Here is a 138,520-nt window from a genome sequence, read left to right on the forward strand (position 1 = left end):
TTCCATACTAGACTCTGGCTGACGCTTAGCTACTGCCTGAGGTCAGTCTCAGGATGGTGTGATCTCTTCCCTTCCATCCATCCATCCATCTACCCACCCCTTCCCCCATCCCTGCATCCCTCCATCTATTTAAGAACAGACTTTGTCTGAAACCTTGCAGATAATTATCTTTTCCTTTTTGTAAATCAAATCCTGTCTAAATCCCACTTCAATTCTTCCAGCCAGAGCCCCCACCACCCGCCAGCCTGCTCCTTGTCTCCGGCCTGCCGAGCAGGTTTGTTTAAGGCCGGCTGACACTTCTCCTGCGCCTCCCTGTGTTTACACTGGGCTGTCAGCGGAAACTCCAGGTGCAGGAGGGAGGCCTTGAGCTTATTCTGACTGGAGACAAGGGTTGTGGGGGGGGCGCACAGGGGGCTTCAGGGCACCCTTCACACAGTGTCCCAGCTCTGTCACCATCCCTACTGTGTAGCTGAGTTCTCAGAGGCTCAGAGATTACTCAGCTGGCCAGAGACAGACCTGAGTCGTGGCCCCAGGCTCCTAGGTCCCTACTGCCTCAGAACTGGAGCCCAGGAAGACTTCTTGGAGGAGGTGACATGTGAACTGGCTGTCTGTGAAGACCGAGGAGGTGGAGGGAAAGGCGTCACTAGCAGAGAGAGGATATTGGGCTGTGACCATCCAAGGAAGGAGTGGCCAGAAAGCAGGCAGTGTGGGAAGCTCCGGGCCAGCCCCTTGGATCCCTCATTTACCTGCTGTGTGGCCTGGAGCATGTTACCTAACCTCTCTGTGCCTCAATTTCCTCACCCCCTAGAGGGAAGAGAATAGTTGTATTGACTTTTCAGGATCATTGTAGGGATAAAATAATCTAGGAATATAGGTGGGAGCTATGCTCACGAGTTTGGGCTCTGCCCTGCAGGAATGGGGGGCCATGGTGGGTGGCGGAGCAGAGCCAGAGCTGGGTAGACTCCTGAGGCTCTGAGATCCCAGGTTCTTTTTGTGTGTCTGGGTTGGGGGTTTTCACAGTGCAACCCTGTGACCAGTCAATCACCTACCCTCCCTCCTAGCCAGTGACTGGTTCAGGGTTGGGCAAGTGTAGACTGAAAGGTGACCAGGGGCAGCCTTGCGGGTTCCGGGCTTTCTCCTATTGCTGGAGAGGCAGACAGCCTTTTTGTGACCATGAGGGGCATGCCCCACCCGAGGATGAGGGCAGGGAAGGATCTCAGAGAAGCACACCCTGATCGACGTGTGCCGGGAGCTCACCCTCCCTTTGTTTCCTGTTACGTGAGTTAACTTTCCTTCTGGGGGAAGCCCGTGTCATGCTGGGTTCTATCACTCGCTGTCGAAGTGCCTGTTTCCCACAAAGCCCAGCGCATCTTCCCAGAGCTTAAGCCCCATCTGCCATTCCCTGTTTAGAACCACGCAGGGCCCCCACCCCTTTACAGTGACAGCCCCAGGGCTGTGGCCTCCCACTGCAGTGGCCTCTGGGCTCCCCCCGACCACACCGGGCACACATCTGCCTCAGGGCCGTGGCTCCGGTGTTCCCTCAGGTTCCCTGCATTGGCTCACCCTGGCCTCATCGAGGGCCTGCCCAGAGTGCCCTGCCCAGAGCGGGTGAGCGGTCAGTGGAGGCCGGGCCCAACTGCAGCCACACACAGCCTCGACTCCCAGAGGCCCGGCTGCTGAAGGTACATTTCCCACTCACACCGCGCGTGCGCGACCGGTTGGGGGAGGCGGGGCGGGGCTCCTGCTCCCTGGGGGCCTGGAGACCCACCAGGAGGGCGACAGAGGCTCGGCCGTCACATGAAGACACCGCGGTCCCCAGTGGGAGGCGTCGGGATCCACCCCCACAGGACTGCTCTCTGGTTCTTAAGCACTCCAGCCTGGAAGTGCCCCCGTCACCCCACTTAGGGTCCCAGGGCTGAAGTCGGTGGCTCGGCCACGGCTAGTGTCGGGGGGGGGACGGTGACCGCCCCCCCGAGCCTGGGAGGGGCTCCCTGGCCACTTCACCTCCTCTGCCTGCTCCACAGTGTCCACCTGCTTTTATTCAGGAAAAATTCACAGAACAGAAAATGAACCATGTTCAAGTGTGTAATTCCATGGTGTTTGATACACAATGTCAAGCAACCATCACCTCCGTTTAGAACAAATCCAGACAGAAAAGAAACGTTGTACCCATGAAGCAGGCACTCCCCGCTCCCCGCTCCAGGCCGTTCAGTCCTGTCTGTGTCTGTGGATTGGCCCGTTCTGGACCCTGCGTGTTCAAGGAAGGACACATGGTCCTTGGCATCCGGCCTCTCACTGAGCGTGAGGCTTTCAGGGTCCACGCCCGTGGTCGCCTGTGTCAGGCCTCACTCCCTCCGGTGGTGAAGAATGTCCCACGGCAGGGCGGACCACGCTGTTTTTCCTCTGATCATGTGACAGACCACCTGCGCTGCGTCCCCCTGGGGCTTCCTGAGTGGGGCAGCCGCTGGAGGCCGGGTTTGGTCTGAGTCTCTGGGCTCGGTCTTTGGGGCGCATACCAGGGCGTCACCCCAGAGTTCCTTCATCACACTGATTCTTCTCTGCAGTCACTGTTCATGCCGGCCTGCATTTCCCGCCTGAGACCCAGGCATGTTCACAATCCCTGCCTCCCCCAGGACGTGTGGGAGAGTGAGGGCCGTTTTCTTTTTCTTTTTTTTGCATGAAGGGCCTGCCCTCGGCTGGTGCCTGCCCAGATGCCCGGCATCATCCCCTGTCACTGTCTCCTCCTGGCACTGACATGGCACGCAGCAGGTGTTCTACTGAAGTTCGCTGAACCATGAATAGATTCGGAGAGATAACCTGGGCTTCCTGGGGAGTTTTGTTTGCAGAAAGAAACCCGCTGCTAAAGAAGTGATGAGCACCACACTGTAGTGGCCAGTCTCCTCTGCCAGTGCCCGGGGGGAGGGGTCCCGTCTACTGGTGGGCAGCCCCTCCCCCTGGGCCCAGAGCCAGCTGAGGGCGCCCACTGCCAAACGCCGTGTCTGGGCACAGGCGGGCTGGAGCTGGGTGGCGCCTGGTCCTTCCTGTCCCTCATAAATCGCGCCGAAGAAAATTCCCCAAAAGGAGTTTCAGATCCTGCTGTGCCCGGGACAGCAGGCTGGTCTCCCCCCACAGGGGGCATCTCCCAAAAGGAGTTTCAGATGCTGCTGTGCCCAGGACAGCAGGCTGGTCTCCCCCACAGGGGCATCTCCTCCCCCCTCTGCTTTCAGAGGAGCCTCCAGAGGGTCACCTCCAAGAACGAGGCGTTCACTGCCTCACCAAGAGTGGGGTCTACTTTTGACGGTTCTTTGCTAAGTCCCAAAGGGACGTGTGAGTCTCCCCAGCCCCACATCCCATAATGAGCCCACTCGGCTCCTCCCTGCCCTGGGACCTCACCCTGGCTCTGTCCCCAGCTTTCACAGCTGGGGACATCTGTGCATCTGGGAGTGTCTTCAACACCCAGGCAGGTGGGTGGCTAGGCGAGCATCGGCGTTGGGGGCCTGGGTTGCCTCGGCTCCTCTGTTGCCAGGCGCGTTCCTGCAGCTCTCTGAGGCTCGGTTTTCTCCTCTGTTAAGTGGGAGACAAGGAGATGCAGCAGGAAGCGTGCTTGGCCAGGGCCCTGCACGTGATGAGTACTCAGAAGATGCCAGCCCCTGTCCTGACCGCGCCTCATGGGCCCCTGCTGAGCCCAGGAGGGACGTCCTGCGCTGCAGAGTGAAGCCCGGGCACGTCACCTGGCGTCTGAGGCCGTCCGGGCACATCTGACAGTGCGCCCCAGTCCCGATGTGCCAGCTGCCTCATGTCCCCAACCTGCCCTGTGCTTTTGCACCTTTGTGCCTTTGCATCTGCCCTGCTTACCCGGGGGGCGGGGCGGGGGGGCGCGGCAGCCTCCTCCAGTCACCTAGACCCCGAGTGGCTCCGCCCTTGGAGGGTGGGGCCGGGCCGGCTGCCCCTCCTGCCGCCCAGGGAGCCCAGCCACGTGGGCTCTCCTGGTAAGTGACGGTGCGGTGCAGCCTCCTGAGCGGTGGGCAGCTCCAGGGTCAGTGAGGGCTTTGCGGTCTGCACCCTCTAGCTGGGAGCCTCAGAGAGGTTCAGCACGGGGTATCCATTTGGGGTGCTCCTGTGATGGGGAGCTCACCACATTGCTAGGCCACACTTTCAGCACTGGCAGCTTCCTGGGGTGCCAGCCACCCCAGAGAGCCTCCTGCGCAGCCGTCAGCAGCCCAAGATGATGGTGTCTGTGATGAGTAGTGGGGTCTCCCCCCACCCCCTCCCCCGGGGCTCTCAGAGAGCCGCCCCAGGGAGCTCTGGCTGCGGACAGTCGGAGAGTCGTGCTGCCCCCTGGTGGCCACGGCCCACAAGGCACCGAAGCTCTCCCAGCCCTCGGCTGGGCTCACACTCCTGAATCCCTCACACCGAGGATGGGGGCGGGGGCCAGGGAGAAGACAGACACCCACCCGAATGTGGACAGTGGGCGTCTTCAGGCTCGGGGAGCCCTGAGGGTGGCCCCCTACAGCCCCTGGATTCATGCAGTCTTTGTCCTGTGTGTGGAAGGGTTCGGGACCCTCACACTCATCAGGTATGCTTGGCTCAGACCTGCTATCTCATGGGAAGTGTTACTGTCGGGGACCCCGTGACTCTGACACGAGGCCACATGTTCCTAGGCTGCCCTCTTTTCCTCACAGGCTCCCCCGGGGGGCTCTGCAGGTCAGGACAGGCCAGGCTTGTGGAGACCTTGCTGGACAGTTCCCACGGCCCCGGGGCCCCCACCCCGCTCTTACCCACCTCTGACTTTCTGGATGCCGGCCAGCTGCCCCGCCATCCTCTGGGTCTCCTGGTCCCTTGGACTCTCTCTGCACCATCCCACTCTGTGAGCCGCTTGCTCCAGACTGTCAGGAGCTCCTGCCTTTGAGCCCTGTGCTGAGGGCGGGGAACTGGGGGACCTACCCTGGGGGTGCCCCACATTGGGGGTGAGCTCACTGACTTGCTGCAGGCCGCCCAGCTGCCACTGCTGGCTTGCTGGTGGTCTGGGCTGCCCTCCTTCCCCCAGGCCTCTGAAGCCCCCACCCTGACCTGGACCAACCTGCCCTCCCCCTTCAGGCCTCTGGAAGGGGGCGTTTCCTCCTCCAGGAAGCCTCCTGACCTTGTCTCAGCAGAGACTGCCATCCTGCCTTCCACAGGCACCGTGTCCCGTCTCTTGTGTGCTGACTCCCGTGCGGTGAAGTGAACCTTTCGGGGCCCCCCGAGGCCCCCTGACTGTGGACTGCACCCAAGAGGGCTCCCAGCTCTAGCCACTGTGGGCCTCAGTTGCTGAGGGGGGCAATACATTGAGCCAGGCCCTTCCCACCGTGTCACGGCGGAAGGACAGGCCCTCTCGGGTGGACTGCTAGTGCTGTGTGTGGCAGGGGTTCTGACGCTCAGACACTGAGCGACTAACTCTTTCACTTTCCCTTCCAGCCCCTGGGGTAGAGAGGAGACAGAGAGAGACCTGTCCTCCATGGGCCCACAGCGGTGGAGGGGACAGACTCAGACACATCGGGGGCCCCGAAGAACTGAGACCAGAGACCGCCCCCAGGGCTGTGCAGAAGCTTTGCAGGGCTGCCAGTGGGCCTCGGCCAAGGCGGCGTCCTGCTCTTCCCATCCCAGTCCCTCCCCGGGGGTGCAGAGGCTCAGCGCCAGCCCCTGGGTGTGTGGTCTGGCCCCTCTGTGCCTCATTTTGAACTGAGTGGGGGGGTTCCTGCCGGCACATTTCATTGCTACCATCTCTCTGGAGTCCCAGGTCTCCAGGGTGGAGAGGAGGGGCTGGGCAAGACCAGAGACATAATTTCCAGAGCCCAGCATGAAATGAAACTGTAGGCCTCCCAGTTCATAAGCACTACCCTCAGGGACAGTCAGTCAGTCAGTTCAGTCGCTCAGTCATGTCCGACTCTTTGTGAGCCCACGGACTGCAGCACGCCAGGCCTCCCTGTCCATCACCAACTCCCAGAGCTTGCTCAAACTCATGTCCATCGAGTCGGTGATGCCATCCAACCAGCTCATCCTCTGTCGTCCCCTTCTCCTCCCGCCTTCAATCTTTCCCAGAATCAGGATCTTTTCCAAGGATTTCTCAGTTCTTTGCATTAGTATTGGAGTTTCAGCTTCAGCATCAGTTCTTCCAATGAATATTCAGGACTGATCTCCTTTAGGATGGACTGGTTGGATCTCCTTGTTGTCCAAGGGACTCTCAAGTCTTCTCCAACACCGCAGTTCAAAAGCATCAATTCTTCGGCGCTCGGCTTTCTTTATGGTCCAGCTGTCACATTCACACATGACTACTGGAAAAACCACAACTTTGAATAGACGGACCTTTGTTGGCAAAGTAATGTCTCTGTTTTTTAAAATGCTCTGTGGTGCCGGGGACACTAGAGCACTAAATACCCTGGGCTGAGCTCAAGCGCCAGGGCTCACTGCGCTGGCCGTGCCCATAGGCACCACGAGGGGGCGCCCCCGAGGTGCGCCTGATGCCTATTCTGGGCCGGCGCTGGAGGAGTCCACACCAAGCTGTCACCGCCCCCAAAGGTACTGGGAACACAGGCAAGATGAGTGTCCGGGCCTCCTCACTGCCGACACCCCTAGTGGACTGGGTCCTCTGGCCACTGGCTCTCTGTTGCAGCTTCTCCGATGGAGGGCTCAGCTTGTGCAAAGGCCAGGAGGTGGGCTTGACCAGGTGCCCTGGGGACACTAGGGACTGACCTGGAGGTCGCCAAGTACCCCAGGGGGGCCTGCAGATGAAGGTGGCCACAGTACACCTCCCCAGAGAGCCTCGCCCAGAATGGCCCAGCTAAGTGTCGGAACTCCTGGCCCACGGACGCCCAGAGAGGGCAAGTGGTCTTTGCTGTTTCAAGCGGCTAAGCTTGAAGTGACTGTTTCTCAGCATCAGTGAGTTCAGTTCAGTCACTCAGTCGTGTTTGACTCTTTGTGACCCCATAAACCGCAGCACACCAGGCCTCCCTGTCGATTACCAACTCCCGGAGCTTGCTCAAACTCATGTCCATCGAGTCGGTGATGCCATCCAGCCATCTCATCCTCTGTCATTCCCTTCTCCTCCTGCCTTCAGTCTTTCCAGTGAGTTAGCTCTTCGCATCAGGGGGCCAAAGTATTGGAGTTTCAGCTTTAGCATCAGTCCTTCCAATGAACACGCAGGACTGATCTCCTTTAGGATGGACTGGTTGGATCTCCTTGCAGTCCAAGGGACTCTCAAGAGTCTTCTCCAACACCACAGTTCAAAAGCATCAATTCTTTGGCGCTCAGCTTTCCTCACAGTCCAACTCTCACATCCATACATGACCACTGGAAAAACCATAACCTTGACTAGACGGCAAAGTAATGTTTCTGCTTTTTAATATGCTATCTAGGTTGGTCATAACTTTCCTTCCAAGGAGTAAGCGTCTTTTAATTTCATGGCTACAATCACCATCTGCAGTGATTTTGTGTATCTGAGCAAAATTCTTTCTCAGCATAGTGAAAGTGAAAGTGAAGGTCGCTCAGTCATGTCCAACTCTTTGTGACCCCATGGACTATACAGTCCATGGAATTCTCCAGGCCAGAATACCAGAGTGGGTAGCCTTTCCCTTCTCCAGGGAATCTTCCCAACCCAGGGATTGAACGCAGGTCTTCCACACTGCAGATGGATTCTTTACCAGCTGAGCCACAAGGGAAGCCCATTTAAATGTCTCATTGTTTGGAGCCTGGTGGGCTACAGGTCATGGGATCACAAAGAGTGAGTGACTAAAACAACAGTTCTTTAATGTTTTATTTTCTGGATATAAGGGATGTTTTCTCTTTTCTCATAAGTTATTTATAATTTATACCAAGTAGTAAATTATACCATTGTAAACAGAAATAAAACATTAATTTTTTCTCCCCCCAAAAATGTCTTATCATTTAAGAAACTTGATTGTGTTATTGGAAATTTGGGGACAAGAGACATGAACCCTCAAGGCCCTGTTCTCCAAGTCTGGCTTCCTCTTCATATTTGCAATAGCAGAGCCCACGGTGGGGACCTGGGCGCAGGAGGGTCACTCGGGTGATCCCAGGTAAGAGTGGGAGAGCTGTCACACAGGGGCCTCATGGAGATCTCTCGGCGCCTCCGGGGCCTCACGGGTGTTCTGGACACCCCCGGGATGGTCTGTCTGCAGGAAGGAGGCTGGGGAGGACCGCAGGTGAGGGCTGTCCTGGGTGTGCACACCTTTGGGGCCTGGTGCACACTGGGGGTGGGGCACTGTCAGGGGGAAGGGAGTCCCACTGGACTCGGGATGTGCCGTTGCTCTGGGGGCTGAAGTGGGTGTGATGTGGCCACCAGGGGCCAGTCCCTGAAGTTACTCTTCTTGTCCCGTACCTTGCACCCAGCGTTTGCATCTGCCTGGCCTAATGTTCAACCAGAAGCTCTTTGGGACTTCCCTGGCTGTCCAGTGGTTGGGACTCTGTACTTCCACTGCTGGGGACATGCAGATCAAGGACCACGCAGGACCATGCAGATAGGATCGGGGTTCAATCCCTGGTCAGGGAACTAAGACCCCACACGCTGTGTGACACAGCCAAATAAACAAAAACCCCAAAGAAGCTCTTTTTTTTCTTTGCTCATGTTTGATGCTGGGGCCTGAGGACGATTCTGGAAGGAGCGTCCTAAGAACATGTACTGAGTGCTCAGTGCCAGGAGCAGCCAAGTCAGCATCCAGCCTCATCTGCAGAGATGGAGCTGTCCCTCTGACCCCATCACAGATGAGGGGATGGAGGCAGGAAGAGGTTAAGACGTGTGGTTTGTCCACTGGTGGTGGTGGGGGGCTGCCCACTGCCCATGGCTGGCTCCCAGCCCCTCCTCAGGGCCCTGCCTCCTCTGGGGCCAGGCCTGCTGGGCTGGAGGCTGCTTTCTGGAAATCCACTTAGCACTGACCTCGTCTTTGTCCTCCTTGGAGCTAATCTGCTAATCCTGCAACCCCAGTGGCCCCTCTCCTGTCCTAACCCAGTTCCCCTGCAGGTCCTCCGCCCCAGCTGGCAGCCATGCTGGTGGGGGGGCAAGTCCAGTGACTGGGGGTAGGTAGGGTGGGACCCTCAATCCCAGGGAGGATTTGGGCATTAGGAGTTCAGGCTGAGATTTCAACTCTGCCTCTCCCTCACTTACCTGTCACCTCTGTGGCCCCGTTCCCATGTAAAGGAGATCAGTTCCGAGCGAACCATCCTTACTACGAAATCACCATTCAGCTGTCTCCCTTCAAGCCTCACCCATTCCACTCACAGTAGTGTCTGCTTTCCCCAGACCTGAGCTTGAATCTCAGTTCTGCCTTTTTTTTTTTTTTTTTTGCCACATCACGAAGCCAGGATTGAACCCTGGCCCTGACAGTGAAAGGGCCAAGTCCTGACCACTGGGTGGTGGTGGTTTAGTTGCTTTGTCGTGTCCGACTCTTGCGACCCCATGGACTGTAGCCCACCAGGCTCTTCTGTCTGTGAGATTTTCCAGGCAAGGATACTGGAGTGGGTTGCCATTTCTTCCTCCAGGGGATCTTCCCCACCCAGGGATCGAACCTGGGTCTCCTGCACGGCAGGCAGATTCTTTACTGACTGAGCTACCAGGGAAGCCCCCTGACCGCTGGGCATCCAGGGAATTCCCATGGCTTTGCCTTACTGAGCTTCAACTTCCTCACCTGCAGAATGAGGGTGGTGGTCCCTCTGCTGCAGGCAAGGTTCGGGCTTGGCTGGACAGGCGGTGTAAGTGCCTTGCAAGAGGCCGGTGTTCAGCAAGCATCGGGAGTCGAGCTCCGGGATCCTCCTTCCCAGGATCCCACAGTGATGCCGGGGACATGGAGGCGAGAGAGACCCCAGCCCGTGAGCCCACGAGGAACGCCACACCCACAGCTCTGCACAAAGGGCGCTGGGGACAGACCTCCCCGAGACTTGGGACAGGTGGGGAGGAAGCCTGTGAAACCTGCAGGGTGCAGGTCAAGATAAACATTAAAAGGAAAATCAAGAGTTGAAATGGACCCTGAAGTCCCACAGCGCTATGGGAAATGGGCTGCCTTAGTGGGTGCCCAGCTCTCACTGCAATGGAGGGCTCCCAGGACTTCACAGCTGGAATACAGCCAGATGTTGCCTCTCCCAACAACACAGTCTTCCCGCTGTTCCCTGCCCGAAGGCACCAAGGACCGGGAGCCCCAACTCTGCGGTTCTTATGGCAGGCCTGGACCAGCTCTATTCCCGACTTGCTGTGGGGTCTTTGGAAGTTTCTTAACCTCTCTGTGTCTCACCTACAAAATGGAGAGGATAATGGTCCTTTCCTCACAAGGCTGTGCAGGGATTAAACGAGCTGGTGAAGTGAGATTTTAACCAGATCTGCAAGGCTCTGTGCTCTGAGCCCTGATACCTCTTAGGGAGGAATCAGGGGCTTCTGGGGACCATCTGACTACCCGCATCAGTAACTGAGTGTACTTTTGGCATGCCTGACTCGGGTCTGCACCCAGACCACAGTGGACGCTGTGTATAACTGCCTGGGGGACTTTCTGGTAGAGCTTGGGGCACTGTGGGGCTGAGAGAGGGGTGGTCAGCGGAGACTGAGTTCTCAGAGGAGGCAAGGGCTGAGAGGGATCACATGTGAAAGACAGCACCCCAGGGATGGTCTGGGCCAAGACTCCCCCGGCAGAAAGGACAGCAAGTGCAAGGGCCCTGCGGTGGGTGGACCCTGCCCTGTGGGAAGAACTGCAGGCAGGCGTCAGGCTGTGGCAGTGAGGCGGGCGGGGAGGGAGGCTGGAGGAGGGAGGCTGTGCCGGGTCAGGTGGCAGGGGAGCGCCCTGCAGGACTCCTCAGAGAAAGACGGGCGCTCACTCTTGCCTTTCGGGGGTCCCGGGCCCAGGGGTCCAGGTGTTGTGGGCGGGTGGATGGTAGGAGGGCAACCTCTTAGGGAGTGGAGGCAGGATCAGGGTCTGAGAGGAGAGGCTGGGCATTTGGCTGGGCTGCGGTTCCATGGACTGGTGTGGGGGACACGGTGGGGAGAGTGAGGTCCCCAGGAGATCCCCAGCCCGGTTCCATGCCCACCTTTCCTTCCCCACTCTGTGCCGGGTCTCCGTAAGTCACCACTGGTGGAGCCTGAGCTCTCTAGGAAGGGCTGATCCAGAAGGGGACCTCCTCACCAGTCCCCCAGGGGGCACCTTAAGATCTCCTGGGGGTCCCAGCCCACTGCATGCATTAGGGGCAGCCTGGAGGCCTCGAGCCCCGGTCTGGCCCCAAGCCTCTGTCTGACCCCAAGCCTGGGGCGGGGTGACTGCTTTTCCGTGCCCCGTCTTCACGGCAACCGTCCTGTGAGCGTGGGGCTCAGCCCCAACTGACACAGGGGAAAGTCCATGACTCCAGAAGTTTTCTGAAAGCCTGGGACGCCGGACTCCATCTCTCCGCCTCGGCTTCACCTCGGGGTCGGGTCGCTCTCCGCCCCGCAACCGCCCCGTCGTCCAGCCTCAGCCGGCTTGCGAGGGAGACGCGACAAGGCTCAGAGCCCACGGCCACGCCCCTTCTCGCCCGGGCGGGGCTCCGGGGCTCGCGCGCGCGCGCCCGCGGGTGCCCCCGGGTGGGGAGCGTTCCCATTGGGCCGCTCCGCCCATGTGACCCGGAGGGCCGGGCCTCGCGCTCCCGGAGCGGGGCCGCGCCTGCGCGCGCCGGGCCCTCGTGCACGCGCACGCGCGCCCCGAGCCCTCCGCCCGTGGAGCCGGCGCCCGGACCGCCAGGTCAGTCTCCTCGTGCCCGCCCGGGCGGGGGCGCGCGCGGTGAGGGAGCGCGGTGCGGGCGCGCGGGCCGGGGGGCGGGCCGCCTCTTGGGGGGCCGGGACCCCGCGCCCGGCGGCCTCGGCGGCGCGCGTGCGGGCCCGGCGCCTGCCACGTGCAGCTCTCAGCCCGGGGTGGGGTCGGGGGCAGGCTCGGGACGCCGCCCGCCGCTCCCCCCGCGTGGCCGGCGGTGGACGCCCGGGTTGGGAAGCTTGATCTCTGCTCCCGATCCTGGGGGCGGGAGGCCCTCATCCGGAGTCCCTGAGTCCCAAGCAGCGCCGGGGATCGCGTGCCGCCCCCCACCCCCTTGCTCAGTTCGCTCCTCCGCACAGTTTGGGGGCACTTGGTCTCTAACGCCCCTGCCCGCCACAAACCCCACGGGGCTTGTCGGCCCAGCTGATGGCACCCAGGTTGAGCTCCAGGTCCCGGGGAACCATGCGAGCCCCGACTCTCACACTGGGCGGGCGCTGGTAGCCCAGTGGCAGTTCATCTGTCCAAGCAGTACCCCAGCTTAGAGCAGGTCCCAGCCTTGGCCAGACTGCTGGGGGACACGCTCCTGTGTTCTCCAGGGCAGCTAGCTGGTGGCCGGTGGAGTTGGGGTGGGTGGCATGTCAGCTCTGTGACCGCAGGGCAGCTGTCGCCCTGGGCCTGGCCTTACCTGGGTGGAGCGTGGTGACCCCACAGGCTGGACCCTGATCATGGGTCTGAGGGTCCAGGCCAGAGGTCAGTGTGCTGGGCACTCTGGCCCTGGCTGGCGGGGGGTACTGTTCCTTCCCTCCTGGCTGGCGGGCTCTGTGGTCAGCCCAGCAGGTGGTGGTGAGTGCCTGGGAGCTTAGCATCAGTGGTGTGTAGACTCCAGTGGGTCCTTGGTCCCAGGCCGGAACCGTGTGGGGCTGTGGGCCAGAGGGGGTGTCAGTGGACACAGGGGTGCCTGTGGCCTTGCCTGGACGGGGACCCCCCTCTGCAGCTCTATGTGGGCACCTTGCCTCAGTGACCTCCTCAGATCCATCCATGAGGTTATTAACCCCACTTCTCAGATGAAACTAAGGACCAGAGAGGTAGAGTCATGTCCAGCCCCTCACCAGAGCCTTGGTTTTCCCCCTGGTGAAGTGGGTGCTGGTGGCCCTAACCGACAGGCTGCTGTGTGGAGTAAAGGGGGCCGGAGGTGGCCTTGGGGGTCTCTCCACAGCCACCCAGGCCTCCCTCACTGCAAGTATTCAAGAAGAGAGAATGCCCCCCACTGTCCCCTTGGGTAGCTGGCCTCTGCCAACAGCCCCGTAGAGCTTGCCACGCAGTCTGTGCCAGGCGCGGTGCTGGACTGAGGGGTGGGTAATGGTGCGTCCCGCTTCAGGCCCTGGGAAGCGGGCCGGTCTGGGTGGTGGTCCTCGGTGAAGCCACAAGGTGGCGTTCCCGTCTCACAGAGGCACCAACTTTGAGCGCCTACTGTGTGCCGGGCCCTGATAAAAGTGCCTACTGTGTGCTGGGCCCTGATAAGCTGTTATCAGGGCAGCCCTGGCCCCGGCCCCGTGGAGCTGGCGGTCAGGTGGCAGTGCCCACACCTGTAGGTGGCCACTGTGCCAGGAAGAAGTGGTGCCGGGCTGGGGGCTGGTGAGGGGCAGAGGGCAGCCTTAGGAGGGGCTGGCGGGGCATGGTGGACCTCCAAGCCCGCCCCAGGTCCCCCGCCTCACCATACGCTTCTCTCAGTTGGGACAGTGATACCAAGTGGCCGATGGGGCTGTGTATGCCCATGATGCACACGTCCAGGGGCCGCGCTCTGGGCACTGAGGACCAGGGGACACGTGTGACCCTGCTGTCACGCACCTGACCTTCAGGGCTGGGTGTTTGGGTGGGCTGCTGGGTTGGCTGGAGGGTGCAGGGCTTGGCCTCTCCACCCTGCTGTTTTCCTGGCCAGGACGCCAGGCCCGGGGGCCCTCCGAAGGCTGGAGGGAATGAGGGCAGGTCCATTTCTGTGGAACAAGACTCTGTCCACGTCCCCAGGGCCAGAGCATCTCCTGTCGCCGGGACTCCGGGGGGCAGGGGAGGTGGCTCCCTTTCAGGTAAGGAAGCCGAGCCTCGGAGAAGGTGGTTACTGGGTGTGTCGGTGCCTGCTGAGTGCCAGGCCCCTTCTGTCCATTCTGGTCTGTCCCCCAGCAATGGGAGTCGTTGTCCACCAGCCCTGCAGCGAGAGGCCAACGTTCACTGAGGCTCCTCACTTCCCGAGGTCACAGGGGCTCCAGGCAGTCGTAGCTCAAGCAGGTGACTGCCTCTGTACAACGCCACGCTGGCCTGGTGCTGCGAGTCCCCCCAGGTGGCTAGAAATGGTTCCTGTTGGGAATCTGGAAGGGCTGTCCAGGCCAGGGGTGGGTGGAAGTCACAGCCAGGCCCAGGACTCGTCACAGTGACCCCTCCGCTGCATGGCTGCCCTGGTCCGGCCTGGCGTGGGGTCTGTCCCCTCCCTGGCCTCTGTTAGGAGTGCGAGTCCCCTGCCGGCCCTCATAAGGCAGGTGGTGTGTACACTGGACGTGAGCACCGAGCCGCAAGTGCCCGAGGCCTCAGCGTGCAGGGAGGTGGCTCGAGCCTTGCAGAGACCAGAGCGCTCTAGAAGGTGGTGATCCTCCAGGATGACTGGATGGGGGTTCTGCTGTCCTCGGCCATTGCAGCGTCTGGGAGGCACGTCAGGAGAAACTCGTCCAGCAGTTAGACCTGAGCCCCATGTGGCTCCTCCAGCTGTCCCCACTTCTTGGGCCTCTGAGCCACGAACCCACTCTTTTTCCTGGGTCTTCCCGGACACTGCCTTTATTGTGCACTTACTGTGTGCCTGGCTGGAGCTTGGCTGAGTCCTGGATGAATCCAGGGGTGGGTGTCATCGCCCTGGGTTTCCATCCTGTACCCACAAATGAGGGCCCAGGATCAGATCTGAGGTTGTCGACAGGGGTGGCGCCCCCAGATGCTTGGTGTTCTGTGCGTGCACCCCCATGTCCCCCAGACAGGAAGCAGCATGGCTGATGCGGGTAGGTGGAAGGTTGGGGCTGCATTGTGCTCTGGTTCCATTTCCTGACTCAGACTCAGGGAAGGGGCGGCGGGAGCCATGGAGTTTTCTAGAGCAGGGTGGTGGGATGGTCTCTGGTGCAAGGCAGGGAGCTGATGTGCTGGAACAGGGCTTGGCCAGGACGTTGATGCACACGGCTGTGGGTCTCCCCGGCACCCAGGCCTGCCTGACCGGAGCCCCCTTGGTTGATAATAGGTCATTAACTGTCTGGCTCTGAGCCAACTTTTCTCCTCTGGGGTCTCAGTTCCCCTCCTGCGGAAGGGGGGCTCTGACCTGCTGTCCTCCATCCCTCCAGCTCCTCCTGGGGGTGGCCTGAGCCTGTTCCCATGGCCTCACTTGCCGCAAAGACCCCGAAGCCGGGGCTGGCCCAGCTGGAGGAGGCGGGCGGCCCTGCCCTGTCCCCTTCCCGTGGGACTGGTGCTCCCGGCCGCTCTCCTGGCCCCGGGGCCCCTCCTGTGACTCAGGCTTCCTGGAAGAGGCGCGGGAGGGCCAGAAGGATTCCCCGCCACACCACCCGGGGCTCCCCCAGTGACCGCTGCCCGTCCGTCACCACCCACGGCCACCTGTGGTGGCTTTACCTGCTGCCTGCCCTGCGCCCGCCCCCAGCGGTGCGCCTTTCTGCTGCGCCTGCTGGCATCCCCGGGTATCATCTGCTGAAGCCAGGGCGGCCCTCCTCCCTTGCCTAGACCGTGCCCTGCCAAGCCAAACATTTCCTCCGCTTTCATCTCCCCACGGGGTCAGCTGCTGGGCCTTCTCCTGGCCTTCACTTCTCTCTGGCCGGCTGCCCACTGGCGCATCTGCTGGGAATTGCCACGAGGAGCTCAGGGGGTGCCCGAGGGTGCCAGGGACTTCCCACCAAGACCTCGCTGTCCCCTCCACATGGCCCTAGGGAGCCCAGAGCCATGGCCCCAGCTCTGCCAGGCTTCTGGGTGACGCTGGGCCAGCCCCTGCCCTTCCTGGGCCTCAGTTTTCTTGTCTAGAGAATGGGAAGCTCGGAGTAGACCCTGGACCCCACCGCAGACTGCATGGGGGTCAGGACAAAGCTGGTGGCCTTGGCAGTTTAGCCGGAGCCACCTGAGCCAAACGACCTGCTTGCAAGCGTGCGTCTGCCCCATGTGACCGCCCGGCAGGCTAGCCCTTTAAGACTCCAAGGCTGCAACCTGGGGAGGGGCCATCCGGGGGGCCTCCGTTGGCCTGTCAAGTTGTGCTTTAGGCCTGACCCTGTGCAGGGTGTGGGCAGAGAGGGCTTGGGGTCCTACCTTGAGGGTACTGCCCGCCCCAGGAGCTCACGTTGGGGGTGAAGCATCACCCTAACCGTGCTCCAAGTTAGTGTTCAGCACAGACTCAGTGGTGCTCCTTTATGATGGGGCCCCTCATGAAAAGTCAGACAGCCCAGGAGGTTCATAACCGCTCTGGGCTGGGCTGCTGGGCCTGTGCTGGATTACACAGGAACAGGCTGCTGAATAACGTGCAGTTATTCACTTGAAATCTCCCTCGCCACCGACTGCAGGCCTTTCTCCTGGTGGCACCCGGGGGCCTGCGTCCCGGGCTTGGACGAGCCCTTTCATGAATCAGCACCCCCGTGTTAGCCTCCTCTCCCCAGGTGCGTCCCTCTTGCCGTCACCACCAGCTTGGCTGCCGTGTAGTGGGGTAGGGGGTGCAGGCTACAGGACCCCTACTCACTCCTGCCTTCATGTGCCCCTCGAGGGGCTCCCAGGCCTGCACTGGCCCCGTGGGGGATGGGACAGGGCACAGAGAGGTGGTCTTGACCCTGGGAGGGGCCACGGGTGGACAGAAGGACCTTCAGGGGATAGCTGTCGCCTTCCTGGAGCGTGTGTCTCGGACTTCGAGGTTGTGGGGGGATGGGAAATCAGGGAGGCCTTCGGAGAAGAGGTGGTGTCCCACCTGGGCTTGAAAGATGTGGCCATCACCGCGGCTGGAGGGGAGCCGGGTGAGGATGGCTCCCCGGGGCTCAGGGCCTGAGTTTAGGGCATCTCCTCAGTGGCTGTCGTGAGGCTGCCCTGGGCCAGAGGTACTGGTCCAGGCACAGCCTCCATCCATCCTCTCGGTCAGCTGGGTGGCAGTGGCTGTCGCTGCACTGTCTCCCAGGACCAAGGACCCTGGTCTGGGGGGCCAGATGTGCTGTCACCGGTGCCCCCTGGGCCGGGGCTGTGCCGTCCTTGTCGAGGGGCCTGGAGCTGTACTGTCGTCCCCCTGTTTACAGATGCGTGCTGAGGTGGGGGCTGACCCCTCTCCGCCCAGCCACTGACTCATCGCGCCCTGGGAGACCCTCCTCTCTCTGGCCTCGGTGTCCCCTGCCTCTCAGATGGGGCGGTGGGGCCCTGCCTCTGTGGGCGGGCAGGCCTGATAAGGAAGGGCTGTAGTGGGCAGGAGGCCCTGCTTCTGGCCCGCCGGTGGGACCTCAGTCTCCTGCTCTGTAGGTGGAGGTGCACGTGTCGGGAGGTGTCAAAGGGGACATTGGGAGGCGGGGGGCAGAAGGTGTTCTGATGAGGGCACAGCCCTCCCCTCCTCCATGGCCCCGGGGCTGGCCCGTTCCCACGCTCGCGGGCAGCCCGCAGGAAGCCATCTGGAGGCCTTGTTTACCCCTCCCCCCAGCTTCCCTGGCAGGAAGTCACTGGAAGGGCCGTCCCGAGGGGCCCCCAGGCCTGTGAGGACAGCCAGCGGCTGGGGGTCCCCGGGTGGAGTGTGGGGGGCAGGGAGCGCAGAGGATGGAGCTGGGCAGAGCCTGCGGGGTGTGTGGGCTGGTTGCAGACTGAGCCACTCATCAGAGTGTCCAGCTGTCTGTCCACCTTGTCAGCCACCCCTGTCCCCCACCTGAGGTCCAGTGTGGCCACAGCCCACGAAGTCACGGTCTCCAGACATGCACGGGGCCACTGCGGCTTCTGCCCTGGGTGGGTGTGTGGTCAGGGGAGGTGGGGGTCCAGGGAGCTGGAGGAGGAGCCCCTAACCCAGAGGGAGACACTCGGTGCCAGGTGAGGGTCAGGGAGGAGGTGGCTAAGGGGGGCGGGGAGAGGGCTGCAGGCAGGAGGGGGCTGGGGCCAAGGGGAGGTAGGAGACGGAGAGAGCGCCTCCCGGGGTCTGGGGGCGTGGATGGTGAGGGTAGGGGTGATTGTGCCTCGCCGACCCTTTCTCTCTCCCCTCACCACCCCTCCAGCCTTCCCCAGGGCCCCCACGAGACAGCCCCCTGCCCCAGATCAGCCTGCAGGTCTGGACATGGGTGGGGCAGGATCGGGGCCTGGGCTCCCGCTGCTTGGGACATGCCCAGCCGCCCCTGCCTTTGCCGTGGCCCCGATGCCCACTGACTGGCCTGAGTGTGGCCGGCTGGGCCCTGGTCCTGTTCCCACGGACACTGCCAGCCGGGCCTGCCCGGCTCTAGGACAGACGCTGACCCCTCGCGTCCTGTGTTCTTGGCTGCATCGCTCCTGCCCGGCCTCCTGTTTTCAGAAGGACCCTGGTGGGCTCAGGGTCAGACAGCCCTGTCTGGCCAGCCCTGGGGAGGCCAGGGAGCACCCCCGCTGGGTCTCCTGCTCTCCTCCCGCCCCTCTTCCTCATCTCCCGCCTGGTGCTCCCCTGTTCCTCCCCCTCAGCCCCCCTCCCAGTGAAAGGCTCTGTCCCCGGGTCCTTGTGGGCACAGGCTCCCAGAGAGGGGGCTGGGGTTTCAGGGCCTGGGTGAGCGTGTCGTGCCCTGCCCCCACTCCCCACCCCGAGGAAGTGAGCGTGAGAACTGGGACTTCGGGCAGATCTGGGATGCAGGACCCACTGCCGGGAGGCGTGTCCACCAGCCAGTCCTGGGCCAGGGCGGATGGTCCAGGGGCATCCATGGGCTGAGGACAGGCAGCCGGGGGCCTGGCCCAGGAGGGTCCCTGACCCTTCTTTCCGAGCACCTACTTCATGCCAGGCCTGCTAGTCTGTGACCCAGCCTTGCAGCTGCCCTGGGGATGTGGGTACCTCCCAGAGGTGGAGTGCGGCTGACCCAGGTCTGAGCAGCGCTGGCCTCGCCCTGCTGCCTTGTCATGAGAACACAGGAGGGGGAGGAGGGATGCTCTTTTTAAGAAACGTAGGCGGCACTCACGTCCAGGAGTGGGGGAGGTGGCAGAGGCCGAGGCTGGGTTCTCCGGTGCTTGTCAAGATGATTTTGAAATAGGAGAAGCCTTGAGGGGTGCTGGGGAACACTGAGCCGAGAGCCCGGAGCCTGGGAGGCTGGCCCCGGGCCCCAGACCATGTCTTCCTGGGTGCCGTGTGCTGTGATGGCCTGTGAAGCGGGGCTCCACGCGCTTGCCCTTGGTGAGGGGCCTGGGTGGAAGCTGGGTCAGAGATGGGGGTCCCAGTGTGTTGGGGGTCCAGCTGGGGCAGGGGCTCCTCAGCAGCTGAGGCCTCTCCTCTTGTCTTGCCGTTGCTAGGGCTGTGGTCTGGGGGTGCCTGGCCCCCATGTCACCCTCTGGCTGCTGTGTGAGGAGCTGAGCTTTGCTCCCCGAGAGTGCCCTTGGGTCCACAGCACAGCCAGGGCACCCGTGGGAGCTCAGTGAGAGCTTGTGAGCAGGTGAGCGGGCTTCCAAGGAAGCGGGACTTGCAGAGGTGCAGGAGGGCCAGGAGGGAGTCCTGGGGAGGTGGCACCTGAAGGCAGAGGCCTGGTGGGGGAGCAGGATGCCACGAGGCCAGACTGCTCCTGGCAGAGGGCACCGTGGGTGCAGAGAGCCAGCGGCAGGGCCCGGGGGCGCGGTTCAGTAATAGCAGGAGGGCAGCTGAGATGGGCTACCCCGAGGGCTCAGCCGGTAAAGAATTCACCTGCAGTGCAGGAGACACAGGAGACGTGGGTCAACCCCTGGTTCGGGAAGATCCCCTGGAGAACGGAATGCAGCCACTCCAGTATTCTTGCCTGGAGAATCCCATGGACAGAGGAGGCTGGTGGGCTGTAGTCCGTGGACTGCAGAGAGTCCATACAGCACACAGGTGAGGCTGGAGAAGAGGAGGAAGGAAACGGCGGGGGCCTTCCTTCCAGCCGTAAGCAGGCCGTGTTTCCTTCCGCATGATTCGGCCGAGGAGGACGCACTGATTCAGCGTTCACCACGTAGGGAGTGCGGGTGGCGTGGGGGCCCTGGGATGCCAGCGGGGGACTGGCTCTGGGTAGATGCTCCCCAGATTCCTGTCACCCCAGGTGGCCTCAGTTACCTGGGCCCAGGTGCTGCCTGCTTACTGCCCGCGGCGGTCCTCCCGCCCCCCGACCAGGGATTCTGGGGAGTTTCCATTGCCTCACCCTCACCTCGCGCTTGACTCTGTGACATGCCTGGATCTGGGATTGCAGAGATACCCCCCATCCCTCTGGCGACTCAGAGGACCAGTGCCCCCCTCAAGCCCGCCCGCCCTGGGGACCCTGCCCTTGCCTTGAGGCCTTTGCTCAGGCCGTGCCCTCCGCCCAGAGGCCCACTCCCGTTCACCCGGTTGGACCTCCTAAGGCAGAGGGGGGACGGCGTGTCCTTCTGTGACTGTTGGGTGCCGTCCAGCTTTCTCGGGACGTCTGTACCTGCCCTGGATGTGGGGGAGTCGCCTGGGTGTGCCACTCTGTCTGGTGGCCTCGCTGGGCGATGGTGGCGTTGCCCTGTCGAACACCGCCCGTCTCCCCCCTCCTCTCTGATTTTAGCGCTTGGGATCGAGGGATTCTCCTCTGAACCAGCACTGCCTCCACCAGTTCCATCGCGGATGGAATAGACCTTAGACCCGTGGTCACTACTCGTGTGACAGTTATGTTTTTAACTTCTAAAAAGGCTCTGACCGACCTTCCCCTTCCTTGAAGGCCAGCCCTGTCCTGCCTGGAACCCTGGAGGCCCCTTCCCTCCCACCCAGCTGCTGGGGCCTCTGTCCCCCTGGGACCTGCCCGGTGCCTGGGCAGCCTGGTGGGCCTGGGAAGGAGCTGGCCCCATGTCACCTGGACCCTCCCGTGCAGCCCTGCTCCCTGGTAACGCGCTCAGTCCCCGTGGGTGAAGGGAGACCAGACCTGGAAATGACCCAGACGTCCTCTGTCCACACTGCCGACGTCACTCAGCGTCCTGACAGTGTGTGTGAGCCTGGGAGGCGTTATCCGGAGTGAAGGGACCCTGATGTGAAGGACCACACGTGATTTACTCCGTTGGTGTAAAACGTCCAGAACAGGCAAATCCATCGAGACAGAGAGCAGATTCACCGTTGCCAAGGCCTGGGGCAGGGGGATGGGCAGTGACTGCTGATAGGCGTGGGGTACCTTTAGAGCGTGATGGAAATGTTCTGGAATTGGTTGTGGTGATGACTACACAACAATGTGAACGTACTAAAAAAAACACCAAAGCGTGCATTTTCAGATAGCTAAAAGGGGGAACATCACGTTAGGTGGATTTTATCTCCATTAAAAAAAAAAATTTAAACAGCTCCCCTGCCCTACACAGGCTGGCTTGAGCAGGCTCACAGTTAGTCTGCCAAATAGGATTAACCCGGCTCTGGCCCAGGGCTCCAGCAGGCAGGGGCTCGGTCCGCTCTTGCAGGAGAAAGTGAAGCAGCACCTGCTTGCTGTCGGGATGCGGGGCCCGGCGGGTGCGGGACCACAGGTAGGTGTCCTCCTCCCCCGGTCTGCGTGGAGAGAGGCCTGATGACCTCAGGGCAGGTCGAGCACACAAAGGCCCGCTCCCCTGCTCCGGGACCCCTGTCCCCCCGTGGCGTGGGGCCTGTGTTCTCTGGGATCTGTCGTTGGTGCCTCTGCCACTTTGATCCCAGAGCCCAGGCGGCAGGGTGCCCCAGGGGCCTGGGCACAGAGCCGGGCACTTGGGCAGCCCCCGTTGTGCCCTGCACCCCAGGTCCCCGCAGGGGCTCAGCGTCTCCGAGGGGTCAGATGGAGCAAAGAGGGCACCCGCTTGGTGGTCTCTGGTGTGTGCTCCCTGCCTGCTCTGCCCCTGCACATATTTTTCTTTTCACATCGGCCTTGCTGGGTCTGGCGAGGAGGGGCTGCCCGGCACTCACACCCATCTGGCCCTGGGCATTTTTACTGAATTGAAGTCTAATTGATTTACTGTGTTGTGTTAATTTCTCCTGTGCAGCCAAGTGGCTCTTACACGTATGGATATATTCTTTTTCATGAAAAGCAAAAGTGTTATTGCTCGGTCATGTCCGACTCTTTGTGACCCTGTGGACTGTAGTCCGCGAGGCTCCTCTGTCCGTGCAAGTCTCCAGGCCAGAATACTGGAGTGGGTAGCCATTCCCTTCTCCAGGGGATCGTCCCAACCCAGGGGTCGAAGCTGGGTCTCTTACATTGCAGGTAGATCCTTCGCCCACTGAGACACAAGGGAAGCCTGCCACGTCGTATTCTCTTTCATGTTCTTTGCTTCGTGGTTTATCACAGGATATTGGTGGAGTTCCCTGCTCTGGAGCAGGACCTGCTTGTCTGACTCTGGGCGTCTGTGCCCGGCGTGGAGAAGGTGTCGCCTGGGGCCTCCTGGGCTCCAAGGTGCTGACTGGCAGCTGTCCCCTCCGAGTGCTGGCCTGGCTCTCTGGAGGAGGCCAGCGGGCCGCTGCTTCCTTCTGACCGTGGGAATGGCTGGCATGATGCTGCCAGGTGGAGACAAGTCCCTGGGCCCTGGGGGCCACCCTCAGACCAGCTCCCCCGGCCTCTGCCCCCAGGACCCCCCAGACGCTGTGGGGCTGTGCCGTGCAGTCCAGGGAGAGGGGCTGAAGTCAGCCGCTGGGCAGGGAGGGGTGGGGCGGCTGGGGCTGCCCGCTGGCCTGAAGCCATGCCCAGAGCCCCTCAAGGGAGCTGGGGCCCAGTGCAGACCCCAGGCTGGAAGACACCTCAGCCCCGCAGGAGGCTCAGGCCGCGGAGAGGAGGGTTTCCCATGGGTCCTCTGTCCCCATGGGTCCCTGCTGCCTCCCCAGGAGCTGGGGAGGTGCTTGAGCTGGGGGCGTAGGTGCCCAGGTCTTGACGCCCAGCTGCCCCAGATGCACGGTGCTGGCCTCTGCTACTTTCTGTCTGGGGAAGCTGCGCTGTTGGGGTTGGTGGGGCTGGGGTGCGACGAGCTCCCCGCAGCTGGGGCCTTCCTGCTGCCCGCTTGGGCTGGGCATCCGGCCTCGGCCGTTCTCGTGGCAGGGAACGCCTGCATCCAGGAGCTAATCCTGCCACCCTCAGGTCACTGTCGCCCTGGCATGGTCCAGGTGGGGACACGGGGGGAGGGGAGGAGTACGTGCTCAGCCCTTGCCCTTGCTGCAGTGACCGCCAGCGTGGCCCGCCCGCCGCACTCCTCCAAGCCTTGCCTGGAGTCTTCATTGTCCGTTCTCACAGACAGGGCTCAGAGAGATGCTCCCAGACACACAGGTGAGCAGGATGTGGGGCACCAGGCCCGGAGGCTCTCGGACCCTTGCGGCTGGGGCCCTCCTCCGGCCTCGCCTGCTATTGCCGAGGTGGGTTCTGGGAGGCGCCTTGTTGCTAGTGCCTGGCTTCAGAGACATTCTGGAAATGCGCTGCTGACTGCCTCCCTTCAGATTGCCTTGTGTGTAGAGAAATGAGGGCTCTGAGACACCCTGCGGGAAGAAATCCCCTCAAGTGTCCAAGGAACCCATTGGGGGACTCAGGACCCTGAACGTGGACCCTCCCGGGGATCCCAGAGTCCCGTCAGAGCCCCTGTGGGCGCCCAGCACAGTGCGAGCATCTGGGGACTCAGGCAAGGCTGCTCGGGAGGGGAGCGTCCTTCCAGGCCCAGGAGAACAGCCAGCAGCAGCTCCATGCGGGATGAGCTTCCAGGGAACCCGTTTCACCCATGAACAAACTGAGGCACAGCGAAGCTGAGGGGTGTGCCCAGCGGCACACAGCTCGCAATGGGGGAGCCAGGATGGGAACTGGGGCAGGCTCCCAAGCTTGTGCTCTGCTGGAGGGGCAGGCTCTGTGGACAGAAGCCTGGATCTGGGGTGATGAGAGGGAACCGTCCCCTTCCCCTCGGCCCACGGAGAACCTGCCTGGCCTGGGTGTTCGAGTGAGGCTGCACCTCAAAGTCTCACGTCCTCTCTGGGCCCCAGGTTCCCACTGGTCAGACGATCATTGGTTATGGGGGTGGTGGTGACCCTCATGAGGCAGGCAGAGCCCCAGGCTGGAGGCTGTGTGTGATAAGGGGCAGTGCTGGCATTTCCGTGGGTGTGCCCGGGTGGGCAGGGGGTGCCTGTGTGGGCACGGGGGGTTCCTGCCACAGTCAAGGCCTCCCCTGGCACTAGGGTTGGAGCTGCTGGAGAGCAGAGAGCAGAGCCCCCGTGTGCTGCGGGCAGTTGTGGTTCTTTGTGTGGCCAAGGGCCCAGCACAGGGATTCGTGGCCGAGAAGGCCCGGAACCGCCTGATGGGACCAACGTGACCCTGACATGCTGATGATGCCAATGGGCTTTTTGAAAGGGGGCAGTGTGGGGTCCCCCGGCAGGACCCCCACCCCAGGTAGAGGCCGCGCGTCACGGGGCTGGGACCCGCCTCGGCCGCCCCTCTTGCGCTGGCTCTTTGGGGGCACTGGGGGGCTGTGTCTCGCTGCCAGGCCGGCCCAGAAATAGCTATGACCTTCTGCACCCAGCTTGGCAGCGCCCGGACTGAGAGGCCTACGTGCGCCCGGCTGAGTCCTTGCAGGGCGGCTGGGCTGGTTATTTTGGACATGGCCTCCCGAGGCCAGGTCAGCGCTCTTTCCCGCGGTTCCTGCAGGCCCCTCTGACGTGCGTCCACCAGGGCTTTGGCCAGTGGCCCCGGCCACCTCTGCGATCTCGCGCCCCCTTCCTGCCCGCCTGACCCCCAGCGGCCTTGCGCTCCGGGCACAGGGCGGGGGTGGGGTGGGGGGACTGGGTAGGCTCCGGGAGGCCTTGTCATTTGGACACGATGTCACCCGGACATCTGCGGAGGCTGGGCCTCAGTTTCCCCTCTGGGGCCTGTTTGGAGGAGAAAATACACAGAAATGCCCACCCTGGGCTGGCCGGGAGTGCTGGCTCAGCCCCTCAGAGCTGCCCTGTGAGGCCTGAGCCTTGGTTTCCTCATCCAGGCGATGGGGGGCTGGGTGTCTTCCAGTGCCAGCTTGGGGATGGATGTGGGGAGGGCCTGGCGACAAGGGCCCTGTGAGGGGCCAGTACCTGGAGAGGGCCTCTGGCCTTCTCCCCTTTTATGGGGTTGGACCCTGGGCCCACGGTTGGGATGTGCTTGGGAGGTAAGAGGAGGGGTGAGCTGGGCGGTGGCTGAGGGTGGCCTGGGGGTTCTGGGGGTCCCGTGGACCTGGGCTCAGCTGGGCCACAGTCTCCTGTCTTGTGACCCAGGCAGGGGGTCCTGCTCTGGCCAGGCTCCTGGGTGTGGGGCTGGAAGAAGTGGCCATCACACCCTGATGCTCCAACGTCCACTTGCCCCTGGGCCCCCAAGCTCCCTGGCACCCTGCCGCCAGGGTCCTGCAGGAGGAGGGGCCAGCTCAGCTCCCCACCTCCCTGGTGGGTGTAGAGGGCTCGGGTGGGCACAGGGGACTGGCGACCCTGCCTGAGGGTGCTGGGGGGAGCCAACCCTGCTCCCCCTTGGGATTGGGGTGCTCTGGAGTGGCAGGAGGGGGTGCCTGCCAGGTGCCCCTCTCCTCTGCTCAGGCTCTCCTGCCCACCCTCAGGGACCCTGTCCCCTCATTGTCCCCAGGAGTTAGCCATAGCCACTTCCCCACGGAGAGGGGCTGGGGGCCATCAGCCAGCTTGACCAGGATCCATCCGGCAAGGTGGGCTTTGCTGGAACCCATCTATCGTGTGTGCACCCCACCCCTGCCCAGCAGGCCACATGACCGCTCTGTGGGCACTTACGGAGTGCAGTTCTGTTTTCTCATCCTGTGCCTTGCTGCTGGCTCAGAAGGCCCAGAGAGGGGAGGAGATGGGCCCAGGGCACCCAGCGGCCAGGGGAGGAGGACTTCCACGCCCTGGGTGCAGGCCTTTCCCCTTGCCAGCTGAAGACCCCTGTGGGGTCTCCAGTTGATCCTGGTGGCGAGGGTTTGGTGGGCAGCCTCCTCTTGGGCAGTGAGGACTGTTAGGCCACATGGACCGTCTGTGAGGCCCTGGCTCCCACCCCTCTTCTCTGAGGCCCCAGCGTGGGAGCCCAGGTCCCTCTGCCTGTTGAGGGTCCTGGCGATGTGCTCGTGAAACAGGAGGGGCTGGGGCTCTGCCTGGGGAGTGCTCAGCTCTCGGGAGGCCAGGATCAGGGGCCTCCTCGGGGCCTCTGTGTTCCTGGCAGGGGCTTGAGCTGGCGGGGGGTGGGGGCGGGGGCGGGTTCAAGGGCCTCTCAGGGGCCGTTAGCGTCAAGTGGATCCGTGAAACTCCGTGCCCTTCCCGGAGGCCAGGCCCATTCTGGGCATTGGCCTTTAGGGGCCTTGGAGATGGGGTGGCATGGTGCCAGGAGTCGGTGCCAGCCCCACGGGGCCCAGGAGGAGCGTGCCAGGGGCTGTGGGTGCAGGTCTAACTCTGAGCGCAGGGCAGGCTTGAAGCTCTGTTCCTCCTGTCTAGAATCCCAGCGTGATGGGCCCTGCATCCCAGATAACCAGATCCACGCCCCGCCCCTGGGGCTGGGGGCTCTCCAAGCAGAGAGCCTGGGGGCCTGGCAGGACCTACAGAACACCGCTCCCAGCCGCCCAGGTCAGCCCAGCTGCCTGTGTGAATACAGATGCCAGGGTCCCCAGGGGGTGGGAGGCCTGGGCTCAGAAAGGTGGACACCCCATGTCTGTGTGGGGGACCCTGGCAGCGTCAGGCCAGAGGGCTGGGGGGTTGCTGAAGAGGGCTTCGGGGGTTGGCTGAGGCCCTGGGTAGTCACGATGGGCTGAATCTGGGTGACAGGCCGCTGGGGAAGGGCCTCCGTCTGGGATGGCGGCCGGGGGCGACCAATGGGGACCTAGTGATGGGGCAGGGAGGGGGAGGTTATGGGCAGCTGGATGCGTGGCAGAGGGTAGGAGCTGCCCCCATTGCGCACCGGGTGGCTTGTAAGCAGGGCATGGCCTCCCTCTGCCCCCAAGAAGTACAGGCCTGGGGGCTGGGTGAGCCTGAAATACATACCCCACCCCAGCCCTGTAGGTTCCACCCCTCCTGATGTCACCATGACTGGGGCAACATCCTGGTGGGGGAGGGGCGAGTGACCCTGACCCTGGGAAGCAGGAACAGCCCTTCCCCCATGGGCGGGGGTTCCCACTTCCTTAGTGCTTTTGTGGGCCCTGGCTCCCAGGCCTGGGTGGGTGGGCTAACCTGCCTGTTAGCTTTCTTCCCCACTTCCTTGTGGAGGAAACAGGACAAGAGGAGGAACTGAGCAGTGAGCTCAGAGTGGGGCTCTGGGCAAACCTGGCTGCCCCCTTGAGTAGGCTGGGGGCTCCCTGGGGGACTTCTTAGGTGGGGGGCAGACTGCAGAGGGCTGGGCTGTTTCTCTGGAGGTGCAGTGAGCTCCCCTCTGCAAGGAAAGGGCCCCAGGAGCCCCTTTCCAGCCCACAGCAAGCAGTGGGGAGACAGGCCAGAGACCTGGGGAGCCCCCAGGCTGTGTGTCGGAGCGCCCACCCTGCCAGCCGCAGGCCCGGGCTGGGCCTCTGACCCCTCCCCGCCGGCTCTGCTGCCGCCCACCTGCCCCGCCTGTCCCCTTCAGCTCTGACTGCCAGCGGTTACAGGGCCCTGGGGACTGTCTTGCCCCCAGTGGGCCCCAGAGCCCGGCCCACAGGGGAGGGGCTCTCCTGCCCTCTTCCCGAGACCGGGGTGCCCGCTGTGACCTCCAACTTGTGTCCTGGCCAGCCCCCCCACCGCCGCCCCGCTTGGCCGCCGGGACTGCCCTGGGAGCCCGGGTCCTTCCGGGGCTGCCCCTGCCTGAGCCCCCGCCTCCTGGGCTGGCGGGCGGTCCCAGGGCCTTTGACGTGGGGAGGGCGGGGAGGGCGGGAGGCCAGGCTGGGGATAAAGCTGGGCTGGGGGCGCGGCCTCTGCAGGCCTGCAGGACTCAGGACGCAGGACAGTGAGTGAGTGTCTGTGGGCTCCCGGCAGGCTCACGTGGGTGGGGACTGGGATGGGGACACCGTGGGGGCAGAGCCCAAGAGAGCATGGGGCCCTGGGGTCCCCAGGCCTTCTTGCTCATGCTTGTGGCTCAGCTGGGAGCCTCAGTGGTTTCCTCTGTCAAATGGGGCGAGGGGGCCTTCTCCTTCCTGAGCCCAAACTGGACACTCTCCTTCCAGGCTCTGTGATACTGCTGTGCTCCCTGGGCCTCTGGGGTGTGGGATCCCTGCCTCAGTGGCACAGGCCGAGGGTGACCGGGACCGCTGGCCACACAGTCGGCGGTGGGACAGGGTCGCAGTGCAGAGCAGGGCCCTAGGGCCAGCAGGGGGCTGTCCAGCCTGGTTCTTCTGCCCCTTGGGTAGTGACCGAGACCCCCTGCAGCCATGTCCTCTCTTGGTAGACGAGGGTCACGACACAGTGACCACATGGATGGTCACGTGTCACCATGCTGGGGTGGCAGTCCTTGCCAGCTGGGGGTCACTTAGTCAGCAGGTGCCCTAGGGGGTGCTCTGGGGCTGGCGACAGCCTGACCCATGCACATCTGTGGTTGGTTTGGCTATTAATGTAGATTGGGACTCTGAGCCTTACAGTGACCAGCTGGGCCTCGTCCAGCCCCCTTGCACCAAACGGATCAGGGAGGCGGAACCCCCAGCCAGGAAGGGAGGACCTCCTGGCCTTTGACTCCAGCTATCTTAGGGCTTCGTCGGAAAGCAGGTTCTCGAAAAGCGAGAACTACCATCATTCATGTTTATTGTTAACGAGTAGCAGCTTAGACTGTCAGCCATTATTATCTTGGGTTTTAGTAACCCCCTGAGGGGTTGGTGCTAATTGTGTTGAGCCCGAGAGCTGCTGGGCTCTGAGTTGAGGACCTGGAGCTGGGAGGCTGACGCCGATGCTTGCTGCTGGGCCACTGTTGTGGCTGCACTGAAGGCCTTGTCTGCATTAGCACGCCCCTGGGCCCGGGCTCCGAACCGTGAGGTTTCCATGACTCACTGGGGCGAAGAGAAGGAACCTGGGTCTCAGACAGCTCTGCTCTGCGTCTCCATCTGGCTCCATGTGGAACGGGGCACTCGGTCTTCTGCCTCAGGCGGGGGGTGTGCAGGCTGAGGGTGATGGTGATGGCGGTGGTGGAAAGGTCCTGGAGTGGCAAGCAGAGAGACAGGGCATGCACTTCTCCCGGGGTTCAGCGGGGTCTGATGCGTCCCCTCTCGGGGACCCGTGCAGTGCGTGTGCGTCCTGAGTCTCTGCCCAAAGGCCACGTCCTCTGAGAGGCCTCGTGTTTACCCCCTTACCACCCACCAGTGTCCTTTCTAACTCAGTCCATTGCCTGGTTGTGTGTCCTGCCACCGACCCCCACCCCACCTGGGGTCGTGGAGGTTTGCTCACCCCTGACCCCCAGCGCCCACCCCTGGAGGCAAGGGGGGAGTTGCAGGGGGGTGATGCTCCCCCGGCAGGAGCCAGGGGAGGGGCGGCTGGCCGGTGTGGTCCATGTGGGACCTGGTAGCTGGTGACAGGTGGCACTGTGAAAATGCCACATTCTAACCCTGCAGGTGACAGCCTGGGAAACTGAGGCACCGGGGGAGTGAGGTCTCTTTGCGGTGACCCCAGATTCAGCAATGCTGCCTGCACAGGGTTGGGGGGGGGCACTCCCAGCCCCCTGGGCAGCCACAGTATTATCCAGCCCACCTGTGCTGGGCAGTCAGGGAGGTGGCTTCTCAGGGTGGGGGCTGGGGTGCAGAGGGGTGGCCAGATGCCCCATCAGGGCGGGGCTGGGGCAGGAGAGGGCAGGGCAGGCTTTTTGCATCTACTGGTGACTTCTCCCCATGTGTCCCCCAGCTCAGCCCAGCACCCGGCAGTGGAGGAAGATGCTCAGTGAACATTTGTGAATCAGGTGAATGAATGAATGAATGAACAGATGCTGGCTCCCCTGTCCCCCTTGGAGGAGTCCTAAGGTCAGGGGTGGGAGCAGGGGAGGCTGCAGGTAGGACCCGGGGGGCAGACTGGGCTCAGAGCCAGGGCTGAGGCCTCAGGTGTGGGGAGGGGATCCTGGTCAGTGACAGGTGAGTGGTGGGGCTTTGAGCAGAGGCAGGCAGCCCCAGGGGTGCAGTCCCCCCTCATTCTGGACACCGGGGTGAGCTGCGGCCAGCGTGTCACTGTGTGACAGCACAGCCAGCCTGCCTGGGCAGCTGGAGCCACCCCTTCCATGTGCCACTGACCCTGCATGTGCCGCCGGCTGTGATCCGCCAGCAGGAAGAGCTGACAGGATGTAGGAGAGGGGCTGGCTCCGGTGGGGGCCCCCGCCGTGGGGGGCAGAGGTGACACCTGCAGAGCTCCTGGCAGTCCTGCTCCCCCCACTGCCCTGTTTCCTCGGAGCTGCTGCCTGGTGGCCACAGAGGCCCCATTTTCCAGCCACTAGTGCCCACAGGCCCTCGTCCCAGCCGGGCAGGGCTTGTCATACCTTTTTCTGATGAGGAGCCGGGACCCCAGGGGCAGGTGGTCGCAGACAGCATCAGGCTCAACCCCAGACCCCGTGGGCAGGTCGGCCCTCTGTCCGTCCTCTGCCCTCTCCTCTCACGCTGGGTCCTTCAAGGGAGGGTCCAGGCCCCACACGGTGAGGCCAGGCCAGCTGAGGCCAAGGTGGGGAGGGCCAGGGCCCCGGGAGCCCGGCTGTGCCTCACCCAGGTGAGGGGTGCCTGTCCGGTGGTGCCATTGAGACCAGGGAGGCTTCGGGTGGGCCTGGTGGACTCGGGGTGGCCACGGGGTTCAGAAGACCCGAGGTGCCTGGTCTGGCTCACTTGGCTGCCTGCTCTGTGCCCACCACTGGTGACGGCCAGGCCGGGGCCCAGCAGCCTAGCCCACACCCACCCGCCTGCCCATGGAGGTGGCAGTTATGGCTCCTGAGTCCACAGTGGCGCTGTGACCCACCCGGGCTGTGCTGGTGGCTGATGGCAGGTAGGTGCCGGCCACTTGGGTTGGCAAGCGTGCACCACGCCCATGAGGCACCATTGAACCCGGTGTGGTGAGGGCGGCCCCGTGCAGCGTCTAGGGACAGTGTGTTTGCAGCCCTCTTCTCATCCCCAGATCCTGGCAGAGAACAGGTGCCTTCCCTGGGTGGAAATTCAAGCCTACTCCTAACAGCTCCACTTCCAGGTCAAAGCCTGGGTGCCTCTTGACCGGCTTGGAGCTGGCACCACTGGAAAGTGGCTTCCCTTCCTGGCAGTGTCACCACTTACAGAGGAGGTCTCAAGCTCCAGAGAGAGCAAGTGAGAGCCCCAGGTTGCATAGGGGGTCGGGGCAGCTGCTCGAGCCCTGATGATGTTTCCATACATGAGCTGCATGCCTGTTGCCCTCCCTGGCCAGCTCTTCCAGGGAGCCTTCCCTGAACACCCGATCCTCCAATCCTGCCCTCCACAGCGCCTGCTGTGCTGGCTTATTCTGCTTTGCAGGGTGCCTCCTGCTGGGCCCATCCAGGAGGCCTAGAGGGGGATGGATGCATAACTCGGGGAGCTGCCCAGCATGGAAGGTGCCATCAAATAGCAGCGAGCCCCCCATCACCAGAGATGTGCAAGCTGGTGATGAGACGGCGCGGGTGACCTCTGAGGTTCCTCTGGACTTCAGGGGCTGCGATCCCGTGATGGTTTCTGGATGTTGCCCAGATCTGGAGCTCTGCCCAGGACGTTGGGTCATTTGTTCCTTCCACAGCAAGTGGGGGGCCTCCTGGTGCCAGGCCCTGCGCGGAGGGAGCGGGTGGAGTTGAGCCCCTCCTTTAGGACACATGTTCCCCGGGGGGTGGGGAAACTGCTCTGAAGGGCCTGTGGCTGTAGGGAGGGCAGGCAGCCCAACTTGGTCGGTGAGGGGGCTGGACCCTCGGTGCTGTGGGCACAGGGGCAGGGGGCTCTGGGGAGACTCTTCGGGGGTGGGTGTGGGCTTGGCCTGTTGGGTCCCCTCCCCGCCCCCAAGCAGCATGTGGATTCGGGCTTGTCTGGGAGGATTCCAGGAATGGCTCCTGCCCTGATAAAAATAGACTTCTCCGAAGGGCTTGGGATGGTGCCAGGCCAGCAGGTGCCCCCCAGGCCTGGCCAGAGTGGGTGCCCCCAGTGAGGTGGGGCAGGGGTGCTGGTTTGCGGGCTGAGCAGCCTGGTGGGCTCTGGGTCCTGGGTGCAGGTCCACAAAGCTGATGGGACCTCTCAGCTTGTATGGATGGGGATGCAGCATGACGTGGTGGGAGAGCAGCTTGCCCAGGGGTCCTGTCTCCAGAGGGTCAGGGTCTCCGGGGGTCAGCAAAACTCAGCCCAACTTTGGTTCCTCTGCTTGTCGGCTGTGTGACTTGGGTTAAGTCCCTCGACCCCTCTGAGCTGCTATTTTATTAATACAGTGTGGCCGATGGGCTTTGATCAAGGCATGCAGTGTCCAGCACAGTGTCTGAGGGGACAAACTCTCAGGAAGCCGTCAAGATGGGAGACTGGCGGGGCCCTGAGTGCCCAGAGCTGGCCTTTAGGGAGAGGCTGCTGGAAGCTGGGACCCAAGAGCACTGGAGTGGGTGTCCTGGGCCGAGCCCACCTTGGCTGTGGGTGGAGGAGCCGTTGCCCCAGGGCTCCTGAGCTGGTGGGCAGGGCCCCGGCGAGGCTTGGGTGGGGCTCCTCCTGGCGGGTGGGGGAGCGCGGGTCCCCAGGCCTGGCTGACACTCTGGGTATGTGTGTGGGGAGAGCCTGGGACCCGGCCCTGCTCTGGGCTGGGCCCCTGGCCAGTTCCTCCCACCCCGCCCCCGAGGCGCTGACCGATGATTGCAGGGGCCAGGCTGGCTGGCTGGGAGCTGGGCTTGGAGCCGGGTTCCCAGCGAGGCAAGGCCTCTGGGGATCCTGTGTGCTGGGGGCTCTACCCACCCTGCTCCACCCCCTTCCGTGGGCCCCCGGGCTGGCTGGGGCAGGTACATGGTTGCCTGTGGTGCCCGGCTGCCTGCTCTCGGGGCTCAGAGTCTGGGGAGCGCGTGTGTTCCTGAGCTGGTGCTTCCAGGAGGTGAAGCCAGCACCCTGCCGGGGTTCAGGCCTGCGCCCAGGGGAGGGTTCCCCATCACAGAGGGCCTCCTGGGGAGGGGGCATCTGCACTGAGCACTGGAGGATGAGCGGGAGATGGAGACCTTCTTGGGTGAAGGCTGCTTCCTCGAGGGTCCCTCTGCCTCAGCTTCCCCACCGGCATACTGGGGGGTTGGGGGGGGAGGGGGTGATGGCAGCACCCCCAGGGGTGTGTCCAGGGTTCAGTGAGGGACAGCAGCGTCTGGCACACAGTAGGCGCTCAGGGAGCAGAGAGGTCCTGGGGTTTGAGGCTGGAGAGCTGGGCAGGGCTCAGGGCAGGGCCAGACCAGGTGTCGGTCCCCATCTCCATCCTGTGGGCGTCAGCTTCTGGAGCCCACCTGGGCCACGGGGCACCCTCCTTTCCATTCCCCAAAGGAAGTTCGCCCTCCGGACCTGCACCGAGGTCCCCGCCAGGGCTCCGGCTCCAGCTGAGCTTCTCCGGACCTGGGGCAGCGCCCGCTCCCTGCTGCGGGAGCCGCTGGAGGGTTCAGGGCACGGTGGGAGGAAGGCGGGGTGCGCGGGCAGCGCCCCCGCCCCTGCGTTTCCCCTTCCTCCGCCGGTGCTTCCTCTCCCGGACCGGCCCTCTTTGTTTGCCCCGGCGTGCGGGATGGCCTGTGGTTATATTTAGGCGGCAGGTGTGGGAGTCACTACCAGCCGGGTCGCCCGCTGGTCACGGCCACGCCGCCCACGTGATGCCCGGGCGCTATAAATAGCCCCCCCGCAGCCCGGCCGCCGAGCGTCCGCGGGGAGGCCGGCGTGCCCCGCGCACTGAGTCTCGGCCGCCGCGCCCCGGCCCTGCCCAGCCCCGCGCGAATGGAGGCGGCGGCAGGACGCTTGCCCGCGGGTGAGCCGGCCGAGAGGGCGGGGGGCGTGCCGGGAGGACCCCAGCCCCGCCCCGGGAAGGAGCCGCCCCTCCTGCACCCGCCCTACGGTGGGGTGGGCGCGCTGCGGGACAGGGGGTCGCCGCCCACGGCCCCACCCGCGCCCTCCCAGCCCGGTCCTGCGCACGGTGCTCCCACGCACCCCCTCCTTAGCTCTCCTGGGACCCCCATGAGCCCTGGCCCTGCAGCCTTCCCCCATGTCGGACGGGGCCCCAGGTCCACGGAAGCTGGCGCTCTCGAAGCCCTCTGGAGTCAAACTCTAGCTGCAGCTGTGCAGCCGGGAATGAGCGTCGGGGACTTGCGGCTGGGAACTCCCACGGGGAGCTCTTCCTGGGCCTGGCCTGGTCAGGGCCCTGGAAAGTCCCCCAGCCCTCCCTGGCCTGTTTACTCATCTGCGAGCAGGGGACAGGCCGGGGCCTCCACTAATGGCTCTGGAAAGGCGGACTGTCAGGGATGTAGCAGAGCTCAGAGCCTGTGTGCAGGGTGGCTGGGGCCCCAGGACAGCGTGGGGCCCCTGGTGGGAAGACCAGAGGGAGGGGCCTCCAGCTTCGAGGAGGGCTCCTGTGTCATGGCGTGGGGGTGGGCCGGAGGGGTACTACTGGCTGGTGGACTGGGGTCAGCCCTGGCTGGGGGCCTGCTCGGTGACCTCAAGCTGGGGGTGGTGTGGTTCGGACCGGGGGCTCTGCCCCAGGGGGAGGCCGCAGGCCTGGTTGAGCACTGTGGGACAGCCTGGGGGCGGCAAGAGGGGTTGCACTCTTTTCCTTTCACCTGGGGATGGGGGCCCTAGACGTTGAGGAGACAAGTAGGGTGTCTGGCCAGACCCCAGCACAGCTGGGCAGTGATCTTGGTCCAGCCTCAGCCCAGACCCTGCCCCCTGCCCCCAGCCAGCCTGACCCGGGGCCCCTGCCTGCAGGTGACAGGTTTCACATGGGCAGGACTGTGGGGTGGCCCTCCAGGGAAGCTGGCAGGAGAGCCAGGCCGTCTGCCCTTGCCCACGGGGTCTCCCCAGATGTCCAGCAGCTGTGGGTGGGGAGGCGGCTGGTCGGGCCCTTGGGAGAGGCCTGTTGTCCTGTGGCTTCGCTGGGCCCCTTCCCTCCCTTCCCTCTGTAAACATGCACACACAGGGACCTCCCGCAGCCCCAGGAGGGCAGGTTTCCACGTGCTGCTCAGGGCACCTGGCGCTTTTCTCGCCTGCACTCCGAGCGGAAGACCGCTCGGGGATGGTGCACGGTCCCTTCTCCCTGCCTTTGACCCCCTTCCTGGGGACCCACCTATAACCTTCCTGGACTGGGCAAGGGGCAGTGAGCCTGGAGCAGCCGTGGAGCCGCCCGCCGCTCCCACCCCGCCGTGTCCGGGTCCCAGCTGCAGGCCCGGTCCGCACCCGGGCTGAGGCTCCAGGGGCCCAGCCGGTCTGGTGGGCAGCTGGGGAAGGGGGTGCTGGGCGGGGCAGAGGTAAGAGGTATGGGGTGGGTGGATGGAGGACCTGCCTGGTAAGCAGGTGTGGGTTCTGACAGCGGGGCCAGGCTGAGCCCAGTGGCTGGAGGGATCTGCTGACCACTGGGTTGTGCTGGAGGGGCCTTGGGGACATCTTCTCTGGCCCCTCATTTTGCAGATAGGGAAACTGAGGCTAGTGATGTGCTCAAGGTCTCCCAGCCTGTCCGTGGGGATGGGAGTGGGGCACGTTGCTCCTGCTGGGGCCCCTGGCCTTTTGGGGCCTAGAGAGGGAGAGACAGGCCTGCAGGTGCTTGATGGCCCTCTCTGGGGCCTGGCAATGTCCCCCCTTGAGGCCCTGTCATGGTGGGACCCCACTCCCGGCCACCTGTGCTGTCGCCACCTTGGCAAGCGCCTGGCGGCCGGCCCTGGCCCATAGGCTCCTGCGGGTTGTCCCTGCTTCTTTGAGCTCCTGCGGGGCCATGGCTTGTTTGCTTCCATCATGTGGCCAGCCCTGTGGGCGAGTGGTGGACAGCGGCCCAGGGCAGAGGCTGACCAGAGCCTCCAGTTACCGGGGGAGCCCTTGAGAGACGTGTAAGGTGGCTCGTGTCTGTGGGGGGGTGCTGCCACGCTGCCCCCAACCCCCACTGTCCTCTGTCACCTTGGCCTCCGTTCCGGAGCCCCTTCCCCCGAAGACCGGGGCTGCTCCAGAGTGACCTGGGCTCAGAGACACCGCAGAGGCCAGAATTCCGCGGAGGAGGGGCCTGACTGTCTGGTGGTGGGGGCGGGGCGTCGTGGAGGGGCTTCGGGGCGGGGGTGGCTCTGTCACCACAAATGCCTTGAAATCGTGTGTTGGGGTTCAGCACACTCATGGTTTCCCTGACAGGGAAACTGAGGTCCGGTGAGGGAGGGGCACGGGCCGGGACCCCCTTTCATTGCCTTCTCCCCTCTCCCCAGACGCTGCCTGCCGCTGACTAGCCTGGGATTTATGGAGAGGCCCTTGGGGGGCAGTCCTGAGTACTGCCGCGCCCAGCATCCGCGCTGCACCCGCTGCTGAGGCCCCCGCGCCTCCGGCCTCACCATTGCCCTCGCCCGCCCATGGCCCCCGCCGCCTGGCCCGGGGCTGGCTCTGCGGCCTGAGCCCACCGCCCCCCTCCAGGACTCGCTGTACCCCAATGGGGTAACGTGACGGAGGCCCCGCGTCACCGCCGCCCGCTGTCCCCCTGCGGCCGCTGCCTGCCACCCCCACCCCACGGCGGCCCCATTGGTTCAGTTTCAAGTTTGTTCTTCCTCTAATCCTTGGGGGTCTGTGGTCTTGGAGCAGAGGTGGCCCTCTAGCCGTCCACCAATGCCGAGGGGGTGTCCCCGGCGACAGGCACAGTGCCGGCCACGGCTTCGGCAGCCCGATTCACTTTGGGCTTTTTAAAGTTTTCTTTGCTGAGTTTTTTTGGTGGTGGTTGTTTTTACTTTTGCCCCCTAGTAATTCTCCAGCTCTGAGAGGCCGGAGCTTGGACTTGGCCCGCTTTACTTCTGGGGGCACTCTTTTGTTCTTTTTGTCTTGTAAAGGGTTGGGTTTTCTTTTTTTTAATCATCCACCCGTGATCCGGGCAGCATCCTCCCCCCACCCAAGTATTTGCACAATATTTGTGCGGGGTCTCGGGGGGCAGGATTTTTTTTTTTTTTAAAGCATTTCTCTCTCTCGGACAAGCGCAGGGATCTCGTGCTCCTTGGGTTCTGGGGGGTGGTGGGCCTTTCTTGCGTTCACGTCCCCAGCCCCGTCTGCGGGCAGCAGCCATGGCGCGGATGAACCGGCCGGCCCCTGTGGAGGTCAGCTACAAGAACATGCGCTTCCTCATTACGCACAACCCCACCAACGCCACCCTCAGCAGCTTCATCGAGGTGAGCATCCAGCACGTCTGGTGGCAAGGCTGGGGGCCTCCGAGTGAAAGGAGAGTGTGGGATGACAGGCCCCCCCGGGAGAGGCACATGAGAGTGCATGTGGGGCTGGGGGTGCTGTGAGGGCTGCGGGGGGTCAGCAGGGTGGGCAGCGGGCCCCCGTGCCGTGTGAGCAGAGACGTGCGGAGGTAGGAGACGAGACGGGCCTGTGGCCGGTGCAGTCCCTAGCCCTTTGCTGGCTATCTGGCCTCTGTACAGAGGCTGAGCAGGAGAAGGGGGTGGTGGTTGCCCCAGGGGAGGACCAGCTGCTTAAACAGCCTGGAGAAAGCAGGGCGGGGACCGGGCATGAAGACCAGCTCCACAACCAGCCCAGGCCGAGGGAAGCCCATGGGCTCCAGGGGCTCCTTGCGTTGGAACTGGGCTGGGAGCTCCCGGCACAGGTATCTGTGTGAGGAAGGGCTGGACAGGAGTCCAAGCCGGCCACGGGAGAGAGTGACCACCATACCCCGAGAGCCAGTAGGCGAGCTGTCTGCTGCTCGTGGCCCCAGCAGACGGGACCAAATGTGTTTGCAGAGCCTGCCCTTCTCTGCGGGGCTCCCGAAGGAGCCTGGCCTCTGCAGCGCTCCTTGCTGTTTGCAGAGCCTGTGTCTGTGTGCTGGGCCTTTCGTGACCTCAGACCTCCAGCCGCTCCTTCTGCAACAAGAGATAGTCCCCTCTGAGTGCTCATTGTGGTTGAACAGGGGCCCGGGCACAGGAGGGCTTCACAACTGTGTACACGCTGGACTGCGGAGGGAGGCAGCGGGCACCCTGCCGTCGGGAGACCTGGACTCTAGACACTGAGCTGGGAACCCTGTGGAGGAGGCCTGTCCCCCTGCATGGCCCATGATTGGGGTCAGGGCTCAGAGCGGGACCGGGGTCAGGGCTCAGTGTGTGACCGGGGTCAAGGGCCAGAGTGTGACCGGGGTCAAGACTCAGAGTGTGACCAGGGTCAGGGCTCAGAGTGTGACCAGGGTCAGGGCTCAGAGTGGGACCGGGGTCCGAGCTCAGAGTGTGACCAGGGTCAGGGGTCAGAGCGTGACCAGGGTCAGGGTTCAGAGCGTGACCCGGGTCAGGGCTCAGAGCGTGACCGGGGTCAGGGCTCAGAGCGGGACCGGGGTCAGGGCTCAGAGCGTGACCGGGGTCAGGGCTCAGAGCGTGACCGGGGTCAAGGGTCAGAGTGTGACCGGGGTCAGGAGTCAGTGTGTGACCGGGGTCAGGGCTCAGAGTGGGACCGGGGTCAGGGCTCAGAGTGTGACCGGGGTCAGGGCTCAGAGCATGACCGGGGTCAAGTGTCAGAGTGTGACCGGGGTCAGGAGTCAGTGTGTGACCGGGGTCAGGGCTCAGAGTGTGACCGGGGTCAGGGCTCAGAGTGTGACCGGGGTCAGGGGTCAGTGTGTGACCAGGGTCAGGGCTCAGAGTGGGACAGATGTCAGCACTCTGTCTGTCGTGAGGTCCGGGCCCAGCCTGGGCTGGATGGCAGCACTCTCTGCTTTAGGTCCAGAGGAATCTCCGGTGTCCCTTTGGCCCTAGAGCCCTGCACCGCCCCCTGCACCGCCCCTGCTCCCCGCATTCTCAGAATAGCTCTGTGCTCTCCTCACTGTGTGGTGTCCCAGTCGCATGATGAGCAAGGTCCAGCAGCTGATTCTTCACTGCTCCTAAAATAGCTGCCGGGAGCAGGTGGGGGTGGGTGCACGTGGACCCCATGTAGCGGAGCCCCCCCACCGCAACGTATAAATATCCCTGCGCGGGCTGTGAACTGCCTTGACCTCTCCCCGGGTATCTTGGGGCTTCCCTGCTGGTGTGTGGGGCCTGGCTCCCTCCTGGGCGCCCTCTGGGCAGGTGCCCACCCTCCCTGCCCCGAGGTGCCCCTCCCCGAGGCCCTGAAGGCCGCTGTGCAGGGTCTGGCTCTGCCCCTGGGTGGACCTGTCCCTGCCGTCTAGGCTGGGAGGCAGCTCAGAGCAGGACCACATAGCGGCTTGCGCGCAGGCTCTGGCGTCCTCGGCCTGCCTGGGGGCGCGGGGTCTCGGTCTGCAAGCTGCTGGTGTGCTCCGGGGCTCCGAGCATCCGGGAGGAGGGAGGTCATGCCGGAAGTCAGGCTCCCAGCTGTGTCGCCTCAGTGGTGATGCGGGTGGGTGGGTCACCTGCCTGCTGCGGGGCGAGCTCAGGGACAGTCGCCCCAGAAGCATCAGGAAGAGCAGTCCCACCCCCGCAGGTCCCCGAGCCCGAAAGCCCGTGAGCCGCTGGCGATTCATGCTGGGCCCCAGCCTTTCTGTCCCTCCGAGGGCTGTGGGGTGCCCCGCCCAGCCCCGCCTTCCCCCTCCCTCCCTGCCAGGACCTGAAGAAGTACGGGGCCACCACTGTGGTGCGCGTGTGTGAGGTGACCTACGACAAGGCCCCGCTGGAGAAGGACGGCATCACGGTTGTGGTGAGGGCCGTGTGCGGCGGGGTGGGGGGTGGCCGGGCCCCGGGTGGGGAGGCAGGCGTGTGTGGCCTTGCTGCGTGTTTGTGTGCAGGTTGCATCTCTAGAGTGTCGGCGCGGCCCTGGGCTCCTCTCCGTCCCACCGCGCCGGGCGTTTGGGGCCTTGTTGCTGGGCAGCGGGTGCCTCCCGGGGGATGGGCTGGGTGCACCTGGCAGGTCCCTGGGGAGGCTCTCCCGAGGCCGTGGGGAGGGACCCTTGGGACGGTTTCCTTGGTCCCCGGTACTGGGGACCGGCGGCCAGGCAGCAGGCCCCGTGGGATGGTCCACGTGGATCCTGGTGGCTCGGCCACAGCCCTGTGGGGAGGCCCCCGAGCCAGGCCACGGTGGTGAGAGGGGCTGAAGCTTTGGGGCGGAGAGGCCTGCCCCTTCCCCGCTGAGTGACCCAGGGTCCTTCCACCTAGAGCGGGGGTGCCTGAAGGGCGCCAGGTGAACGCTGTAACGTAGCCCGGAGCACAGGGGTCAGCGGCTTTCCCACGCCTCCCCGGCGGCAGGAAGGGGTTTGGGTTAGACACGCAGTTGCCAGGCAGACCGTGTCCTCCAGGGGCCCTCCAGGGTGCTGAATCTGGAGCCTGGGAACAGGACCAGATACCCGGGTGCCTGGCCTCGGTGGACACGTGGATGCACCCCTGTGCCAAGCGGTGCTGATTTTGGGGCGGCCCAGCTTGAGCATGCTCTGCGGGCAGTGCATGGTCTCCAGCCTCAGGGCCCAGCCTGCTCTGGGCCACTGTGCCGGGGGCTGGGACACAGGCAGGCACATGTCAGCCACGCTCATGGACCAGACCCTTTGGGTCTGCGGACCCAGACTGGCTCAGGCTGGGTGAGTCGGAACTGCAACGTGGACTGACGAGAGGGGGAGTAGGGCTCCCGGGCTGCCCCCCGAAAAGAGCAGGGTGTTCTGGGAAGGCTTCCTGGAGGAGACAATGGGGAGGAGCCTTGCAGGGGGGTACTCTCTGGGGCCTGTGCCCCGACCCTCACCCTCGGGGGGCTCCCAACATCCTCCTTGCTTGTCAGAGTGCCCCTGGGCAGGCTGGCCTGGGTCCCGGCTCTCACCCCACCTCTAAGGTGGGGGTCCTGACGGGCTGCTGCCTTCTGCAGGACTGGCCGTTTGATGATGGGGCGCCCCCACCTGGCAAAGTGGTGGAGGACTGGCTGAGCCTGCTGAAGAACAAGTTCTGTGATGACCCTGGCAGCTGCGTGGCTGTGCATTGCGTGGCCGGCCTGGGGCGGTGAGCCAGTGGGGCAGGGCGGCTGGCTTGAACTTGGGGACCTCTTGGCCTGGCTTGCTGTCGGGCATGGGTGCTGAGTCCATGTCACGTGACTTCCTTCCTGGGGGGGCGGGGCGGAAGTCCTTCCCAAAGTCTGACCCCGCTCCCCGCTGCTGTGGCTGGGACTTTGTGCAGGAAGGAGCTGACAGCCCTGCCCCTCCCCAGACACAAAGACCCCACACCTGCCAGCTAGTCATGGGAATCGTGAATGGGGTTCATAACCGAGAATCAAGCTCTCATCCATGGCCAGACCTGAGCCCAGCACTTTGGTCTTCCTCCTTCAACCCTCCCACCTACACGTTTATACATGAGGAGCCTGGGGCACAGAGAGGTGCCCTGCCCACCTGAGGTCACACAGCAGGTGCAGGAGGAGCCTGTGCCCTCCATGGGGGTGGGAAGGAAACTGGGGAAGCCTGGGCCTCCCCAGGCCCCAAGGGTGAAGGTGTTGGGGAAGGGGTGGGTGCCCGGGCCTGGGTGACCTGGCCCTGCTGTCCGCCTAGGGCTCCAGTCCTCGTGGCGCTGGCCCTCATCGAGAGTGGGATGAAGTACGAGGACGCCATCCAGTTCATCCGACAGTGAGTGGCTGGTGGGGAAGGACGCTGGTGGGGGCTCGGGAGTCTGGGTGCTGGGGGTCCTTATTCTTCCCTCCCTGCCCCCCAGAGGCCCAGGGCCCCGCCAGGAGGCACTCCTGACCCCTGGCCCTGTGCCGTCCTCTGAGGCCTTCCCCAGTTCAGTGCAGCCTCCTGCTGTGGCCCCAGCGCACCCCTCAGGCTGCCTAGCCCTGACTGAGGACAGGTGCTGTGTGTGGTCTGCTCCCCAGACTGGGAGGAGAGGGTGAGGAGCAGCTGCATGGAGGGCCTGGCTGGTGCCCTCTCTGGGGCCCATGGCTCCTTCAGCCGGGGGTGCACCAAGTCCACACAGGGCCTGCGGTGCTGAGGAGCAGGCCGGCCCAAACCCATCTCTGACACAGGGAGCTGGGGCAGGCCCCTCTAAGCCTCCAGCACTCCTGATGCGGGGTGTCACTCCCCTCAGCTCTTGGGAGAGGAAGAGTCCCCAGAAGCCATCCAACCCAGCCCAGCAGTGAAAGGAGCCCCCCAGTGCCACCTGCCCCAACTGCCCCAACCCCTCCAGGACAGCCGACACCCCAGGATCTTTCAGGACTGCCCTTCTGAAGCCCTGGCCCCTGGGCACTCTGTCCCCCATTCTCGGCCCCCATGGAGGTCTCCCAACCTCCTCTCCTTGTGGGGAGGGGGCTCCTGTCCGCCACTGCCCCCGGGAAAGGAGCCCCGGCGGAGCAGGGTTCTGGGGTGGCAGCAGGGACAGTGGGGTGGGTGCAGAGGGCCTGAGCCCACCCCAGCCCCCCCATCGTGAGTGTGTATGTGCGTGTGTGTGTGTGAGACACGCGCACAGTCCGTGCCTGGGTGTCTTCTTGTGCTGCTCCCCCGACGACAGTTTCCAGGGCACAGCCTTCTCTCTCTCCCAGAGGCAGGCTTGTTTACCAGTCAGGCAGCCAGGCCTGCCTGTGCCCGCGGGAGCTCCGGCCTCCTTGGGACCCTGGCACATGTGCACACAGCGGGGGCATGGTTCCTCTCCGTGAGCCTGTGTGCAGCTCTGTGCCTTGGCACCCCCCAGACTGGGGGCTGGGCCCAACCTGGTGATTCAGAGCAGCGCAGGCTTGCTCCTCCCCGGCCCACGCCTCAATGACCAGAGCCAGTCCACGGCCATGTCCAAGGTTATGGGCGGTGGGGACAGATGACCTCCGGAAGCACCTGGTGGGCAGTGCTAGGTACCCCCCCACCCAGGCACCTGAGGGCCACCTCCCGCCTCCTCTCCTCTCCCTCCCAGCCAGCTGGCATGCCAGGCTCCATCCCCGTGGGCTCTGCTTTCAGGGGGTGGCACCCAGGTAAACACGGGGGCCTTGGAGGGTGGGGACCTTGGGGTTGGGGAGGTGAGGTGGTCAGCCTGGAGGAGCCATAGCCAGGTGACTTGAAGGTCAGCCGCGGTGGCTGCAGCGACTGTGATTCTGGCGGTAGGAATGGCCCGGGCAAAGGCCCAGAGATGGGAGGGCTCTGTGGGTCACGGGGACCCGCTCCAGCCTCTCTGGCCTCTGGGGCCTGCAGCTCCGGGGCAGGGCGTGTGGCCGAGCCTGGGTCCTGCCTGACCCCCCACCCCGGTCCTGTCTGCCCAGGAAGCGGCGCGGCGCCATCAACAGCAAACAGCTCACCTACCTGGAAAAGTACCGGCCGAAGCAGAGACTGCGGTTCAAGGACCCCCACGCGCACAAGACCAAGTGTTGCATCATGTAGCTCAGGACGCGGGTGCCTGGCCGCAGGCTCAGCAGGGCTCCCGCCACGGGGCCTCCCTCTGCCCTTTGCTCCCAGCCCCCCGGGCACACCCACCACCAGCCGTCCAGCCCGCCCCCCGCACCCTTCGCGGGTGTTTTCTGTCTCTGCCCACACCAGCAGGTGTGTGTGTGCGTGCACACGTGTGCATGTGCGCGCACTGCCGTCTGGCCCAGCCTTCCTTCTGTCTCCATGCCCGCGTGTCTGTCTGTCTGTCTCTGTGTCTGACGTGTCTCTCTGCCCTCAGCCCTCACTGTCCCTCTGAGGCTTAATTCCCCCCAATCCCCACCCGCCATGTCCCTGGCTGTCCTGTAATGACCTGCCCACACCGCCTCTGGGCAGCTCTCCTTCCTGGCCTGTTTGTTTGGGAGCTGGTGTATTTTTTAACCACTGGGCCCAGCCCCTCGTCTGCGGCCCCTCACCCTGACCTGTTCTTGGCACCTTAAGTTATTGGGTCTGGGGCAGTCAGGTGTTCCGGACACTCGAAGGCAATAAAACCAGACCCTGTGACTGCGTGTGCCTGGAGAATGGGGTGTTGGTGGCCTTGGGGGGCTGGCGGAACCCAGGGATGCTGCGGGGCCCATCCCTTCCTGCCGGCTATGCTTGGCTGCCCCCTGGCGTCCACGCTGGGTCCCTGCACTCCCTGGCTCAGGGTGGGGCCGTCCCAGATTGAACAGAGCAGGGGCTGAGGCCCAGTGGGCTCTGCCCAGTTGCCCTGTTGCTGTGTTGGGGGCTGGGTCACCGGCATTGCCCCCGTGTGGGACAGGATGGGTCACTTGGTAATTCTTCCGGGTCAGGTGTCCTGTGGGGTGGCTGCCCCGTCCTGCCCCCCACTAAGTGTCCTCACTTCAGTCTTAGAAGCCCAGAGAAGGGAGGGTGTGATGGTGCCCACTGGGCTTGGGGTGGAGGGACACGCCAACTCCTCACCCCACGGCAGGGAGGGGAGGCTGGAGGGGTGGAGAGTGACCCCGGAGTTCCTGGGGTGAAAGTGTGTTGGGGGCTGGGCCTGCTGGAGGGCATGGACGTTGCCCTGCTCTGTGAGCAGCTCTCCGCTCTCGCAGAGCTGGGGGCCTGCCCCTCCCTGGGTCAGGTTGGCCGCGCCTTCCCCGGGTGGGATGGTGACCCACCCACCAAGACTCAGGCCCTGTCTCCTGCCCCTGGCCTGCTGTGGCCGGCCTGGCAGTCAACGGTTGCTGCTGGTTAGTGGGCACCTCTTGTGTGCCCGGGTCTGGAGCCCTCTACCCTGCTGCTAAGGCCTCTGCTCCCTCAACTTCAGGCTTCAGCTGTCTCGGTTCCCCCAGGGGCTTATTCAGTCATTGTCGGCTGCCGAAGCCTCTGGGTCCTGGCCTACCCAGCTCCAGGTTTTACTAAGACTAGACTTCCCAGGGGCAGGATGAACTGGGGTGAGGTGGGGGGCTGTGTAGGAGGCCCCACTGCCCACTGCCCACTGGGGGGAACCAGGGAAGCCTCCGTGTTAGGGGAGATGGCACCCCCACCCCCCAGCTGGGCTCAGGGGCCCCTCTTTCCAGCCAGGGGTTGTAGCACAAGTGGGATGGGGGGCACTCACAGGGGCCCGTGGACAAAACGGAGAGCTGTGAAAAGCCAAGCTCACGCAGAGCCCCTCCTCAAGTGGTGCCATTCAGAGACTCACAGACGGTGGGCGGAGGCCCCAGCTCTGCCCAGGGTCTTTTACTCCTCTCGCTGGTCATATTGAACAACACCAGTGAGTCTGCAGTTGCTGTATTTTTTCAATCCACTATCCAAGTTGTGGGGCCTTCTGGGTGCAACTCCATGTCTGCCTCGAGGGGCTCACAATCTATGGGGAGTGGTGGGACAGCCTGATGAGGGGTGGGGGACCTTGTTTGGCAGGCCCTCGAGGGCCGGGTCACTTGGAGGTCCCAAGGCGGGAGGTGTGGGGAGAGCTCTCGGAGAAGAAGCTCTGCCTGGGCCGAGTGGGGAGGGCCTGGGAGAACACGTGGGGGGAAAGGCAGGGGGCAGGCTGGGTGGGGCTGGACCTCCTGCTGGAGAGGGGCCAGCTGGGGGAGGCCCTAGGGAGGACTCCGGCCGGGAGACTCTCTCAGGTAAGGGAAGGGCCTACCTGCCCATTGCACAGATGGAAAGGGCCTGCTGAAGCTCAGGTGGGTCTTCAGGGGCTCCCTTGGAGTCCGGGGACCTCTTCTGGACTCAACCTTCCAAGGGGTCTTGGAGGAAGGTCTTACTACCCGTTTTACAGATGGGACAGCTGAGGCTCAGAGTGTTGAGACCCTCGCCTCAGTCCATGGGGCTCATTCAGAGTGGGCCAAGCCCACCTGGAAGCTCTTACTCTGAGCCAGGCCGGTTCTGCTGCCAACCCCAGGTGCCAACCCTGATGGGGCTCAGGAGGCTAGAGACGGGGGTGGAGGGTGACTTTGAGTCCTCTGAGCAGAGGGAGACCAGCCAAAGGACCTCTTCCCTACCATCAGCCTCCCAGTGATGATGGAGCTCTAAGCCGGAGACAGACTGAAGCCTGTGGGAGTGCCATGGTGAGTGACTCCACTCAGCCGTGGGCCCCAAGGGCCATGGAGGCCTTGGGAGTGCCCACTCAGCGCCCAGGACATGGGCGGGCCGTGGCTCGGGCTCCAGTCACCGGGAAGCCGCCTGGTGGCCACAAGTGGGGGTCCCTGCCCAGACTTCACAGTCTGTCTCTGGGGGACACACCGTTTGCGCCCACCCCCTGGCCTGCCAGTGTCTCTGGGGGGCCCATGGGATGGTGGTCACGGAGCGCAGAGGTGTGACGCTTCTTTATTGAACCTAGATCTTTCTTTCAAATGGACAGATGTCATGCAGCCAAGCTCTGTGCGGACAGGGCAGGGCTGCGCGGTGCGGTGGGCACGGGGGAGGGGGACGGGGGGGGGGTCGACAGCTGGAGGTCACTGCGGTCTGGCTACCACCTTCTGAAAGAAGGAGGCCTGCCTGCTGGCGAAGTATTGGATGCTGGGTTCGGGGTTCTTTTTGAGATCCTCAAAAGCTCCAGGAAAGGAGGGACAAATCAGAGGTACCCTCCACTCCCTGTCTGCCCACAGCCCTGGTGGAGTAGCGCCCTCCTTCCCACGTGGGGTGGGGGCAGTTGGGCACCCAGACCCCGCCTCCTCGGCCTTCCAGGCCTGGGCACTCCCCTTCCCCACCCTACCCGCTGTGTTTGGGGGCCCATGCTCCCTGCTGACACGGATGGGGGTGGATAGAGTAAGGATGTTCCCTTACTGCAGACCAGCAGCTTTATGTCCATGTCACTGACCGTCTGGGACACGGCTTGGGGGTAGTAGCAGATGGTATAACCTGCGCGACAGACGGGGAGCACGCCGGCCCGTGGGAGGGGGCTCCCAAACCTCTCCCTCCTTCCCTCTCTCCCTCTCCCCCTCCCTGGCATAGGGAAGGAGTCCTCCTGTGTGAGGGACCGCCGGAGACAGGGCCAGAACACAGAAGGGCCCGGCCCGGAGAACTGAGACCCCCGAGACCCCCTCACTCGCCCCTCTCCTCGCTTGCCAGCGGAACCCACGTTCCAGCCGCAGTGGAGAATGGGCGAGGGTGAGGGTCGGGGTGCTCAGGCGGGGCAGGCCTGGGGGTCCCGAGCCCGGCCCCCCGCCCCGCTCACCGATGAAGAGTGCTGCCCAGATCTTGAGGTGGAGGTGCTGCCTGCGCAGGTAGCTGAGGGCCTGCGCCCAGTGGGTGCCGAGCTCGTCCTGGCTGTGGCTCATCTGGGGAGCGTGTCTCTGTCACTCGCTGGGGCCAGAGCCGGCCGGCCCCGGGGACCTGGTGGCCAGCCTCCCATCCTCTCCCCACTGCGGGCCCTCACCAGGCAGCTCCAGAGGAAGTGGCGAGCGCTGAGGCTCTTCTCCCAGGCCAGCGTGCAGAAGAGGGTGTGCGGCAGCCGCCACTGGAGCAGCACGGAGCAGCGGTAGAAGGCGAACTTGGCCTGCTGCGGGGATGGCAGGGAGGGTCGGGCGTGGGCGGCGAGGAAGCTGCAGTGGGCACGGCCCTCCTGGGCGCCCCGGCTCCTTCCCGCTGCCTTCAGGCTGCACTCTGAGCCCGCCCGCCTCCCTGGCCAGCAGCACGGCCCCGCCGGACCGAAGGCAGTGTTCAGTCCCCATCTGCTTGGAAACTGTCTGCTTGTTTATCCCCCCAGTGGCCGGGAGCTGCAGGAAGGCTGAGCGTTTCCTAATGGCCTGGTGCGGGGCAGCGGCTGGCACACGTAGGGCTCAGCCCATATTTCAAGTTCAATCAACCACCTGCGCCTGAGGACATGCCTGGCACTGGAGACACAGCAGTGGGCAGGACAGATGGTGTCCTGACCACAGACTCACAGCCACATGTGGGCACGTGTGTGAGTGCACATGTGTGCACATGGGGAGGAGCAGGAAAACCAGTGAGGGGGCTGGACCCGCCGGCCCAGGGGGTGTCCCTGGGTTTCAGGCAGCCCCCTGCCCACCGTGGGTCCCCAGCCCCACCAAGGCGAAGCCCTGTCGCTGACCACTGACCGTGATGACAGCGGGGCAGTGGTCCTTCAGGTGCAGGAGCAGGGGCACCATGCTCTGGTGCACCTGGGTTCGCAGGCCGCCGAACTTCTGGCCTGTCACCGACGCCACCAGCTCCCCGAACAGTGCCATGGCCGCTGCCCGGACCCCGTCCCGCTCCTGCAAGGCAGAGGCTCGGAGCCCAGCCAGACCCACCTTGGACCCTCCACTCCAGAGTGACGTGGGGCCCAGTACCCTCAGCAGGACCCCTTCATCTGGGCTCCAGGCTCCAGGAACAGACCTCAGCCTGCCCCCTCAGACAGGGCTCTGGGGCAGGGATGAGGCTCCCCCTCAGACAGGGCTCCGGGGCAGGGATGAGGCTCCCCCCTCAGACAGGGCTCTGGGGCAGGGATGAGGCTCCCCCTCAGTCAGGGCTCTGGGGCAGGGATGAGGCTCCCCCTCAGTCAGGGCTCTGGGGCAGGGATGAGGCTCCCCCTCAGTCAGGGCTCGGGGGCAGGGATGAGGCTCCCCCTCAGTCAGGGCTCCGGGGAAAGGATGAGGCTCCCCTCAGTCAGGGCTCCGGGGCAGGGATGAGGCTCCCTTCTCAGTCAGGGCTCTGGGGCAGGGATGAGGCTCCCCCTCAGTCAGGGCTCTGGGGCAGGATGAGCTCCCCTCAGACAGGGCTCCGGGGCAGGGATGAGGCTCCCCCCTCAGTCAAGGGCTCTGGGGCAGGGATGAGGCTCCCCCTCAGTCAGGGCTCTGGGCAGGGATGAGGCTCCCCTCAGTCAGGGCTCGGGGAAAGGGAGCTCCCCCTCAGTCAGGGCTCAGGGGCAGGGATGAGGCTCCCCCTCAGTCAGGGCTCTGGGGCAGGGATGAGGCTCCCCCTCAGTCAGGGCTCGGGGAAAGGGATGAGGCTCCCCCTCAGTCAGGGCTCCAGGGCAGGGATGAGGCTCCCCCTCAGTCAGGGCTCTGGGGCAGGGATGAGGCTCCCCCTCAGTCAGGGCTCTGGGGCAGGGATGAGGCTCCCCCCTCAGTCAGGGCTCGGGGGCAGGGAGAGGCTCCCCCTCAGTCAGGGCTCTTGGGCAGGGATGAGGCTCCTCCTCAGACAGGGCTCCGGGGCAGGGATGAGGCTCCCCCCTCAGACAGGGCTCTGGGGCAGGGATGAGGCTCCCCCTCAGTCAGGGCTCAGGGGCAGGGATGAGGCTCCCCCTCAGTCAGAGCTCAGGGGCAGGGATGAGGCTCCCCCTCAGTCAGGGCTCGGGGAAAGGGATGAGGCTCCCCCTCAGTCAAGGCTCCAGGGCAGGGATGAGGCTCCCCCTCAGTCAGGGCTCTGGGGCAGGGATGAGGCTCCCCCTCAGTCAGGGCTCGGGGGCAGGGATGAGGCTCACCCTCAGGGCTCCAGGGCAGGGATGAGGCTCCCCCTCAGTCAGGGCTCCGGGGCAGGGATGAGGCTCCCCCTCAGTCAGGGCTCGGGGGCAGGGATGAGGCTCACCCTCAGGGCTCCAGGGCAGGGATGAGGCTCCCCCTCAGTCAGGGCTCTGGGGCAGGGATGAGGCTCCCCCTCAGTCAGGGCTCGGGGGCAGGGATGAGGCTCCCCCTCAGTCAGGGCTCGGGGGCAGGGCTGTGCTCCCCCCCTGCCGGCTCCTGGGGAGGGTCACGGGCCACCCTCAGGGACCTACACTCTTTCCTCTCTCATGCCTATGGTAGCATCCTGACAGCCCACGTGTCAGGGATGCTGACTCGGGAGGGCAGGCTTATCCCTCTGGGGCTGATGAGTCAGGAGGGTGAGGACACGTGGGGCTGAGACTGAAGGTGTGGCGTCCAGCTGAAGGTGCAGGACAAGTGCCGACGGCAGCCCCTGGCCGGCCCACCAGTGCCACGCACGCCACACACCCGGGGAGCTGCCCTGCCCCTCCACCTCCCTGCCCCAGGGCGACAGCGGCCTTCGAGGAAGGGCCGGGGGAGGCGCCCGAGGGGCACGAGATGGGGTGTCCGCCCCTCCCGGGTGCACTCACGTCATCGAAGAAGGCGCGGGTGTTGATGGCAACGCGGAGGCCCAGGGTCTCCGTGATGTGCGCGCCCAGGCGGTGCAGCGCCTCCGACGCGGTGCCCATGATGCGCACCACCACCACCGGCTCGCTGCTCTGGAAGAAGCCCTTGAGGAAGGGCGGCAGCTGTCCGCGGAGCAGGCTTCCCTGTGGGAGGGGGCGCCGGTGGGCCGAGTGTGCCTCTGTGGCCCCTTCCCAGACTCCCATCCAGGCCTGGGCACCCGCGCTGTACCCACTCCGCTCCATCTCGCCCTGGCTCTGCCGTCCTGGGAGACGTGCTCCCAGCCCTGCTCTGTCCCCCGGGAGTTGTGGACAGACGGGACAGGCTTCCCCTCTCTGAGACCCTGGGGGGTTAGGGGAGCACTAACCCATGTCATTCAGCTGCCAGGTCCTTCCTGTCTGTCCCCATTCTGGCCAGAGGGCCCCCCACCAAGTCCTGGAGACCAACTTTCCCTTCCTCCACCCTACCCTGCCTTTGCCCTCATTCCTGGCTTCCCCAGGGGTCAGAGGGGTCTTGGGGGACAGACAAGACAAATTTGGTTGGGTGGGCACCGCTAAAGTCACTGGCACATCACGTCACAGGGAGGTGGGTGCACCAGTGGTGACCCCAGACCTTCTAAGTGGCAGTGACCATTTCCCAGTTTTACATTAAAAAGGAAAAGCTAAGTTCATTTTCTGCCAGTTCTTTCTGCTCCTCTCAGGTGCAATGTGAACTGTCTGGATGAACTGTCAGGAAGTGACATGTCAGCAAATGAACGATTCCTACTGTCAAACGCCTTATCAGGGACTCCTCGTGCAAACTAGGCTGGTTTTGCAACTTTCAAACAAGTTTTCGGCAACTTCATTGGGTTCCTAAACTCTGTTTGGTTCTACAATATTAGATTTATTTTCAGCCAGTGAGTCACTTAACAGCAACAAACACCCTCTGGGCACCACCTGGGTGCTGGGACCCAGGTCCGACTGTGGCCTGGACCAGCAGAGCAGATTTCTAAGGGGAATGACACAAAGGCCCCATGTGCCCGGCTGCTCTATGGGGCGTCTGTCACAGCTCCCCGCACCCGCTTACCTTCTCTGGGTGGAAAAGAATGTTCCCTAGGCCCTGTAGGCTCAGCACGCGGATCTCGGGGCTGGGGTCCCTGAGGCTTCGAACCAGCACGGACAGGGCGGCCTCTTTGGGGAGCACCTCCAGCAGGGTGGGGCTGTAGAGGAACTGGGGGGCCCCGGGCAGGCGGGTCAGGCCTGGCAGCCTCTCGCAGGGGGCCTGCGTCTGTGTCTGGGAGCCGGGCTCTAGGACCAGGGCTGGGGCTCGGGGAGGGTGGCTGACCGGCCCCGCTCTGGGTGTCTTGGTTAATGAGTATTTGAAACCCAACGCCAAGCTGCTTCAGTCCTTCAGTGCATAGCTGGGGAAACGGGCCCAGAGGGGAAAGGGCCTTGTCTGAGGCCACACAGCGAAGCTGGGAACAACATACTCAACACAGCCTGACTCATGGGGCACCTGGAGACCCAGTCCCTGAGGGAGAGCCAGATGTCACTACAGGTTGGCGTGTGGCATCGCACCAGGCTTTGTTCATTATGGAAATGACAAAGGCCCCCACTCTGTCCGGCCATGGCCCAGCTCTCAGCCCCAGGACCCGATACACCCAGTGCCTGTCTGGTTCCAGCCATTGCCCTTTCGGCTTCACCTTTCCAGGGGCAGGACCCATGACATCAGGGCTGGGGGAGTAGAAGACGGTCCCCCAGGATGCAGGTGGAGAGGGGCCTGAGACATGGAGACCCAACCAGGAGCCCCTGACTGTGGGCCCCAAGGAGCTGGGAGTGGGAAGGCAGGGTGTGAGGAATCTGTTGGTCAAGGGAGGTCCTGGTGGGTTCAGCTGGAGATGGGGTGCAGGCTGTCCCTGAGGGGCCCCCCAGGCCCCCACCTCTGTGAAGATGATGATGGCCGCCTTCCTATCCCGCTCCTCCCGGCTCCGCAGGTTGGGCAGCAGATGAAGGGTCAGTGCCTTGATCTGCTGGCAGTGGTTCTGCACCATGGCCCTGGGCACAGGGTGAAGGGCGGGCCGGGCTCATGGGACAGCCCATGTCCGCCTTCTCACCACCACCCAACCCAGGGGCCCGGCGGCCAGAAGTGTTGCTGAGCGGAGTGGGCACGCCCCTGTCTGACCTTCTCTTGCTCCCTCTGCACCCACTGGCTACCCACTGGCTGCCAGGTGTGGGCCAAGCGTAGGATGGACAGGGGAGTGGACCTGGCCCTGGTCCCCTAGGAGCCTCCGGCCAAGGTGGGGGCCATTGCATTCTAGGCTCCCAGGGTGTGCCAGTGAGCCCGCACCGTCCATGCCCCGGCGCCCTCTGTGCACACGCGTGAGTCCTTGGGGCTGTGCTCGCGGCAGGTCCTGGGGGTCGCTGCAGTCCATAGCCCAGCCTCCTGGGCAGGGATGACCCAGGACGGGCCCCTTCCCCTGGCCCCGCCCTGCCCCGCCCCTACCTGGCAAGGAGGCCCACGCCCTGTGGGTAGGTGTGGATGGTGGCTAAGAGGCCCCAGGCGCCCTGCAGCTCCATGTGGGCCAAGTCCTGCCAGTGCCCGGTGGTTGACAGCAGGCTCTTCAGTGCCTCCAGCGACGTGCTGCGGGGAGCAGAGGGTCACTGGGCGGCCTCAACCCTGGGGAGAGCGCCCACCTGCCCTGGGTGGAAGTGTGCCTCCTGGCTTCCGTCTCTGCTCCGGGCCTGGCAGCACCAAGCCTCCCTGGGGCAGCTCGCTGCCGCCCTCCTTCTGCAGAAATGTTGGGGTGTAGGATGGGCAGGGGCTGTCCTGGGAGCGGGGGTGGTTCCAGGGGGAAGCTCCAGATAGGTTAGGTGCGTGGTCAGTGCGAGATGCCCACAGCTGGCTTTTCAGGGCGGAGGCTGAGCGGATAGGGCTGGAGAGAGGAGCAGAGATACCAGGGGGCCAGTGGTTCCCCAAGTTGCAGGGTGGAGGGGGTCTGACTGAGCCTCGACAGGCTGTGCCATTTGAATGTGGGGCTGACAATGCAGGGGTAGTGGACGGGGTGGGACGGCAGCTGGGGGTGTGGCATTACGGGAGCCCAGAGAGTGCCAGGACCCTGAAGATGTGGGAAACCTGGTTCCGCTGGCGGCGTGCTTGCGTGGGCTCAAGCGAGTGTGCCAGACTGCAGCACCGTGGGACCGCGTGCGGGTCAGGGACTGTGCTGCCCGAGGGCCCTGTTCTGCCCTCAACTGAGGCCCAGAGTGTCGGCGGCTCGCCCAGGGTCGCCCTAGCATAGAGGCTGCCCAGTCCTCTGCTGCTCCTGACCCTCCCAACACCTAGGGAGGGACCAGCCCCTCCCACAGAAGAAGAAACCCAGGCTGTGAGATGGAGCGACCAGCTCGGAGCACTCACAGCAGGGTAAGGAGGAGATCTTAGATCTCAGAGCCAGGTGGCAAGCAGCATGTCATTATTCATTGCTGATTTGTTACTTGTCAACTGCCAAAACCTAGGACTGCGAATATGATTTTAAATAAAAGAGCTTTGAATTAAACTTAAAGCTTTAAGTTGAAAAGAAGACTAATCAGTAAGTGAGAAACAAAAGGAAGCACCCCATGCCACAGTGACAGATTACTGAACAGTAACTTTATATACTCTCAGGAGAAGACTCTGGAGAGTCCCTTGGACTGCATGGAGATCAAACCAGTCCATCCTAAAGGGAATCAGTCTTGAATATTCATTGGAAGGACTGATGCTGAAGCTGAAGCTCAAATACTTTGGCCACCTGATACGAAGAACTGACTCATTGAAAAACACCCTGATGCTGGGAAAGATTGAAGGCAGGAGGAGAAGCGGGGGAATGAAAGGATGAGGTGGTTGGATGGCATCACTGACTCCATGGACCTGAGTTTGAGCAAGCTCCGGGAGTTGGTGATGGACAGGGAAGCCTGGCCTGCAAAGAGTCAGAACGACTAAGCGACTGAAATGAACTGAACTTTATTTACAAGCTTCCTGGCAGCCAGGGCAAAAAGGGAAATATGTTGGTTTATACCTCTAAGTGGTTGATAGACATGTCTTTGGAATGAGGAGAAAGGAGATACCCCATTAGAGATAGAGACTCAGCCCGTAATGGATGAAACAAGAGGAATGAGAAGTCCTTTGTAGGGCAGGATGGACATCAACTTGAGAAGGTGCTGGCTGAGAATTGACCAAAGCAGGAAATGTCTCTACAAGAAGGGGTTCTGTCCATCAGAGATGCACAGGAAGGGGAGGGTCCCGCAGTCAGGGCTGGAGTGGGTGCTTGTGCCCTGGCAGGAAGTGGAGCCAAACCCTCGCTTGTTGGTCCCAGGGGCCAGCCCAGCTCAGCAGGATGCCAGGAACCTCAGAGGTCGAGGACTAGCCTGACTCTGCCTTGAGTCTTGCATGGCTGTCACAGGTATGGCTGCAACCCCTTCCCCCACTCTACCCCCCACGCTCTCGGGGGCAACTACAGGACAGTGGGCTTCTCAACAGCTGTGCCCAGATTCCTCCTCAGCACCTGGCTCCCTCGATGGTACCACTGCCTCCTCCAGGCATCAGACTGGGGACTGCAGTGCTCCGCCTGGGCAGGGCCGCCCTCTGAGGCCTGGGAGCAGCTGCAGACCTCCTCACCATCCTTGACAGCTGGCCAGATTCACTGCTGATTGGCCTGCCCCACTCTTAGGCCCCTGGGGATGGTAGCAGTATTGCAGTTGTCCTCTGGGGGAGGGGGCCCATCCTAGCTTCAGGGAGGGTATGGACCGAGACCTGACTAGCAGGAGCCCCGCCTGCCTCTGTGACCAAGGCGATTGGTTCAGGGGTGAGTGTGTGGGCTAAGCTGGGCCCATGAGAGCTGAGGGACTGAGCCCAGGGTGCCGGTCTATTCTGTGGCTGCTGGGCCCCCACCCTCCTCTTCGGGAGAATCTGCCCAGAGAGAAGCCAAGACCCGAGAGGTGGAAGGGGAGGGCTGATGCTGTTGGAGCATCTTGGTACAGCTGGGTCTGAGCAGAAGGCCCCCGCAGTGAGATGACAGACACCCTTGCTGTCTGGGGGAGAGCCTTGCGTGAGACAGACAGAATCCCTGCTCCCCAGAGCCTCCATTATACAGGGTACAGACCACAGCTGTAGATGGCAGAACATAACAGTGGGGAGCAGGACTGCTGTTGTACAGAAGGTGGCTGGGAGCCACAGGAGGTGAGGCTGTTGGGAAGAACATCCCAGGAAGAGGGCACAGCAAGTGCAAAGGCCCTGAGGCAGGAGCGTGGGGCCTGAGGAAGGGTAGGAAGACGCTGAGGCTTGAGCAGAGGGTGCATGTGGAGGGTAGGGGTGTATGGCAGGAAATGAGGTTCTGGAGGTGATGGGGAGTCAGATGCAGGGCTACTGGACCGCTGGAAGGATTCAGCCCTTCTCGGAGTTAAAAGAAGGGGAAGAGGATGGGAGGGTTCCAAGCACAGGTGAGGCCTGATCTGATTTGGGGTGGAGGGCAGCAACGGGGGGCAGGGGAGGAACAGGTGGAGGCTGGCCCCATGGGGGCAGGGGAGGGAAGCTGATGGATGGAGGCGGTTCATCAGAGCTTTCTCCTAACCCTCCTATTTCAGGGAGGAGAACGTTTTATTAGCTTATTAGGGAAGATTCATGCATTTTGCATGGTTGATTTGAATAAAAAAGAACTTTATGTACATTCGAATTCAGAAGCAATATGAGAGAAGTGACATTTTTTTTTTCAGTGATGTGCCTTGGGGAGAGCTGTTCAGACTGACAAATCGTGTGAAGCACATCGTAATACAAACAGATGAAAAGAGTCGCCCCAGCGGTTTTTAAAGACTCGCTTAATGGATTTCTCAAGATGTGCCCTAGTGCAGGGGGCAGGCCAGGCGGCCAGCCAGTGCTACCACCCGAGTGAGGGGTGGGGTGCGGACCCTCCCACACGAGTCCTGTCCACGCTGGTCAAGGGTGCAGGCTTGGGGGAGGCTGACAACTGCCCACGACATCAGAGTCAAAAGGTGTCGGGGTCAAGCACTCTGTGCAACAGGACGTGGTGGGCATTTGCCTGCAGGGCCAAGTGGTCACTGGGCAGACACCCCTGCCATCCTACGGGCTCTAGGTCAGCAACGCACGGACACTCTCTGTGGCTCGGGGGAAGCCTCTGGCCCACTCTGAGCCTCAGTTTCCTCATCCGTCAAAGGGAAAGACAACATTCGTCTCTCAGAATCCCTGCAGGGACCACATTTGGGTAAGACATGGTGTGCCGTGCGGGCCCCTGGAGTCCTCGTGGGTCAGCTGTCACTGGGCGTCTTGGCTGCCAGGCATCCACAGTCACAAGGAAGCAGGGTGCCCACCTGCCCTCCCGGCTGACTGCTGGAGGCAGCTGTGTTTGGAATCACACCTATTGGAGATCCAACTGTGTCCCCAGAAACCAGCAAAGCCCTGACACCGGGTACCTGGGGACACAATCTCATTTGGGTCTTTGCAGGTGGAATCAAGTTACGATGAGGTCAGCAGGGTGGCCCTCGTTCACTAGGACTGACGTCCTCATAAGAAGAGAGCAGTTGAGACAGAGAGGCACACAGTGAAGACGGAGGCAGAGATGGGAGGGGGTGTCTATAAGCCAGGAGCACTCAGGAGGCGGGAAGGAGCCTCCCCTGCAGGTTTCAGAGGAGCGCGGCTCTGCCAACCTTGGATCCAGAGCCACCCCCTGGCACTGCGCGAGAATACCCGCCTGCGGCTCTAGGCTGCCTGGCTGTGGAGCTCTGTCCCTCAGCCCTGGGGAGCCCGCGCACCGCCTCTCCGGGGCCGGCCTTACCTCTGGGGGCTGAGCAGGGCTGTCTCCTGGGCCTCTGCGTCGTGCTGGGGCTCCTGGGGCAGGTTCAGCTCCAGCAGGTAGTGCGTCTGGGAGAGGAGGGCCAGCAGGAGCTCGGGAAAGGCCTCCTGCATGGCCTGCCTGAACTCGTGGGCGAACTGCAGCTCGTGCAGAGTGTTCATGGCCTGCGGGGGCGGCAGGGGACTCTGAGGGGGCCTGGGGGCCGGGCCTGCACGCCAGCCTTCCCACAGAACCCATGGCCGACCTCGCCTTCCTGTGTCTGCCCGCTGTCTCCGGGACCACAGCCCGCCTGAGACGTACCTCCTGGGGGCGCAGCCCGCCCTCTGGACACTGCATGCTCCCCGCCCGCCCCCTCCCATTGCCGGCCCTGCAGTGGGTCCTCCGGCCCACCATCCCCATCCGCTCTGCCCTCCGCTCTCAGTCACTGCCTCGGGTCTGGCCCCTCCGCCCCGTGGGCTGTGCTCCCTGAAATGCCCCCAACACAGACCCTGGCACATGGCAGGTGCCCATGAATGAATGCTGGAGGGGACACACGGTCCTGGAACAGGAGCTACCAGACAGCAGCCCTGGGGCCTCCCACACCTGGAGAGGGGCCTTGGGTCCAGAATGTTCTCAAGGTGGGGAGGACGACAAGAGGAGGGCGGGACCCAGGAAGGCGGCCCTGCTGACCCCATGCTGAGTCTGGTTTCCGACAGGGAGGGTCCGGGTCTGGGGGTGTCGAGGGGCCGGGCTGATGGAGGGCTGGCATGGAGACAGGGTGGGCTTCCCCGGGCACCGAGTGTGGCCGTCACACCCCTCGGCTGGGGGCAGCAGCTTGTTTAGGAGACTCTGCCCACTGCTCAGGGGGCTGGGGGGTGTGAGTGGGTGCTTAGCCCTGGATCAGACAGGGTTGGGGCACAGCTGCGGCCCCGTCAGCGTCCAGCCCAAGTGAGGCATGCTAGGAAACGAGCCCCCTGCTCTCGTGGCTGTGCAAGCAGGGTCTAGGCTTGTGGGGAAAGCTGGGGCGTGGTGAATGGGTATGGACTCCTACAGGAGGGTGGAAGCCGTTGGAGGCAGCCTCTAAGATTCCTCCAGAACCCAACTATTGGGGGCAGGGGTTCACTAATCTCTCCATGCCCTTCCTTGCTGCCTGCACCTGGCTGGAGGGGTCCAGGGCCCTCGGTCGGGAAGTGGGGAGCTGGGCCTGGACCCGGGGCCTGTATGGTCGGCTCCCAGCTGGGCCACCTCAGAGGCCGCCTTGTCCAGGCCAGGCTGAGTATGGGGCTCCCCCTCCCCGGGGCCTGGCACACGCAGTGGGTGCCTCACACCCATGTGTGACTGAACACACTCGAGCAGGCAGCTGGGCCAGCACGTGGGGTGGTGGGGGCAGACTCACGGCCAGGGAGTGCAGGTAGGCCTTCTTCTTGGGCTGGGGGCTGCCGCCGCTGATCCTGGTAGGCAGGGGCCGCTTCAGCAGCCAGCCCAGCAGCACGGCCAGCACCCGGTGGCTCACGGCTTGCTCGGCACCCAGGGCCCTCCACAACCGGAAGGTGTGGCTGCAGGCAAAGGGTGGCCGTGAGGGCGGTGCTGAGACTCTGGCCAGCCCAGCCTGGGTCACAGCAGCAGCCACTGTGCCCAGGGCCTCAGGTGCCTGCAGCAGGGTGCCGAGCTGAACCCTGGCAGGATGGGTGGGTGAGATGGGGGAGGGGCGCGAGGGCCGGGGCCAGGACTGCGGTGTGTGCGGTCCGCGGCCTGCAGCAGAGGTGGGGCTGGCTGCCCTGGCCCATGTTCTGGGGTCTTCCCTCTTTCAAGCCCCTCTCATCCCAATGGCCGACTCTGTCACCCTCCATGGTGCCCATGTACAGTCAGGACAAGTCTAGCTGGTACCCAGAGCTGTCACCCTCTGACCCCTGCCCTTTGACCTCCAGCACCTGGCTGCCTTCCCTCCTCTCCTGCCTCTGGGCCTCCTCACAGGGCCTGTTCCTGCTCAGCCTTTAGGGCCTGCCATACAGTGGCCGTTTCCTTCTAGGCCTGGGTTTGCTGGGGACCACCAGCTCCCTGGGGCCTGACCTGGGCCAACTTAGGGGCCGTCGCTGGTGTGTGTAGGGCTTTGCAGAGACCTTGTGCCCATTTTGCCCATGAGGAAACCGAGGACTAGAGACAAGGTGTACCCTGATCAGGGCCCTGCCTCATAACCAGAAGTCAGGCGTGTCTAGTCCCATGGCCTTTCCGCCTGGTCTGGGGGTGTGACCATCAGGGAAGGAGTGTAAGTGGAGATGAGGCCTGAGGTCAGCCCTGCAATCCCCGAGCTAAGAAGTCAGGGGACAGGAGGAAGCAGCCAGGAGGCTGAGCAGTAGCAGCTGGGGAGGTGTAGTAAGGGTCAGGCAAGTGTGGGTCTGAAAGCCACGTTAAGGAAGCATTCCCAGCCCAGAAATAAGCCCACACAGACGTGCTCAACTAATTTACGACAAAGGAGCCAAGAACACACAATGGGGAAAGGACAGTCTCTTCAACAAATCGTGTTGGGGAAACTGGGCAGCCTCATGCAAAATAATAAAACTGGACCTCTATCTTACCCCAAATACAAAAATGAAGTCTAAATGATTAAGAGACTTGAATGTAAGACCTGAAACTGTAACTCCTAGAAGTAAACATAGGCGGTAAGCTCCTTGACATCAGTCTTGGCAATCAGTCTTTGGATCTGACACCAGAAGCAGAGGGAAGAAAAGCAAGAATCAACAAGCGAGGCTGCATCAGACTGAAACGCCTCTGCACGACAATGGAAGCCATCGAGATGAAAGGCAACACAGTGAATGGGAGAAAATATTTGCAAATCATACTTATGAAAAGGGGTTTTAATATCCAAACATATGAAAACACACACAACTCAATATCAAAAATAAACAAAAGCTCCCCACACCGTCCAATTAAAACATGGGCAGAGGATTTGAACAGACACTTTTCCAAAGAAAGTCTACAGACGGCCAACAGGTCCATGAAAAGATGCTCTGCGTCTCTCATCATCAAAGAGATGGGAGTCAAAACCACAATGAGCTGTCAGCTCACACCTGTTATCAAAACGACGGGGAATAGTGAGTGTTGGCCAGGATGTGGAGAAAATAGAACCCTCATGCTCTATTGGTGGAAATGTAAATTGGTACAGCCATTATGGAAAATAGTATGAAGATTCATCAAAACACTAAAAATTGGACCACCACATGGTCTCACTTATGGGACCTTATATGAAGAATATGAAAACACTAATTTGAAAAGATATGTGAGCCCCCATGTTCATAGCAGCATTAGTTATAATTGCCAAGATACGGAAAAGACATAATTGCCCATCAACAGACACACACATGCTGTGGTTGTTTAGTTGCTAAGTCGTGTCCAACTCTTTTGTAACCCCTTGGACTGTAGCCTGCCAAGCTCCTCTGCCATGGGATTTCCCAGGCAATAATACCGGAGAGGGTTGCTATTTCCTTCTCCAGGGGATCTTTGCTGACCAGGGATCAAACCCACGTCTTCTGCATTGACAGGCAGATTCTTTACCACTGAGCCACCTGGGAAGCCCTATGTGTGTGTGTGTATGTATAAAATGAAATCTCATTCAGCCATAAGAAAGAAGGAAAGCTTGCCAATTGAGATAACATGTATCGGCCTTGAAGGTATTATGTTCAGTGAAATAAATCAGAGAGAGGAAGACAAATACCACATGATCTTGCTTATACATGGAATCTAAATGAAACCAAAATCCAGCCCAAAGAAACAAAACACAAGCTCCTCTCTACAGAGAACAGGTTGGGGGTTGCTAGAGGTGAGGAGTCGGAGGTAGGCGAAATGGGGGAAGAGGATCAAAAGGCAGAAACTTCCATTTAAGACATAAATAAGTCACAGGGATGTAACATAGTGCAGGGCGACCATAACTGCTAACACTGTATTGCATATTTCCAACTTTTGCCATTTTACAAGTTCTCGTCACAAGGACAAAGATCTGTAACTAGGAATGATGATCTGTAACTAGGAATGACGATGACTGCTGACTAGACTTACTGTGGGGATCATTTCACACCCCCACCCCCAACAAAAAAGAAATAAGAAAGAATGAGTTCCTGGGGGTGAGAGTGGTTGACATGAAGACATACAAGAACCTGAAAGCTTATCAGAAAGTGACAGAAGCTAACCTAAAAAGGCTACACAGGATGATTCCAGCTCTATGACATTCTGGAATAGGAAAAACCATGGAGACAGTCAAAAGATCAGAGGTTGCCAGGGGTTTGGAAGGAGGGAGGGATGAACAGATAGCGCACAGGGGGCTTGGGGCCACAGAGCTGCTCTGTTTGATACTATAATAGTCAATACCTGTCACTGCACACTTGTCCCATAGAATGTACACCCCCAAGAGCGGACTGTAATGTAAACTATAGACTTGTTAATATATCAGTAGTGGTTCATCAAGTGTAATATGCCTACCATACTGAGGCAAGATGTTACCAAGAAAAGAGCCTGGCAGGAGAGGGAAGTAGATGGGAACTTTGCAACTTCTGCTTAATTTTTCTGTAAATCTAAAACAGCTCCAAAAACAGTCTATTAAAAAAAAAGTGGAAAGAGACATACAATGCAATCCTAAAGAAAGAAGAACTGGTGTTACTAGATTTAGGTTAGAATAGAGAATTTAGACCTAAAAATCTACATTAGTGAAAAAAGGCCAGTGAAAAAAGTCTTCGAAGACTATATGCATCATGATGTTCTTTATATAAATTAGAGAAACTGCAACTAAAATGTTTTAGGAATATGTTTGGATGCAAGCACACTATATAAAATGAAAGGAAAAGAATGGAGACCCTTGGGTGGGTGAGCAGGGGATGGAGCCAGTGAGGGTGGGCAGCCTGGTCCTTAGGTGCAGTTCATAACCAGGGCCCTGGCTTTCGTCCAGACAAGGGCCTCCCAGGTGCGCATTCGATTACCGAGAAGAATCCCTGTTCTGAGTAAAGAACTAAATTAAAGAAAGCAGGCCACGCCTAGAGCCAGGGTGGGTGAGAGTGACCAAGCAAGGGTTACTCGCAGTCCAGCTCTGAGGGCCAATCCAATAAAACCAGTCGCCCAAGAGTGAACGAGGAAAAAGAAAACAAGGAAGCTAGGCGATGATTCTAAAGTTTACGGAGAAAGGCAAAGGGCCATGAGTGGCCAGGACAGCCTTTCAGGAGGAGGAGGAGGGGGAGCTTTCTGGATTGGGGAGGTGAATCGTTCTAAAGCTGTAGGAATGAGAACCTTGGGTGCTGGCCCGGCACAGACAGCAGTGCCAGGCAGAGAGCCTGAAGGCAGGGCCCGGCACGCGGCCCTCAGTTGGGCAGTCGGAGGGCTAAATGAGCAAGGCAAAGTCTAGGGTGCTTTTTTGGCCGCTGCCATGTGACGTGTGGGATGTTAGTTCCTCGAAGAGGGGTTGAGGGCCCCCTGAACTGGGAGAGCAGTCTTAACCACTGGACCGCCAGGGAAGTTCCCACACTCTAGGACTTCTATAAGGTAACATCTGAGAATAAATGATGGACCTGGGAACTCCTCTTCATGAAAGGATCTAGTGATGGAGAGACAGGAAAGCTGAAAAGAGGAGAAGATATGTAATATAATAATCAACAGAGACCTTGTATCCAGATTATATAAAGAATTCCTAGAAATTGATAAGAAAAAGAGGGACAACCCAACAGAAAAATCTGTAGGATACTTGAACAGGCATCCTAAAGAAGATGCCCCAATGGCCAAAAATTGCATGAAAAGATGTACAACCTCATTATTTAATCAGCAAAATGAAAGTTAACATGGAAATATGATTAATACCACACACCAGATTGACTAAAATTTTGATGGTTGACTAAAAGGTTGATGTTAAGTGTCAGTGAACACATGGAGTAACAGGAACCACATACATAAAAATACTGTGGGTGTGAGAGGTGGTCTAAGCATGTCGGGAGTATTTCGCATCATGTTAGGTGAGCGACATGCCTGCACAAGGAAGCTGAGTGTGGGTGTGTCTCAGGACACACGCATGTGCAGCGTCACAGCAGTGTTAGGCACAGACCCAAACTCAGACGTCTGCCGTCCACGCTGACAAGGGGAGCTGGTGTTTACCAAGATGGGACAGGATACGGCAACTCAGAGTGAGTGAGCTCCAACTATAGGTAACATAACGGGATGAATCTTAAACACAAAATGTTCGGGGGGGGGGAGTACCAGACAACAGTGGAATACTAGAAGGGCACAAATCACACAATTCTGTTGATACTTTTAGGACATACCACCATTATTTCACGTGCTCCTAAGAAAGGACAGCAATCCAAGATGGGAGTCTAATAAGGACCCCATCATAAAGGCTGGACCCCATGGGCTGTGTGTATCCCAAGGTAAATAGGATAAAACAAGAGAAGATAAAAAGCCTGTCCGGCAGGAAGAAATAACAAGAAGACCCGGTGCTCACTCAGCCTGTAGAAGGGAAGAAGGAGGGTGCGCCTGAGAATCTGAACCACAAAACCCACACAGGGCTCTGAATTCACACCACCAGTGTGGGCCCCCCAAAAACCCTCCAGCAGAGACTTCAAAATTTGCACTGGTCTCTGGCTGAGAGTGCACCCAGGTAACTGAGAACCCCTCCACCCCCGCCAGCCCAGGTAAAGGCGGCATCAGTGTAAAATGTGCTCCCACTGCATAGATGTTGACGTATGAAAAATGTGCTCCCTAGCACTGAGGAAACCAGATATAAACTCCAGTATGGGTAAAACTGATCTATAGACCTGAGCAGCTGAGGACAACGGTGGCTTGCTGGGGTCCCCTCACCTCTCAAAATGTCCTTGAGAAACAATCCAGCAAGAAGAAGAGTAAAGCTACACCACGCCACAGTGTGCCTTGAGAGACACTGCAAGCGGCAGAGAGCTACGCCAGCCCAGCCTGCAGTGTCTCGTTCTCTCACCCACCCCTGTTCCTCCACAAAGCTCTGCAGCAGATAAAGGCAGGCTGGAGAAACCCTGGAGAGGAGAGGGGACGGGAGCTGCTAACAGGGCTCGGAGCTGATCTAAATCATCTTCAGGGAGACGAGGTTCATCTTAAGCCTGAGAATATCAAACAACAAAAAGAAGGAGAGCAAGTAAATCAGAGCATGGATCCCAGGAAAGGGACCGTAAAGGACGCTCATCTGGAGGGCAGCCTTCAAGACACACAGCTTTGGGGAGGAAAGAAAGGGCAGAAAAGAAAGACGCACCCTTTGAAATTGGTTAGTGAAAGGTAAAGGCGTGAAATAGGAAAAATTCAAGGACCTGCACGAGAAGAAGGGCACCCCCGAGAGTGGAGGACACACGGCCCTCTCACCTGCCACCAAAACTAAAAATCTGCTAAGTTATCTGGCCTTTGCTATGCTGACAGAAGAGGGTGCCATTGAATTTGAAATCCTACAAAACACTCCAATAGTGTTGTATATAAACAGGAGAAAAATTAATAGATTCACAGAGTTATTGCAACCCTTCCCTTGAAAACAGAAAACACAGATCCAATAAGAAAATTCCTCCCCTGATAAACAATCATGATGCAGAAAAAAAGTGTAAGAAAACACCTCTCCTGCAGGTAAATATACTCAAGCAAGCATTTAAAGACATGAAAAACCACCTTGAATTATAAATTCAAAAAGGACCAAGAAACACCCTCTAGTAAGAAAGGGAAAAAAGAGTTGACTGAACTCAGAAGTGAAAAAAAATTATAAGGTGCTCAAGAGAGATAAGACTCAAGTGAAAATTTAGGAAGGAACATTGATGAAGAGTAGAGAGACCACCAAGACAATAAAGATGAATTTAAGAGAAGCACTAAGGGTCACAGAGAAAGTAGTAGAAATGGAAGACAGGTGAAGAAAGAACAGCATTTGAATCTCTGGAGTTTCTGAAAAAGGAAAAAAGCAATGGGACAGAACCAATATTTAAACTTATTACCAAGAGAGAAGAGGGCGAGGCACACTAAGGTACAAACTTTCAGTTACAAAATAAGTAAGTCATGGGGATGAGATGTGCAGCGTGGGGAATTCAGTTAGTGATAATGCAATGCCTGTGTGCGGACAGCGTTTGGAAATGTATAGAAACAGAATCACCATGCTGTGCATCGGGAACTAGCACAGTGTCGCAGGTCAGTTATACTTCCAAACAAACAAGCTCATAGAAAGACAGACCAGACTTGTGGCTGCCAGAGGCGAGGGGTGGGGATGGGGGAATCAGATGAAGGTGGTCAAAAGGACTTCCAGTTATAAGATAAGAAGACCAGGGGTGCAACATACAACATGATTAATTAACACCGCTGCATGTTATGTGTGGAAGTTACGGAGAAAGGAAATCTAAACATAATTTTTCTATTTCTTTTATTTTGTATCTATACGAGATGATGAATGTTCACTAAATTATTGTGGTAATCATTTCATGATATATGTAAGTCAAATCATTATCCTGTCTACCTTAAACTTACCCAGTGCTGTATGTCCAATTATGTCTCAATAAACTGGAAGAGAATAATTACAACCTAGAGAACTTTCTAGAAATGTTAGAGACTTAAATCTACATACTCAAAAGACTTAACAGGTACCTGGGAAAATGAACACAGAATGGTCTAATCTAGACATTTCTTAGTAAAATTGTTGAATTTCAAAGATAAAGAAAACAATTTCCAAAGTCTCCAGGCCAAAAGATAACTTACAAAAACAACAAAACAAAACAAAACAACTGTCATGAGGCTTTTCAAAAACAAAGCAAAGCAACAGCTGAGCAGCACTTTAAAAAATTAGAGACTCCCGGGCAGTCCAGTGGTTAAGACTCCATGCTCCCAACGCAGGGCGCTTGGGTTCAATCCTTGGTTGGGGAACTAGGATCCTGCATTCTGCATGGTGTGGCCAAAAAAAAAAAAAAAAAAAAAAACCCAAAAAACTTAATAAAAGAAAGTGTGAACCAAGGATTTTATATTCAATCAAGCCACCTTTCAAGTAAACAACTTTCAACATAAAATAAGCTAGGGCATTCTGAATCCACGAGCCTTCTTGAGGAAACTGTCAGAGCACTAACTTTGTCAAGCTACGGGATGACCTAAAATCTTTGGCAAAGGGACTTAGGGTGAGCGTGTGTACTCACTAAAAACCAATGTGGGAGGAGTAGAGTGCAAATTTTGACAAAGAACTGTGCAAATGAAAACACAGATGGACAGGGATGAATAATCTCACTGGTTGTTACCTGGGCATGGGTGGGAGTTTAAGGATATCAGTAAAAATGGGTAAACCAGATGTTAAAAAGTTAAATAAGAAAACAAGGGACTAAGGACACTAAAATAGGTTAGGAGTATAAAGGTAACAATTAGGATAAAAATACAACTCTTGCTAAATAAAAAAAAACAGCCAAAGATCAAAGAATACACATCTCAGAAAAACATGTAGCAAATAAAACACATGCAATTACAAAATATTATGACAGAACTGAGATTTGACACATCAATAAATGTCATATCAATAAATGTGAATGGACTTAACTCATCTATTAAAATCAAAAGATTTTCAATTTGATCATAGGTCAAGGCCGAACTACGTGCTGTATGTATGATGACACCTAAAACAAATGGATTCTGAAAGGTTAAATGAAAGCACAGACAAATGAATACTGGGCAAATGGGGAAAAATGGGAAAGTGGGGGACGTGATTCTGATAAAAAAATGGAATTCAAGTCCTTCAAGCATTAAATGTGACAAGGCAGGGCACTTTTTAATGCTGAAAGTCACGATCCATAAAGAAGATATAACACTTATGAATATGTATACACCAAATAACATGACAACCTTATGAAGTATTAATAAAAACCACAGGAGATGGAAGGATACATAGATAGAAACATATTAATAATAGGAAACTTTAACACACCACTCTCAGTACAAGACAGATCAAATAGACACAAGGAGGTAGAAGACCTAAACAACAGAATCAATAAAGTAAATCTTTATAGCAAGTCCTACACCTGATAACAGGAAAAAAAAAAAAAAAGAAACACCCTTTCAAGTGCCCATAGAATATTCACAAAAATTGTTTAAAAGATAAGTAAATTATATAAACCAGAAATATTTGATGACATTCTCTGATCACAATGCAATAAAACTAGACATTGATAATAAAAACAAAAAGTCCCTTCCATATGAAAATTAGAAATCTTCCTGGAAACAGGTCCTGGGTTCTGGGAGCTTGTGAAAGTTCTCTTCTGGTGGCTTATGATTTTTCAGGGGAATGGAAGCAAGGCGGTGGCTGAGTGTGAGGCGGGGACAGAGGTGTTGAGGACGGAGGAGAGGGGAGGGTGGGGAAATGTGGTTTCTGGGCCGCGCTGAGGGCTCCGTGGTGGTGTGTGGCTGGGGATTTAGAGGGCGGCTCTTTCCTGCACTTGGCTGCACAGGTGCAGGTGTGGAGTAGATGGAGCCAGTTGAGTTTTGCAAGCTGAGTGTGACAAAGGGGCCAAGGGGCTTGGGGTGTGTGCAGGGAGCTACTCTGACATCGGAAGGCAGGTTCTATGCTGGCAAGGAGGCAGGTGAGGACAGGGGAGGGGCCGTGAGGAGGTGAGCAAGGTAGCGAATGTGGAGGTCCCGGAGGGCAGAGGCTCACTGGTCGGGGGTGGGTACCAGACGGAGTGAGGCGGCAGAGGGTCAGGGTAGGGGACAGTTGCTTGAAACCGAAGGTGACTGAGCTGAGGCTATGACTGTGGGAGGGGGCGGCTGAGGGAGATGGGAGAGGAGGTCCAGGTGTTGAGGCATCAGGGCGAACAAAAGATGCTGGCATCCCCAAGATCAAGGCAGCGGGAGTGAGCGAGAGGGTGTCGGCGACCAGGAGCTACAACCTCAAGGTTCCGGGAGCGACCCAGGGCAGGTGCATGGTGGCTGGGTAAGCAGATGATATAGACTGAAGACCTGGGATTCAGAACTGGGATTTTAGAGATAAAGTACTGTCTCCAGGCTCAGTGGCCTGGGGACTGCAGTGCCACTGGGGGGCGGGGGGAGGGGGAGGGTCCCTGAGGAGCAGGAAGGATGGGGGGTTTGGTGTTGACAGGGGTCTTGCTGGGAGCACCCAGGATCCCAGGCCCCTCTCCACCAGGTGATGGGTGGTGGTGACTGGGTGGGGTGTTTTATGGGGTCACCGAGAGAAGGGATGGTGTGTGGTGCCTCCCCAGGGCTGGCCCCGGGAGGTGCACAGTAAATGAACAGGGAAGTGCTCCCTCTGGACTCCCAGCCCTGTGGCTGTTAGTGGGCAAGCAGGAGGGCAGAGCAGGGTGCCCCCTGCCTGGGGGAGGATGGACGGTGGACAGTGGGGCGGGGAGGGAGGGAGGGCTGGGCACCTATCCAGGGAGATGGAGAAGTCCAGGAAGGCGGCCACCAGCTCGGAGGTGTGGTTCCGGGCCAGAAGGGTGATGGCCTGCAGGGCATTTTCCTTGGCTTGGGGGATGTGGATGGAGCAGAGCTGCAGGTGGATGGCCTGGCCCAGGGTGGCAACCTGTGCAGGGAGGAAGAGTATGGGGAGAGGGCTGATCTGGGCAGGGGGCCAGGCCCCGCCCCGGGGAGCCTGAACGGGGAGGGAGGAGCTGCCCCAGTGGGCATGGAGCCCCTTCAGGTAGCTGCTCTCCTGAGGGGGAAGCACAGCCCTGCCCTGGGGGCTCTAAGAGGGAGGTCTGATGGGGAGGCTCTTCTTTGCCCTGGACACGAGTCAGAAGGGGACCCTCGGGCTGATAGGGGGACAAGCAACATCTGCACAGCATTTGGGGTCGTCCAAGTCTGTCTAAACATTGCCCAATCGCTGAAGGTTCAGACACACCCAGGGGCTAGAGCCTCTAGCCCCTGTCTTGGGGTTGGGGGGACAGGGTGTCTGGCTTATGTTCAGATGACATCGTGTCCTGGTCATCACTTTGGTACCTGCTGTTCTGATGTCTGGCAGGCCCCTCCCCTTCCACTTTCGGGTCTCATTATTCATCCATTCATACCTGGCTCCAAGAGCATCCCCCTGAGGCATCAGTCATCCTCTATCTGGCGGTTCCCCCAGGGGCCTGCGCTGCCCCTCCTCATCAGTCTGGAGTCAGATTCAGAGCTCCTGGAGGGTCTGGGCTGCGCCTTCCTCCCCCCACTCCCATCCCATCCCTGCTCCATCAGCCCATGTCTGCCCCAAACCCAGCGAACCCTGGGACACCTGGGTGGGCCATTCTGTCCTGCATTCACTCACTCACTGGAACCCATCAGAGGGAGGGTCTGGGTCTCCCCCTCAGGCCCAAGCTTGGGGATGCCGCCTGGGCCCCGAGGCCCTAACCCCTGGGTGCCGATGCTGAGCCCGCCCCCCCTGCCCCCTGCCCCGTCCTGGTGGGCCCTCCGCGGAGGCCCCACTGCCCTCACAGTCTCCAGCTTGGCCCCGTGCTCCTGGATGGCAGTGAGCAGCATGTCGGCGGCTGCCTGCACGCGGAAGGGGCTGGTGGAGCCCAGGCCGTTGATGGCCGTCCAGATGAGGTCGGTCAGCTCTGCCATCGTGAGATGCTTCATGATATCCTGTAGCGGTGGGAGGGAGGGCCGTCACCATGGTCCACGGCACTGGGCACCCGCCTGCTTGGCTGCGCTCATACCCTGACTCAACGCTCCAGGCTCCCCAAGTCTCTAAGCACCGCCAGATGCCCAAGCCCCACACCTCTGGGGTCCCAAGTGCTCCCATATTGCAGTGTGCTCTCCTGCATGTCTCTCTGAGCCAGCCACAGCCCAGGGGCAACTGATAACCAAAGGAAGACGGAATGCTGGTGGTGGAGTCATACTTGGGAAGGCTGACTGAACACGCTAATGCTTGTGAAGATGGTCGGATGGTAAAATGTTCCTGGGCATGTCAGGGTATTTGTTGAGATGTCTGAAAGTGTGTTAGGGTGTTTGCATGTACATCAGATATAAAAATATATGAATGTTAGACTATTTATTATTAACAGAATCTTACTATTCTAAAATTTTGGTAAAATGTTTGTGAGAATGTTAGTTTACCAGTTGTTGATTAGGAGGGGAGGATAATTTTAATGGCATATTTGTTTAGTTCAGTTCAGTCCCTCAGTAGTGTCTGACTCTTTGTGACCCCATGGACTGCACCACGCCAGGCTTCCCTGTCCATCACCAACTCCCAGAGCTTGCTTAAATTCATGTCCATTGAGTCGGTGATGCCATCCAAATATCTCATCCTCTGTCGTCCACTTCTCCTCCTGCCCTCCATCTTTCCCAGCATCAGGGTCTTTTCTAGTGAGTCAGGTTTTCACATCACATGGCCAAAGTCTTGAAGCTTCAGCATCAGTCCTTCCAATGAATATTCAGGACTGATTTCCTTTAGGATTGATTGGTTTGATCTTCTTGCTGTTCAAGGGACTCTCAAAGTCTTCTTCACAGTTCAAAAGCATTAATTGTTCAGCCCTCAGCTTTCTTTATAGACCAACTCTCACATCCATACACGACTACTGGAAAAACCATAGCTTTGACTATACGGACCTTTGTCAGTAAAGTAATGTCTCTGCTTTTTAATATGCTATCTAGGTTTGTCATAGCTTTTCTTCCAAGGAGCAAGCATCTTTTAATTTCATGGCTGCAATCACCATCTGCAGTGACTCTGGAGCCCAAGAAAATAAAGTCTGTCACTATTTCCATTGTTTCCCCATCTATTTGACATGAAGTGATGGGACTGGATGCCATGATCTTCATTTTTTGAATGTTGAACTTTGAGCCAACTTTTTCACTCTCCTCTTTCACTTTCATCAAGAGGTTCTTTAGTTCCTCTTCACTTTCTGCCATAAGGGTGGTGTCATCTGCATATCATTATTGATATTTCTCCCTGCAATCTTGATTCCAGATTATGCTTCATCTAGTCTGGCATTTCACATGATGTACTCTGCATATAAGTTAAATAAGAAAGGTGACAATATACAGCCTTGATGGACTCCTTTCCCAATTTGGAACCAGTCTGTTGTTCCACGTCCAGTTCTAACTGTTGCTTCTTGACCTGCATACTGGCATATTTGTAGCTAAAAGTAACTTTTTGTGTTAGAATATTAGACTACTACATAAATCTGGTTAGATGATTTATTTTAAGATTGCATTTAAAATTGTTTGCTAAAATGGTAAATTTTGGTTACAGTTCTAGTATTAGAGTGTTTTTGAAGAAATTCAATCTGGAACGATGGTTAGACTCTCAGAATCCCAGAATACTACAATCTCAGGTTTGCTAAGTACTTGTGAGTATCTTATTTTAGTCCAGGGCGTGAAAAAATGTGAGCTGGAGGTGGCAGTAATGGTGGTTCTGTGGTTATGGTGGTGATGGTGGTGGTGTTAGTCATGGTGGTGGTGATGGTAATGCTGTTGGTGGTGCTGTTAGTGATGGTGGTGATGGTGGTGGTGGTGATGGTGATGGTGGTGCTATTAGTGATGGTGATGGTGGTGATGTTGACGGTGGTGGTGATGGTGGTGTTGGTGATGGTGATGGTGGTGATGTCGATGGTGGTGGTGGTGGTGATGGTGGTGGTGATGATGGTGATGGTGGTGACGGTGGTGGTGGTGATGGTGATGATGGTGATGGTGGTGGTGGTGATGGTGGTAGTGGTGATGATGGTGATGGTGGTGATGGTGGTGGTGGTGGTGGTGATGTCGGTGGTGGTGGTGGTGGTGATGTCGATGGTGGTGGTGATGGTGGTGGTGGTGATGGTGGTGCTATTAGTGATGGTGATGGTGGTGATGCTGACAGTGGTGGTGGTGAGGTGGTGGTGATGATGGTGATGTCGATGGTGGTGGTGGTGATGGTGGTGGTGATGATGGTGGTGGTGGTGATGGTGGTGGTGATGCTGATGGTGGTCGTGGTGATGCTGTTGGTGGGGATGGTGGTGGTGGTGGTGGTGATGGTGATGGTGGTGATGTCGATGGTGGTGGTGGTGGTGATGGTGGTGATGGTGATGGTGGTGATGTTGATGGTGGTGGTGGTGATGGTGGTGGTGGTGGTGGTGATGGTGATGGTGGTGATGTCGATGGTGGTCGTGGTGGTGATGTTGATGGTGGTGGTGGTGGTGATGGTGGTGGTGGTGATGATGGTGGTGGTGGTGATGATGGTGGTGGTGGTGATGATGGTGATGGTGGTGGTAGTGATGGCAGTAGTGGTGATGATGGTGATGGTGGTGATGTCGATGGTGGTGGTGGTGGTGATGGTGATGGTGGTGATGTTGATGGTGGTGGTGGTGGTGATGGTGGTGGTGGTGATGATGGTGGTGGTGGTGATGATGGTGGTGGTGGTGATGATGGTGATGGTGGTGGTAGTGATGGCAGTAGTGGTGATGATGGTGATGGTGGTGATGTCGATGGTGGTGGTGGTGGTGATGGTGATGGTGGTGATGGATGGTGGTGGTGGTGGTGATGGTGGTGGTGGTGATGATGGTGATGATGGTGGTGGTGGTGATGGGTGATGTGGTAGTGATGGTGGTAGTGGTGATGATGGTGATGGTGGTGGTGGTGATGGTGATGGTGGTGGTGGTGATGGTGGTGCTATTAGTGATGGTGATGGTGGTGATGCTGACGGTGGTGGTGGTGAGGTGGTGGTGCTGGTGATGTCGATGGTGGTGGTGGTGATGGTGGTGGTGGTGATGATGGTGATGTCGATGCTGGTGGTGGTGATGATGGTGGTAGTGGTGATGATGGTGGTGATGTTGATGGTGGTGGTGGTGATGGTAGTGGTGGTGGTGCTGTTGGTGGGGATGATGGTGGTGGTAGTGACAGAAATGCTGTTGGTGGAGGTGGTGGTGAAGGTGGAGATGGCTCATGGTAGTCATGAGGCTATAGTGTTTACAAGACCACATGGGGAATGCAGGACAGACTTGGGATAAGAACCCAGGTCTGTTCACCCTAAACCTTCTGAGAACCATCATCCCTTGATCAGCAGACCCTCCCATCCTCTCCCCCGCCTGTGCTCTGTCCATCACTGCTTCCTGAGCTGAGTGCCCTGTTGCTGTGTGCCGGGGACCATGCCGAGTGGGGCAGACTGCTCTTCCCAGGTCCTGACCCCTATGTTCCGAGTCACTCCGTCCACCTGAGAGCCCCAGAGCTCCAGGACCCCGTAACTCCTGGGCCCCTCTGAGCTTGCCCCAGGGAACCCTCCCTCCAGCCCTGTCTCTTCCCCTAGTCCAGGTCCTCAGGTGTAAACAGAAGCCCTGCCTGGTTTCCCCATCCTGGCCTCGGACACCTGATGTACTGGCTCCAGGGCTTTAGGTTTTCCCTGCTAAACTTTTCCTGACTGGCCTCAGCGGGCTGACAGCCACTGCAGCTGCAGGGAGCACAGTTCTGGAGTCAGGCAGGGCTGCATTCAAAACCTACTGGGCACCTACTAGCCAGGTACTGCCACTTTATTGTTTGGTTCAACCTGACTCCACTGAATGGGTGTTTCCTGAAGCCTGGTTCTACCACCAGAGCCTGTGCTGGGCCCAGGTGGGACTCCACTTCTGGCCTGGAGGTCTAATAGGGAGACTGACAGACACACCCCATACACGGGTCTTCATTAGTCATGGGTTCAACAGTAAGAGGGGCCACCAAAGTGGAGACATCATGAACTGACCACTCCAAACGTGAGGCTCCAGGAAATGGCCAGTCCAGCCAACACCAGCATCCAGCCCACACCCGGGGTCCCAGCCTCGCTCATCTTCAGAAAAGACACAGTTCACACAGGTACGGATGGTCACAGAGACTCGGGATCTAACTGAGATGATGAAAGGGAGCCGGGGAACTGCTGGACACTCCAAGCCACTGACTAAGGAGGGCCTGGCTGCGGGAGGTCAGATGACAGCGGCAGAGGGGAGACACAGTATGCCTTCAAAGGAGGAGGGTTTGGCTCTCAGAGGATGGGGAGAAACCTTGGGAAAGTGGGGAAGTTGAGGCTGTATCTGCAGAGGGTCACTGAGAAGGACACTGTTTGGAGCCTCAGAGGATGCCCACCCCGGGAGCTAGCCAGCCAGCGCCGTCTATTAGGAATTCCTGGCGGCTGGAACTTCGTTGGCATCACTCTGCCCATTTCACGAGGAAGAATGAGGCTCAGACAGAAAGAGCTTGTTCAAGACGGCACAGCCGTGAGAGATGGAGCTGGGACTTAAGCCTGCACTGCTGACCCCAGCATCTATCTCCAGCCCCTCCTCGCCCAACTCCTCCTTCCCAGGGGACATGGTCCTCCAAAGCTCTAGTTAATCACCAGAGATGCAGGCGAGATCCTGGCCTCCGTTTTAATACTCACATCCTGGCCTCAGTGGGAGCCCTGGCAGAGGGGTAGCGGTGGGGGTTGGAGCAGAGCATGGCCACATCCCCCCACCCAGATCTGCCTAGGATTCTAAAGGCTTTGACCTTAACTTGGGAGCTGCTGGGCTGCAAGACGTGGTCCTTCGAGAGTGCCACCTCCCGGGGGCTGGGGGGAGCAGCCTCCTGGTCCCCGCCGCTCCAGAGCACGGCTTCTTCCTTATTGGCCTGGGGAGGCTCCTGGGGGGCTGGTGCTTGCTCCTGCGAAGCTTTTCCTCCTGGTCAGGGGCAGGATGGGGCAGGGGTGAGGGTGGGCAAAGGCAGGCTTGGGGTCTAGGGCAGGACCTGCAGTGGGTGGGGCGGGGTCCTCTGAAGTCAGGGTCATGCCTGGGTCTAAGTTTAGGGTGGGGAGTCAGTGAGTCTGCAGGTCGGGACAAAGCCAGGACTGTGCTGATGGCTGAGGTTAGAGGCTGGGTCTGGGGGTCGTCTGGGGGGAGTTGGGTTCAGGAGTGCTGGCGTGGGTTGGGCTGAGGCTGCGGCTGCGGTGGGATTGGGTCCTCCGTGGGGACCCTCAGAGGCTCACCTCTCTGGTGCATGAGGAGCTTGTAGAGATAGGCCACCCCTTCCAGGCTGGAGCACTGGGTAGTCTTATCTGGGTCCTGGCACAGAATCCCCAGCATGCCCACCAGCTGCCCAATTCGTTTGAAGTCCTCTTTGGGCTGTAGTGAGAGTGCAGAGAACCATTTACACAGATCCTAGCAGCCACGCACTCACCCCAGCACGGCTGGCGTCAGAAAGGATCCCTTCAAACTCTATGCAGGAGCGGGATTCAGGTCTGGACAAAATATTTCTGTTTAGTTGCTCAGTTGTGTCCAACTCTTTTGCGACCCCATGGACTGGAGCCTGCCAGGCTCTTCTGTCCCTGGGATTTCCCAGGCAAGAATACTGAAGTGAGTTGCCATTTCCTTCTCCAGGGAGTCTTCCTGACCCAGGGATCGAACCTGTGTCTTCTGCATTGGCAGGCGGATTCTTTACCACTGAGCCACCAGGAAAGCCCCCGAGACAAAATGTTAGGGGTTGCCAGAAAAGCTCAGGACACAAGAGAAAACTATCTTAATGTAATATTTATCAAAATAAAAATGAATACTAAAAAATCTGTCATAAAAAGTTTCAAAATTTTAAGTAAAGACAGGATCTGAGCCTGCACGTCCATGACCTTGCCTCACTCACCTCACCCTAATCCCAGCCCTGGTTCCAATAAAGCTTTATTCACAACAACAGGTGGCCAGCCCAAGGGCCACAGTTTGCTGATTTGATTGTTTAAGACATCCCATTAAAATATTTATCTTGCTTGCAGAGTGTTTAAGCGCCTCCACAAGTGTTGTGCCCTAGCAAGTGCCTGAGTTGTCTCTCCCAGACCCAATCCTATGTTGCAGAAGTTGATTTTGAGTAAACGGAAGACCCTTTGAGCCCCTGTAGAGGGGTCCTCCTCACCAAAGGAATGCTGGAGGGGTCTGAACACTGAAAACTTGCCTTTGGCAGAATGTGCCTGTTTCCCAGCTGCCCGCCTGCCTGTCCGCCTTCATTAGAAAGGCACGCCTGCCGGGCACCAGGCCGAGGAAGTAATTTCCTCATCTCCCTGTGAGTCTCCCTGAGGAATCGATGCTGATTTTGGCTGATAAATGCAGAACCACTCACTCCCTGAACACATGCTGATGTTCACTCAACCCAAGGGTGTTAGTGACAGGTGGTGGTTAAGCTGTGATCCGTGAAACGACGGAGAGGGTGATGGACGAGGGCAGAGGGACAGTGGCTGCCCCGCACAGAGCTGCCCGCCCTAGTCTGGAGCAGGGCGGCACTCTCAGTCTCCCATCTGACGCCCCCTGTGTCCCTCTGAGGAGGACTCCTTTCCTCCCATTTCCCTGAGAGACAGGCTCAGGGTGGACAACCTGCCTGAGGCTTCAAGCTGTGCTGGCAAAAGCCCAGTGTCCTGGGTCAGGCGTCAGGGAGCCTGGGTTCAGCCTTCAGCTGGGAGGCCTTCAGCCGGGACCCCCCGAACCCCCAACCCCGGCTGTTTCCTTGTGTGTGAGGAGGGGGAGTGCCTGGTCAGGCCACAGGGGAAGCGGGGATCCTGCCTGTCCTGGGGGCAGGGACCCATGCACCTTGGCAGGCTCGGGGAGAAGGGCGGCTTGGTGGGTGTGGGCCTGGGGCTGGAAGAGACGGTACTCACCTCCAGGTAGAGGTTGTGGCTCAGGAATTTGAGGAGGGTCATGCAGCTGTGGACAGCCCGCTGCCGCTCATGTGCCTTCTCCGACGCCAGCCAGACGTACAGGTGCTGCAGGTGATGGGGGCAGGGAGGGGCGCGGCCGCCTGGGACTCCAGCTCCGGACAGGCCCCGCCCCCAGTCCAGACCACACCCTAAGCCACACCCACGGCTCAGGACGCTCCCAGTCCCAGCCCCGCGCTGTCCACCACTCGCCCAATCCAGCCTTCCTGTCTCTTTTCACTGCCTCGGCTAATCCCTCTGCTCCAGGCCGCCACTGCGACCCAAGACGAGGTGTTACTTTTTTCTTGTAGCTGACACGCCCCTCCTGCTGAAAGTCTTTTGCGGCGCCAGGTTCATAACGTTTCTCTGCAACGTAATTCTTTGCAGAACAATGCTTTTCTGTGCACACCGTAAAGGCACAGAGTTACAAAGAAATTCAAACTCATACTGAGACAGGTTGAACACTTCTTAAACCGCATTTGAGTCTCTTTGTTACAGGGATGGACGATTCTGACGCTGCGTGAGGATGAAGTGCTGGGAGATTCTGTGACTCGGTTGTGTCCTGTGACAACATTTTCTCCTGGCTGGGCTCACACACCACACCCCGACTTCCATCTGTGCACCCCAGGTCGGCAGTCCCTGCTGCAGCGGCTCCCCTCAGCTCCACTGGGCCCCAAGCCCGAGATGGCCTGGCCCCTGCTGACCTAACCTCACTCTGACCCACGGCCCCCACCTCTGCGCCCACCCCAGGCTCCAGCCATGCAGACCCTCCCTCCCTTCTGGCCCAGTGTGCTCGCTGGGGTTGCTCAGCTTTGCTCCTGTGTGCCCTCCTCTGCAGAGGCCTGCTGGCCCTGACCTCCCGCCCTCCCAGCAGAGGCAGCCTCCCCTGTCTGGGCCTCCGCTGACTCTGTTGGCTGCTCTCCCTCCTATCAGGGAAGGACGCTGGAGGGCGGTGACAGAGTGGGGGTGGTAGGCTTGGGAGATGCCCTTGAAGCTGGGAACCTGCTGCAGCGGTGGTTCTCTCAGTGGGACGGAGGGCAGGTCCCTCCAGGGCAGGGCCACAGCCTCTTTCCTCACCAGCTCACTTTGCTGTGGCCTTCATGGCCCACTTGCCACCAGGCTGTGCTCACTGCACCTGCCCGCTCCACTTGTCCTAAACCGTGGTGACCCCTAGAGATGGACAGCCCTCGTCTAGACCAGTCCCATGCCTGGCTCAGGCCCTGAGTCCTCTGCCCCCCGTCCCTTCCGCACACTGCCCCGCGCCCTCACCGACAGCAGGAAGTGCAGCTCCTCGGCTGTGGGGTTCTGCATGATGAAGTTCTGCAGCATCTGCTCCAGGGCCCCTGCGGTCTCCTTGTAGAGGGTCTGTGTGGGGCGTGGAGCAGGTCAGCGGGCAGCTGAGCCCCAGGGCCAGAGGGATGGTTGAGACCTCCTGGGGGGCCTGTGTGCATCAGCTTCTCACTGCCCACTTCCTGCACGCTCCCCAGGATGGGCTGCACACCAGCGAGCTCACATCATGCCCAGGAAGGGCCCCCCAGGACCCCCACTGGGCAGCCGTGGAGCATGGGTGGTCTGGGGTGGTCTGGGGCCTGTCCCAGGGCACAGGATTTTCAGTGGCCGGGAAGATTCACAAGCGTGCAAGCCGCACAAGACTTGGCCTGGAAGGCTCTCGTGTCTACTTGAACACTTTGCCATTGCCATCTTGAAATTCTCAAAAAAGGTTTAAACAAAGGCCCCCCGTTTTCATTTTGCACTGGTCCTGCAAACACAGGAGACCCTCAGTCTTGGCCGCTTGGCGAGTCAGGCTTGCCCAGGGAGGGAAGGGCCACAGGGAGTATCCACTGGAGGAGAGCCCTGGGGCGCTGGCTGTAAGCTCCCTGGGGCCACTTCAGCTCTCCGAGCCTGCCTTTGTCACCTGAGAACTGGGCTGGAGCCAGGCCCCTGTCAGGGTGGACGTGGACACAGGGTGAGCACACACAGGAAGCCCCAGCCCAGCGCCTGGCTCCCGGCTGCACTCCCTGAGGGTCCGGCCGTGGGGTCCTCACCTGGTCACTCGGGCACCCTGCACTCCCGCAGGGTTGGAGTCTAGGCAGACGCCCCACTTCTGGAGAGCCGCTGCAGTGGTGTCGCCCTGGGTCCAGGGGCCCCTCACTCTCACCCCCACCCAAGCTGCCTATCTGCTGGCTCCATCCTGGACTCAGCTTGTGGAGGTGGCCTGAAGAGCCCGGCCCAGGGGCAAGGGGCGGAGATCAGCCCTGACTCTCCCTCCCGACACCTCCGCTTCTCTGAGCTGGTTCCCTCACTCTCTGGACGGGTCGCTGCTGGGAAGCTGAGCTGGCGCAGATGCGGGGTGGGCCCGGCGCCCGGCAGGTGCTCAGTTCGCTGCCTGCCCTTTGCAGTGGGCGGGGCGCCGGGCGGGGGCGGGGGCGGGGCGCCGGGCGGGGGCGGGGGCGGGGCCGCATGAGGCTGCACGCGCCCCCCGGTGGCGGCTGCCAGCAATGGCCGGCATCTCCCCGCAGTGCGGCTTCCCTTGGACAGAACTTGAGTGGGCGGCCGGCCAGGGGCGTGGAGCGCACATCAGAGCTCCTTCCTGCAGCCACTAGGACCAGACCAGCTGCAGCAGCGGCGTGGGTGACGCTGAGCTGCACGCTCTCAGTGCCGGCAAGAGGCAGGGAGGCCGCCCATTCTATGTACAGAGCGCTGCTCTGCCCCACACGTGGGACATCCAGGGTCTCCTTTCAGCTTCAGTCCTAAGGGCCACTAGCTCCTGGATCATCATCCCCTTTTTACAGGTGGGCTCAGAACAGTTGAAAGAAACAGCCCCAGCCCTGGCCTTCGGTGGGAGGCGGGTGCTTCAGGGGCCCCCTCCCAATTCCAGAGCAGTGCGCAGGACTGGACATTCTTCTCCCGGGGTCCCTCCTCCAGAAGGGGTGCAGGTGCCAGGCTCGCACCTGTATGTTGGGCGGCTCCAGAAAGAGGCAGGTGTGTTTCTCCAGGACCTCCAGCAGCGGCAGGGATATCACGCTGCGGAGGCTGATGGACAGAAGCCGAGATTTTTTCTCCAAGTCCAGCGGTGGCCTCAGCTTACTGTGGGGAACAAGGCAGGGAGGGCGGGGGCCTCTGTAAGACGGCCACCCGCCTCCCATGGTGGCCTGCGCTGGCTCAGGTCCCTAGCCCTGCCCAGGAGGGCCTTGACGCCTGATGTCTCCCACCTCACTGTCCTGAGGGGCGCCAAGCCTGAGCTGTGAGGCTGAGGGCAGATGCTGAGCAAGGCACCGTGTGGGGCCGGGGAGCCTACCAGAGACTGGAGATGATGTTAAGGGTCTGCTGGCGCGTCGTGGTGCACAGCATGTCCTGCGGCTCCTTCTCCATCAGAAGCTGCAAATCCCGGGTGAAGGCTGAGTCTCTCCACGTTCTGGGCCTGTCCCACTTCTGACACCAAGTCTCCTTCCTGCCTAAAGGCCTGGGTGCCCAGCACCTCTCTAACCTGCAGGATTCTGCTTCTGCTCTGGATCCTCACAGGGGGCCTCTGTGATCTGAACCTCCCTTCTGCCCCCGCCCGCCGTCCCCCTGCCACCTTAGACAATTAGAGCATAGACTTTAGAATCAGACGGGTCATGCCTGAATCCTAGCTACCCACACATGAGCTCGCGTGACCTTGGGCACACCTCCAAACTACTCTGAGCTTTGTGTATTCACAGGTAACATGAGGCCGTTGTCCTTGTGTTAGGTGGGAAGCAAGGCATGCAAAGCAGTATGTCTGGGGCACAGGAGGGGCTCAGAAAATGAGAACTGTTATTTTTGTTTTTGTTACTGCATAATTATTTATCACTTGTGTGTTTCCTGTGTTTCCTCCACTATCCCACAGGTTCTGCAAGGCCCAAACCCCTAGTAACTAGTGGTGCAAGCTAGGTCAGTGTTGGCAGAATGGATGGTGCTGGCTTTCCCGGGTCTCAGCCACATCAGCTGTGTGGTGGATGTCCTTGGCCAGCTCAGGGTCACTGTAGGGAGCGAGTCACGTGAGGGCCGTGGATGTGCTTCCAGGTGTGAAAGCCTGTGAGGGGCTTGTCTATGCTCTAGAAGTCCAGCTGGCCCATCTCTTCCACTGGTGCCTCTCATGGGTGCTGCTGTTTGAGGGAAGTGCCTGGTCCATCCCTGGGGAGCCCTTCCCCTGCCCCAGGACCTTGCACTCACCATCAGACACTCGAGGAGCTCGGACACCTGCGAGAACTCATAGCTTTGGGCGCCCTCGTTGCGGCTGATGGCCCCTACCAGCATGAGTATGGCCGTGAGGAAGCTCTGCTTCAGGGTCTCGTCCTGGGGTCAGACAGCGGAGCAAGGGGATGGGTCGGGGAGTGGGAGCACCAGAGGGGTGGGAGAGCAGGAGGGTCACTGTCACGCATGGCAGCAGAGATCTCCAACTGGGGCTGCATAGGCCCCAGGATGGGAGGACCCATGTGATTTTTTTTTTTTTTTTTCCATGTGGTTTTAACAGTGTGAATAGTTGATGATGCTTAAGCATCAGGAGGTGCCTGTAAGAAGCCCGGTGTCCAGATTCTTGTGATATGTGGCTACCCCAGGCCCAAGGATCAAGTGTGCAGTGGCCTCAAGGGGCTGCCTGGCCCCTCACAGTTCCCAGGATGCAGGGTCAGGGGACTGTCATCACGGGGCATCCAGTTCTCCTGAGTGAGAACCCAGGGCTTGCTTTCAGGGGGAAGGCAGAGGGCTGGGGTCCTATGAAAACCCATGAAGCATTAGGTGGGAAGGATGAGGAGGAGGCCAGGCCAGTTGGGGTGGGGTGGAGAGGTGGGCTCCGGGGCCCTGGGAGTTCTAATCCTGCCCCCGCTCTGGTGGGCTTCCAGGCACTGGGGGGTCTAATTCTGACCCTGCTCTGGTGGGCTCTGGGGCCCTGGGAGGTCTAGAGTCCTGCCCCTACTCTGGTGTTCTCTGGGGCCCTGGGGGGTCTAATCCTGACTCCACTCTGGTGGGTTCTGGGAGGGGCCGGGAGTCGTACCCAGTAGCTGTAATGGAAAAAGAAGACCATGCTGGATAGGATGTTGTCCACCCACGGGAGGATGTGGGCCTTGGCCTTGTCCGCCATCTGGCCGTAAGCGAGGAGGATGGTGCTGCTGGCCCACTTCCACCGCAGGTCCTCCGAGTTCTGGGCACAGTGGGGTGGGGGTGGGGTGGGTCAGGTGCATGGGGCCCTGCTGAGCCTTCCCCTGGGGTGTGGTGACGGGAGGTACCCCAGGCCCTAGCAGGGTCCTGGAGGCAGGGAAGACCTCAGTTTATCTCACAAGGAAAATGGGGAGATGGGGCTGTCTCCCTAGGGTGGAGGGCTGGGTCTCGTGGGGTCACTTGGAGGTGAACCCAGGGGTCCTTGTCTCTGCAAGAATGGGCTGGAGTCTAAGCCCCCCACCCTTCTGGCCTTGGGGTGGCCTGGCCCCCGTCTGTCCCACCTCAGGTTCTGGGAGCCTGGGAGGGGCGTGTCTGGACCTAGAGAGACAGTGATGGGGCACCCGGCGCGTTGGCTCCAGGCGAGACCCAGAGAGTGGGGCCCTTGATGTCCCCTGAGGACACGATGATCCTGCAGCCTGTCAGTGACCAGACCCTCTGTGGGGGTCTGAGCCTCGGGTCCCAGCCGCTGCTCTACCAGCTGCCGGGTGCGGCACTGCGAGGAGGCTGGACCTTGGCCATGGTCCTGGTTCTCACTCACCCACCTCTGTACTATCCTGGCTCGCCTCCTGGGGTCACTGCCACTGCTTCCCCCTCGGGAGCTCCCCGGGGCTGGCCTTGGGCCCTGGTCTCCTGCTTTGGACGAGGCCCAGGATCAAAGAGCCACCAACCACCACGTGGCAGGAAGGCAGCCACGCGGGAGCTGTCCCTGGAGCCCCTGCTGTGTTGGTCTCACAGCTGGGCTCCCTGCAGCCCGGTGGGAAAGAGGGAGCACCATCGAGGAGGGGTAAATTGTGGCGTGGGGGCCACGCGCGCTGTTGCAGAGGTGGGCCAGAGGCTGGGGGCGCGGCCCACAGCTTTTCCCCGTAATCGGCCCCAGGAGCCCCCACCCCACAGAGGCCAAGCATCCCTGTCTGCAGCACAGGCCTCCGGCTGCTGGAGAGCCAGCACCTTGTGGGAGAAGCTGTTGAGGCTCCACTTGACGGGCGTGCTGCGGCCAAACTGCTTCAGGACAGCCCAGACGTGGTCCAGGTGGCGGGCGGCAGCCAGCCCCACGGTGAGCGCGATGCCCTGTGGGGGCAGGGGCCGGGGTCACTGACGTGGGCTGGGGGCTTGTCCGAGGGCACAGAGCACCTGCCTCCCACTAGCCTGGGAGGACACACACGTCTGAGCCCAGCCTTGTGGGGGAGTCTCTTTATGGGGGCTGGAGGCGAGGGTGGGGTAGGGGGAGAGGTGACACTGTGGAGTCCTGCTACCGCTGCCTCCCCATCTCCAGGTCTCAGCAGCCCCGCACCAGAGCAGGGAAGGAGGGTCCAGGAGACAAGGAAGAGGACACAGCTGTGATGGGCTTGGAGTGGGACCAGGGTCAGGGGTCAGAGTAGGACCAGGGTCAGGGCTCAGTATGTGACCAGGGTCAGAGCCCAGAGCGGGACCGGGGTCAGGGCCCGGAGCGTGACCGGGGCCAGGGGTCGGAGCGTGACCGGGGCCAGGGCTCGGAGCGTGACCGGGGTCAGGGGTCAGTATGTGACCGGGGTCAGGGCTCAGAGTGTGACCGGGGTCAGGTCTCAGAGTGTGACCGGGGTCAGGGCTCATAGCGTGACCGGGGTCTGGGCTCAGAGTGTGACCAGGGCCAGGGGTCGGAGTGTGACCGGGGCCAGGGGTCGGAGTGTGACCAGGGTCAGGGGTCAGTATGTGACCGGGGTCAGGGGTCAGTATGTGACCAGGGTCAGGGCTCAGAGTGTGACCGGGGTCAGGGCTCAGAGTGTGACTGGGGTCAGGGGTCAGGTCAGGGGTCGGAGTGTGACCAGGCTCAGGCCAATCCTGTGGTCAGGGTCAGGCAGTTGGCAGTGAGTGGCCTTGCAGCCTTACCTCCCTCTGCTTGGACCACTGGTGGGACGTTCCCAGCAGGGTTTTCAGGTGTGTCCTGACCGTGGTGCCGTTTTCTGAGGCTTGGAGCATCAGCCCATAGTAGATGAACAGGAAGGCCTGGGGAGGGTTCAGCTTCCTGTCTTGAGCCTGAACCGCCTCTCTGCGCCCCTGCCCACCGGGCGGCCTGCCACCTCCCCTGCAGGCCCCCTCGCCCCTCTGCTTTGTGACCAGCAATCCCTGGCCTGGTGGTGAAGCGTCAAGGGTGTGGCTGCAAGTCCTGCGGCCTGGCCCGCGCCCTCTGTTTCTTTTGGGGGCCTGGGGCTTGCTCTGGGTGTGGGTCCCGTGGACAGAGCTCTGGGCCTGTGCGGTGGGCACCAGGGATGCAGGTGGCCCACCTTCTCCTGGGGCTGTTCCTGCTGTGTCTGGTCAGGCCTGGTGAGTGCCCCCAGCAGCTCCTTGGACCACGCTTCTCTGTTCAGAAACGGTACCGACTTGCTGGCCATCTGTGAGCAGACAGGGGTGGGCGGGCAGAGGGTCTCTGTCTGAGTCTCCCCCAGCCTGGCCCGCCCCCAGCCGCTTGGGGTCCTGACTGCTGTCCTCCTCCCCACTCCCCTCTCCTGAGGCTCCAGGCCCGCTCTCTGACTTGTTCGCTTGCCCTTGGGGACGAGACTCATTCTTCAGGGTGCCCCTCCCTGAAGTTCTCCAGGAGGGGCTGGAAACCAGGAGCCTGACTATGTCCCCAGGGCTGGGCCGAGGCCCGGCTGTCATAGAGGCCCAGTGGCGCGTCCCCTCAAGGTGGCTGCACCACAGTGTGGGTGCCTGGGGGGGCAAGGTTGGTCTTGTTTGCCCATGGCTGTCTCCCCAGCACCTAAAACAGTGCCCGACAAGTAGTTGACACTCTGTTAGTATTTTTGAATGAAGGAATAAATGAACCAACGATCAAATAAATGAATGAGAAGTCCCTTCTAAACATAAAGTCCTAAAAGCCCTAACTCTGCATCATTTTATGATGATAAATACACAGCCTCTCTATTTTTAGTGTTCCTGGTTTCCACAATACAAGTCGTCTAAGATTTTGATCCTAAGATTCTTTCTGGTGGAGACACTCCTAATTATGCTCCCAACCCAAATACCTTAAAAGAAGAAAAGATTGGTAAATGTGAAGATAAGCATTTCAAGAAGTTTGTTTAGCCAAATCACCATAAATTAAGTTGAAAGACACAGTAGTTTTTTTTTTTTCTTTCTGTGATCTGTTGCCAAGAGTTAATATCATTGATAAAGAGCACTTTATAAACCAATAAGAAAAAGATGACAATCCACTTAAAAATGGAGATATATAAATTCAACCTTACTAATATTTAAGAAATGGAAATTAAGATGATGTATCATTTTGGCCAAGATTGAGAAATAGTAACAGCACCATTTTGGAGGTGATTGGATCACATTAAAGTGCAGGTTTGGGCAATGTAAACTAAAATTTATAGTTTATATACATCCATTTCCCCAATTAATTCCTTTTCTGGGGATCTACCCTAAAGGAGCACTAGCAGGGCCATCCATCCCACAGCCTTTTGGGACAGAAGACCTGCCCAGAGCACCGCCTGCGGGCAGGACTGTCTACACCCCCTCTGGTGATGCGCTCTTGGACCTGGAAATGGAAACTGCTCTAGGCTAAGGCTTCCCTGGTGGCACAGATGGTAAAGAATCTGCCTACAATGCAGGAGACCTGGGTTTGATCCCTGGGTCGGGAAGATCCCCTGGAGAAGGGGATGACTACCCACTCCAGTACTCTTGCCTGGAAATTCCTATGGACAGAGGAGCCCGGCAAGCTAGAGGTCATGGGGTCGCAAAGAGTGGGACACGACTGAGTGACTAATGCTTTCACTGCACATTGGCCATCTCCACTCCTCCAGGGCTTCCCAGGTGGTGCTGGTGGTAAAGAACCAGCCTGCCAACGCAGGAAGCAATGAGATGCGGGTTTGATCCCTGGGTCAGGAAGATCCCCTGGAGAAGGGCATGGCAACCTACACCTTCTTGCCTGGAGAATCCCATGGACAGAGGAAGCTGGTGGGCTATAGTCCATAGGGTCGCAGAGAGTCAGATACACAACTGAAGCGATTTAGCATGCACGCACACCAGGGCAGAATCCAGAGGAGCCTGCCTTCCCCGGCTGTGCCCCACACCTGGTGCATTTGCTGGGGTGCAGCAGAACCTGGGTGGCTCTCCCACAAGCCCACAGGACAGGTGTCTGCCGAATGCCCAGGGAACCCCAGCCTCCTGGAAGCTCCTAATTTCTCCAGAAGCACCAGGGGCTTCTGTTCCCTCCCCCAAAACCTTCGGTGTCTTTTTCATGGCAGCATGTACCAGCATTTGGTGGCCAAAGCGGAGCCCAAACTGCTGCGACACTATTTGTGGGAATTAGTGTGAATTCTGCATGTTTCTGTAGCAGAGGTAGTCATCTATCTGATTCTGCATCAGTCCTAGACCTTGCTAAGAATGTTTACAGAATATGTAAGGTGGTTCCATATTTCTTTTAAAAAACCTGAAATATTTTGAAATTTGAAACACATGTTTCCAAAATTTTCTTTAAAGCTTTAAATATTTTAATATTGAGGTCTGTTTAACTTACAGGGAGACACATGTCAGTGTGTAGTGCAATGAATTTTGACAAACGTATGATTGTTTCAGTTCAGTCGCTCAGTCACGTCTGACTCTTTTTGACCCCATGGACTGCAGCTAGTCAGGCTTCCCTGTCCATTACCAACTCCCGGAGTTTACTCAAACTCATGTCCATTGAGTCAGTGATGCCATCCAAGCATCTCATCTTCTGTTGTCCCCTTCTCCTCCTGCCTTTAATCTTTCCCAGCTTCAGGGTCCTTTCCAATGAGTCAATTCTCTGCATCAGGTGGCCACAATATTGGAGTTTCAGCTTCAGCATCAGTCCTTCCCATGAATATTCAGGACTGATCTCCTTTAGGATTGACTGGTTGGTTCTCCTTGCAGTCCAAGGGACTCTCAGGAGTCTTCCCCAACACCACAGTTCAAACGCATCAATTCTTCAGCGCTCAGCTTTCTTTATAGTCCAACTCTCACATCCATACGTGAGTACTGGAAAAACCATAGCTTTGACCAGATGGACCTCTGTTGGCAAAGTAATGTCTTATCCCGTCAAGATCTGGACCATTTCTGACTGCCCCAGAAAGCTCTCTCATGCTCACTCCTAGTTAACCTCCATCCCCACAAGACCAGTTTGATTTAGTTTGCCTGCCATAAGGTTAAAATTCTTCTAGAATTTTGTACAACTGGAATCGTGCGGTGTGTGCTTTGCTGTGTCTGGTATTTCTTAAAGAGACGTGTTGATTCATTCTTTGGCTGTGGTCTTCACTGCTGCGAGTGGGCTTTCTCTAGCTGAGGGCTCCTCTTAACTGTGGCTCACGGGCTTCTCACTGCAGCGGCTTCTCTGCTTGTGGGGCTCGGGCTCTAGAAGCACGGGCTTCATTCCGTAGCTATGGCTCGCTGGCTCCAGAGAGGAGTCTCAGTATTTGTGGCACTTGGGATTAGTTGCTCCTGGGCATGTGGAATCTTCCTGGACCAGGGATCAAACCAATGTACCTTGCATTGCAAAGCGATTCTTAACCACCGGATCCGCCGCGGAAGCCCTGTGTCTGCTGTTTTTGCCCTCAGTGTGTGTTTGAGATTCACCGTGCTGTTGCACACTCGTTCCAGTTGACTCCTCTGATTTTTATTATTTCATTTCTGCTGCTCAGCTTCGGTGTAACTCGCTCTCCTCTCTGCAGTTTCCTCAGGTGGGTGAGCAAGTAATTGATTTCAGATCTTTGGGAGGGGATGAGTCTGCCCAGTACAGGTTGTTTCTAGTCTGAGGCTCTTACGAATGAGGCTGCTGGGAACATGCTTCTGTGTGTAATTTTGTGTACGAGTGTTTCATGCCTCTGGGGTTAGTACCTAAAAGTGGAACTGCCGGGTCCTAACTGTATAAGAAAATGTCAGTTTTCCAAGCAGGTTTCCCCATCCCACCCGCAGCGGGCACTTCACCACCAGCATTTGGCCGAGCCTTTCTTTCTCCTTTGAGCTCTGTCCGTGGGTGGGTGGAGGCTGCTCTCGGATGTTAACTGACATTTCCCTGAGGACTCAAGATGCTGACCGTTGTGTCTTTGGCTTTTGGTCATTCATCTGCCTTCCTCTGTGACATGCCTACTTACCTCTTCTGTTCACTTTTGCAATTGGGCTGTTTCTCTCTTCTCCCTGATTTTGGAAGAGTTCTTCACTTATTCTGGATACAATCCCTTGCCAGAGATATGTCTTGTGAATATTTTCTCGTGTCTCTGATTTCCCTTTTTTCACTTTCCTCGTAGTATTGTTGGATGAGCAGAAGCTTTAATTCAGATGGAATCCAATTTATCCATTAAAAATTTTTTTTATGATGAATGGTGTTTGGGTTCCAAGAAATATTTACCTGCCTCAAGATAAAGGCAAGATTGTCTCCAGTGTTTTCCTCAAGAAGTTTTTCGTGTTTTTAATATTTAGGCCGTGGGCCCATCTCAAATTAACTTTTGTGAATGGTTAGAGGCAGGCATTAAAGTTCCTTTTTTTGTAATGAAGTTGGTTGGCATCACAGTGGCAATACACAAATCAATTTTTAGAATTGACATCTTAACATTATCAACTCTCGTTATCCACGATCATTTATCTGCGTTTATTTCAGTTTTATTTAATTTCTTTTTGCAGTGTTTTGTAAAGATCTTGCCCATATTCTGTTAAATTTATCTGAGTCTTTCATGTTTTTAATGTGACTGCATCATAGTTTTTTAGAAGTTTATTTTCCAATTGTTTATTATTAGTACACAGAAATTCAGTTGACATTTGCATATTGATTCTATACCCTGAGATCTTGCTAAATTCAATTATTAGTAATTAATAGTTCCAGAATTTAAAAAACTGTGAGATTTCCTGTGTATGCAATTATGTTGTCTGCAAAGAAAGACAGTTTTTCATTTTCCATTGCAGTCCGTATATCTGTTTTCACCTGTCTCTTACCTTAGGCCCTGGTTAGGACTTCAGTGCACTGTTGACCAGAAGTGGAGACTGTGGACCTCTTTGCCTTATTCTGATCTTAGTGGGAAGGTGTCATTCATTCATCATAAGGTAAGTGAGTGGCAGCGTTTCCATAGATGCTGGTTTCCTCCTACTCCTGCTTTGTGAAGAGCCTTCCTCAATGTGATGCTGCGACTTCTACTAAAAATATACACGTGGTCTTCATCTTCCGGCACAGAGCTTCTGAAACCCTTTCCTAAGTGAGGAGAGCAGTAAAGGTGTCTTTTGTTGTTCACAAGAAGCCTGGCTCCACTTCTGGAGAGCCCCTGGCTCTCCACCCAGGATGAGGGCAAGTTGCCAGGAGAACCAATCCTGGATTGACAGTTGGAACTCTGACCCACCTCTCAACCTTCAGAGAGGCGAGAGGGCGAGAGGTGGACTTTAATTATCAGCCGCCAGCGGTTTCGTGAATCACACCTATCAACAAGGTCTCTGTAAAAACTCCAAAGGGCTGGGATGTGAGAGATTCCAGGTAGGTGAACAAAAAGGCAGATTTTTCTTGCTAATCTTTTGCTAAATATTTTTGAGTTCATCTTCACAAAAGATATTGGTTTATAGCTTTCTTGTAATGTCTTCTTCTGGCTTTGGTGTTGGAGTTGTGCTGGCCTCATAAGATGGTTTCAAGACTGTTCCTTCTTCCTCTATTTTCTGAGAGAATTTGGACAGAATGGGTAATATTTCTGCATTAACTTGTGACGGGCTTCCCTGGTGGCTCAGATGATAGAGAATCTGTCGGCAAAGCAGGAGACCCAGGTTGAATCCCTGGGTTGGGAAGATGCTCTGGAGAAGGGCATGGCAACCCACTTCAGTATTCTTGCCTGGAGAATCCCATGGACAGAGGAGCCTGGCGGGCTACAGTCCAAAGGGTCTCAGAGTCAGACATGACTGAGCGACTAACACTTTAATTTGTGATGGAATTAACCAGCGAAGCCTGTGGGAAGGTTTATAAAATATGACTCCAATTTCTTTTATCCAGGGCTACTCAGGTCCTCTGTTTCTTCTCTTGTCAGTTTTGTGGTTTGTGTTTTCTAGGGAATTTGTTTATTCAATCTAAATTGCCTAATTTATTGGAATCATATTTTATTACCCTTCCATGTTTAAAGTTTTTCAGTGATACTCCATCTTTACTGATAATGAATATTTTTTATTTTCTTGATCAGCTTATCAAAGAGCTTATCATTTTATTAATATATTTGAAAAACCTACTTCTGGTGTTATTCACTCTCTATTGTTTGTCCATTTAAAAAAATTTGATTTTTCCTCTACTTTTTATTATTTTCTTTCCTCTACTTTGGGCTTAATTTGCACTTTGGGGATGGCTCCTTTAAATGGAGTTTAGATAATAGATTTTATCTTTTTTCTTTTCTAATATGGGCATTACAAATATAAATTTCTTCTAAGCATTGTTTTTTGTTGAGCCCCACAAATTTTTCAAATTTTCATATTGTGCTTTCTTTAATATTCATTTCAAAATATTTTCTAATTTTCCTTGTGATTTCTTCTATGACTTGTGGGTTATTTAAAAGAGTGTTGTCTAATTTCCAAACATTTGGAATTTGTCCAGATGTATTTGGTATTGATCTCTAATTGATGTTCTGGGCAGAGAATGTATTCTGTTTGATTTCAGTCCTTTTAAATTTATTGAAACCTGATATATAGCCCAGCAAATGATCTGTCTTGGTGAATGTTCCATTTACATTTGAAAAGAATGTCAATTAGATCAATTCGGTTAATTATGTTGTTCAAGTCTTCTATGTCCTTAGTGATTTTCTGTCTTATTTTTCTATTAATTACCTGTATTGCTGCTGCTGGCAGTGTTATTTCCACTAAATGCTATTTAATTACAACTATTCTGCTGCTACTATATGATAATAATAACTAATGAAGTGAGTGAGGGCTTCCTATCTGTCACGCAGAATGCCAGACACCGTGTAGATTATTTCCTATCATTTCGCAGCAAGCATTGGAGGTTGGTACCTTCACCCCCATTTGACAGAGGAGGAAATAAGGTACAGAGAGGCAAAGTAGGTCACCCAGGACACACAACTGTGGTTGGTTGAACCTGGACTTGAATCCAGGCCTGCCAGGGCCCAGAGTCCCTTCTCCTGGCCACGTGATGTGTGGTTGGAGCCGGAGCAGCGTGACACCCGTCCTCGCTGTGACGACTTCAGTCCCCACCGCCCTCCTCCTTGCCCCTCTGCTCTCCCATCTGGCCTCTGCGTCCTCTCTGGGCCCCTTAGTCACGGACCTAGACCCCAGGGTGGGCAGGAAGGGCCTTGTGTGTGTTGCACACTTGCTCTGTGCCAGGTGTCTAGAGACCACAGTTCACATCCTCACTCCCAGGGGCCCTGCAGCGCCTCGGTACCAGCCTTGCCCGCCCTCCGCCTCCCGTCCTGAGCCTCCTCCGTCCCCCCAGGGCTGAGTGCGTGCCCACCCTCGCCCCCATCAGCCCCACAGAGGGCCCCCGTGTCTGGGCTCCCTCCCTACCTTGGCCAGCTGCTCTTCCCAGCCAGCCTTCTCTCCCTCCTTGAAGAGATTCTCTGAGGGAGAGAGCGGAGGTGGTGGTCACTGGAGGCCAGGTCCTATGTCCACGGCCGGGGCTGGGTCTTGGGCTCCATCTCCCCCATCCCTTGGACATGACTGAGTCAGGACTGCGTTGTCCTGGGATTGTCCGGCTCCCTGGGGGAGGCGAGCTCGGAGGATGGTGAGCTGGGCTTGGGGCTCCAGAGCACTGGGCTGGTGTCGTGGTCCTGCCATCCCTGCTGTGTGACCTCAGGTGGGTCAAGTTCCCTCTCTGGGCCTCAGGCTCACCCACAGTGGAATAGAGGGTTCCCTCTGGGCAAGGTCCCTTGGGATGTGCTTGGGTCTCCTCAATGGTGGGAAAACAAGGCCCAGAGGGGCACACTGGGGCTGGAAAGCCTTTATGGAGCTTTGGAAACCCAACCTCAGAAAGAGGGGCCACTTCGGGGATTGCTCTGGGGGGGTCTCAGAGGTGACCCGAGGCACAGAGGGACCTCCACCCAGCCTGTCAGCTGCAGGGGAGGGGTGCACAGCCGAGCCAAGCTGAGGCCTGCCTCCTCCCAGCCTTATTCCCAAGCACAGCCTCTGAGGCCTCCCCTCTGGGTGGCCCTGGAGACAGCAGATCCGCCACACCCATTTTCCCCCCTCACTTCAACCCCCCAGCTGAGGCTGTTGACTAGCTCCTCCCTAAGGCCCCGAGGTGTACTCACACCATTTCCTGCTCAAACCCCTACTCATCCCGCAAGGCATGGCTCAGAGTTGGCTGCCTCCTCTGGGAAGTCCTCCCTGATGGCCACCGGGGCAGACAGCAGTGAGTTCAGCTCATGCTTGTGAATGAATGAATGAGTGACGGATGGGAGGTGGAGTGTGCCTCCCTGGCGAGGCTGTGAGCTCCTGATGGCAGAGCGGGCACACGACAGGAACTCAAAGAGTGTTAGCTGAGCCTCATCCTGGTAAGACCTCCCCCCGTGAGTCCTCCCTGGGGGTCCTCAGAGACCCCCCCCACTATCCAAGGTGGCCCTTCCAGTGGCTCAGAGGCAGCAGCCGCGGAGGCGGCACAGGAACATGGAGCCCCCAGGGCTGCGGCATGCGGCTGGGTGCCCAGGCCTGTCGCACAGTCTGGGAGCTCGGTCTGTCTGTCTGCCGGGAACCCGCGGAGAGGACCGCGGAGCACGCGGCAGAGCAGGCCTCCCTCCTGGAACCCCTGCGCTCCGCCTGGGCTGTGTCCAGGCCTGTGGCTGAAACGCCGAGGACAGGAGCGCGGCCTCGTCGGGACGGGCGGCGCAGACGGGCCGTGGGGGTGTCCGGGCCGCAGCCTGCGGCCGTCTGGCTGGCTTCCCTGTTGTGCAGCTGATCTCGGTCCCGAGGGTGTCCCGCGGGTCAGCAGCCCTGCGGCCCCTCCTGCTCTCTTCATGGCCTGCCCCGCCGCCCCCTGCTAGCCTGCGGACAGAGGGTGGCCAGGCCCAGGCCCCGAGGGCAGGACATACCATCCGAGGTCATGATGCCCATCACGTAGAAGAGACTGCGGTGCGGGAAGACGCCCGACAGGACCTCGGTCTCCAGATGCTGGGCCACCGCCTGCCACGAGTGCCTGCAGATGGCCACCAGCACGTTGCTGGCCGCATCCTGGTAGGCCTCCTCCAGCTCCTGGGCGGGGGGCGGAGAGGAAGAGTGGGTGCTCAGATGGAGCCTTGACATCTCACACACGGGGTCTGGTTTGGTGGGCAAGACAGCTACTGTCAACCCAGGTTTTGGATGGAAAACTGAGGCCGAGGGAGCCTGACACGCAGAGTGGGCAGGTGATGGTGAGGCTCATCCCCAGGGCTCAGGATCACATGTGAATATCCACATCCCTGGGCCTCTTCCTGGTCCAGAAGCCCATCGTCATTATCCCTGCTGCGGAGCCTTTGCACAGATGCTGTCTCCCGCCTGGAATACAGTGCCCACTCGCCCTGTCTGTTCAAATGCTAGTCCATTTTGAAAGCTTGCTCCAACGCCTACACTCTGGACACACGTCCTGAAGGCTCTACTTGATGTCACCTCTTTCTGGAACTCCTGGGAGCTTAGGACAACATCACAGCCTTGGAGTCTTAACCACCAGGGATTCAGAAGCACAGTCTCTGCTTCTGCCCCGAGATCTCGGGCCTGAGGTGTCAGCGTCCCAGAGGCAGAGGCCCAGCTGGCCAGCCCCCTGCCCTCCCTGCACCCCAGCCAGGCCCACCACGCTCTGCTCGAGGGGCAGCCTCAGACCGCCCAGCGCTGTGTTGCCACACTCAGGGCTTTTCTCAGTGCTGTCTGGGCATCATGTGAAATCGTTATATCATTTATGATTTGTTCAAAGGGTGACTATGAGGGCTTCTTGTTAAGATGATGGGTTGAATCTGATTTTGCTCTTTCAGGAAAAGACCTCAAGTACTCTACGTTTAGGAGGTTTTTACCAAGGGCGATAGCCACCCCTCTGGGTGAGGTAACTGGGCTGAGCGCTAAGCAGGCAGTGAGGCAAGCTGAGAACTTGCCCCCACTGACACCACACGTAGTCTGGTAGAAATCCTGGGGGGGTGCATCTCCCAGATGCTTACAGCTAGGGGGGCCGGGGAGAGGGCAGATGGGTGTGAAGTCAAGCGCCCAGATCCCTTCCCCAGTCTGCACACCCACAGGGTCTCTGGAGAGGCCAGGCTGAGGGTCTCTGGGTGGGGAGGCCAGGCCCGCGAATGCCGGGGACAGGCACTTCCTGGGTCAGGTTCTCCACTCTGCTGCGCGGGGCTGAGCCCCAGATCAGGTCTTCCCTGGGAGATCTGGATGGCCCGAGAGGAACGACACTGAGGTGCTGATACGGGGACGGGGACACACAGAGGACAGTAGAGGGCTCACCTCGTAACTCTGCTGTGGACCCCCAATCTCATCACCCACCTGTGTGCCCAGAGCATCCTAGCAGCTTGTAAGCACATGCAGATGGCCACACAGAGAAGGCCACAGATGTGGGAGGGACCAAAACCATAGCCAAAACCACAAACCCGATGAAACCCAAAGAAAAGCTACTCGGAGAAAATAGAGGCCAAGCAGAGAGATAAAGCTTGAAGCAAAACAGTTCCTTTAATATCCTGAGAGATAAGGGAAAACACTGCATCTGTGAAGCTATTAACAGGATGAAATGGGAACATTCTGAGGACAAAGACCAAGATGTCTTGAAAGTTAAAGGCTCATGGATATGCATAGAAAATGCAGTCAAAGATTTGGAAGATGATGGCTGCTCAGAAAGGAGAATGAAGGACAGTGAGGTGGAAAAAGTGAAGGGGTCTTTTGGGCCTAGAAAAGAGAACAACAGTCTCAAAGGCCCCTTGCTGAATCGGAGAAATCAAAGCATAACTTTAGTTCCACCCTGATGCTCCAGGCCAGTTGCATCTATCTGGGACTTATCACCCCATGTCCGGAAACCTACCAGCCCCTACACCCGCCCAGAAGACTTATCACCCCCTGCCCAACTACAAATGTCATCTCAACAAAAGAATACTCAAAATATCCAGCCTGATTGACGTTTCCCTTATCGCTTCCACAAACCTCCCTATAAGTATGAAGCTTCCCTGATCCCTTTCGGCGCTCAGCCTGTCATTAGGCCAACTGTCGCCCCTCCTTGCCTGAATAAAGGTAACCCACTTCTGTTGAGGTCGTCTTTCCTTTTCTGCCTCTCCCAAACTATGCCTTACAAAAAGAGGTGGGATGAGAGTATGAGGAACTCTGGAGAGCTCTGGGTCTGAGAGTTCCTGAAGCCTAGTACAGAGAAACACAGGGGACGATGTCCTGGGGAATCAGGGAAGCATCTTCCAGAAGCAAAGGACCCAAGCAGCTGGACTGCAAGGATGCAGGACCGCCTATCACAGAGGCTAAGACAGACCCAGAGCCAGGCACGTGCTGGGCGTCATGCAGATGGAGGCGCCAGGAGGCACCTGCTCTCCCTGTGAGTCCTGGACCAGCTTGTGCACCCAGAGAAGCACCTGCCCCCACCTGCTGGGGGATGTGCGGTCCAGGTCCAAACCTCTGGTCTTCAATAGGCAGGGACCCAGAGGCAGGCAGCTAAGGGCTGAGTTACTGCCTGGGGAATGGGTGGGATGCACAGACCAGTCAAGAACTCTCTGAGCCTCACCTTTCTCTGCTGTAAAATGGGTGCATGATGTTGTCCCTCTGAAGGGGCTAGTGGTAAGAAAATGAGAAAATGGGTAGAATCTCTTGGTCAGCCACAAGACTGGGCATTCCCAGCATTCTTTGGGTCCCTGGGGCAGCTGCCTGCACCCCAGAAGCCTTTGTGGAATGGCCTATTTGCTGGGGGTGGGGTGGGGGAGACTCACTGTGGACTTGGTCATGTTCTCCAGGGCCAGCTGCATGAATGACTTCTCCCAGGTCTCCTCCAGGGACTCACTGGCTCCAATGACCGCCTCTAGGACGTGGAAGAGCCGGAACTTGTGCCGGGTGGAGATCTGTGGGTGGCAGGGTGGACACAGGCTTAGAGACGAGTTGGATCTGATTAAGTGGGGAGTAGCCATGGGAGCAGCAGTGGCGGGGTGCGTAAGGAGGCCAGCGAGGAGATAGCATAGTGAATGCATTTGGCCATCCACGTAGCAACACCTTTGTCAACAGCCCTGAGCTAGGTTCTGCAGAGACAGATGAATAAACACTTGTCCCCATCCTCAGGGAACTGCAAAGGGGTCTAAAGAGCATTCTACCAATTTATCCATTCATTCTTTTATCCATCCATTCATTAAAAAAATCCAGATAGAGCTTTCCCCTAATCATCCACCCAACCATCCCTCCACTGTGACTTTAGGCAAATCACTTCCCCCCTCTCAGTCTCAGTGTTCTCATCTCTGGGAATCACGACAGTTCATTGAGAGACTGTTCAGAGGATGGTCCACACATGTTGGTCTACTTTCCACCCACCCCCTGCTGGCTCGCTGGACGCATGGGGAGACTGACTTGCCCCAAATCACAGCTCTGCTGTCCGGAGGAACCAAGGTCTGAACCTGTTTTGGGTCTAGCCCTCCCCTCCCCTCCCCACGCCCGCCCTGAAGAGCCCGAACAGCTCCCACCTGCTGGTTGTTTACAAAGTAGTCGCTGATGGTTTCCAGCACCAGGTTGGGGGCCCCGTGAGATATGTTCTTGATTTTCTTGATGGTGTACCTCAGGTGGACGGAGTCTGAACTACTGAGGTCCCGGAGCAGCTTGAAGCAGATGGCTGAGGCAGAAGACGCGCGCGTGGGTGTGCCGTGGGAAGGCCACGGCATGCCAGCAGCGCTGGGTGGGCGGGGAAGGGTGGGACTGGGAACGGAAGCCGCGATCTGACAGGAAGGGCTGGGGAACTGAACACACTGGGAAATCCTGGGGCTCCTAACCGCTCTGCCGTCCTTTTGAGATCAGGAGCAAGAAAGCAAGCAGGGAATGCATTCTTGTTCACGCGTGCAGTACTCGATCCATTCATTGGCTCACTCTCCTTTTCACCCATCCATTTACACATCTATCATCCATGTGTCCGTCGATCTATCCATCCACCCATACATTTATCCATGTCTTTCTATCCAGCAACCCACCGGCCCACCCACCTTCCTGCTCATCCTTATGCTCATTCATCAGTCCATCCATTAATAAATTTATCCATCTATCCACCTTTGGTCCATCCAACTTTCCATTCCTAAATCCATCCATCTATCCATCCATCTACTCACTATTCACCCATTTAAAAATTCATCTACCCATCCACCCACCTATCTGTTGATAAATTAAGCATCCATCCCTCCATCCCTCCATCTGTTCTTTCCTCACCCCTTCATCCTCCATCCAGTCACCCAACATTCAGTGGTGTTCATTTACTGTAAGACTGTGTGTGTGGCCCCAAGGGAAGTCAGGGCCTGGCTCTGTTCTGAAGGAGTCTCCAGCCCAGGAGAGCCATACCCAGTATCAGCGGACCTGAGTTCTGTGGGGAAGTTGTATAAAAGGCCCTGGGCACAGAGAGGGGAGGGCTGATAAATCCTAAGATGGAGAGGTAGTCAGGACTGGCTTCACAGAGAGGGTGGCATTTTAGCTTTGCCTACAAGGACGAAGACAGGGGAAAAGCATTCCAGTGAGAGGGCCGGGTGTGAGCTGAGGTTCTAGGGTGTGAAAGGTGTTGGAGGAGGGCGGAGGGAAGGGCTGAGAGAGGGCATTTTGGGCTTTCGATGGTGTCTTAGGAAGTGTGAAGAGGCCAAACAGGATGGGCAGGAGGCCCTGATAAAAGCTGCAAACAATCCACGCCTCTTGAAACCCCAGGGTCCTAGAAGGTGGGCCTGCTCTGGCCCTCGGCCCCACGCCTCTTGACACCTCAGGGTCCTGGAGGGTGGGCCTGCTCTGGCCCTCGGCCCCACGCCTCTTGACACCTCAGGGTCCTGGAGGGTGGGCCTGCTCTGACCCTCCTCCGCATGCCTCTTGACACCTCAGGGTCCTGGAGGGTGGGCCTGCTCTGACCCCCTTCCCCACGCCTCTTGTCACCTCAGGGTCCTGGAGGGTGGGCCTGCTCTGACCCCCTTCCCCACGCCTCTTGTCACCTCAGGGTTCTGGAGGGTGGGCCTGCTCTGACCCCCTTCCCCACGCCTCTTGACACCTCAGGGTCCTGGGGGGTGGGCCTGCTCTGACCCTCTTCCCCATGCCTCTTCTCACCTCAGGGTCCTGGAGGGTGGGCCTGCTCTGACCCCCTTCCCCACGCCTCTTGACACCTCAGGGTCCTGGAGGGCGGGCCTGCTCTGACCCTCCTCCCCACGCCTCTTGAAACCCTAACGTCCTGGAGGGCGGGCCTGCTCTGACCCTCCTCCCCACGCCTCTTGAAACCCTAAGGTCCTGGAGGGTGGGCCTGCTCTGACCCTTGGCCCCACGCCTCTTGACACCTCAGGGTCCTGGGGGGTGGGCCTGCTCTGACCCTCTTCCCCACGCCTCTTGACACCTCAGGGTCCTGGAGGGTGGGCCTGCTCTGACCCTCTTCCCCATGCCTCTTCTCACCTCAGGGTCCTGGAGGGTGGGCCTGCTCTGACCCCCTTCCCCACGCCTCTTGTCACCTCAGGGTCCTGGAGGGTGGGCCTGCTCAGACCCCCTTCCCCACGCCTCTTGTCACCTCAGGGTACTGGGGGGTGGGCCTGCTCTGACCCCCTTCCCCACGCCTCTTGTCACCTCAGGGTCCTGGAGGGTGGGCCTGCTCTGACCCCCTTCCCCATGCCTCTTGACACCTCAGGGTCCTGGAGGGTGGGCCTGCTCTGACCCCCTTCCCCATGCCTCTTCTCACCTCAGTGTCCTGGAGGGTGGGCCTGCTCTGACCCTCTTCCCCATGCCTCTGACACCCCAGGGTCCTGGAGGGTGGGCCTGCTCTGGCCCTCAGCCCCAGGACTTCCTCAGGTGGAGGGACTGATGGGGTCTGCCGGAACCAAGCCCCAGGGCCGGGGGTCACCTTTGTTGTAGGCTTCCTCGATGAACGTCCTGTGCTCCTTGGGCATCAGGGCGGCCTGGCTGGTCTGTGACTTGCAGAGCAGGATGGTGGTGGGGGGCCTCTGTCTGTCTCCCTGGGCAGACTTCTGAGGCACCTTCATGTAGGCCTGGTTCTTTGTGAATTCAGAGATGTGGGAGGAGGTTCTGAAAGGGAAAAGAGGACTTGGGTGTATGTATCTGAATGGCCCCGTGTGTTTACAGGGAGAGGTGCTGTAGAGGCCGAGAGACTGGTATTATCTAAATAGAAAATTCCAAAGAATCTAAAAAACACCCTACCAGAACTAAAAAGTGAATTCGGCAAATTGGCAAATATAAAGTCAGCATATAAAAATCAGTCATGTTGCTATGTACCAGCAACGAACTGGGAATTAAAATAAAAAGGTACTATAAACAATAGCACTAAAAATCATGAGATATTTGGGTATAAATGTATCAAATAATTGTAAGATCCATACACTGTAAAATATAAAATACTGTTGAAAGAAATAAAGATTTTTAATAAATGGGGCAACACACCATGTTTACAGATTGGAAGACTCAATGTTGTTGTCTATTTTTTCTAAATTTATCTAAATATTCAATGCAATTTTCATCAAAATCCAAGAAGCATTTTTTTTTTTTGTAGTAGCCAACAACTTGTTCCTAAAATTTATGTGGAGAAGTAAAGGAATAAAGATAGCCTAACAATTTGGAGAGAAGAATTGGAGTACTGATACTGCTGATCTGAAGGTTTGTTACACAGTTATAGTAATCAACGCAGTGCAGTATTGATGAAAGCACAGAAATAGAAACAAATGGAGCCAACTATAGAGTCTAGAAAAAGGCCCACATGTATTTTGGTAAAGGTGCAAAAGTAGTTTAATTAAGAAAGGATAGTCTATTCAATGAATGGTGCTGCAATAACTGGATAAACATATGTAAAAAATAAACCCCAATTTATATCTCACTACAAACACAAATTAACTCAACACTGACCACAGACTTAGAGTAAAACCTAAAATTCTTAAACTTCTCAAAGAACATGTAGGAGTAAACCTCTGTGACCCTGAGCTGCATGAAGCAGTCACACAAAGGCACAATCCATAGAATAAAAAATCGGTGAACAAGTTCACCAAAATTAAGAATTCCTGCTTTTTGAAAGACAGCTACAACAAATGAAAAGATAAACTTTGGACTTGGAGGAAGAATTTGCAAATCACATACCTGATAAAAGACTATGCCTGAAATATACAAATACCTTACGAACAACACACAAACAGCCTAAGAAAATACAGGTAAAAAGATTCAAATGACATTCCACTAAAGGAGAAAAGCAGATGGCAAATAAGCCCATAAAAACTGCTCAACACCATTCCCCATGAGAGAAACAAATTAAAACCACAGTGGGATATCAATACACATCTCCTAGAACGGAGAAAAGAAAAACCAGAAAATACCAAGTGCTGGTGAGGAGACAGAGTAACTAGAGTTTCCATCATTGCCCGCGGAAATGCAAAATGGTACAGCCATCGTGGAGGGTGGTTTGGTACTTTCTTAGAAAGTAAAACCTACATTTACCATCCGACTCAGATATTTTACTCCTAGGCATTCACCGAAGTGAAATGACAACATCGCACAAAAATCTGTACACAGATGTTTACCGTGGCTTTATAATAACCACAAACAGAAAAAATCCAAATGTCCTTCGACTGGCGAATGCACAACAAACTGTGCTACATCCATAGAAATACTACTCAGCAGTAACGAGAGGAGTGACTGATGAAGGAGACCACATGAAGGAGGCTTAAGTGCATCAGGCTGTGTGAAAAGAACCAGACCCCCAAAGCTACGTGCTGCCTTGTCCCATTTTTGTGACATTCTGAAAAGGTAAAACTATACAGACAGAAAACAGACCAGTGGTTTCTGGGGATAGCGGGGTTGCTGGAGGATTGATTACGAAAAGGGGCACGGGGAATTTGCAGGGGGAGATGGAACAGTTTCAGAGCTTGTGTGTGGTAGTGGATACACTGTATGAGTCCCAATCTGGAACTGGGGCTTCCCTGGCTGTCCAGCAGTTGGGACTTGGAGCTTCCACTGCAGGGGGCACAGGTTCAATCCCTAGTCAGGGAACAAAGATCCCACATGCTGTGTGGTATGGCCGAAAAAAAAATTAATTAAAAAGAAAAAACTTGTAGAACTGGACATTGAAAAGGGTGAATTTTACTGCATGTAAACAAAAAAAGAAATACTTTAGCTACTGAACAACAACATAGCTAAAATAAAACCAAATAAACCAAAAACAAAAGAAATAAGAACAAAAATGATCCCCCCATCTCATTTCCTTCTACTATTTCTTTTTTCTGAAATATTTATTTATTTTTTTTACTTTTTGGCCATGCCTCATGGCACGCAGGATCCTTGGGGCATTCAAGATCTTATTTCCTCAACCAGCGATGGAACCCATGCCCCCTGCAGTGGAAGCTCAGAGTCTTAACTTCTGGACCACCATGGAAGCCCCTTTCTCTGGCTTATTCTTGCTCACTCCACCCACTCCAGGTGCAGAGGGCTCCCGCTGCTCCTGAACCCGCTGGGCACACTTCTACCTCAGGACTTTGCACTGGCTGTTCCAGTTTGGTGAGCATCATCCCTCCAGAGCTCTGCTCAGCTCAGCCCCTCACCACCGCCCCCCTTCACTTCTTTGCTCAGTTGTATTTTTCTTGATGAACGTCTTTAAAATCTGACCCTCGACCCACACTCTCCACTCCCTAAACCTGTTGATTTCCTCCCACATCCCTTCCCACCTTGTAGCACTGCATAATTCTCTGGACCGTGTCTATTGTTTATCAGCTGTCTCTCCCACCAGAATGTAAGCCAGGAGACAGGGCTCTTCATGTCTTGTTTCTAGCTGTGTCCCCAACACCTGGAACTGTGCCTGTTACTCCTGGCAGGGACTCAGCAAATGTTTGTGGAAAGAACAGTGGAGTGACGTGTCCAGAGCAGCCATCAGCCCCGCCGGGCTCTTCAGGGTCCAGCCCTGGGACAGCCCTTTCAGCTCACTGGGATCCTGGCAGTCTGACCTCTACAGCCTCCACACTAGATCAGCTGCCTGAGACCTTCCGGCTGACCTTGGGCCTCTGCTCTCCTGTCTGCCCAGAGCGTGTGACCTCCCGCCCCGTCCTCCTTGACCCCTTGCGGGGGCCACCTTCAGCCTGCTCGCCATGGTCAGCACATCCTAGGGTAGGGGGTGTGTCCCCCAGCTCCCTGATGACTAATGGCCCTCCTTGGCTCCCTCTGAACTCTCAGGAACTCCAGTGGCTCCACTGACCAACCCCTGGGCCTTTTCCTTCCCAGTTCCCCTGGGGATGTGGTGGCTGTCTCTGGGTGTCCCAGTGAAGGCCCTGGGCGAAGACTCAGTGACTGACTGAGTGAGTGGATGCTGCTGAGGGCGTGCTCCTGGGAGAAGCCAAGGTCAGCCTTGGACAGTGGGACCATCCTCCCGTCCACCTGGAGCTGCTACCTTCAGCTCCCCTCCCAGCTGGCCTTCCTGCCTGGAGTGTGGGGGCCTTCCCCTTCCCTGGCCATGTCCAGCCTGAGGACCCTCTGCCCCTCCCCACCAGCTGCCTCTCTGGGGACCAGTGACTGTGTGGTCAGCAGGGGATTTTCCCGGGCTATACTTTGCCCACCACACACCTCACCAGCGCCCCCACCACTGCCAACGAGGACTGGTTTGTGTCAGGAGCTTGATCCGGTCTGCCCTGTCCTCATACCAACCCCACAAGGTGCTGAGACACAGAGGTTCAGCGACCCGTCCCAGACACCCAACCTCTGCAGGACAGCATCCATTCAGACTGGCTCTGACTCCAAAGCTTGCATCCCAGGGATGTGACCACTGGGGCTCAGTACACACCGCCCCTCCTGGTAGGCCCCCCTTCCTACGTGCGTGCTCACACTCTTAGTTGTGTCTGACTCTCTGTGACTCTATGGACTGTAGCCCTCCAGGGTCCTCTGTCCATGGGATTCTGCAGGCAAGAATACTGGAGTGGGTTGCCGCGCCCCAGAGATCTTCCTGACCCAGGGATCGAACCTGAATCTCTTAAGTCTCCCCCATCGGCAGGTGAGTCTTTACCCACCAGGGCCACCTGGGAAGCCCCCTCCTTCCTATGGCCTCTCAGAAAACCAGCTACTCTCGTGCAGCTCCTGGAGGGCTCAGCTTTTCACACCGAGCCTGGCCCCTCCTGCACCCTGGAGGGGCCTTGATCTGTGTCTCACCCCAAACCTGCCTCCCAGTCCCGTGGTGACCAGGATTGAATGTATTTTGAAAGACAGGAGAATAGGAAGGCAGTTAGCAGACAGCTGCAGGATGAGCGTTTCTCGCCCTAGACGTGAGGCGGGATGTGGCAGAGGGGAGACCGTCCTGAGCACGCAGGCAGAAGTGACAGCACAGAACAGCAGAGCTGCATTCCGAGGTGGGCCGGGCAGCTCCCTCGGGGACAGACATGACCATGGAAGCACAGGCGAGGACCCCGTCCGGGAGCCCCCCAGGGACAGCCTGGAGAGCCGACCTGCCCCAGTCCCCACGCGGCACACTGTGGGCCTGGGGGGGCTGGGGACCCGGAGAGGGAGCCCACCCGCCAGCCTTCTACCTGCCGCTGGACTCAGGAGACGGAGTGTCCTTGCGCCCACCTGGGGTGTGGGGACCCCCCGGACTGAAGGCCACAGAGGACCTTCCTTTTGTGCACATCCCTCACGTCTCTCAGGAAACAGGCTGCTGTACCCTCTCGACGAGGTTGAGGTTCCGGGCAGCAGAGGGACAGCATGCCCACTGTCTGTCCATCCATCCACTTGATCTCACACCGCTGGTCTCCACAAGCATTAGCAGCCACCAGGCGGTGTGACGGCAAAGGCCATGCTGGACTCGAGCCCCCCTCCCTGCACCCCATCGTCCCGCCCTGCTGCCCCCCAGCCTCCTCTCCAACACCCTGAGGGCTGCCAGATGGGAGTCCACCCCCAACTCCTGCACTCCAGGCAGCTGCCGGCATGCTGCAGCAGGACCCCTCTGTCCTGGGCCCAGGCCCTGGGGGCCCGCCCCTTGCTGCCCTGCCCTACGGGGGGCCCCTGCCCGGCGCTGGGCTGACCTGGAGCTCTGGGACCTGGCTGAGGAGGTCCTGTTCGTGCTGGCGTGGCTGTGTGGCTTTTCTGAATGCTGCGCATCCATATTGGGGCACAGTCTGGAGGTGCTGCTCACTCTCTCCTTGCGCCTGGCCGAGCAGCTCTATCTCTGGGCTCCCCCTGCCCCGCCCCAGCCATCCCTGAGCTCACCCCTGAGGTCACAATGCTTGCAGCACCATGGAACCTTGGTAAGGACAGGGCTGTGGGATCAAACACTGTGTCCTGGGCACAGCCCGCGTGTGAGTGTGTGTGCGCGCGTGTGTACACCTATGCCCTCAGCATGTCCCTCCACCTCTGGTTCTCAGCTGTCTCCTTCCAGACACCTGTGGACCCGCCTGACACCCTGTGTAACCCTGGAGACCCCCCGAGGCAGGAGGCCCAGCTAAAGCCCGCCTGGATTCCTGACCCAAGCGGCTGCGAGGCAGGAAACACGTGGAGTCTTAAGTCCCCGAGTCTGCGGTTGTTTGTTCCAGTGACGGCTGACTTCCTGTGTGCTCCATGCCAGAAGGAGGCAGAGCTGGGACTGAATGGCCTCCCAGCAGAAGCCCTCCGGGCGGGTCCGCGGCGGCTTCCTGCTCGTGGTCCCCGGTCCAATTGCATGGCTACAGGGGAGCTGGGTCCTGAAGCCAGACCAGGGCTCCCAGCAGGCACCCTTGTCAGCAGACTCCTCGCCAGAGGCCCCAGGGCCCTCCCATGTGGAGGGGCCACCGGCGAGGAGGCCCCAGGCTAGTGGCTGGTGTCGGGCCTGCTGGCGGGCCGGCGCGCTCCGGGGCCAGGCCCCCCGTGCCCAGCCGGCCCTGATCTCGAGCAGCCCTCGCAGCCGTGCTGTGCCCGTAGCCCCTGTGTCCTGGAGACGCACATGTGGGACCCTGGCCGCGTTCAGGAAGCCAGACAGTCAACAGACAGCAACCGCCTACCGCCGAGGCCTTGGGGGCATTGCAGCTGCTCTGGGGGTCAGCCCCGCCGCCCTGGCTCTGCCGGGCAGGTGACCTTTCTGAGGCTGTGACCTCTTTAGAAACACGGGCTGATGATGCCCCTTCCCCAGCTGGTTCTGAGACTTAAATCACTTTTCCCTGAAAGGGGCTTGGTAAGAGACGGGTGCCCCGCGCAGCACAGCTGTCTGATTTGGTGGGCAGCCGCACCACGGCTAACTGCAGCTGAACTTCAGGATGTTTCACGAGATGGGGCTCCTGGGTTTGACCCTGTGCGGGGAGGAGCCTGAGGCTTGGAGTGAGGAGCGGGCAGGGTCCTCTCATCCAGGCAGCTGGGGGACGGGGTTTTCCCCAAGCCTTCGGCTCAGCTCACTCTGACGGGGGCGTGTGGGGCAGTCCTTTTCGTAGCCCAGGTTGCCCTCTCCCATCCTTCAGCACTGTGAAAGGGACTGTTGAAAACTGGGTCCGTGAATCCATGAATCATGAAGGAGGATCCCACAAAGCTCCCAGAACAGGTGTTGGCAGTGACCCTTCTCAGGGCTGGGCCCCCATGCCTCCAGGGTGTGCCCCCCTATAGCCACTCTGTCTGGTGGCCTACAGACTTGTGTGATTAGTGCTTTAAATGATCAGCAATGTTGAGGGTTACTTGTTAAATACCACCACAGAAGCCTACAATGGAAGGGACGCTAATAAAAACAGAGGTAATAAGTGCCCCAAGCTCATCACTTAGTGCTTGTTGCCTGTATTGTACTGTCACCCGTGTCCTAGAGGTTATCTATGTGTCTCTGTCTGTATACGGGACGGTACCGCGCATCTCCGCCAGACTCTGTGTGCCATCCATCACAGAGGCAGCAGGGTACCAGCTATGGTGGGAGCCTTTATACCACGGTCGTGGGCAATGCTGCAAGTCAGGGCCTTTGGTTTCTTTCTTTTTTGGTGAGCCATTGTTGGACATCGACCAGGCTGACCGGGCAAGGTGGGCCAACCAGTTCCTCCCCTTAGGAATTTGGAATTGGGGCCAAGAAGGAAGCACTGGGTTGGGGTTCTCTATAGCTGCCCACCCCTCCTCAGGGCTCCAGGCAGAAGGGAGGAGAAAGCAGGGTACAGAGAGAGGCTGGCCCCCAAGGGGATGAGCCGGGGTGGGGGTCGGTTCCTGGGTCCTGGCCCCAGAACTTCCCCGTGGGCCTTCTGGGCTCTTGGAATGTACCTGGATTACAGGGAGGCAGGTTTTCCACAGAAGAGCTTTCCAGCAAGCCCCAGATGGACAATGGATGAGCTGCTTGGGGTAGGGGGCACTCCTGTTCCTGCAGGGTCCAAGGGGGGCTGGATGTTAGGGTGGCAGTGGATGAGCCTCCTCTGGGGACAGGTGTCAGCCCTAGGAGACACTGAGACCTGGGGTCTGATCATTGTCCATCTCGTGCTACCCTTCACCACGTTTGAAAACGGTGAGATATCAGGGCTGCAGGTCCCCGGCTGGGCCATGCCGCCTGCCTGCTCCCCCCATGATCCTCTCAGGAACTGGGGAGCACCTTCAGCACCAGGGGGGACCACCTCTGTCACGTGTGGGCTCCCAGCCTCATGGCCACTTTTCACAGTAACCTGGAGGCTGGGTGTGCTCACCTCCCTGCGAGTGGGATGATGCTCAGAGAAGGTCAGGAACTGGCTGGAGGTCACACAGCGGCCAACGGTGGAGCCAGCTTCAAAACCAGGCCCTCATAGCTCGCTCCAGGGTGAGCATGAAGCCTGTGGACCATCGCGCACCCGCCTCTGCAAGGTACCCGTCCCTCCCCAGGGGCCTCGGGTCAGTTCCGCCCGAGCCTTCCCGTCCCGCCGGCAGATGGCGCTGCGGGTCCAGGCAGGACTCGAGGCGGGGGACCCGAGGGGCGGGCCGGCGGGGCGTTCCCGCAGATCCGGGCCTGCTCGGGCCACAGCCCTCCTGAGCGCAGACGGCAGGTCGGGGGCAGGGGGCCTCGGCACCCCACCGCCCAGGCCCCTGGCACACCCCGGCTCGGGCTCCAGCCTGGACCCTTAGGGGAGGAGGCTGCTGCTACTGCCCCAGAGAGGACGGGCCTGACCCAGGGCCCAGCCGCCCAGCCCCTGCCCTGCTACCCAGGCCGCTTCTCTCTGCCCGCCTCCATGCCCACCCCAGCCCTCTGAGGCTCTGCAATGCCTTCCTCTTGGGATGCCCTTGACAAAGAGTCTTTGCTGGACCAAACTTCAGCCGGGCTCCGGAACCTTCTCCTGGGCCCATCCTTGCTCTTCCTCATAAAGTGCAGTTCTAGCAAGAACAGCTCCTCTTCCGTGTCCCCTGCCCCGCACCCCCTGCCTCTGATGGGGTCCTCATCCTCTGCTCGCTCCTAGGTGAGGTGTGAGCACCCGGCCTGCCTCCAGCGAGAACCCTGGTAGGTGGATCTAGCTAGACTCTCCCTACCCCTGATACCTCCTGCTAGTTATTTTGCATCCACTGACCCCCCCCTCCACCCCCTCCGCCCTGCTCCTTGGCTGTAAATCCCCACTGCATTAAGAGCTGAGCCGGGTCTCTCCCCCTGCATGGCCCATCCCTGCACCTGCAGCCATAACCGCACGTGTATGAGTCTGGTCTTCACCTGGTGTTACTCCCTCCCCTCCACACCCCTGCTTTCCTAAAGAAAATCCCGCAATCTCTTATTCACCCTTGGGGACCCCAGCCCAAGTCACCTCCCCTGAGACACCACTCCTGACTTCTCTGGGCTCCCAGAGCATTTATTCTCCCTGCAGAGGTTGGTTCAACAGGAACTCTGAGTTCTGGGAGGTGGGGTGGTGCAGGCTGGGGTTCTGACGGGAGGTGACCGGCAGACAAATTCTCCCCCCTGAGGATGGGCTCCCAGGAGCACAGTGGCTCCATCAGACCACCTGACACCCTCCCGAGGTATTTAAGACATTGACTGCAGCAGGCCCACGGGCTTCCCAGGTGACTCAGTGGTAAAGAATCCACCTGCAATGCAGGAGATGCGGGTTCGATTCCTGGGTCGGGAAGATCCCCTGGAGGAGGAAATGGCAACCCACTCCGGTCTCCTTGCCTGGAGAATCCCATGGACAGAGGAGCCTGGCGGGTTACAGTCCATAGGGTTAGAACTGGGAGTGACTTAGCAGGCTGGCAGACAGCCGGCCCAGCCTCAGGAGCAGAGCTGGGAGTCCAGTCCCAGGCTCCAGGCCTTCCTGGCTCAGAGAAGTCCTCCCCTGCGGAGTGTCCTGTCGGGGAGCAGTGAGGGCATCTGCCTGATGGGCCCTGGGGCTCCCTGGCCCCTGAGGTCAGTCCATGTCCCGCCAGCCACCCAGGCTCACTGGGCTCTGCCCACGCGTGCAGTCCTCGCCTCTAGAACCCTCCCTGCCCTCTGCTGGGCCCTCCTCCAGGCAGTTCCTGCCCCTTTCCCAGCCTCCCAGCCCGGGGGCGGATCTCTGTTGGCCCTCTCTCCCCACAGGCCCTGCACCCCATGAGGGTGGACACCCGGAACCCCCACCTTGCCATGCTCCAGCGTAAAGCTGGTGCCGACAACGCGCCCGCCGGGCGAAAGCAGCAGCTGAGACCTGGCTGTCCAAGGAGGGGTCCTGCCTCGTGTCTCCAGGGCCGCCGGGGTGGGGGCGGCAGTCAGTGGAGGCCCTGGCCCCCAAGCAGGCGCGCTGCCAGAGGTGCCTCCCGCTCTTCCAGGCTCCCTCCTCCCTCCACACCCCTCTCCTAATCTTTCACAGGAAAAAACAGGGGAAAAAGGCCAAAGAAAGAGGTTTTCTTCTCCACTTTCTGAAAATGAGATTTTAAAAATAACCAAGAGGCGGTGCAGCGCCAGGAGGGGATTACGTGGGGAGCCTGGGCTGTGGGGGCCTACCCGCCCCTCCTCCTCGGCGGGTGCCCTGCCCGCGGCCCGCAGCCTGTGCCCACGCCACGCTCAGCTTGGCCCCCTCGCTCTGCCCTTCCCTCTGTGCAGTGGGGGGCCAGGGGCGGGGGGTGAGCTGCTGAGAAGGGAGGTGACCGCGGAGATGGAGGAGGTGGAAACGCTGGGGTCGGGACCCCAGGCTGCAGAAGGCCCCCAGTTCCTCGGTGCCCCTCCCTTGACTCCCTGCTCAGCCGCTGCCCGGCCCCTCTGGGCGGCTGCTCATCCCCGGGTGCCGAGCTCGCGGCCGCCACAGGGTGTCTGTAAGGGCCCGTCCTCGGGCCCTCCTTCCCTCCCTCCACGTGACATCCCATCTTGACTCTCAGCGTTAGTGTCATTTCTCCAAGAGGCTGACCTTGACACGGGATGGTCTCCGGGGGTTACCCCTGCTGCCGCCACCCCACGGGTCCCTGAGAGTTTCCTCTCCCATCCTCATCCCCACGGGTGTCTGTTTCATGGGCTTGGCCTCTACCCTCTGTGCAGTCAGGCTGTGCGCTCCCTGAGGTGGGGACTGGGGAACTATGGGTCTGCCCCATTCCCACGCCCCGGGCGCTTCCTGTCCCAGGGGCTCCGTGCCAGCCCCTGTGTTTCTTTGTCTGAAGGGTTCTCTGGCCGCTGGTGGGAGATTCAGGGCATCACCTCTCCAGGCAGCAGTGCTTAACTCATGACTGATAGGGTGGGTGGGTGACTAGGCCCTCACCTTCAGACAGGATGGCCTGGGTGGGGGCGCTGAGCCCCAGCGGCTCCCGGAGATGACCACTTAACCTGAATCACCCGCCTCTCTCTGTCCCTACCATGTGCCCTGGGGTCAAGTCCTGTCCTCAAATCGTTCCTTAGGGCCAGGAGAGGGGCTGAATAACAGCCTCCCAAAGAGAGCTATGTTCCAATCCTTGGAACCTGTAATTGTTACCTTATAAGGCCAAAAAAAAGGGCTTTGTGGCTGTGATTAAGTTAAGAATCTTCCGATGGGGAGATTATCCGGATTATCTGGGTGGTCCCTTAAAGCAACCATTTGCATCCTTATGGAGAGGGGTGGGGGAGTTTTATCAGACAGAAGAGGAGGAGGCCATGTGCCCACAGAGGTGGGCGTGGGGGTTGGGGGGGGTGGGTGCCAAGGGATGCTGGCAGCCCCCAGGAGCAGGGAGAGGGAGGAGCTGGTTCTCCTGGGAGCCGTGGGGTTAGCACGGCCCTTGACTGCATCCTAGTGATGCTGTCTTAAACCACCGACATTCTGGTGATTGTCACAGCAGCGCTAGGAAACAATACAACGTGGTTCGGGGGGAGACCGGACTACTGCACACTGGGTCTGTCCTAAATGTGGGGGCAGGCCAGCCAGCAGCTGTCCCTTCAAATCCTGGCTGCCCAGCTGCAACTACATTCCCCAGCCTCCCTTGCAGCCAAGAGCAACCAGCTGACTTAATTCCAGCCCTGGCATTTGAGAAATGAAGTGTACAATTTCTGTTCTTAGTCGCTTAGTCGTGTCCGACTGTTTGCGACCCCATGGTTGCCAGGTTCTGCCTGCAGCCCACCAGGTTCCTCTGTCTATGGGCTTCTCCAGGCAAGAATACTGGAGTGGGTTGCCATGCCCTCCTCCATGGGATCTTCCTGACCCAGGGATCAAACCCAGGTCTCCTGCACTGCATCTGAGCTACCAGGGAAGCCCAAGGCTACGGGAGTAGGTAGCCTATCCCTTCTCCAGGGGATCTTCCTGACCCAGGAATCGAACCGGGGTCTCCTGCGTTGAAGGAGGAATCTTTACCAGCTGAACCACCAGGGAAACTGCTGGCCAGAGAGGGTCCCCCATCCTCTTCCTGGTTGAGAAGGAGATGGGAAGGACAGTGGATGAGACCACGCCCTCAAGGGGTGGGGCCACAGCCAGAAGGAGCCGGGCCTGCCCTGGAGCCCTGGACAGCTGGATGGCTGCAGGTGGGCCTGGACCGTTGGAGGCACCACCTTACTGAGGTTGCTCTTTGTTACCACGGTTTGGCGGTTACCCTATTACGCAGGCCTTGAGTGGCTATTAACAGACCTGTCTTGTCCACGGTGTTCAGTGGCCATTTGTAGAATGTCATGTCAGGTTTTTCTCCTGCGTTGTCCCCACCATGCGGATAGCAAGCGGCCGCCCAGGGTCGCCGGGCTGGGCTGAGCTGGTACGACGTCCGCCCTGAGAGCTGGCGTCTGGTGGCCTGTGTGGCTGCAGCACAGGGCCTTGGGAAGCGGGCCGGTCCGAGAGACACAGGCATCCCTCGGCTGCCTTTGAGGCCCAAGGGCTGGCCGTGCTCCCGCCCACCAGTCCCACGAGGGCCAGGCCCTCAGCCTTCCTGGCCTCCCCCACATCCCACTCCACGCCTTCCTGGCCAGGGGCTCCGGACGCACTGGTGGGTGGGATGCGGTGCGTGCCAGGCAGGGCGATGTGTGTGTGCTCAGCTGTGTCCGACTCTTTGTGACCTCATGGACTGTAGCCCGCCAGGCTCCTCTTTCCATGGGATTTCCCAGGCAAGAATACTGGAGTGGGTTGCCAGTTCCTGCTGCAGGGGATCTTCCCAACCCAGGGATCCAGCCCTCGTCTCTTGAGTCCCCTGCATTGGCAGGAGGACTCTTTACCACTCTTTACCTCTTTACCACTAGCCACCTGGGCTCTGGATCACCGCTTCTCAGGATCGCCCCCGGCACTCGGGACCGGGTCTCCCTGATGGAGGAGGCGGTCCCCACATGCCTGTGCCCAGAGCACCTGGCCATCGTGGGTCAGGAGCTGTGCTGTGGGCTCACACGGGGGTAAACAGGAGGGAGCCGTGCGCTCCTCTTTTGCCAGCTTGAGGAGCACAGGGGGATTCTCTGTATCCTGTGCTGCCCCCGTCGTTTTGTTGGTGGAGCTAAAACATGCTCCCCAGGGCTTCCAGAGGAGAGCTGGAGGCTGTCCAGCCCTTTGCCGGGATCCAAGGTTCAGAGCCAGCAGGGAGGGATTAACCTGGGAGGGTCACTGGGGTGAGGACGGAGGTCTCCGAGCACCAGGGTGGGATCCCCACGGGTCCTGAGAAGGGCCAGGTGAGCCATGGGGGGTCAGGGGAGAGGCCCCTGTGCCTGCTGACCCTCCCCTCCCAGCCCCAGGGCACTTCTGGGTGGGGTCCCTTTAAATTCAAGGTTCTCTCCTCCCCAGAAGGCCCCTCCCCCAGTCTCCTGGGCAGCCGGGTAAACAAGCCTGACCCCAGGCTGCTGACATGGCTTCCCCCTGTTCCGGGGACCCCAGCCCGGCAGGTCTGCCCCCGTGTCCTGTAGCCACTCCAGGTGAGACACGCGGAGGGGTTCGGGGTGGAGGAGAAGGGGGTGCTCATGGCAGCTGGGCTCTGAGGACGTGGGAGAGAAGGCAGTGCCCCCACCTCTTCCTGGGGGGGGGTTTCCCAGGGTCACACAGCAGGGCAGGGCAGGGTGGGGGCGAGCACCCCATCCCCTGACAGTTCTTCCTGTTGTCCTGTAGCCCTCCCCAGGGTCCTGCAGCCCATGGACCCTGAGATGGGAAGTGGGCCAGGGTCCTCCTTACTCCTCAAAGCCCTTCCAGTTCCTTCTCCGGCCCCCTCCCCCCACCTCTGTAAAAGCCCAGGGCTAGTCCCAGCTCCTCAGAAGTAGACTCTTGGACTTCCCTGGTGGACCAGTGGTTAAGAGTCCGCACTACCAATGCAGGGGGCGTGGGTTCTATCCCTGGTCAGGGAACTAGACCCCACGTGCCACGTGGTCAGCAACAACAACAAAAGGAGGTGCACACCCACTGCGCGTACTGGGCGGGCTCTTACCCTCCCCGCCCCGTGGATTTTGGGGCCTGGACACTGACCCTCTCTCCACCTGTGCTGCCATGACATGGGCGATCTCTCCTTCTCCTTCCCCTCAGTCCCCCAGACACCTCTCTGAAACGTGTCCCCCAGCCACCCCTGCAGTAGTCGTGTCTCGCCAGCATCCAAACTGCAGCCCGGCGCTGACCCCAATCTGGGGACCAGGACTCCAGCACCCCGTGGGCAGAACCATAGCCCACTGTTTGCAGCCTGTTCCCTGCCTCCTCCCCCCGGTCCCACCCCCTCACGCCCCCATCCAGCTCTGCAGTGATCATCACACCCTCCCCACACCCTCCTGCCCTGTGCCCTCTCCCATCTGATGGCACCCCCCCGCCCCAGCTCTCTGCCTACTCCTCGCGGGCACCCGCACAGCTGAGCTTGAGCGGAGCTGGGGATCAACTCACCCAGGCTAATGCTCCCGTTACATTCCTGGCGGCGAGCTGCAGGGGGGGCTTCGTGCCAGGGTCCCACTGCATCCCTCCTCCTGCCCAGCCCCTCCTCTCTCCCAGCAACTGTCTCGCACCCCCGCTCCCAGCGCCCACCCCCCTCTCCCTCTTCACGCTCAGCTGCTGGCCTTGCTCCCGCTCTCACGGAGAGAGAGGACCCCCACAGGCTCCGGGCACGGCAGCCGCCCACTGCACCTGGGCCCGCGGGCCCCGTGCTCCCCCGCCTGCTCCTGCACGAACCACCCCCTCCCAGCCTCGCCTGCCCACGGCCATCACTCCAGCACCTCTCCACCCTCCTCTCCCGCATTCTGACATTTTCTCTTTACGAGATCTTTCTCATCGACATAAAATCATGCAGCTACACATCCTGTCTCCTGACCCCACTTCCCTTGTAGCTACCGCCCTATTTCTCTGCTCCCCATTTTTAGCAAAACTCCTGGAAAAGGTTATTTATACGTACGTGCTGCCTCCCAGTCTTTCCCTCCCATTTGCTCTGGAATGCAGTGGACCCAGCCCCTCATTCCTGGACTTGGCCACAGCAGCTCTGGTCAGGGTCAGGGGTGACCTCCACGCTGCTGAACCTGAGGTCAGTTCTCAGGTGCCCTTTGACATGACCCATCAGCAGCTCAGGGGCTTCCCAGGTGGTGCTAGTGGTAAAGAACCCGCCTGCCAATGCAGGAGACATAGGAGACGTGGGTTTGATCTCTGGATTGTGAAGATCCCCTGGAGGAGGGCATGGCAACCCACTCCAGTATTCTTGCCTGTAGAATCCCATGGACGGAGGAACCTGGCGGGCTACGGTCCATGGGGTGGCACAGAGCCGGACACGACTGAGAGACACACGCAGTGTATTTGAAGGGGCAGCTCAGGGCCCAGGGCCCCCTCCCTGCTGACTCCCAGAGCCCCAGCCTGCCCTTCTCCTCTCGCATCACTGCTGCTCCACCGTCTCTCCCTGACCTGGGGAAGCTGGGGGCCCAGGCCGGCTGCTCAGGCTTCTTCCCTCTCTGTCTCATGATCACGTCCAGTTCTGAGGCAGTGAAAGCATGGGTCCTAACTACTGGACCACCGGGGGATCCCCTGTGGCTTTAAATGCCACCATCTCCCAGGAGTCTGTCTGTCTTCAGCCTGGAGCCCCCCACCTCAAGCCAAGACTCTAGCTAACTCTCCTCTGCACCTCTTCCCTGGCCTGTCTGAAGGCATCACCGGTCCAGAATTAGACTCTTGAGCCCCTAGCCCCAAGTTGCTCTTCTCAGTATATGGGGCTTCCTTTCCTTCAGTGGCTCAGGCCAGAAACTGCGAGTCTTCCCTTTGCTCCCCTCCCCTTCCGCCACAAGCCCCTCTATCGGCAGAGCCTGTGAGCTCCATCCTCAAGACACATGTAGAAGCAGCACTTCTCTCCGCTGAGCCCCCAGCCCCTCTGCCCTGGATTGCTGCCCTGGCCGCCTTGTGGTCTGCGTGGCGGCCCCTACCCCTCACCTGTCTGCTCTGCAACCACCAGACCCACCTGGCTAACTGCCAGTCAGGGGTGGTCAGTCCTCTCTTGCCCCCCGGGGGCCCTCCCCTCTTCTCCACAACTCTCACCCCTGGCCCACAGCAACACCCCAAAGTGCCTCTGCACAGCCCACCGCCTGCTGGTACTAAGTGTGAGGCCGGGCCAGTGCTGTGGACACCAGTGCAGTGCTGTGCCTCCGGCCACTCACCCTGGAGGCCTTCAGGGAGGAGGTGTCCCAGTGGACAGGACAGGCTGCCCGGGGTGGGGGCACAGCCATTCTGCCATCCAAATCTGAGGCTCCTGCAAGGCTGCCTCGGACCTGTCCAAGGTGCTGAGTGCAGTGGGCCCCGAGCCAGCCCCTCTGGCCTCACACCCTGCTCAGAGCCAGTCCACCTGGGTCTGTGATTCTGGAAGCAACCGCTTTGGTGCTGAGCTAGGAAGGCACTTCCCACTGACAAAGCGGTTCACAGGAGGACCTGACAAAGAGGGTCACAAAGGTTCATGACCTCTTTATCCACAAGGATGGCAGAACAGGCTCAATTGTTTCCATTTTTCAGATGGGGAAACTGAGGCTCAGGGAATCCAGAACCCAGACCACGCTCTCCCAGGTGAAGGAAGCGCCTCTGACCCAGGTCTGCTGGCTCCTGTCCCTGGCCTGGGAGAAGCCGAGTGTGTGCGGTACACAGCTGTGGCGGAGCCTGGCGCACAGCAGATGCCCCAGGGTACTTACCAGGGGAGGAGAGTCATCGTCCAGGGGCCCCTAGCAGGAGGGTGGGCACGGGGGCGCTCCTGCGGCCATCAGTTCACGGCGGGCCTCTCTGGGTCTGCATTCTCACCAGGAAAACAGGCTGAGTGCTGTTGCCCCTCACAGGGGTGTGGGGGGAGGACCTAAGAACTCACGCTCAGAGCCTTGTATGGGCTCATCCATCCCCTCCTCCCAGGCCCTCCCCATGAGTCCTGCCTTGTCTCCAAGGAGCTGCCCAGGTGGTCCTCTGTCCCCAGAGGCTTATCTATACCCAGGGAGGGCCCATGGTTGCATCGTTGAGTTCAGTATCCCCAGAGCTAAGCACTTTGCTGAAGGAAGGAAGGGGGCAAGGGGGAAGGGTCTCTCCTAGCAGCTCATAGAAGGTGTGGGCTTGGAGTGGCGGCTTGGGCTGCTTCCTGGGACCATGGATGGATGGGCCTCACGGGTGCAGAGGCCCCCACCCAGGGGCACAGTGCTGCGTCCATACACACGTGATATCTGAGCGCGGACCCCTGGATTTCACCAGACCCCCGCCTCCTGGGAATCCATGTGTGAGTCAGCGATCAGCCATGTCCCCATTTCTCCTGGAATGTGCTCCTGGAGTGAAGGGGAAGTGGGTGTCCCACGGACACAGCACCAGCCCAGCTTCCAACCAGATCCTTCTCCCTGGTGAAGCTGGTCAGCCCCCTGGGTCCCAGATTCCCCGTGCCCAGGCAGGGCTCCCCCCTCCCCCCATCTGTTGACACAAGGCCGGCTCTGGCCCCTCCATGCTGGCCCTGCTGAGTCCTCCTTCGAATTCACCCTCACCTGGCTCTGTCCCCCTCCCCCGCGGTCCATCCTCTGCCCAGGCCCAGGATGGACTTTCCACTGAGAGTCATCAGGTCACCCCTGCTCTCTGGGGATGACCCCAGGTCCACAGCAGGCTCTGCGAGGTCCCCGCAAAGCTATCCAGACTCCTCCCCTTCTGAAACTTTCCGCCCAAATAGTATGTAGTGGCTATATTCTAACACACCCCTCCGGGCCTTTCTGCCGCTCACAGCTCCTTAGTGCTGTCCCTGGAAATTAGTCTCCCTCTCCGGTACCCCTCCCCTCTCTGTCTCCACGTGGCCTCCTTGGCCTCTCTGGCTCAGAGGGGGTGGCTGCGGGAGTCGCTTATCTCTGGCCGCTCCGCGATCCCTGCCCGCAGGCCCCGCCGCGCCCCAGGAGCCCCCGTTCCCGGACATCTACGGCGGGGACGCGCAGCTGTGGGAGGCGCACTTCCACGGCATCGGGCGCGCCTACCGCGCGCTGGGCAAGGAGGACGACTTCGCCATCCGCGTGCTCACCGAGGACTTCACGCTGCCCTTCCCGTTCGCCTGGCCGCCGGGGCCCGACCCGGCTCGCGGGCCGCTCTTCTACGACCCGCACGACCGCACGGGCTTCGACTTCCTGCTGCGGGGCCCGGGCGCGCCGCCCCCCGCGCTGCTGCGGCCCCTGCACAGCACGGCGCAGGCGGCGCCTGGAGCAGCTGGCGCTGAGCTACGCGCACTCGGGAGCCGGCCCCCAGCCCGGCCTGGTGCTGCTGGCTGCCGCGCCCGCCGCAGCGGGCAGCGCCTTCCCTTTGCCCGAGGCCGCTTCCCCCAGCGGGGGCGCCCCCCGGCTGGGCTAGCGCAGTCCCGAGATTGTCAATAAAGCGTGCAGTGCCTCTGCTTCTCCCGCCCCGAGGCTCTTTGCCAGACACACCTGGGCGGGCGTCTGGTGCCAGCAGAGCCCCGGGGGCCGGTCCGCGGTGTTGTCGGATGTCCACTTTGTCCCAAGTGGCTAATGAATCAAGGCGGGAAGTCAGAGTGGCAGCCTTGATGGGCTGGCTAGGCCGGGAGCAGCTGTCGGGGGGAGAGGACCTGGGATAGTGGGGAGGTGGGTGGCCCTCGTGGCGGGGAGAGGACTTGGGATAGTGGGGGGGGTGGTGGGTGGCCCTCGTGGCGGGGAGAGGACCTGGGATAGTGGGGGGTGGGTGGGTGGCCCTCTGGGACCCTGGTCACAGCCTCTTGGTGGGCATTAGCGCCCCCATGCTGCCGGTGAGGACCCTGGGTCGCAGTGCTCCCGGGAGCACCTACGATTTGGTTCCCGTGTGACTGCAAGTTCAGCAGGGGTCCTGTCTTCCAGGACAGAGGGGCATCAAGGTCGGGTGAGGGGCGCGGATGGAGAGATGGGAGGGAAGGAGCACAGGGCAGGAGGGGGTGGGGAGGATGTGATGGGGAAACAGGCGCCAGGACACAAGCATCACACGGGGAGCCCAGTCCCCAGTCCCCAGGCCGCTGCTTTCCTGCCAGCCCTCTGTGCTGGCTCTGCAGAGAAGAGGGTCCTCCTGCCCCCCACTCCCACCCCCACCCCTCTTATGGGGCTGAGAGATCAGCTGAGGCCGTTGGTGACCTGGCCTCCATCCTGGGTGTCTCCCTCTGTAGGTGAGAAGCCCTGGCAGAGGCCAGTCTATCGTGGACTCCTGGTGCGGGCAGAGCCGCTGGACGCAGGACCCTGGTGACCTTCTTCTCCCACCTGCTGGCCAAGGCTCAGCTTTCCTCTTGTTGGGGGCTTGGATCCGAGGTGTGCAGGAGGCAGGGGGCTGGAGGGCGCATTCTTACTCAAGTACAGATGGAATCGGAGCTTTTTTTTTTTTATCCCTTTCTTCTAATCCGGGAGTTATTTATAGCTTCCTGGTGGTGGGCAGAGATGGTTTTTCCAAAGTCTTGCTTGGTGTGCAGGAGAACCAGTGACAAGAAATGCTCAGCTCTGGAGGACAGGGGCTCAGCCTCTGCAAGAGGGGTCTTTAACTTCCCCCTTCTCTGGTGGTGACCCCACAAGACCCCTGACCCTGCTCCAGATTCCTTTCCACTTGTGGTCCCATCTCTCCAGTTTTATAGACATGTGCGGTGGTTACACCGCAATCTTCATGCGTGTGAATCCTGACAGGGTAACAGAAATGATTCTGTTAAGGGATTCTATCAATATCCCTGTGTTGAATACTAATTGTTCAGGTTCCTCCAGAAGCAGGCCCTAAATGTGGATTTGAGTGCAGGTGACTGATGCGGGAGGTGACCCTTGGAAACATAGGTAGGGGAGTGAGGAGGTGAGAGAGAGAAGGGAAGGAAGCCAGTGGGGGGGCGTGCTGTGAAGCTAGGTAGGCCTGCAGGTGTATGGAAGCCCCTCTGGGAACCCTGGGAGACCGCATGGGGACTGCCGCAACGCCAGCCCGCCTCCAGGAAGGGGAAGCCAGTGTTTAAACTCTGCCTCCCTTGTGCTGTGGGGACCGAGCCTGCAATTCACCCAAAAACAGCATACATGGGGAGGAACTGTTTAGAAACTTTTATAAGGTGCCAGAGTAGCTTTATAACTGTAAAGTGTGATAAGAATTTGGAGTTTATATTTAGTATATTCCTTAAATAGAAATTTTTCTAGAAATGTATTTTTAATGTAGTTTATGGCAATGGCAACCCACTCCAGTACTGTTGCCTGGAAAATCCCATGGACGGAGGAGCCTGGTGGGCTGCAGTTCATGGGGTCACAAAGAGTTGGACATGACTGAGCAATTTCCCTTTCACTTTTCACTTTCATGCATTGGGGAAGGAAATGGCAACCCACTCCAGTGTTCTTGCCTGGAGAATTCCAGGGACGGAGGAGCCTGGTAGGCTGCCATCTATGGGGTCGCACAGGGTCGGACATGACTGAAGTGACTTAGCAGCAGCAGCATGGAGGTATTGGGGCTTCCCAGGTGGCGCTAGTGGTAAAGAACCTGCCTGCCAATGCAGGAGACATAAGAGATGCGGGTTTGATTCCTGGTTCCAGAAGATCCCCTGGAGGAGAACATGGCAACCCACTCTAGTATTCTTGCCTGGAGAATCCCATCGACAGAGGAGCATGGTGGGCTACAGTCCATGGGGTCGCAAAGAGTCGGACACCACTGAGCGACTTAGCATGCACACATGGAAGTATCTGTCTATGACATGTTGGAAATAAAAATGTGGCCCTTTACCACCTCTAGTCTGAGAAGTACTGACCAAGGGGAGAAAGATAAGTAACCAAATAAGTAACCTACTAAAGAAACAAACATGACTAAAAAAATAAAAACAGCAGTAAGTACTATGAAGCAAATGAGTAAGGACACGTCCTATTTCAAACAAAGTGGTTATGAGGGCCTCTTGGAGGAGGTGACATCTGAGGTTGGAAGAATGAGGAGGACCCGTCACTTGAACTTTTGGGGAGGGGGCTCCAGGCAGAGGGGACAGACTGTGCAAAGGCTGAGCAATTAAAAATAAAGCTTCAAAGGTCACAGGACTGGAAGCAGCGGGTGCAAGGCCAGAGCACAATGAGCAAGAAGAGAGACTCATTGTCTGATAAATAGCCTTCCATTTATAGGGAAGACTCTTTCCCCACAAGACTCTAGGATCACAAAGCCCTTTCATGCTTACTGCATCTTTTTATCTGCCCTGTAGTTCCATGAGGTCAGTGGGTGGAAGAGGGCCCTGGGGCCTAGAGAGGGGAAGGGACGTGCCCAAGAGCATAAGCCAGCATGTTATTAGAACTCCACATTATAGCCACGAAAGGCCTGGCTACAACAGGCTTAAATGGGAGAAAGTTAAAAAGAATGGTTCATGTAACTGGAAGATCCAGAAATAAGCTGAGCTTCAAGTAAGGTTTGATCCAGGAGCTCAAGATTGGGTCTATCCCTCCGACTAGCTTCCTTAATGATGACAGCATGCCTGATGCGCATCCTGACTTTTCATTCTCCCTGGCCACTGACAAGGAGAGAGGCCACTGACTTCCCAGAGCTCTCATGGAAGAATGGATCCATCTCAAGCCCCAAGAAGCCTCCCTGAATGGCCCATTGGTCCAGTAGGGTCACGTGTCTAGTCCTAAATCAGACAGTATCCTGTACTCACTGACCTAGGCATGTATTTCCTGAACCAATCCCTATGACCAGTGGGTGGGGTTACCCTGACTGGATTCTAAGAATAAGGCCAGGAACGGTATCCTGAATCAGCTTGAGGGGACTGGAAGGGATGTTGGGGAGGTGACTCCCATGTCCATCACAGCCAGGAGGTGTGAGCCCTGGGGTGTGGCCCCTGGGTTGACTTTTTTTTGCTAAATCATGCATTTTCTCTTCCAATTAAGTACGCTGTTCCTGGAGAGAAGCTTGGGTCAGAAATGGCCACAGCGGGACCTCTACTCTTTCATGTGAAGCAAGGTTGATCATCTAAGTTGTCTCCTGACCACCCACTCAGTGCGGGGGCAGGGCATTCAGGGGTGGAAGACTTCCTGCATCAAGAAACCTGTGGGGGCCGGGAGTGTTGGGAGACCTCAGGACCTCTGCTCATTGCCCCTTGGATGAGTGTCTGGGCAGCCCCTCCTGGGATGCAGGGTCTCCTGCTGCCCTCCTCACAGACAGAGCCATGAAGCCCTGGCCTGGACTTTTTGCTCTGGCTGCTAGGGAGCTCAAAGCCCACCTGTGCCTCTCTGCCCTAGCTTTCCTCAGGCGTGATCTCCCAGGTAGGGCGCCTCTAACTTCTGGCCTCGCTGTTTTATCCTGGACTGGCTTTCGAGTCTTAGGCTAAGGGGATAAAATCTTAAAAATGATGCTTCCAATTATTTTTGGAAATTGGAGAGAAACACCTTTTTTTGAATGCTGCAGACCGTTTCACCCCCTCTGACTTGCCAGAAGATTCCGCTGTATTCTCAGAGGCAAGCCTGGTGGTCTGCACTGAATATTGTGGGTGTTGTGTCGGGGCTGACTGCTGTGACATTGGGCCCTGGTACTCGCTGGGGTGGGCAGTGGCTGCCTCCCAGGCTCCGGGAGACAACATACCTCTGCCAGAAAGCTGGGTCCTCTATGCACCGGCCCTGTAGCCCTCGGTCAGCACGTATCTAGGGCCTCAGGTCCTCAATGGTAGGTGGGAGCACGGTCACGGTGCCTCTGGGTGGGACACTGAGCGGGGGAGGTGGGAGAGCTCATTGTTCAGGCCCCTGGGTCGGCCTGGCACGCAGTGAGAGCCTGCAGAGGGCCAGCTGTTGCCGCTGGGACTGTCCACTCTCTGGCAGCTAGCCTTCTCCCATTGTCTTAACCCAGGGGGGATCTCCTCCTCTGTCCTTCTCTACCCTGGAGCCCAGCACACGCCTCCTCTCCACATCCCTCACTCGGGGCACCAGCAGCCTCGCCAGGTCACTCACACCCACACCACCGCTGGTACAGCAGCACGTGGGGCAGGGTGTGACCCGTCAGAGGTCACGTGGGACCTCTGCCCCTAGAACCTGCTTCTGGGGGCTGCTCTGAATGTTATGAATGTGACCGGGGGCTGTCAGCTTGCTGAGCAGGGAAGCTGGGCATCCTGGGGGTCCCCGGGGGAGGACAGGAGTCGGGGTGTCAGCTCGGAACCCGAGGCAGGTTCCCTCTGCCTTCCAGCCAGCACAGCATTCCCAGGGAGACTGGAGACTCCACGTCCTTCCATATTCCAAGGAGACGGCTCCCGTTTGATCCCTACACTGCTAGGAACAGGGGTCAGGGCCCCTCCACCCCCTGCCTCTGCTCCAGTTTCCTCAGGAACAGACTCTGAGGAACAGTGAGATTGTTTAATTAATTGCAATTACAATCTTCAAAGGAAGCCGGGAGTTGAAACTTGTTCCTAATTACTGTGTTGCGATGTCGGCCGGCTCCCCAAATTGATCATGTTAGCATTTCCGATGGAGGATTAATTGAGTTGCTGCGAGGACCACTTTGCGTCCCTCCCCCTTAGATGCGGCCTGTCCTCAGCCTGGAATGACGATGAGGGGGCCGGTGGAGGCTGGCGGGAGCCAGCCTGATGAAGAGCTCCCAGCCCAGGTCAGGGCCGCAGCCTCGGCCTGTGGGCTGGCCAAGTGGCTCCCTGCAGTCCCTGGTGCATGCACTTCACCCAGTGTCTCCTGCTCCTGCTTCTGGAATTTCCCTGCGGGGGGCCTGCTCTCTAGGCCCCCTGTGTTTAGGTGGGGCCTGCGACTAGTGCTGGCCAGCAAGTCCTGGTCACCGTGACATGCGTCTCTTCGGGGTCAGAGGCCTTCCTGCTGGGACAAGACCCTCAGGAGTCTTTCCTTCCTCTGCCCCATGACCCGTGGCCCCGGGGACAGTGCCTCCTCCACGGTCCTGCATCCTGGAGGCACCTGCAGCGAGAGTGAGAATCGCCCATCGTTGCCCCAGCTCCTAAGATTCGGAGGCTGTTTCCTCCCGTGGCTCGGTCTAGCGCCTCCCGGTTGATACAGCCTCTGCAGGCGAGACTGTGCAGGCCCAGAGCCAGATGAGACCAGGGGCCCTTGTTCAAAATCAGGAAAATAGCAGGATGACAACAGCAGAGCATTAAACCGGCCCTGGAGTGTGACTGCCCAGGTCCCCGGCCCCAGACCCTGTAGAACGAGAGGAGGGAGCTGTGAGCAGGCCTCGTGGAGGCAGGTTCTGTGGGACCCGTGGCAGGAGAAGGGTGTGTGCCGCCCTCCCCGTCCTCTGTCCTGCAGGGCCCGCCGCCCTCCCGTCCCGGCCCCAGGCGCCTTCTGCTGCTTTCCATGGAGTCGCTGAGCTGTTGTTGCTCCTTTTCAGATGGGCTCTCTGCTCTGCGATGTGCCCTGGGCGTGGGGGTTGCAGGCCCCCGGGAGTGCTCCCATCCAGGGCTGCAGAGAGGCTCGGGGGGTGTCAGGCAGGTAGGGGAGGGAGGCCACCAGAGAGGGGTTTAAACAGAGCCCCCAGGGAAGGGGCGAGGGGCAGACTCTGAAGAGGGGAGCCCAGGAGGTGAAGGACGCCTGTTCCTTGTGTAGGACCGAACTAACAGAACTTTGGCTTGTTCCTTGGTGGGCTTGGAGCAGAGCAATGGCAGCGTCTCATAATTCTTTAAAGCCTGCATTCATAGGGGTGGTGCTGATTTCACCCCCAAGGGGAAAATCTGGTTATTGGGGGGTTCTTAAGTCTGGTTCTTAAGATTTCAGTGAAGAAATCTTACTTGTTATGTTTGAAGCACAGCTACACATAAAGTACACACACAGAGATGCACAGTTCATCTGTGGTCTTAAAATTTCGAGGGGGGCAAACTAGGAAGACATGTCTAAAAAGACTCCTTAGGTGCTGAGGGGCAGAAAATGAAAGAAAGGTTGAGAAGCACTGGTCTAGAAGGATCAGTTTGCTGTTATGGGTTGAAAATAGATTTGGGCGCGGGTTCCACAGAGGCACTAAAAATTGAAAGTGTCAGTTGCCCAATCATGTCTGACTCTGCAATCCCATGGATTGGAGCCCGCCAGGCTCCTCTGTCCATGGGATTCTCCAGACAAGAATACTGGAGTGGGTTGCCATGCCCTCCTCCAGGGGATCTTCCTGACTCAGGGACTGAACCCAGGTCTCCAGCATTGCAGGTGGATTCTTTATCATCTGAGGCACCAGGGAAGCCCAGGAGAGCTAGAGGCAATTGCAATAATCCAGATGAGCTGTGCTGGAAATGCAAGAGGAACCTGGGAGGGGGTGCGGCTCCAGTGCAACTTCCTGGTTAGAGAAGGAGGGATGTCAGGGAGGCCCGAGGTTTGGGCAGGGGCAGCGGGAAATCTGGACTTTTATCCCCTGGGATGGGGAGGCTGGAGAGGAGGCCACCTGAAGAGCCTGGCAGACCCCAGTGGCGGCGGCAGGCTCAGCTCAGTGGAGGTCTTGGACAGATGGTGTGTTGGGGACCCAGGCTCAGTGCTGAAGGAGGACCTGCCTGGTGCTGGCTGAGATTTTTGAATGGCCGAGGAAGGGTGCACTTGGAGTCCCTTGGCTTGGTAGGCCCTCAGGCTTCTCATCTGTGAAATTGGCACTCTGTCACTTGGCCTGAGCCTGTTTTTTCTCCGTGGGGCAGGGACTGTCTCCAGCAGGAGCTGCTGAGGGCCGTTTGAGGCCCCAGTGCTGGGCTGTTGCCGGGGTGTTGAGTGTTCTCATGGCCTTTAATTACTGAATGCTAACGAGCCCTGAAATTAAATTAAGAAGAGGAGCTGACCGCCAGCGTCCCTTCTCCCCAGCCGTGACGGAGTTAATGGGGATCCTGGGGACAGGCCGGGGCCGGGGGGGCAGGTGGTGTTAATGAGGGCAGGGGGGCTGGAAGTTTGCAGGGTGTTCTGATATTCAGGCTCATGTCATTCTGCTGGCTCCTGTGGCCCAAGGAGAGAGGGCAGGGCCCGCCCCAGAGCGTCCCAGCCCCAGACCAGGCAGTCTCATCGTCCCCCACTCTCCCAGCTGGAGAGACTCAGATCTGCCACCATGGCGGGCAGAGCGACCAGCAGGTTCCTGGTTCAGTGTCCGTGCTTCCGCTGATGGCCCTGAGCCGAGGCCAAGCTCGCTGGCCTCTCTGGTCCCTGGTCTCCTCTTCTGTGGGACAGAGGGACAGGTGCACCTTGTGGGGTCAGCTTGTAACTGTAGGAAAGGGTGGACGTGCGTCTGAGCTTAGCCGGGCTCCGGCCGCAGGACGGCTGGTCTCCCCTGGCCATTGAGGCCTCCCGCCTGGAGCCCGAGGCACCTGGGTCTGTGATGGGCCAGCTTCCCTGGAAGGGGCCTGTGTCCTCTGACCCCAGCCCGGTCATCAGTCCCTGGCCACACTGGCCTCCTCTGGTTCCCAGGCCCGAGAGCGCTGGAGAAAGCCCCCAGGAACACCCTCCTTCCGTTCCACACGCGTTTGTCACAAATCCATGAATATGCCATCTTTGCCCACCCCCTCCAGTGAACTTCCTCCACTTTTGCATCGAGTTCTACATTAATCATCGCTAATTGCTAGCGGGAGTCGTTTATGTCAAGAGCCATTATTCCTGGGAATAAAGAGGAAGAAAAGATGCTGCCTTTCAGGAACCCTGGCGTTGGCTCCGGGGGAACAATGCCAGGCCCGGACGAGGGCCCCGGCCCGCCCGGCCCACTTCCAGCGGTTCCAAACCGCGTGTGACAAACGTGGGCCTCTGGCCTTGATGCATATTCAGGGGAATGAACGCATCCATCATGTTCACGCGGTCTTCTAAAGTTGTTGTGAGTTTCCTTGAAACCAAGGAGAGTTTTTTCTTTTTTTTCCCTTTTTGGCAACAACAGCTGGGAATAAGTTGACACTTTCTAAAAACTGCCACTTCTTGCTTGGGGAGGGAGCAGAGGAGAGAGACCCCTGCTCGCCGACACCCAGGCCCAGCCCAGAGCTTGCCCGCCAGGACCGGTCTGTTCCGGGTTCGCTACTGGGAGGTCAGGCTGGGCGGTGTACCTGCGAGGTGAGGGGCGGGCCGCAGCTGTGGGCTCCGGGACCCAGAGGAGGCCCTGAGGGCTTTCTGCATGTCTCACGTGCTGAAAGTTGCTTCTGTGTTTTCATTTTTATTGGGTCTGAATTCAGCTTATTAACTGGAATATTTGATCGGTATTTTCTTATAACCAGAGTATGGCGTCTGATGTCTGTTAATCCTGCCCGAAACCACTCCTGCGAATACCGGGGCATGAGAACATGCATGGGCACAGGCCGAACACGCATGTGCCCGTGTGTGGGTGTGCAGATGTGGGCCCGTGTGCGTGCTTGTGTATGCGTGTGTGCACATGCATCCGTGCGTATGCTTTTGTCTGAGTGTGTCTGTGGTCATTGTACACAAACAACACAAAGGTCTTCAAAGTTCCTGAAGCCCCCCTCCTCCCTCTCCCCCCAACTCTCTGAGCTCTGTGATTTTAGGCCCATTTTATTGATGAGGACACTGAGGCTGTGAGGGCTTAAAGGGCTCTCCTGAGGCTCCCAAGCAGAGAACCAGCCCAGCTGGGACTGTGTCCACAAGGCCCCCTTGAAGGTACGGAAGTTGCTGCTTGGAGGGGCTGGGGGCTGGGGCCAGGACACAGGCTCTGCGGCCCTTCCTGCGTCCTCCCCTCCCCCGTCTCCCCCTTCCTCCTGGCTGGTCCCGGGCCCTCTCACCAGCCCCGCCTTGTCTCTTTCCCCCTCTGAGCCTGTGCCCCTGGGTGAGCAAGTCGGAGCCCACCGAGGCTCAAAGGCGAAGGGCAGCTGCTGTCCTCCTGGGCCCCGTCTGCCGATGGCCCTGGGGGGTCAGTGACTCGTCTCTCACCCCCACGCCCCCCACTGGGCACCCGGCACCTCTGTCCTGTCCACCTCTCTGGCACAGGCGGTCTCCCCGTCACACTCGCTCACTTTGCACACCTCCTCCAGGAAGCCTCCACGGATCCTCCTGAAGTCTGGGTTGGGATCCCCGGGACTGTTGTCACTCTGAGCGATCTGCTCCGCCATGTGCAGTCTGCTCCTGGCAAGGCTGAGTGCTGTGTGTCCGCGTGCGTGGGGCCAAAGCAAATGCTCTGAGGTCTCCCGCGTTGGACTGGAACCTCAGGCCCAGGTCGGCTCCGCCCTCAACGCTGACCCCTGCCCCGTCCCTGGGGGGATTGCAGGCAGGTTCCTCACTGCGGCTGATGCTGCCCATGGGTCCAGGCCTGCTCTGCTGATGTGTCGAGATCCTGAAGCGAGTGCTCAGCGCAGCCAGACGTGCTCCCTGGTGGCTTGGCGATGTCTGCTGTGGGTGAACCCCCCCGGACACCACCTGAAGGCTAAGTCCTGGGGGCAAGGTCGGGAGGGGCTCTCACATCTGTAAGTGTGGCACGGGGCCTGGAGCCGGGAGCTCGCCTGGTGGCTGACGGAGGCTGAAGGGGCAGGCCGGGCAGGGCAGAGGGAGGAGGGAGCCGGCCGAGGAGGGGCCGCAGGGGCAGGCCCCAAGGGTGAGGAGGGCGGGCAGCTGGCCCTGCTCCTCCCCGCGCTGGTTTCACCCGGCTCCCCACTCCTCCTCCAGCCGACGTGCTGGGACGTGGGCGGCCCCCAGTGGGCCCTGCAACACTCCGCTCTCCTGGCAACAGTGCCCCAGCCCCAGCCATTCTGGAGCCAGAGAGTCAGCAGGTAGGATGAGAGCGCAAAACCTCCTGCCTGGGTGCCCAGCAGAGCCTGCCAGGCATGGCCCAGCTCCCAGACCCCGAGGGCCACTCAGGAGGCCCGACAGCCCTCTCAGTCCTGGGGTACCCAGTGTGGACAGTCAGCTCAGGAGCAAGTGGCCTCAGGCCCCGGGCGGTCGTGTCCCTTCTTAAATGCCTCGCAGCCTGACGATGACGGCCCAGCTTCTCCGCCTCCATCTTCCCCTCCCCCTGGTCCAGGCGCTGCTTGGGCGGTCAGCTCCGTCCTCACCTCCTGCCTCCCGCACGGAGCCCTGGCCTCAGAGAGACTCAGGCTCACACCCAGCCTGTCCCTTACTAGCTGCGCCGTCTGGACGAGGGTCTCCTGGCCGCCGAGCCTCTGTGAGACGAGGGTGGTGCAGCACCAAGAGAGGCGGCGGGGAGTCTGAGATTGCTGCCTGGGACCCCAGGGATGAGTTCCCTGGAGCTGGGTGGCAGAACCGGTCCTGCCTCCATCCCTGCTGGGAATCTCCAGGTCTCCAGGCATGTGGGGCCACCTCCGCAACGCTTTGGAGTCTCAGTGAAGGACCAGATGGTGTTTTGAGCATTTTAATAAGAGCTATTTGCAGTGTTGTCGCCATAAAAAAAAATTCCTGCTTAATGAGCAAATGCATGTCGGTAGCGAGTTAAAGGCTCTTGGATGTTTTAAATATTATGTACGTCGTGTTCGTGTTAACAAACCTGATTTTTTTTTTTTTTAATTTTTTTATTAGTTGGAGGCTAATTACTTCACAACATTTCAGTGGGTTTTGTCATACATTGATATGAATCAGCCATAGATTTACACGTATTCCCCATCCCGATCCCCCCTCCCACCTCCCTCTCCACCCGATTCCTCTGGGTCTTCCCAGTGTACCAGGCCCGAGCACTTGTCTCATGCATCCCACCTGGGCTGGTGATCTGTTTCACCATAGATAGTATACATGCTGTTCTTTTGAAACATCCCACCCTCACTTTCTCCCCTGGAGCCCCTTATACAGAGTGAAGTAAGCCAGAAAGATAAAGAACATTACAACATACTAACACATATATATGGAATTTAGAAAGATGGTAATGATAACCCTATATGCAAAACAAACCTGATTTTTAATTACACCTTCTCTGCTGCCTGGCTGGGCTGAGGGTAAGGGAAGGGAGAAAAAAAAAAATCAGGCAAAACAAGCGTGGTTTGCCTTGAGAAGCGACAACCAGACTCTGTGGATTACCCCCTTTGCAGACACGGCTGTGATGGCTGACAGATGCCAGAGCTTGGCAGGGATTTGGTACCGGGCCACCCTCGCTGACCTTCACTTCCGAACCCTGACCTGGGCAGAGAATGAGTGCTGATCCCTGGCTGAACACTGAGCTGAATCCTGGCCACACACTGAACCCTGCTCCCTGACCACAGGCTTAGCCCTGATCCTAACCACACATTGAACACCCACTGTGATCTCAGGCTGAGTCTACATCCTGGGCACTAACTGAGCTTTGACCTTGATCGTGATCTGAGCCCTGATCCCAGACATGAGCGGAACACAGAGCGTGTTCACAGACTGAGCCCTTAGACACCAACGACCTCACTCCCTTTGCTGGGTCTCCAGTGGAAGGCTTAAGGCTTCAGGAAGTCCCCTCCTTCTCTTTCTCCCTCCCTCGATATGTCCTCAGCGCTGCCAGGCAGGGAGCCTTGTTCCCACCTCAAAGACCTCCTCCTCTTGGGTCCGTGAATCCCACACTGAGCTCGTCACCTGCTCACCTCTGCCTTCTCCAAGCCTGCTCTCCTACCAGCCCTGCTGGTTGACGGGCTGGGAATCCAGGGCGCACTGCTTGCTTCACTCTGTCCTCATCGGTCCCTGAACCCCTGAAGAAGGGACAGTGGCTGTTGTCCATTTGTAGTTCTGGCTCCGGGCTCTGAGCCTGGAAGGCAGGAGACTTTTGGGGAGGCCAGCTGGGGGTCATACTGAGGGTCCTGTCCAGGCAGGCCAGAGTCTAATCTGGTGCAGGGTGGTGGGCTTGGGCCTTCCATGGGTGTTCACTGAGACCTGCTGTGAGCCGATGGGTTCTGGGTCCTGGCGACACACCGTGGACTAGAGGCTGACCCGCCTTCCAGTAGCCCAGGTCCCTGGGGGACACGCGGGCAGATGCTCCTGGGTGGTGACGGGGGCTGCCAGGGTGAGGGGGCAGCTCCGACTCTTTGAAGACACAGTGATGCCACGTTGCTGCCGAGCCTGAGGGCAGGAGAGGTGCTGGGGAAGCGGCCCTGGGGCATAGGGCCTCACGGGGCGAGTGCCCAAGGGAGCCCGGAGACCTGGCCCAGGCTCCTGGTGAGCAGTGGGGCCCTGTGCCACCATCTCCTGGCTTCATGTGTGTGGTGGGCTGATAATTCACTCCGCGAGCCCAGCCTGTGAGCCGGGCGCTGTTCCAGGAGGACAAACAGACAGTCTGCCTGCCCTCCTGGGGAGCTTCCACCTTAGCGCCCCAGTTCTGAAAGTGGGGGTCGGTGGAACCCTGAGAGGGGTCCCCAAGATGCGGTCAGGGGAGCCACAGGTCAAAGCCGCGTTCATGGTAACACTCAGATGCTGCTGTTTGCCTCTCCTGTGTTGGTGTTTGCACGGATGGTGCAAAAGCAGTGACAGGCAAAGTGACTGATGCTCGGGCACGGATCGGAGCGGCAGCGCCGAGTCCTGCTGCCGTGACGGGCGTCTCCGGGGCCGCACAGCTGAGCCCCGCCCCGCCGCGGGCAGCCAGAGCCGGCTTCCCTGAGGCTCGGGGCTCTCCTTCCAGCGCAAGCACCAGCTGTGCAAGCGCTCTGTGAGCGGCAGGAGGCACCACCGTGGTGGTCTCGGGAAGAGCCCCGGGCCTCTGTTTTGAGTTACAAGCTCGGCCAGCTGCCTTTCCCCAGGAGAACTCAGCCCTGATGGCCGTCCCCAAGTGTGGCCTCAGCATCCCGGTGTCAGCCCCAGCTCTGTGACTCTCCGAGGGCCCTCCCGGGCCTGGGTCCTGGTGACCGCAGAGGACAGACCCACCGGGAATAGGAACAGCCCGGGGCAAGGCTGCGGCATCAGGGGCTGCGGACACAGACCCTACTCCACCCACGAAGCCCAGTGGCCCTGGGGGTCGTGACCTCCCGGGATGTGCCCTCTCATTGGGAACACGGGGTAGTTACATCCTCCGCGAGGTCTTCTCCCAAGTCCAAGTGTTTGTAAAGTGCCGGCATAGGTAGAAGTTCTAAAAATGGCCCAGTCATCACTGGGAAGAAGAATCTTCCAGCAAAAGTTAGGAGATGGGCCCCAGTAGTCTATTTTCAAGAGGAGGAATCTGAGGCTCAGAGCAGGAGCTGACCTATCTGGGGGTGCCCAAGCTGGCCACCCCACTCCTTGGGGCCACACGGGCCTCTTCCCTGCCTGCTCTCTCAGACCCCCAGGGCCCTCCCAGGCCTGCACCCAACCCTGGTTTGTAGCTCAGGCCCTGCAGGGCCCACTTCTCAGAGCGGCTTCCCGTCCGGAGCTGGCTTCCTGGGCTCTGTGCTGGGCACTGCCCTCTCATCCCCACGTCCTGCTGGCGGGGGGCCAGGTTGGATGCACGGAGGGAAAGGGGCGCTGAATGAGCGGGGGTGAGGGGCGGCAGGGGCGAGAAGAGACAGCTTCCGGGTGGCTGAGAACCTCTGTCCCATGGATGGGTGTGTGTCTTCTCTGTGCCAGGCAGAGTAGGGGGCCAGAGGGGCTGCAGGGAAACTGGGGAACCGGCAGGCCCCCGGGGATCACAGTGGGGCTTAGGGGCTCTTGTGCTGCTGTTTGATTTCGGCCGGGGAGCCAGGCGTGCCAGTGCTCCTGGCAGTTCCTCACCCCTGCTCTCTGCATGCAGTGCAGCACCAGGCAAGCTGGACGCAAACATGAGAGCAGGGTGACAACCAAGGGGCCGCCTGCCGGCAGCTGCCCAAGTGACCTGGGCCCAGGCAGGGTTTCAGTTAAGGCCGAGTGGGGGCTGGAGGCTTGGACATGAGCCCAGGGGGCACAGAGAGTGCCCTTCCCTGCATGGCCGGGAAGCCTGGGAGTGCTGGGGTGGAAGCTGTGTGTCAGAGGTGGTCTCGGGAAGGTGCAGGAGTAGCCTTCCGTCAGGGAGCGGCCTGTGCAAAGGTCCTGGGGTGGGAATGATCTGGTGTGTTCTGGGAGAGGAGGCGTCTTAGGGCCGGACTGAGGAGTGGGGGTTTGGGGGAAGATCAAGGGAGGTCTTGGCCATGCTGGGGACCTAGGTTTTCCCATGAGCAGGATGGGGGCCCCAGTAACTTCGGGTGGATATTCTTAGAGGATTTTTCTGGCTTCTCGTGGGCCACAGAGCAGGGCAAAGGGAGGTGTGGAGGCAAAGAGGCCCAGGCCTGCGACAGGACGCTCCTGAGAGGGAATGACCGGGCCCCTGGAGGGCGTGGGGGAGGCAGATGCCCTAGCCAGGGTCCCTCAGGGCAGGTGCGGCACAGGCGTCAGACAGAGTCCCAGCCTCGAGCTGGGGGCCCGCCAGGTGCTTTTTTCATGGAGGCTGCAGCCCTCTCCCAGCAGCCCTGCTGGTGACTTGGCCCCGGTGGGACCCACTGGGATGGACAGACGGATGCGTCAGGATCCGTGGGCAGGCAGACTGTTGAGAGGGGGCTCACTGGGAGGCGAGGGCAGGCCTCGGGGGGGGGGGCACCACAGGGGGCTCAGGGGGCAGCAGGGTGGAAACGCACCCACAGTCCTAGGGGAGCCCTGGATCCCAGGTTCCTCACATGCTGTCCCGTGAGAGGTCCCTCTCTTCCACTCCCAACCCCTGGGGAACCTGTGAGCCCCAGGCACCTTTGCCCTCATCAGGGGTCTGGGCCGCTCTCAGAGCTTGGTGAGCCCACCTGACCCCAGACTCGTTGGAGGGTGGGGGTCCTCCTCCTCGCCGCCCCAGGCCCAGCAGGCCCAGGTTCTGCATGGCTGTGGAGTGAGGCCGCCTGGCCGGGACATGGGCTCGAGGGCAGACTGCATGGCATGAATTCACTGGGTTCCCAGACTGGCCTTGTCCTTGACTTTTGAGGGACCTTGAACCCTCACTGCCTTCTCTGAGTGGCCACTTGCTAGTGAAGGGCCAGAGGATTCCCTCAGCCCCTCCAGCCTCTGTCTCCTGGGATTCCAAGACCCTCCCCCCTGGCAGTGATGGGCAGGGCTGGCTTGTCCCCGGGCGTCAGAGCTGCTGGAACGTTCACTCTTGGAAAGAACACGCTGCACAGAAATAGCAGCCTGGTGCCTACGAACATATGCTGCTTCCCGGGGGGGTGGCAGGGAGGGGCGAGGGCCCCTGACAGGCTCAGGCTGGAGGTTTCGCCACTCCCCAGGAGGGCGTCTGCGTCGCCAGCACCGACTGGGGATGGCAGACGGGCTTATGAGGCACCTACTGTGTGCCAGTTACTGCTGTCTGTGGTCTGCGGCTTCCCGAGGGCCTGCGGGCAGGTGGTGCTGCTGTCCTTCTTCCAGGTGAGGAGACCGAAGGGAGAGTGGCCGAGTGATGGCGAGGTCACACAGGGGAAGGGCAGAGCCGAGCTGTCGGCCTGACCTCGAGGGAGGGGGCGCTGCTGTTGGTGCGGGTGGAACAGAGTCCCCACCCAGCCAGCCACCCACCCACTTCCTCATTCATCCACACATCCGCCCACCCAACTGCCCACCCACCCACTTCCTCATTCATCCACACATCCGCCCACCCACCCACCCAGCCACCCACTTAACCCATCCATCCATTCACCCGTCCATCCTTCTCTCTTCCTTTCTCTTTCTTTTTTTTCAAGTCTTGTTGATTTACAGTGTTGTGTTAGTTTCTGGTGTACAGAAAAGTGGTTCAGGTACATATATATATACACACACACATATTCTTTTTCATATTCTTTTCCATTATGGTTTAGTACAGGATGTTAAATACAGTTCACTGTACTATACGGTAGGACATTGTTGTTTATCTATTTTATATATAGTAATTTGTACCTGCCAATCCCCAATCCCTAATTTATCCCTCCCCCACTCCCTTTTCTCTTGGGTAATCATTGTTTCCTGTGTCTGTGAGTCTGTTTTGTAAACAAGTTCATTGTGTCATATTTTAGATTCCACATGTATGCGATATCATATGATATCTCTCTTTCTGACTTACTTCATTTACTATGATAATCTCTAGGTGCATCCATATTGTTGCATATGGCATCATTTTATTCTTTTCTAATGGCTGAGTAGTATTTCATTGCCTATATGTACCACGTCTTCTTTATCCACTCCTCTGTCCATCCATCCATCTTCCCATCCATCAGTCACTAGACTGAAGTGAAAGTGAAAGTCGCTCAGTTGTATCTGACTCTTTGCAACCCCATGGACTACATAGTTCATGGAATTCTCTAGGTTTGAATATTGGAGTGGGTAGCCTTTCCCTTCTCCAGGGGATCTTCCCAACCCAGGGATGAAACCCAGGTCTCCCGCATTGCAGGCAGATTCTTTACCAGCTGAGCCACAAGGGAAGACCAAGAATCCTGGAGTGGGTAGCCTGTCCCTTCTCCAGGGAATCTTCCCGACCCAGGGATCAAACCCAGGTCTCCCCCATTGCAGGCATATTCTTTACCAACTGAGTCATCAGGGAAGCCTCAAAATGTCCTCACTCACTTGTACCCTAGGCCGTAGCAGGGAGCCCTCTGGGCCTCAGTTCCCCCTATGGTACAGAGGGGGCCCACTTGAGGCCCCCAACTCTCAGGCTGAGAGTGAAAGTCACCTCCCCAGCTCTGCCTGCTGCCAGGGCCACTCAGCTCCCAGACTCTCAGTCCAAGCAGCCTGCTCGTCCCCTCCTCCGGTTGTCCCGAGTCTGCCTCCATCACTCCGCATTCGGGCTCCTCCTTGGTGCTCCCAGCCCCCTCCTGTGTGATGTGGGCCCTGATCGGATGTAACGCCATGTGAGGCCGAGGCCACAGGGCTCCATAGTCAGGGATGTGACTATGTCTCTGAGGTCCGAACAGGGCTGGACACCGCACCGGGCTGGGGGCGCTCCTGGAATCGTCACCCTGGGGTTCCGGAGTCCTTCCTCGTGTGTGTCCCGGCTTCCACCTGCTGCAGCTCCGGTCAGCTTCCTCTTTGGAGCCTCAGGGCGGCAGTCAGGAGGGTCAGGGGAGCGCAGGGAAGGGCTCCTGGCCCAGCTGAGGGGGCTGCACGCTCTCCTACAAAGCTTCTTCCCATTGTTTTGGGCGGCTGAGCTGTTGATGGAGAAGCTGGAAGCAGCCTGGCAGGGAGTGGAGAGGCGCCCCTTGGAAGAGAGGAAGGAGCCATTACGTGAGCACTGGGGTGGCTCTGCCGCCGTCTCCCCGGAGCAGGATGAGGAGGGACGGAGGCAGGATGCCTCTCTTGACTCTCGTCACAGGAGGCTTGTGGTTGGACGGGGAGCTCAGAGAGGACCACCCGAACCGCCGCTCTCCCTGGGGACCCCCTGCCCCACCGGGTGAGATGGGCCATCCCCATTTGTGGGGTGAGGTGCCTTCGGGAGCCCCAGAAAGTCTCCCTCACTCAAACATCCCGAGACTGCCCTCCTAGGGCTTCCAAGTGACCTGAAAACAGCATTTCCCCTGGGAGGTCAGGAGCAGCGTGTCAGGGTGGAAGGGGTCTCGGAGCCACTGGGATCAAGCCCTGATGCCTAGGTCTCACCCTCTGTGCTCTCAACTGTGGAGAATGAGAGGGTCCCCGGGCCCCACCGGCTGACTCCAGGTGGGCCCGGAGAGGTGCCCTCTTTGTGAGCAGAGTCTGAGGGGGCCCCCCGCCCCATGCAGGTGCGGTCAGGCCAACACCCCCTGCATACCTTCTTCCTCGCCTTGTTCATCACCGACAGACGCCTTCCTGGAGGGGCAGGGCACCTGAGTGGGGTCCTCTCCATGTGACCCTCCCCATGGCGGGGTCTTGCCTAATCGCTTCACCGTCCCACCCAGTGGCAGCTCAGGCCTGGACCCGGGGACACGTCTGCTGGAGGTGGGAGGCCAGGGTGCTGACCCCCGAAGGAGCCAGCCCCACCCAGGACGCTTCTCACGCTTTGATCAGCCGACTCCATGCTGGCTGGGGAACTGAAGTGAAGCCCCCTTGAAAGGCGGATGGGTCCCTTGCCCTTTTGGAAGCCAACACGTTTGAAGGGACTTGGAATCTGATTGTTCGCCGATGGAGGCCAAGCTGCCGCACATGTAAATTTCCAATTAAAACAGAAATTAATCCTCTCCCCCAACTACCTGCTATCTCCAGCCGGATGAGCAAAAGTTTTATTCTGCTAATTAATGTTATCACCCGTTAGCTTTATTTACATAAGCAGATATAATTCACATGGCTTTGCAGAAGCTGATGGAGAAACTTAAAAAAAATTTTTTTTAAGTTAAAAAAATTAATTACCTTGATCCTCCCTCTTGCATTCTAATCACAGACTTGCAGGGTTCCTCTTTGGTGCTCCCCAAAACCCCCGGGTTGGCGCCTTCTTTGATGAGTGGGAGCTTGTTCCAAACAGAGAGAGGAAAAAGTTGAAAATTGAGCAGCTTGGAGGGGAAGCCAGTACCAGTCTTCATATGAAAGGCCCGATGGATGTGATAATTATTTACGGTTTCTGGTGTTGGGTATTTTTGTTACCCAGTTAAATAGACTCCAAATACCACATTAAAATCTTGCAAAGATCCTGGCAGATTAATAAATCACAGCAACTGCTCGGCATTTGGCATGGTTTGGGGGGAAGTTTGAGTCTGTTTGGTGACTGCACCTTCAGTTGCCTCCCTGCAGGATCCACGTCTGGGGGTCCCCCCGAGGGGAGGAGCAGCCAAGAGGCATGGGACAGGACGTCCCGGCCCCTGGGCTGGAGATTTTGTCCCTCCAGGGCTGTGTCGAGGACCCCGCTCAACTGTCGCTTTACCGTGAGGAAACGGAGACTCAGATGGTCTAACAGGCTGCCTGTTGACTGGAGACTGGCATAAAATATTACGCGTTGTCCTGGGTGGGAGCCGTGAAGTTGGTGTGACAGTCAGTCATCAGACACTTGGAGAACTGTGCTCTGGATCAGTGGTCCCGGCCTTTTTGGCCCCAGGGACTGGCTTCGTGGAGGACAACCTTTTCACGGCTGGGGTGGGGGGCTGGGTATGGTTAAGGTGGTAATGTGAGGGTGCGGAGCGATGGGGAGCGGCTGGTGAAGCTTTGCTTGCCTGCAGCTCACTTCCTGCCATGTGGCCCGGTTCCGAACAGGCCACTGATGGATCGGTCTGCGGCCCCGGGGTTTGGGGACCCCTGCTCCATATGACCTGTGGGTGTGAACTTTTTAGTCTCGGCAGATGGAATCAAGACGAGGTCATAGCGGAGTGGGGTGACCACCGATTGATGGACTGCGTCCTCTCAGAAGAGGGAGGGCTGGAGACAGACACCGAGGAGGGTCGGCGCCCCGTGGAGACACAGAGTCTGCGGGAAGAGGCGGAGACTCAAGCCAGGACCTCATGCCAAGGAGGCTGGAAGAAGGAACGGGCCCTCCCTACCCCAGGGCTTCAGAGGTCCACCTTCTAACACCAAGTTTCCAGATTTGTGTCTCCAGCCCAGGTGGGGATGAGTTTCTGTTACATGAACTCACCCAGACTGTCCTAGGAAAGCAACACAGCTCTGCAGAGTTCCCTGTCTGGAGTGGGAGACAGACAGACAGATCGTCAATACTCCGGGAAGCATCAGGAGTCTCCTGGGGTGGGCGGAGGAGTGCAGGCTGCCTGCTCCAGCCTGGGGGTCAAGGAGGGCTTCCTGGAGGAGGGGAGGCTAGGCTGAGGCTGGGTGCTGGCAGTCAGCTGGGGGCTCAGGATGGTGGTCTCTGCACAGTGCCCCAGCCCCACACCTCTGCCTCTGCCACCCTGTGACCTGGCTGCACTTCCACTGATTCCCCCCTTGGACGTCCGAGTCCACCTGGGGACCCCGCCCGTGGCCCTGCCTGTGGCCCTGGCCATGGTCCTGGGAGGCCCTCTGGGCACCCAGCCCTCCACTCAACCCTTCAGTGGCCTCCCACTCCAGCCACGGGACTGGTTCTCCTGTTTCCTTCCCCCACCAGACCTGAAGCTCCTCGGGGCCTCACTCCACACCGTGTCCCCTGCCTGTCCCCTGCCTGTCCCCCTCCCACAAGTGCCTGGCAAAGGTTGGAGACTCTCCGATGGGGCCCCTCTACCTGGGGGGTGCAGGAGCCCAGGGAACCCTTGGGTGCCAGCCTGGCTCTCCACAAGTCTGAGCCCTGGGCTTTGTGGAATCCGCCTCCCCTCCAGGGCCTCACGTGCCTCAGGGCTGACGTGGCCGTGGGGAGGCCTTGGGCAGTGCTGAGCAGCTGTGGGGCCTGGGCTGTGCGCCTGTCCCCTATCCCAGGTCAGTTCAGTTCAGTTGCTCAGTCGTGTCTGACTGCGACCCCCTGGACTGCAGCACGCCAGGCCTCCCTGTCCATCATCTACTGCCTGGCGGGGGGAGGCCTGACCATGACCATCCCCTCCCACCAGCCAGCCTGCATCTGGGATCAGACGTCACTCTGATCTGAGGCTGGGGCTTCTGAAGAGCTCCGGACAGGTGAGAAGGGACAGGGCTTCTTTCAGAGGACATGAAAGTCAGCCTAACTTTGAAGAAACCCCCTCCCCACCACCCCCACCGGTGTGGAGAGCAGCTGCCAGAGTCTGAAACAGCGTCCTGCCCCCAGAGAGATTTGGGTGTGTTTTTTTTCCCTCCTTGAATGAAGGAAAGAAATGATGCTGAGTGGAGACTAATTACCCAAATTGAGGCAGAAATTAGTCTTGAAAGGGGGAGGAAAGGAGATCAGCTAGGAAGTGCCCCTACCCCCAACCACCGCTCTGCCTTCCCCTCCGGGTCGGGCCCCGGGATGCTGTCATCAAAGTGGTTCTGGCTCTGATGGCCTGGCCCCTCCCTGCCCCCAGTGAGGGCCCAAGGGGTTCTCATCCCCCACCTAGGGTCTGCCAAAAAACAAAATTCTACAAATTTTGCCTCCTAGCCTCACAAGGGTTTCCCAGGTGTCCCTAATGGTGAAGAACTCGACTGCCAAAGCAGGAGACCTCAGAGACATGGGCTTGATCCCTGGGTGGGGAATATCCCCAGAAGGAGGGCATGGCAACCCACTCCAGTATTCTTGCTAGAGGATCCCATGGACAGAGGAGCCTGGTGAGCTACAGTCCATGGGGTCACAAAGAGTTGGACACAACTGAAGCGACTTAGCATGCTTAGCACTAGCATCATAAAATGGTAAAAATATCTTAAAGGGGCAGAGCCATAGAGTTCTTTTTCTTTCCTCTTTTAAAATTATACTATTTTATTTTTTGGACTAATTCAACCAGGAAAGACTGAATGGCACCTGTGAGCAAGTGAAAGCAAATGCAGCTCAACCATCACTGTCTCCAAGAAGACCTTGTCGACATGCGGGGCGTCTGGAAATTCTCTTCTTTTTGGTGGAAGCTGTGGCAGGGATGTGGCTGTTTGCACGCTGACCCCATACCCCATGAGGGCCTTGGTACCTCCCTGAGGGGGCTGTTCTCAGGGGCAGACCCACTGAGTTGTTTGAGGAGCCTGGAGCCCATTTCTGAGCTTCGGGAAGTGGTTCTATATATGCCTGGGTGTGGAAGGGGCAGGTCAAATGTGAGGGGCCCACTGGGTCGCCACTTCAGAGTCACAGTGGGTCACGTAGACGGCCAGAGGGATCCCCGTGAGGAAAACCAGTTAACTCTGAAGAAAACTTTTAG

General features: G+C 59.0%; 3 protein-coding genes across 13 annotated transcripts; 2 read left to right on the forward strand and 1 right to left on the reverse strand.

The window, feature by feature from the left end:
• The first annotated feature begins 11,633 nt into the window (after nt 1-11,633).
• On the forward strand, nt 11,634-43,770 carry PTP4A3 (protein tyrosine phosphatase 4A3). 11 transcript variants are annotated; one of them, XM_043483517.1, is made up of 6 exons: nt 27,777-27,821; nt 29,692-29,746; nt 36,197-37,138; nt 39,507-39,599; nt 41,419-41,493; nt 43,107-43,770. In XM_043483517.1, the coding sequence occupies exons 3-6, from the start codon at nt 37,034-37,036 to the stop codon at nt 43,530-43,532; spliced, it is 699 nt and encodes a 232-aa protein (XP_043339452.1). In that variant the 5' UTR covers nt 27,777-27,821; nt 29,692-29,746; nt 36,197-37,033; the 3' UTR covers nt 43,533-43,770. The 11 variants fall into 11 exon arrangements, 10 of the variants coding, with proteins under 10 accessions (XP_043339453.1, XP_043339446.1, XP_043339447.1 ...); XM_043483521.1 differs by lacking the exons at nt 27,777-27,821; nt 29,692-29,746; nt 43,107-43,770 and adding exons at nt 33,634-33,771; nt 40,749-40,879; nt 41,951-43,099; XM_043483520.1 differs by lacking the exons at nt 27,777-27,821; nt 29,692-29,746 and adding exons at nt 33,635-33,771; nt 40,749-40,879.
• Nucleotides 43,771-46,169: 2,399 nt separating this feature from the next.
• Nucleotides 46,170-103,523, reverse strand: LOC122451041 (maestro heat-like repeat family member 5). Its single transcript, XM_043483510.1, is given in 30 exon segments — nt 46,170-46,267; nt 46,501-46,575; nt 46,892-46,994; nt 47,093-47,215; nt 47,775-47,930; nt 49,766-49,945; nt 50,865-51,008; nt 51,718-51,832; nt 52,281-52,422; nt 56,594-56,777; nt 57,989-58,148; nt 67,968-68,122; nt 69,010-69,159; nt 73,999-74,151; nt 74,460-74,609; nt 76,121-76,225; nt 77,426-77,597; nt 79,097-79,243; nt 79,455-79,534; nt 80,351-80,473; nt 81,171-81,317; nt 82,283-82,402; nt 83,201-83,317; nt 83,596-83,703; nt 90,800-90,852; nt 92,320-92,479; nt 95,176-95,304; nt 95,914-96,059; nt 98,292-98,473; nt 103,444-103,523. Coding segments are annotated over 30 exon segments (3,957 nt in total).
• A 7,998-nt stretch (nt 103,524-111,521) lies between these two features.
• On the forward strand, nt 111,522-116,495 carry LOC122451493. The gene is made up of 3 exons (XM_043484466.1): nt 111,522-111,602; nt 114,637-114,801; nt 116,011-116,495. Exons 1-3 carry the CDS (start codon nt 111,536-111,538, stop codon nt 116,493-116,495), a joined length of 717 nt encoding a protein of 238 aa, XP_043340401.1. The 5' UTR covers nt 111,522-111,535.
• Nucleotides 116,496-138,520: the final 22,025 nt, after the last annotated feature.

This window comes from Cervus canadensis, chromosome 12, assembly GCF_019320065.1.
Source record: "Cervus canadensis isolate Bull #8, Minnesota chromosome 12, ASM1932006v1, whole genome shotgun sequence".
Lineage (NCBI taxonomy): Eukaryota > Metazoa > Chordata > Mammalia > Artiodactyla > Cervidae > Cervus > Cervus canadensis.

Excerpts from the sequence above, each read along its gene's own strand:
- PTP4A3 (XM_043483511.1), top strand. The coding sequence starts at position 22,186 with ATGTTCTTTGCTTCGTGGTTTATCACAGGATATTGGTGGAGTTCCCTG. Across the intron at positions 23,180-29,691 it reads AGATGCTCCCAGACACACAG|CTCAGCCCAGCACCCGGCAG; the intron begins GTGAGCAGGATG and ends TGTGTCCCCCAG.
- LOC122451493 (XM_043484466.1), top strand. The coding sequence starts at position 111,536 with ATGGCTTCCCCCTGTTCCGGGGACCCCAGCCCGGCAGGTCTGCCCCCG. Across the intron at positions 111,603-114,636 it reads GTGTCCTGTAGCCACTCCAG|ATGGGGAAACTGAGGCTCAG; the intron begins GTGAGACACGCG and ends TCCATTTTTCAG. Across the intron at positions 114,802-116,010 it reads CGCACAGCAGATGCCCCAGG|GCCCCGCCGCGCCCCAGGAG; the intron begins GTACTTACCAGG and ends CCCTGCCCGCAG.